The sequence below is a fragment of the Vitis riparia genome, chromosome 7 (genome assembly GCF_004353265.1).
Source record: "Vitis riparia cultivar Riparia Gloire de Montpellier isolate 1030 chromosome 7, EGFV_Vit.rip_1.0, whole genome shotgun sequence".
NCBI classification, from domain to species: Eukaryota; Viridiplantae; Streptophyta; class Magnoliopsida; order Vitales; family Vitaceae; genus Vitis; species Vitis riparia.
This window is the reverse complement of record NC_048437.1, coordinates 5363451-5476281: the sequence shown is the minus strand read 5'-3', so window position 1 is coordinate 5476281 and position 112831 is coordinate 5363451. Positions and strand designations below refer to the sequence as shown.

The window sequence follows — 112831 nt, the reverse complement described above, 5'->3', positions numbered from 1 at the left end:
ATTTTTACATCTTTGAGCATTGAACTTTAAACTATTTATATTTATTAGAATTTACATCTTTAAATATTGAACTTTAGGTTCATTTGTATCCAACCAAACTTACATTTTGAGTATCAGATTTCAAGTCCTAATGCATCTATAGACAAGTTCAATATTGTTTCAATTGCTTTTTTTTTTTTCTATTTTGGCGAAGTATTTCTATATTGACATTCTTGCAATTTGAAATTTTATCATTCCTTATATGTTAAGGGTCATCTAGAAGGAGGATATATTGATCATAACAACAATATTTGATAGTATCTTTCTCTTGATATTAACATAACTAATAAATATCTTTTTACTTTTTAAGTACTCATACCTCTTTAAGAGTAATTGTTCAAGTTGTTTCTCTTCTATTGCCATTTGTCCAATTTGTGCATTTTCAAGGTGAACTTGTGCTTCTTCAAGTGTTATTTATTTAATCAATTTTAGACTAATAAATCATTCTTATCATTTTCTAAATGGGTATAACCTTTTTGAGAGTGTCAATCTTTGCATAAATATACATTTTCTTACGTCATTTTCACCTCTAGGGAATATGTCTTTTGAGCCAACATGTCTACAATGCTTCAAGCATATCTTATTGTCTTATTGAAACATCAAGTTATTACACATCATGTATGTTTTAGATTTAACAATTGCGGTATTAATTAATCGTCCTTTAGGTATATCAACTCATATTTGTTTGTAAAACATTTTAAGAAATTTACATTATTTTTCTAAGATTAAAAAATTTCACATCATTCTTCTAAAATTGGTTTTTCTCCCCTTAATGGAGGAAAATTGTCTTATCAAAATGACAAAATGTACAACGTTTCATACTACCCTTTAATAATAGATGAACTAATTACTAAGTAAAAACTTTTGGTTTTATATCTTATGTCGATGTGACTCTGCAATAAATTGATGCGTCATTATTGTTTCTAAGTGACCAAGTTGGTCATATCATATGTTTCTGGATATGATAGAATGCAAAGTGTTATTTACATGAAATCATATATTACTAGTATATGATGTTAACTTTTCTAGAGCTTTTAATCAAGTTTTAATTTCTTGACATGATATTAACATTAGTTATTACTAATATTGTACCATTAATGAAACAAAGGTTTCATCAAAATGACAATCCATAAAACTTGCTCTTATTATAAAGGAAGAGTTAAAACTAACAAAATAAAATACCATTTATCACTGAAGACTCGACTTAAGGCATTATATAAGAATAATGACAATATGAAGCTTTCATGAACAATGATAAAACAAAAGTCTATACAAGCCAAAAATTTTAAACAAGATGAACATGCGTCTTATAAATATATGTTTCAGAATTTGGTTTAGCAAAAAGTCATGGATTTTAGCCATGGTAACTCTCCACATGTGGTTATGGAGCCACACATGAGAGAGAGTGTTAAGGAGCAATATATATATATTAAACCCTACAAGCTCTTTTTTTTTAAAAAAAAAATAGTAGTTCAATAATCATATTTTAACTATCTTATAAATATATAAAGTATAATAATGATGCAAATATGATTTTTTTTAAATCTTTTATTAATGAGGTGTATATAAATCATAGCAAATATTTATTTATTTTTATATATATTTTGAACGTCTTCCAATAATACTACAAATCGTCAAGGAATATTTCAAACTAGTCACTTAAGTTTCATTCTTTATTTATTTAAAATCTAAATTTAATAAGATTATTATATTAATAAAAAAAACTTATAGGTGTTGATGGAGGAATATAAAAGAATCATAACATGATTAAAATTCACAATTACTTAAAAATATAATTATTTCTTACTATATTGATGTTGATATTACTAGAAGAGGTTCTTTTACTTCTTATTTGTTTATTAAAAGAAAATGAAAAATAACATTTTTGAAGAATAATTTTTTATTATATTTATATTCTTTTAATAAATTATTTGCAAACAACAAATATAACCTAAGGTGGTGTTTGTCATTTTTTTTATTTACTTAAATCTAAATATAACTTAATTTAACTTAACCCTAAATATAATTTAATAATATTAAGTATTAAGTTATTTTTTTATTATTTTATTTTTGTTAAGTATTAAGTATTAATATAGGGCGAGAGTCATATTGAGATTTAGTTGTTTCAAAAAATTAATTTTAGCATTTAACAAAAAGTCAAATATTTTAGTTTCTTTAATGCAGATAATTTTTTAAAATAAGTGATAAATAAAAAAAAGTTAAATAATGAAAAATGTATTAATAATGAAAAATATAATAGAATGATATTTTAATATCATAAAAAAATTGGCCGAAAATAAAATAAATTATGTCACCATGTACCTTATCATGAAATTTAATATAGGAGTCTTCAAAGAACTTCTCATAAAATTTGATTGAAAAGTATTTTATATTGTTTAATAACTATTTTCGAAAATGATTTTTTATTCTCAACAAAATACACACATATTTGATAACCATAAAACAAAAGAAGAGTTTTTTTAATAGATAACATGGTGTTTTTATATACAATCTTTTAGTTATTTAAGTTGTTTCATTTGTTTTCTATGATTGTTTGTTTTAAAAAAATTATACAAATATTAAGAATCATTAAAAATAAAGCACAATATATAAAAGTTATTTTTAAAACATATTTAAAAATATGAAAAACGGGTTAAAAACAATACAAATTTTCAAACAAACTTTCCTATTACAAAACATCAAAACAATTTTTAAAAATTATTCTGAGAACTATTTTAGAAAAACACTTTTCAAATTAAGCATAAGTATTATTCATTATGCTTAAATAAAAAAAGTATTTGATGTAGACAATAAGGTGGTGTTTGTTCTTTTACTTAATTCTAAATAGAATCTTAATACTTAATAGTGTTAAATATTAGGTTATTTGTTTTTGTAATATTTTAATTCTATTAAGTATTAAAAAGTAAAAAAAATCAACATGTTATTTTTTCTATTTAGAAAAAGTTATATATTTTAGCTTTTTCTATTTAGTAAAAAGTTTATAATAAGTCATAAAAAAGTAGAAAAACAAACAACCTAAATTTTAAAACTAAATTGCTTTCAGCAAAAAGCTAAAAAAACAAACACCATCTAAGTCTTTCTCTATTCTAGAAATCGTAGAAGTCTTCAAACATAATTTTTATATTGACGGTGTAAAAGGAGAAAAAAATGGAAGGAAAAAAAAAAAGGAAAGAATTAAAATGGTGGGGATAATATTTCCGTAGTAAATTTATTTGATAACATTTTAAAAATTTTAATCCCACAAAAACTTCCTTCTTACAAGGAAAACAAGTGTCTTCTTTTTCTTCTAAAATGCAAATAAATTATTATTCCTTCAAATACATATTTTCAAAAAAGGCAATAATATTCTAATTTCTAAATTAATAATGCTCTACAACTTTCACTCCTTGTCAAATATTCCATAGGTGAATATTAGTCATATAAACACCCTTACTCCACCTATATTTTTAAAACTAAAAAAAAAAAGTGAGAAGATAGAAAATTTCCTCCGTTGCAGAGCAGTGTCATGGAGAAGTTGGATTCAAGACAACCATACTCAAAGAATAGAGGTGTGTGAAAAGGAAGAATAAAAGCCTAAAAGGCTCCAATAAACAAAAACACAAAGGAAAAAATATTTGAAAAGCAATAGAGCATTGGCGCATGCAAAAAAAGGAAAGATCACTGATCAAAGGAGAGGCTTACGGAGAAAGGCATGAAGCAAAAAGCAGTCAATTCCTTGAATTTGGGCAGCCGTGTATTTCGGCCCTCGATTCGTTTCTCCTCTCTTCATTCTTCTTTCGCCCATCACTGAATTTCGCAAAACCAGAGCCACAAGCTATTCTTACCTTACTCTCCAAGTCTTCTCTCTCTCTTTTCTCTCCTTCCTTTCCTAAAGTTTGCTTCATTTTCATGTTGTAGTCCATATTGCAATGACCTTTTCTTTGTGGGAAAATCTAAACGCCTTCTGTAATGTCCATTTCAAATGGGGTTCTTCTTCCTTTTATTCTCCTAATGGTTTCGACATCTGTGTTTTCACCCAAGCCCACGGTGTTCGGGTCCTCTGTTCCAGAACAGAGCTTTAACAGAATCGACCCTCTGCATCACTTCAAGCACTATAGGGGGGGCTACGACATTCGAAACAAGCATTACTGGGCTGTATGTTTCATTTCTTAACATCTCAGTATAGAAAAACAATGACCCAATTTTGAGATTGAATTTGATACTCTTACTGCTCTGTTTTTCTTTGTCATTATAACACTTCTAGCTATCACTGTATAGAAATAAGAATTTATGGGTTTGTAAGTTTGATGTCTCCGTCTATGAGTGGCTCATTTGAGAGAATTTCTTTAGTATTCTTTCTCAAGAAATACTGAAAAACTTGGCATTGACTAGTACTTTTTTCCCCCCTCAAATTTCAGTCTACAGTATTTACAGGCGTCCATGGCTACGCAACTGCAGGAGTTTGGGTGTTATGCGGGTTGGGCTTTGGGATTTTCATGGTTGTGAGGAGTCTATGTTGCAGCTCTCCGACAATCATAAAGCATTCGAATTCCTACCACTTGTTCACGTTCTTTCTAGTTCTTCTGCTCACCTCTCTTGCCATGTAAGTCCCTGAGCTCTTATACATTCTTTCACTTCCTTGGGTAATGACTACATGCATTCCATACACTAGTTTTTTTTTAAGCAACACATTGGATTTGGTTAGATAGTTTGTGTACTTAATGCTTATGATGAATATGTCTCTATGTATCTGTCAATTTTCAATGGAAATATTACCTTAAAATTTTGAGTTGAAATGTATTTGGAAGGACACCATTTTGACTAGTGGAAGTAAAATCGATCATTTCTGCTTTGAAGGGATCATGGAAAATTTAATCATAAACACGAGAAATATCAAATTAATTCTTGAAAAACACTAGTTGAGTATGAACATATACCATAAAGGAGTTACTAATTCTAATTTTACGTGGGCATGCACTATTATTTGCAGAGTAGCAGCCAGTATTGCCCTTGCTGCAAACCAGAGATCCTTTCACAGAATGAGGAAGATGAAGGAAGCCATTGTTGGAGTAGGTGGAGATGCTCACAAAACTATCCGAGAAGTATCAAAAACAATGGAACAAATGCAAAACATTTTACTTCCTTATGATCCAACCACAAGTGCTCGCTTGAATCTGACAGCCCATCAGCTTGGAAGGGAATCAAAAACCATCCAAGACTTTGTTAACAAGGATGGGGATGAAATTGAGTTAGCAATTAAAACTTCGTAAGAATCTACCTCCCATTGTCAATAACTTGGCAGTAATTGAATTTATTAAAAGCCATAGTTGTGTTTCCTTTTCTGTTTTTTTTTTTTTTTTTTTGTGTTGATAGGTACCTGGTACATCTGGGGGTATTAGCTCTCAACTTGGTACTCTTGGTTGCTGCACTAGGTAAGTTGCATTCCTTTTAGTGAAAGTTGCTTAGAAGCATGAGAGCATTGTTCCTGACAAACATGTAGCTAAAACCAACTTGGTTAGACTAATGGATTGCTGCTTTGGCTCAGTTCTGCTCTTGTTGCATTGGCACCCCGGATTTATCATGTAAGTAATTTACCAGTAATTTAGAGCTTGTTTGATAGTGATTCTAAGAAGTGTTTTTAGTCTTTCTACTCCTCGAAAACAATTCTTTTGATAAAAAATTTCGAGTACTAGAAGGGTTAGAAGCGCTTCCTGGAATCAACTACTAAACGGATTCTTGCTTTCATTCTCTTCTTCTGAATAGCAAACACTTTCAATAATTCTTACTGAAATACCCTCTGCTTCTTCAGGATAATTTTTTTCTGCTGGATCTTAACAACTCTATGTTGGGTTCTAACCGGTATTGACTACTTCCTCCACACGTGAGTAAGACTCTCTCGCTCTCACTGCTCCATATTTTCTGGACTGAAGAACCCCATTCATGTTCCATGTTTATATATGCAGCCTGGGAGATGATACGTGTTCAGCTTTGGAGGATTTTGATCAAAGCCCTCATAACAATAGTCTAAATTCAATGCTACCATGTGGGGGTTCATCAAATTCAAATAAAGCCTTAGTGGAAATCAGCTATACCGTCCATAACTTCATAGATGAGGTAGTACTAAACTAGTAGCCTAATACATACACTATGATATATGCAGAGGCCTGATATGTTTCATGTCATGTAATGAGTATGTTTCTGTGGCATGCAGTTGAATTCAAAAGTAAAAGAGTTACACGAGTTGCTTCAAGTATTTGGTCCGGAAAATTTATTAGGATTTTCTGAGATTTGTAACCCTTTCTCCGGTCCGCCTAACTACAGCTACATTCCAGAAAAGTGCCCAAAGGACGCATTGCCAATCAGCGAATTACCAAATGTAAGTGAACTAACTGATCATGATGTATGGAATAGGAATTCTAACTTAGCTTCGCTTCAAATAAGCCCAATCCTTGCATTGCATTTGATTCTGGAAAGACCCAAACAGATAGGCGATCAGCTCATGATTCAAAGAGAATCCCCACAAAAGGCATAGTTGCAAAGAACAAGACACTAGCAAAGTCTTGCCAAAAACTTGTTATGCATCTTATGATAAAATGAAATTAGCAAATTCCTAATTCTTGGATTTAGAAAGTTGGTGTTTGGACATTGATCCAAGAGATTTTCCGCTGAAAATTCATGTGTAGGTCCTTGAAAAGTTCACCTGTTACAACGAATATTCTAACGGAACATGCAAAGGAGTGGGGAAATTCCTTCCTGAAGACACTTACGACAAGGCTTGGGCTTATAGTGATTCCATCCAGGATTTGCTGAACATATTTCCTGATTTGCAGAGCCTGACCACCTGCTCCTTTGTGAGGAACGCATTCTCGGAAGTTGTTGCCCATCAGTGCAGTCCATTCAAGGTTTCCATTCGGTTGCTATGGGCGTCAATGCTCTCTCTTTCCATTGCCATGTTGCTTTTAGTATTAACTTGGGTAGTAAAAGCTTTTCAGGAAAGGGGAAGATGTTTCTCCATGTGTTCCATCATCCCCAACCCTACACAGGAAAATCATAGGACACCCAGATCAGAGGAAATTTACACATAGAAAAATATAGAGTTAGATAAAATGTTTGTACAAGAAACTCAAAAGACCACACCTGTAAATGTACATAAGAGAAATGTAAACCATTTTACCTTTTTTTATTCTTGGGCTTCAATTACCATAATGACAAAGACAGTGAGCAGAAGATGAGCATCATTGTGAAGTACTGAAGTACAGCAGTTCACCCAAGTTTAGTTAAAAAGCACAATAAGTTGGTTTGGTATTCATTTCATTTTGGGTGGGGGGCTCACCCAAAACACATGGGGGCATCATATTAGTTATCAACACAAAAGAAAGCCACGTCTCCTCCTTCCATGGACCACTCCATGCATTTTTTTGAAATTTGGGCCATCAGCAATTGCCATGAACTTTCGCACATCATCATCCATGTGATGTGAACAACCAACGGCTATTTAAAAATAGAAAAAGGGAAGAAAAAATAGCATAAAGATAACCAAACAAAACACTGGGATTGAGCACAAATTTAAGAAGGTAACTCAAACCTAAGCGTTATTTAACATTACCCTAAAACCATATTTGAAATGTTGGAAAAAAAAATGTCAATTTCATTTCATATGTTGGAAAAGAATTTTTATTTCATCATTTCTTTATTTTTCATTCTTGTCCTTATACATCATACATATCCTTAAAGTTGAATCATAATATCATGTAGACCAAATAAGTCAAAATCCTAATGGAAATAGGATTTGATTTTTGTAACAATAAAATTTTTCCTTATATTCAAACATATTAATGAATGAAAGTTGAATTGATGTTCTATTCCCATTTTTTTTTAATTGGAATATGAGTTAAGAGATAGAGCTCTGTCAACCATTGTGTTAAGGACCTGGATCAATAGCATTGGATCGGAGACTCTTTGACTAAGACATTGTCTTTTGATTTGTAAACTATTTACATTTCTTTGGTTTATTTCAAAACTCTCTTCCCTTGGTCCCATCATGCAAGATAGAGGAGACTTAGAAAAGGAAAATTGTCGGTCCAAATTGGAAAATGAAATTCATAGAGCCCTCAAGCATTTTTGTCATGGATTGCTAAATATACGCCAACATGCTACTGACATTTAGGTAACCTGAGAGACAAAAATGAGTTGGTCATTCGAGCAACTAACCTGATAGGTTGACCGGATTGGTTTTCCCCATCTATGAAGTCATATTTGACTCATCACGAATAGAGGAGTAGGAAGATCAATTGTTTAATCCATAATTTTACATAAAACCCCATGATTAATGACAATATTTTAAGAAGTGGTTCCAATCCAAGAACAAATTAAAAACAAAGAATAATAATAATGTGGATTTGAAAGTTTAATTTTAATTATTTAACAAAAGGAGTAAAGGTTCAACCCATGGATTAGGTGAAAGGTTAAATAGCAGACATGGACTACATTTAACAAAAGTATAAGAAAAGATACCAATTTTTTTTTGCTTAAAACAAAATCTTTGACCTATAAAAAATAAATTGACCGAAAGTTCAGGATTTATATTTTCTTGAATTTTTTATTTTTTGTTGTTGTGACAGTGAGGCCAGTTACAGCTGTGAGTGAAGAAAAAACAGAAACAAATGTAACAAAATGAAGGGGAAGGAAATAATTTAATTTTTTTTTTTTTAAGTCATGCTTTAATTTTTTATTTGCAAATATTTAGTAAGCCGAATGTTGTGTGCCCAAGAAGGGGAGCGGATGATGTTTTAATTTAAGTGATTTGTCTTCAAATTTTGTGGTAAAAGCTGGGAATTCGGTGCAATTGCAGGGCGGAATCACGTCATTATAAATCTTCCGAAAGTCCCAGTAGAGAGAGGGGGTCTTTGGTTCCAAGTCACCATCATCATCACAATCGTCCATAACCCCTCAACCTCTGATCCATTTTCTCTCTTCTTTTCTGCTGTTCTTGTAAACACTGTATCAGAAGCCCAACACTTGTTGTTATTATTGTTTTTATTCTGTATGATTTCTCTGTTAAATTAATTTTTAGAAATAGTGTAGTGAAGTGAGCTGGAGATTTTATTGGATTGCTGAGTTGCTACTATATGGTGGATCGAGAAATATTGGCAGAAAATTCATCTCTCGGAGTTTTGGCCCAGGCATGATTCGTTTGATGTCAGGTAAGCGTTTTCGATTCTGGGTATTGTTTGATTTTCTGGGTTTGTTCAATTTTTGTTTGTTTTGGAGTCTGTATGTTGGGTTGATTGCTGATTGGGGTTTGGAGCTATGTTAATGGGTTTTGGGATGGATCTGTGGTGTGGGGTTGGATTCTGAGGGTTTATATTTGATTATGAGTGATGTGTGTGTTGGTTTTCTTAGTCTTAATCCGAGCTTCTGCTGTGTTAACACATAATAGAATTCAATTATGGGTGATGGGAATGATGGTCTAATATGCAGAAGGGTTTTGTATTCAAGTAGGTTCATGCTTTGGCATCAATGCCCTGATTATTTTTCTTTAGTTTTACGTTCTTTTAGATTCTCCACTGAATATGATGTGGGGACTCGGTTGCATTTGGAAACCTGAATTGATCAATTGCTAATTGATTTTATTTTTTTACTAGAAAGTTTGTATGGTATACCAATCATAAATTGCATCTTAACTTATTTCCGGAATTTTTTGTGCTCAATGTGGCTATCTTCATTTTGTTATGTACTTATTTATTTCATGAAATTTAAAATTTTTCTCTCTTCATAAAACCTAGATTAGTATGTTATGACTTTTGGTCGGGTCGTATTGGATCTCCATGGGTTGCATTTTCTTAACTGCAGCTTTGTCTTGGAGATAAACTGGAAGAGAAAATGAGGATGAGGAACAAATACAGGAAACCAACCACTTTCCGTTGCAATGCAGGAAGCAGATGTTCATTGTCTGTCATGGTGTGGAGCCTTGTGGGATTCCTTCTCATGCTCCATTTTTACTCCCTCAGTCGTCACAAAGATGAGGCTGGAGGACATAGCCAATTGCAAATGAGTCACCACCACCCACTACTCCGTGAACTTGAGCAGGTGGAAGAGGAGAATATCCAAATTCCTCCACCAAAAGGAAAACGATCTCCAAGGGCTGCGAAGCGGAGACCTAAGCGGCCTACCACCTTGATTGATGAATTTCTTGACGAGTCTTCTCAAATCAGACACTTGTTCTTTCCTGATCAGAAAACTGCCATAGATCCAATGCAGGAAGCAGGGAATGATAGCTTCTGCTTCTATCCAGGAAGGATTTGGTTAGATACTGATGGAAATCCTATTCAAGCTCATGGAGGTGGTATTCTATACGATAAGAGATCGAGGATGTACTATTGGTATGGAGAGTATAAAGATGGGCCCACCTACCATGCTCATAAGAAAGCAGCAGCACGGGTAAGTTTTCTCAATTTGAATATACGATGTCATGTTCTGAATCCAGGGGAAAAGGACTATTTCTCAAATTTTTGCTTGAGCTTGAATATAAGTGTTAATGCTTCTCAGAACTTTCTTTGTTTAGCCTATGTTTTCGTGCTGTAACCTGTATGCATTGTTTTTACATCCATTGGAAATAGGTAGTTGATATTGTTCTTTACTTCTCCTTGGTATTCATGATTTACTTCTCTTCACAGAATGTAAACTTGGACAATAAGTGGTCATAGATTGGGACAGGTAACTCTGCGGTAGTGGATAGATGTTGCTACGCTCCACATCTAGTGTAAACCATAGAATTATTGTCTTTAGTGCTGATGCTGTTTTATTTCCCTATTCCTCTTGAATGATCTTTTTTTCTCCTTGAATGTGTCTGCATGCTCACACTTAAATCAACAAGGACCTAAAGTCTTAACTGCTGGGAGTCATCTATGTGCATTCCTTGTCACCATTAAATTGTCTAGGGCCATTTCCAGTGATAAGTCAGAGGCCATCTTGTTTTGTTCACACCACCTTGATTCTTGTTCCTTTTGGTGTTGCTAAAGCACCTTAGGCAACTTTCTTTCATCTTGTCCTCAGCTAGTGCTACCACTAACTTTCACAGATTTATTCATTGGTTATTTACCTATTTGTTTATTTTCAAATAGACACTCAGCCTTACATATGTTTGGTTTTTTGTATTTTTGTTTCTCAATTATTCAGAATTCTATGTTCTAAAGCATGCTTGGTAGTACAAAGAGATGAGTGGCCAAGCATTTGATGTAGGATAATATAAATTCCTGTTGGTTTGGAGAGAATTTTTCTGTTTCTTTACTTCATAGATTGCATAATACATATAAGAAAAGAAAAAAATTTGTACAAGAAAGAATATAAAACAAATCCTTAGAATCATTTCCTGATTTATAGTAATAATAATAATAATTAAATTCCTACAATCAAGGAGCTATATATGACAACTACAACTATGGAAATTAAATAATTAGTCCCTTAAATAAAGGGTATCTTAGAATCAAATCTGAAAGCTGAAAAAAAAAATATAAGGATGGAAATCTCTGAATATATGGTTAACACTCCCCTTAAAGTTGGAGCATAGGTGTCTTGAATGCTTAACTTGTCAAGTATTACTCTTGAAAGTCTTGTTTGACACCCCCTTTGTTAAAATATCTACAAGCTGAACCCCTGTCTTCACAAAAGGAGTACAAATTAATCATTTAGTCAACTTCTCCTTGATAAAGTGTCAATCTGGTTCAACATATTTAGTATGATCATGCTGAATCAGATTTTGGGCTATGCTAATAGCAACTTTGTTATCATAGAAAAGCTTCAATGGACTCTTAGAACTGAAGTCCAACTCCTTTAATAAGGACTTCAATAATAACATCTCACATAGATCATGAGTCATAGGCTAAATTCTGCTTCAACACTTGATCTAGCCACTACAGATTGGTTCTTGCTATGCCATATGGCTAAATTCTCTTCCACAAGTGCGTTGTACCTTAAAGTTGATCTTCAATCTATTACATATTTTGCCCAATTAATATCTGTATATCCCTTTACTTCCAAATGACCATGTTTAGAAAATAGCAAAATTTTCCCAGGAGCAGATTTTAAATACTTGATTTTCCTATGTGCAACCAACATGTGTGTTTCATAAGGAGCATGCATGAACTAACTTACCACACTCACTGCAAACGTTATGTTAGGGCAAGTATAAGTCAAGAATAGTAGCTTCCTGACCAAACTTCTGTATTGCACTTTGTCTACTAGTATATCCTTTGGGTTTTTATCTTTAACCTGTGATTTTGTTCAATGCGAATATCAATAGGGCTTACAAGTCAACATTTTGATTACATCAATTAAGTCCAAAATATTTTCTTTAAGAAAACGCCCTTCTTCGACATTGCAACTTCAATACCTAGAAAATATTGTAGAGTGGCAAGGTATTTGTTCTCAGTTTCTGCTACCAAATATGTGTTTAGTTTACTTCTTCTTTTTCTTCCTTATTTTATAGGCTATGTTTTTAGTTTACTTATCTCCTCACTATCATTATCTATCTCCACAATATTATCAATACACATGCTCCGGGTGGCAATCTTCCTTTCAAGTACTTGTTTGAGAAAAAGATTGTGATCAAAGTGGCTTTGATGGTATCCGTAATTCTTCATAGCCCGAGTAAATATACCAAACCAAGCTTTAGATGATTGCTTCAATCCATATGAGGACTTTCTTAATCTACATACCTTACCCCCTTTTGTTGGGTTAACAAAGCTAAGAGGAAAGTCCATTTATACTTCTTCTAGATCTCCTTGAAAAAATGCATTCTTCACATCAAACTGTGGAAGGGCCCAATTTAGGTTTACAACTAAGGATAAGAGAACTTAAATGGTATTTATCTTTGCCATTGGTGCAAAAGTTTCTTTATAATCTACCCGATACATCTGTGTATAACCTTTAACCACTAATCTTTCTTTGAATCTCTCCATAGAATCATTTGCCTTATGTTTCACTATGAACACCCACTTGCAATCACCATCTTATTTCGTATAAATTTTTTAATGCTTCCATTTCTTCAATCATGGTAGCTTCCACTTAGGGCTGCCAATAGCTTCTTATAACTTATTAGGAATAGACACGAAGGATGATTAATTTGCAAATATTTTATAAGATGGAGATAAATAATGTAAAGACATATAATGAGAGATAGGGTATTTAACAGTACAATTTGCAAAACCATAATGAGAGGATGGTTTTCACTTTGTAGAAGGATAACAAGTTTAGCTCTCAAGATTTAATTGAGTTAACTCTTTAATAGAAGTATCAATAGAGAGTGTAGGAGAAGGAATAACCTCAGGATTACCCATTCTAGGAGCATCTAATTGGCCATTAGGTTGATCAAGAGGTGGCTGAGTTAGTTTAGTCTTCTTCCTTCTTGAATATACCAATCCATATGGCTTAAGAAATCCTCGTGAGAGAAGTTTTAGATGATGATATACTGGTGGAACATAGTGGTAGATCCTAAGACTTCTCTCCCCCTGAATTTTTTTTGATCGGTAAGTAACCATGATCTTCAACAAAAGTAACATCAATGGAAATAAGCATCTTTTTTGAAGGTGGGTGGTTGCATTTGTATCCCTTTTTTATAGCTGAGGACCCTAAAAAAATTACACTTGTGTGTCCTTGGGTCAAGCTTACTCCTATGTTGTTTATGGATATGAACATAACAAACACAAGCAAATGCTTTAGGGGGGATATGAAGACAAGATGGAATAGTATGTGTTTTGGACAAGGTGGAGGGGTTCAAAATTAAAAAACTTTTGAACATTCATGGCAAAGAGTAGGATCTAGCAACCTCTAAAAGATGAGGATTCTTATGCTCGGCTACACCATTATATTTGGGTATATCAACACATGAAGTTTGACGAATAATGTCATGAGATTGGAAATAGACACTTGGACCTTTATTGAGTACTCCGCTCTATCATCTGATCATAGAACTTATATTTTAGTGTTAAATTGAGTAAGAACCATTTGATGAAAGGACTTAAAGGTGGAATAAACATCATTATGAATAATTGAGGAAGCAAACTTTTATTAAAATTTGAAGGAAAGGAAGTTTGATGATGTTTGGTTAACACACAACTATCACAATGAAAATTAGAAACTTGAACTTTGGAAAATAAGGATAGAAACAACTTGTGCAAATAGCTAAATGAGGGATGTCCTAATCTTTTGTGCCATAACCAAATTTGTTCTTTTAATGTTGGCAATCCCACTACTTGTTTTGCTTGTCCATCCAAATCTTGTCAATTCATATCCAAGTAGTATAGACCATCTCTCTCTCTACCAAGACCAATCTTCACTCCTATAAGAAGATTCTCAAAGACATATGAGTTTCAAAGAAAGTTATGGAACACTTTAGAGCCTTAGTAATGTGGGTAATGGATAATAAGTTACCAGATAGACATAGAACATATAAGATTGTAGAGAGTGACGTAGGAGAAATTGGAAGAATGATTCCCCAACACACTAGCAAAAGATCCATTTGCCATTTTGACATTTTTTGTACTAGAATAAGTGTTATAGGAAGAAAAAAAGACTAGCTTCATGCATTGTATGATCTGTAGTTCCTGAATCTATAATCCAAAATGACTTAAAAGAATGATGACGGGAGGTGCTTAAGGCAAATCCATATTTACCTATATTGGCTAAGTTACAAGAAGCATCTTTCAAGGATAACCTTTGAGCAATCTCATTTATTTGATCTTCTTGGACGTGAGAATATTGTGGTTGGGCTGTGGAATGTGATTGTTCATTAGAGGATGTATGATGTGCTCTAGAATTTGAGTTAAAAGTCTTTCTTACAAAACCATTATGGATATATCCTTTTAGTATGAAACATGTTTCTCGGGCAGGCCATGTCCTATTGCAATGTGTAGTGAGTACAAAAGTAGAGACTTCTCATTTCCAGCTTTCCTAGGGTTAGAGATAACTAGTGCAGTTGGAGCTTGAAGAATACTTAAAGGCTAAACTTTCTTGTGAGACACCTGCAAGCATAGTAGCCTGATGATGCTTCTCATGCCGAAGATGAGCATATGCACCACAAAGATTAGGAAAAGGATATTGCCTTAAAATTTTTACTTTGATCTGTATGAGTAAAGAGCTTATACAAGGAAGAATTTAAAATAAATCCCTACAATTTGTTCCTGACTTATAGTAATAATAGTGATTAAAATCCCTACAATCAAGGAGCTAAATATGACAACTAGGAATCTACTCCTTGCTTATGGAAATTAAAAAAATCCATAAAATAAATGGGTCAACTAGAATCAAATCTGAAACGTAACATTTTTTTTTTTTTAGATAAATGAGCGCATATATATAATTAGGCAAAAAGCCACAAAGCATACAGGGAGTATACATAGTAGCCTACGCAAAAACAAAAGCAACACTCACCATCCCTTAGGGAGTGGCAAGCCATTCCAAAAAACCTAAAAGCGAAGAGGACTCCTCTCCCATATACACCTTAGTCCAACTCCACAAATTACAAACAAACGAATTTTTTAGCTTCTGAATAGCTAGAGATCCCCCCCTAAAGGCTAATCTATTTCTTTCCTTCCAAACTGTCCAAAAAATACACAAAGGAATGGAAGTCCAAATCCTTTTCCTCTTTTTCCCCACAAAAGGGCCCCTCCAACTTTCTAACATCTCTTTGACTTTCTCTGGGAACACCCAATTAGCCCCAAACAAGGCCAAGGCAATCTCCCAAAGAGCCTTTACAACTGTACAGTGTAAAAGAATATGATTTACAGATTCCTCTTCACAACCACACAAAAAACACCGGTTTGGAAGCTGCCAGCCCCGTCTTTGAAGATTATCCAAAGTTAGGACCTTCTCCCAAGAAGCCTCCCAAGCAAAAAAAGCAACTTTGGTTGGAACCTTGTCCACCCAAATGCTCTTTTTCGGGAAGGTAATGGCATTAGGCCCTGTCAACAACTTGTAAGCATCTCTAATCCGAAAGCGACCGTGTCCCTCTCCTTTCCATATCACTGCGTCCTCTTTAATAGAGATCCTCAAGTCCCTCAACATATGCAACAACTCTCCCAAGGCGTCCAACTCCCAATCATTGGAGTTTCTAGAGAGTCTTATGTTCCAACCTCCTTGACCGAGGCTCGAGTCCCACATCTCATTTACCGATGCATGCCTGTGAACCGCCAAAGCAAACAGCTGGGGAAAAGCTTGGGACAACGCCTCATTACCGCACCACAGATCAATCCAGAACCTTACCTTAGTCCCCTTGCCCACTTTGAATTCTATATTCTCCCAACACCAAGACGACTCCTTCAGAATATCCCTCCAAACCCCCACCCCAAACGTTCCGCGGGCCTCCTTAGTTCTCCACCCAAAGCCCAACTGGCCATACTTCACCCCAATCACCTTCCTCCAGAAGCTATCTTCCTCAAAGGCAAACCGCCAAATCCATTTCCCCAACAGGGCCTTATTCAAGAGATCAATTCTCCGAATGCCTAGACCCCCACTCTCCTTTTGGGTGCACACCACCTCCCAATTGATAAGATGGATCTTTCTTTCCGTACTTCCCCCTCCCCAAAGAAAATCCCTCTGAATTTTTTCGAGTCTCTTTACAACTAGCTTAGGCATGCGAAAAAGAGACAATTAATAAATAGGCATGCTAGCCAAAGTACTTTTGATAAGGGTAATCCTCCCGCCCTTTGACAAATATTGTCTTTTCCACAAGGCTAGCCTTCTTCTCATTCTAGCTTCAACCCCATCCCACATAGCCCTGGCCTTGTACTTGGCTCCCAAAGGCAGCCCCAAATAGACAGAAGGGAGGGTCCCCACTTTGCACCCTAACTCCACCGCCAACATCTCAATATCTTCCACCTTCCCAACCGGGATTACTTCACTTTTAGCAAGGTTTATTCTAAGACCAGAGGCTGCCTCAAACCACATCAAAATCCAGCTTAGATGGGTCATGTGATTTTGTCTTGCTTCGCAAAAAATGATCGTGTCATCAACAAATAATAAATGGGATACATTTATTTCCATTCCCCCTTTCCCTTGAATGTTACAACCTGAAATAAAGCCCCCATCCACAGCCCTTCTTAACATAGCGCTTAGTACTTCCATTCCCAACACAAAGAGGTAGGGGGAGAGTGGATCTCCTTGGCGCAATCCCCTAGAATTGGGGAAATAACCAGCTGGAACCCCGTTCACCAGAATAGAGAAACTTGCCGATGAAATGCACCACCAAATCCATTTCCTCCAACGATCCCCAAAGCCCATCTTTCGCATGACCTTCATGAGGAAGCTCCAGTTCATACTATCATAAGCTTTTTCAATATCCAGCTTACATATCAGCCCTTTCTCTTTGCGTTTAAGCTAATGGTCAATCACCTCATTGGCTATGAGTGATGCATCTAAAATCTGTCTACCCTTCACAAAAGCGTTTTGGTCCGGCGAAACCACCTTGTCTAACACCCCCTTAATTCTATTGGCTAGCACTTTGGCCAAAAGCTTGTACAAACCCCCAATCAAATTGATGGGTCTGAAATCCCCCAAGTCCTCCGCCCCCCCTTTCTTAGGAATGAGGACTAAGAAAGTAGAGTTAAGGCACTTGGCAAACGATTTTTCTTCAAAAAATTCATGGAAGAACTCCACAATTTCCTCTTTCACAAACTCCCAACAGGATTGCCAAAATGCCACTGTGAACCCATCCGGGCCTGGTACCTTATCACCATTCATCCCCATCAAAGCCGCATGAATCTCTGCCTCAGTGAAAGGCTGTTCCAGACCTTCAGCTTCAGCATGGCTTAATCTTTGCAGCTGCAGCCCTTCAATGTTAGCTCTCCAAGACTGATCCTCTGTCAACAACTGCTGGAAAGCATGCACAACCCCCTCTCTCACCTCCCTCTCCTCCTCCAGCCACCTCCCATTGATTCTGATCTTTTCCATGGAGTTATTTCTTCTATGAGCATTAGCCATCTTGTGGAAGAATCCCGTGTTCTTATCGCCTTCCCTCAACCACAATTCCCTAGATAGTTGTCTCCAATGCGTTTCTTCCAAGATCACCCATTTTTTGAAGGCATCCTTAGCCTCTGTTTTCATCTCTGTCTCTCTTTCAGTTAGAATCCTATCCTTCTCCACCCTATCCCAAAATTCTACTTGTTGCAAGGCTAGGTTTTTGTTAACTTCAACCCTCCCAAACACATCCCTGTTCCAGATTTTGATCTTCTCCTTCAGAGACTTCAATTTTGTGGCCAATCTGAAGCTAGCCCTCCCCCTCCCCCCCGCCTCCTGCCACCAACCCCGAAGAAGCTCCTTAAACCCATCAACTTTGAGCCACATATTCGCAAACCTGAAGGGGGATGGGCCCTTCCTGACCCCTCCACCATTCAGAAGAATGGGAAAATGGTCAGAGGTGGGTCTGGGCAGCCTACACTGACAAACCCCACTGAAGCAGTCAAGCCAATCCTGAGACACTAGAAATCGGTCCAGTCTAGCCCAAGCTTGGTTATTCCTCCCCCCACTCCACGAAGCCACCCCCCCTTGCAAGGGAATATCCAGAAGCTCTAATTCATCCACCACCTGAGCAAATCTTCTCATGGCGCCAGTCAGCCTCCCCTGATTGCTCATTTCCTCAAGGGATAGAGTAACATTGAAGTCACCCCCTACGCACCAAGGATCATCCCAGATTCCCCTTATAGCCCTAAGCTCCCCCCAAAGGGTCTCCCTATCTTCTTTGGTGAATGGACCATACACCCCTGTAAAAATCCAGACCTTCCCATCTTCTACGTTCCTGAGTTTGCACGAGATTGAGAACTGACCCATCTCCATCTCAATGATTTCCAGAGTCCTTTTGTCCCAGCATAACAGGATCCCTCCTACAGCTCCCTGAGCGTCCAAAGCACCCCAACCAATGAACCTCCCAGAGCCCAAACTCCTCACCAGACCCTCATTCATGGACTGATTTTTCGTTTCCTGGATACAAAACAAATCAACTTTCTGTTTTCTAATTATAGCTTTAATCATTTTCCTCTTGAGCTATCATTAACCCCGCGCACGTTCCAACTCAAGAGCCTTATTTTCATTGGACTTCCATGATTTGGCACCCTCTTCCTTGCACAGTACACTTTTTCTTCCTCCCTCCCTCATAGTTGACTGAACATTCTAGTCTTCTCAATTCTCTTTCAAATTTCGATTTCTCCAACATGGCTTTGTTATGAATTCTTTCTCTCCTCTTCCTAATTTTACCCATAAACTCCAAAATATCTTTCTCTAGGTCCTCCGTCGAGAAGCCCAGGAATTGACTGAACCTGGCCAAGTCACTTTCCTCCCATCTCGCTTCCACCCATCCACTCTCTTCTTGACATAATGGCCGGGCTAGGCACAGCGCCTTACTGTTATCCTCCCTACAATCATCACTGATCTCTACCAGATCCCACCGCTTCCCTTCATCCTGCTCTGAAGTCCTAGTTCCATTGCACAGAGTATCCCCCTTGGTTGAATCATCAAGAACCCCAGAGCGGTCGAAAGACTTCTTCACAGAAGTCCGACCAAAAGGAGAAAGGAAGGAGGAAGAAGGTTCAAAAGCCACCATTCCAGAGGAGGAAAGAACATAATCATACCTTGCGTCTTCCTCCAGCAGTGCACAGTCGGTCCTGGAAATCCCCCCCCCACTGATTCTCGTTTCCATGGATCCCCCACTGACCATCCTTCACCCAGAAGGAGGAGATAGCCGCGTCTGGGCCCCTTAACGGGCTTTGATTGCACTCCGCATCAAAGAGGCCCTTCTCCGCCTGGGCCTTAGATGAAGAAGATGGGCTTTGAGAAGCCAGCCCAACCCCTTGAAGCAGGCTTGAGGGCGATACCATTTCCATGGGCTTCCTAGGCCCGGATTTAACTAGCCCAGACGAATTTAATCCAGGGGCCGGGTCCTTAGACCACCCAGATAACCTTGCTTGGCCTAATAGATCCAGCCCACCCAAAGCAAGAGGCTCATCTGAAGGCCCAACTTTGCTTCGAGAGGGATTCGAGGATTGGCCCGACCTGCTGCACTGACTCCGCGTCCCATCAACAGTCAGCAGGACGTCCTCGAGCCTCGGGCCCTCCATCACCCCCGTCACGCGCACCCTCGCGCGTGCACCCTCATCACCCCCTACCTCCATTCCCATTGCGACGGCCTTCCCTTTCGTTTCAGTCGCCGGAACTTTCATGACTGGCCTGGTTTCCCACCATAGGGTTATCAAAAAACAAGTCCCTTCAACCCAAACCTCCACCTCATTAGGACGAAACTCACCGTTCCGCTTCACCAGGAGATGTGCCCACTGTAGCTCTTCCAATTTTTCCGTTTGATTATCCATCGCAAGAAATCCCCCACACGCATCCCCAATCCTCCTCAGAATACCCTGCTCCCACAACGAAACGGGTAGGCCTACTACCCTCACCCATGCTTCACTACTCCTATCCCCTTCCCTCAGGCATCCCGTCTCCGGCCTCCACTTCTCTAAACGGAGGAATAGCCCCCCGACCGACACACTTCCACTCTTTGCAGCTTGCTCTGCCTCTGCCGGGAGCTCAAACTTCATTAAGACCTTGCCCTTCTCCATTTTTGCAAGCCCTAAGTTTCCTTTAAGCCTCCAGATTCTCGCTAATTGAGTTCCCCACCCTCTGAGCTCGTCCCCCTTTCCTGCATTAGGGTTCCAAGACCCGACAATGCAATGTTCAAGTTTAGACAGATTCCGACCCACTTCCTCCTTGGTTACCTCTACCCTTGCTACTGATCTTTCCTTTCCACTCGCCATTTTGATCGCTTCCGCATATGTCTTTGCCAGAAATGGCTTCGACCGTGGCTCATCTTCCTTCTGATTCTTAATGCCTCCTTCTACACAGCCCAATCTCCGTAGTAATTCCACCATTGAAGCCCAGCCACCCTTTGTTCCTCTACCTTTGGGAATAAAAACGCTAAATCTCTTTCTCTCCAGGTCCATGACCCCCAGCCGGAGAAAGCATCCCCCTCTATTAAAATCGCGCGTCAGAGAATACTCCCTCCCGTTCTCCTTCCACTCTCGTACCCACCTCACCATCCTTACATTCTCGATACTCGGAGTCAGGCACTCGAAGACTATCCCAAGGCTCACCGGACCTAGTCTAACCCACGACGATTCCATCGAGATAGAAGTTATTCTTGGTTCTATAATTGGACAACAGATCAAAGAAGACAAAAGACAAAAGAAAAGAACAGTTTTAATAATCATACTAAGGTTCTTAGGCAATTATACCTAGGGTTCCAAAGCAATCTCACTTAGAAAAAAAAAGGTATTGAATAATCACACCAAGGCTTCTAGGTAATTACATTTACAAATTTCTAGGCAATCACATTTGGGACAAAGGCAATGACACCTTCAAACAGAGCATAATAGATGCTGAAATATCTTATTAAAATTCTTGGTCCCTATTTTAAAAATATTTGCATGGGTATATATAGACTCTTATGACTCTTCTCTAGTTGGACAATTTTCCTAATTTCTTATCTTTCCTTACAAGTATAGGAATAAATACAAAAAAGGAATATTATTTAGAAACTAAAAAGATAAAAGATTTTTCAATATAACAAGAAGATTAAAATAAATAAAAACTTAACACAGTGTAAATCACTACCTAAAATAAAAACTTAACTGTTTGTGGTAAGTCCCAAGAGGAACTTAAATCATTATTGGTGGCCCAAATTAAGGTTTGGGCATTAAAATAAGTCTTTTCTCTTCTCTTGAAATATCTTCAAAGGATATTTCAAGCAATGTTCCCTATTGCCGCATGGGACTCAAAACTCATCCCACAGTGTCACCTTTTAAAATCAAGCAAATGGACCAAAAAACAAGATTTACACCATAAGGTGGTACATAACTAGCTATTGCACCTTGAACAGATCAGATGAGCAACTTAACCTGTTCTTGGATGACATAGTATTACAATGCTTGCAATGCCCCTCTCAAGTTGATTTTAAAGAGTTCAAGTTTATCTATGAGAGTTTGGTTCAGGTCATTATCTTCAAGGTTAGATTAGTGGAAGAGAGTGTTTGTTTAATGAAAAGCTTTACATAATTGGCATGGAAATTCACTCCACATGTGTTATTACTCTAATGGAGGATTCAATTTGGCAAATGTGTAATTGCTAATGCTGTTTGCAAGTGTGAGAGAAAATGAAGTGTTCCATCCCCTTCTATGGTAAAAAAAATGGATTCATGAACTAAATGATGATAAAGTTCATTACCTGCTTGCAACCTTTTAGAAGGGACGGATGGCTTAGAGTCTAAGAGAGTCAGTTATGTCTACCTGCTGCTGCAGTGAGCCTCAATTTTCGGATTTTTGTCTGATGCAGAAACTGTCATTTTGTTTAGGTGAAAATGGAAATTATTTGTTAGAAACTGGAATTTGGCTGTAAAACCTGGAAATCTAGCGGGTCTATTCTGTTTTATCCAAGAAACTTGCAAAAGGGGAAAGAAGGATGGATCAATATGTTTTCCTGCATTTGGACTAAATTTTTTTTGGATTAATATGTGCGCGAGGCAGGATTCTGCCCACTGTTCAATGCCAAGCTTGCCAGCACACATACCTATCTTCTATGAAGTTCTGGAACATGTCTTTGAGTCCTGCAGTTTGCCATCTTGATAATTTTTATTTTTGGCTTGGCATAAACTGCTTTCTGTGTAAATGGCTAGCCAACCTAGGCAAAGTTGTACAAACTATCTACCAGCTGGAACAACCATGGCTACTTCAGTGTGATGAGAAGTGGGTTGTTCATGCCTCCACACCTAAGGAAGCACTAATACAAATGATATTCTCTATTATAAAGGAGGACTCTGCTTATCTTTTGTGCAAAAAAATGCTCTCTGTTTTAGGCTTGCGGCCTTCTTTGTTTCAGCTGTTGTCATCAGAACATTTGCTAAAGTACTTATTATGTCATGACATTGATTTTTGTACTGTTCTTAGTATGGATCTGGATGATAGTGTAACTGACACCAGAAGGATTATATAATCATGGTTAGGATTTAGTTCTGAATAAGGGTAAAAAGGATGCTGGTGGTTCCTATGGAGTCATGGGCAATGGATTTGATATGAGGAGAGCTTTGTGCAAGAAAACCATTGATAAATTTTGGAAAAAGGGGAAGGCGACAATCCCTTTTTTCTTTCATGGAAGAGAAGTCTGTTCAATGTCGGTTGATGGAGTAAATTAATGGACGAATCTTATGAGAAATACTTGATGATCAGATTGGGAGTATTGTGAGAGGAAGGGGAGTCATCTGAAGCTATATTATGCAGGAGCAGGATCTGAAAATGTTTTTGGTGTTGAGATGGGTAACACTAGAATTCTATTGAACAACAATCTGTTAGTGTTGTTAAATAAGAAAACAAAATCCAATCTCTACATTTTCTGTGTACCATTTATTAGGAGAGAGTTGCAAGGAATTTGGAGATTGAATTAAGTTACTTTACTGACTAAATTCCTAACTAAATGTGGTATCTGATTATGAACCAGGTAGTTTTTGTTTTCAAGATCATATTTATTCTGTTGTGAACTTTGACCATCTATAAAGGAAGCTATGGACTATAAAGGCTGCCTACACTGTAGTTTAGATTGGGAGATTGACGTCTAATTATGTGGTCCCACTGCAACATTCATAAGAAAAATGGAGAATCTCACATGACAATGTTGATAGAGAAATAAATTGAAGAGTATCACAGTTTTCATTGAGAAACCGAATACTGTTGTTGAAAACTGAAAATCTGGTGAAAGTACTCACCTTGCACAACTTTTAGTAGATTTCATGAAATGAGAAAAACAAAAACAACTGGTTTCACATGCATGCTTGTGTATAAACACACATACAACCGACTCATGTAGCAAAGAAACATTGATTTACTTTTTGCCATTTTGAGGTCATTATCATGAATTTTACAAGACATGTTTCTGACATGAATACATATTCCATAGTTCATTTTTCTCAGAGGTTCTATTATAGTAAGATTCAGAGACTGCACTAGTGCTCTGTTTGCATAATCTGTTAACCATTTTATTTTTCCCTTGCACTTTTTGGTACAGAACATAGCTTGCTATTTTATCATCAAGAACATGTGATCTGATTGGGGCTTGGAGCTTTCTAATTGAAATATCTAACTCCCTTTCATTCAGGTTGACATTATTGGAGTTGGTTGTTATTCTTCCAAGGACTTGTGGACATGGAAATTTGAGGGCATCGTGCTGGCTGCAGAAGAAACAGATGAAGCCCATGATCTCCACAAATCCAATGTGCTTGAGAGGCCAAAAGTCATTTACAATGATCGAACGGGAAAGTATGTAATGTGGATGCATGTTGATGATACCAACTACACCAAAGCTGCAGTTGGTGTTGCCATAAGTGATTCACCCACAGGTCCGTTTGATTATCTCTACAGTAAACGACCCCATGGATTTGACAGCAGGGACATGACTCTCTTCAGGGATGAAGATGGTGTAGCATATCTCATATACTCCTCTGAGGACAACAGTGAACTTCACATAGGACCACTTAACCAAGATTATCTCGATGTGACACATGTCATGAGAAGGATTCTTGTGGGACAGCACAGGGAAGCACCAGCTTTGTTCAAGCACCAGGGGACTTACTACATGATCACATCAGGATGCACGGGGTGGGCACCAAATGAGGCACTAGCCCATGCAGCTGAGTCAATCATGGGGCCATGGGAAACAATGGGAAACCCATGCATTGGAGGGAATAAAATTTTCCGGCTTACAACATTTTTTGCTCAGAGTACATTTGTGGTTCCTTTGCCAGGGATCACAGGTTCATTTATATTCATGGCAGATCGATGGAATCCAGCTGACTTGAGGGATTCCAGGTATGTATGGTTGCCTCTAACAGTTGGGGGAGCGGCTGATCACCCTCTTGAGTACAATTTTGGGTTCCCATTATGGTCAAGAGTGTCAATTTATTGGCATAGAAGGTGGAGACTTCCTTATGGTTGGAGGGAACAGAAATAAAGTAGGGGTTGTATCATATACATGAAAAGGCTCTTTGGTTAATTCTTTCGCTGGTTGCTGCTGCTGTTGTGTCTCTGTAATTCAAAACATTCTCTTGGACGTCAGAGTACAGTAACTTGGGTTAGAGTGTTCAGTCTCAAAGTGCTCCCAGTGAACTCCCATAATATTAGTTTTGCGAAAGGGTGAATTCTTTAGAAGTATTACCCTTACAATGAATTTTTTTGCTTTTAATTAACCTTACAATTAATAATGATTTTAATTTGTATATTAATTCTGCAGCTTTATGATCTGGCAATGTGACCCCATGCCACAGTCAATTTACAGGCTTTGTTAACCTGAAACCACCCTCTCGCAACAGAAAAAATTGCACAAATAAGGTGATGAGTTCTCTGGAATGGATGATCATGCAGTAGGAGAACAAGTTTCCTGGTCATCAATCCGAGTACTTAAGCCAAGGTGTCATTGAGTTTCACAACCATTCATGGAGGTTTTGAGGTTTTCATGGCAAATCCTGTGATCTTGGAACCTTTAATGCGAAAGTACAACCTTAGGACCTGAGACTAAACAACTTGGGTTCTATGTTCTACTTTTTTACACCACTTCTTATTTATGATCGATGGTTCAACAAGTAGTAAGGGAACACAAAGCCCGCTAAAACAGAAATGTGTTCTTAAAAGCAAGAGAAGCATAAGTTACTTGGGAAGAAGATGGAACAACCAAACTCCTTACTAATCTTGCATCATCAACTCAAGTCAAGAGAAACAGAACCACAAGCTAATACTATATGAACACTCCAACATTGAATTCACCAGGTATTATCCTCATGAGCCTTCAAAACAACTTTTGGAACCAAAGTTGGGGGGATCACAAGACTTAATTCCAATTTTCAAGTGTGCCTCTACCCATCTTGAAGCATAGCTCTCATTTTGATTGTGCTTGTCCTAGATACTTGAATTCGTTATCAAATATTTGAAAACCTTGAAGGCAGTCACGTTTGCTTCCCTAGAGTGCTTCTCTTGAAGCTTGAATTAGTTGTCTTCATAAGACTCCTCGATCCTATGAGTCTCTTCCAACAATTTTTCAGTTCTTCATTCTGTTAATTAGTGACGATAAAAAGGGACTCCCATACAGACACTATCTTCTTTCAAGACTTCTCTAGCACCACAATCTTCTTCAATAATGCAACCTCTCTAAACTTGGCTTAAAGTAGCTCCAATCGTAGAACTTTGGGTGTCCTTTTCCCACTATCTAGTGGCATTTGCACACACGCTATATCTTGAGCTAATCAACTAATTTGTGAAGGCATATTCTTGATTTATCCCCACATTCCTATTTAGATTAAATAGAGAGCTATGCATAGGCACACATCCATAGAATACTTGTTGGCTAAAGAAAAAGAGGTAAATAATGAGTAGAGAAGTAGTAAAGCAACCAATAAAATGTGACAAGGAACTACTTGGTAACATAACACAGTGAACTTGCTTATACATACCACATCAAACAAATGAAACACAGCTTAGGAATTTAGGAAACATGGAAGGCCTAGTAACTAAACGGTAGACAAAAAGTTGCCTCTTAACTTAGACTTACTTTTGAATGCAATAGGAGATGGAGGGATTGACATGACCTTTGCAAGATTAGGTGAAAGGCATGAGTCCTGGTCTCCAAAGAAATGACATACTTTTTCTAAAGGAAAACCAACATGTGTCAACTTAGGTGTGTCACTTATTGCTTTATCAACAACTTCGTTAACCTTAGTGGAAGTAGATGAGGTACCACCCTTAAAAGAATCACCCAAAGCATTGCCCTTAAAAGAAAGATCAATGGGTGAATGATTAGAGCAGCAAATTTTGCTCTAATGGTATTTACGGAGATTGAAATATGCAATATAAAGACTCAACTCACTCAACTTAACTTGAACTTTTGCTAATACCCTAATCATGGGTCTAACGTATATCTTGTGATAAATTATAGGTTTAAGAAGTGAAAATGATGCCAATTGCAATAGCCGCTTTTAGTCAAGGTAGAGAAGGGGCTAAATATGCCTCAAAGGAGCCCTAAGAGCGTGAAACATGATGAAAGTTTCAACAAATGCAAATGAAGTAATGTATAACATGAGATATGAGCAATAAAGGTATGAAGAGAGATGGAGGGCAAGCAAACACGAGAAAAAAAAGAATGGAAGTCATATCTTAAAGTTCAATATGAGAAGTGGAGTTCAAAATTTGGCAATTGCACACACTTGTACTTGGATATAAATTTTGAAAGACTTCTCAAAATAAATTTTGGGCAAGACATATATTATTTTGATGCTCAAAAAATTAGGAATCCAATGCCTCAAACAATGCATGAATTAGAGCTTAAATGAAGAAATTATAACCAATTCGAAATTACATAGCCATTTCCACATATTTTTCTATCAAAATGAAGTTTGAAATGCACCCTTTCATATTGAAATCTCTAACTTTTCATGTCGAAATGCATGTTGAAATCAATTTCAACACAAGATACTCCAATTTGACACCATTTTAAATTAGATAAAAAAAAATATATTTTTTTTACCTAGTTTTGACAACCAGTTCTTAATAACAATACTAGAAATACTATAAAAGTCCTAATAACTCTATTTTTAGTTTTTCTCGACCAAAATTGCCACATATTTAGGTTTTAGTATTTCAATTATAACAGAGAAAAAGACCAATGAAAAAGGGGAAAATATTTGTTTTACCATCATAAAGCTCCAAAAATGGGTTGCTATTCTCCAAGGAGAGAAAAAGAATCTAATTTCAAGTCCATTAAAAAGTATGATCCTCAAGAGCACTCAAAAAAGGCATTAAAAGCAATCCGATTTAACATCCCTATTATATAGAGTACAATGAAGTTGAAGATGCCTCATTTACCCTTGAAAACTAGCTCAACCTAAGGTAATATGAAGATACCATATGTGCAAGTATCACTTGAAAAAGGAATCTTAAAAATAACAAATGGTAGGTGAAGTCACAGTGTCACACTAACCACCTAAAAGGGAATCTCATAGATAATAAGTCGAAAATAGTCATCACCTAAAAAAACCTAAGAAAAAGAAAAGAAAAGTCAAACTTTGATCAACACTGAAAGGTAAGGCCATATTAATACCTAAATCAAGAGAGTTCAGATCAAATAAGTGCACCCAAAAATAACAAGTAACAAGTTACATAGACTATCACTTGAAAAAGTTGAAAATCAATCATGCTTGAGACACCCTTAGAAGCACTGAGAAAATGAAGTAGGGACCGATCCTTTTTGTTTTTCTCTGAATAACTTTTTCCTCTTCAACAACCTACCAAAACAACCAAATGTTTAGATTTACAATATTGATCAGGCTATAATTGCATATGATCCAAGAGCAGAAGCATAAAAAGGCCAGTCCCCCCAATCTTCAAAAGATCCAAATCATTAGGTGGTCCTCGCCTTAATAAAACACAGATAGTATTTGGTCTAAGCTGAATTTTATAGCTATAATAGAGCCACTGGAGCTGGTGACCTTTGCCAGTTGCCTACGTTAGCTAACTCACATCTAAAACCAATTTTCTCATTAGAAACCATCTCTTTTCTCATTGGTCTATGCAAAGAACTCCTGACTCCACACCCACAACATGGACTTCGGGCCAATGGCATCACTGAAAAAAAATTGCTATTCCTGCCAACAGTTCTCTCAAAAACGATTTACTGCAAAAACCACTTCTAAGTGAAGGCTGTAAAGCACTATTCAAAAGGAAAAAAAAAAAGGTGGGGTGGGGGTTAAAGACAGGACAAGACAGTTGTGTGGCAGATTGAATGGAAATTGAGTTGGGATTGAGCAAGATTGGCCAATAAACTAGAAGTGAGTTGGGCCCCGGAGGGTTGGCTTATTGGGTCAAACCTATTGAAGATGAGAGCCACGCACTCTGCACATTTTTTTTAATGAGTGCCTTAGCAAATTTGGTCCCCTACTACCCACCAAAGTGCCTCTATGACTCAATCAGACAACGACTCAATATCATCTCATGATTCATGACCCATTGAGGAGTGGTTAACTCTTTTTCTTAATTTATAATTCTGTTACGTGTATCTGAAACTAGCCCCTGTTGTGTAGCACACCCAACAAAAATGAATGGGTGTCTACAAAGAATAAATTATAGAGGCTCCACCCCACATGAGATGAGATGGGTAACTACTCTGACTTGCACCAAGTCTTTGGTTTGGACAAATTAGTCGGAAGTAGGGGCCATGTCTTGCTAAAGTTGGTGGTATTTTGCCTTTAAACAAGCCCACATTGGCCCAAACTTGGAACATACATTAATTGGATCGCGTTTGGTGCAAATCTTTTGACTGTTTGAACACTCCTGTAATTCGTTTGATACATAAAAGCACTTTAATATTAAAAGAAAAAATGATGCCGCAGAAGCCATGGGGTGTGGGAATGGAATTAAAAATAGAGGAGACAGGGGGTCGTCGTGGTCAGGATTATTAAAGAGAAACCGGGGCTTAGAAGAAAAAGGCAAAGTGGGGATTGGACCCAATTGAAAAACACACACACGTAAAAGAAAAGAGAAAGAGGTTAAAGAAAGAAAAAGAAGGCGTGGAAAGGGGAGTGGGGATGGCTATGGTGGAGGAGGCAAGTCTCGTCAAAAGATGAAGATGTAAAGCTCTGAAAAGGAGTTCCCACTACACATAATCCTTTATTTCTCTCTCTTGCTCTCTTTTAAATTTTTACGTGGACCAAAAACTAAAAGTACCCACTTCTTAACGTTACTACACCCCCATGAAAGAGTTTGCTGGTAGTGGTGGGGCCATGGAAACCCCCTCAAGAATTTCCACCTTTATGCATTTGCACCTCTCCTCACTCCTCTTTCAATTCATCCATACATGATCTCTTTTCCCCTTTGGATTTAAATAAAGCAAAAGACCCATATCTCACGGCGTGCTCGCCACTAACACCATCATACCGCTAATGAACAAACCCACTTTTTGCTAGATTCCCCAACCACAACCCCGACCCAGTGGCCGTCCTATGATTCCATGCCCCAATTGGATAACGACCCTTTTTCTAAAGTGTTTTTCTAGAGTGTTTTCCTCTTTATAAACATCCTTTTTCTTTAGCTAATCTCACCTTAATCCACTTGATATTTAGGACCCTTTTTTAACCCAAACATTCAAGATCAAAGCCACCCACCTTAAATAAGAAAAGCTTTGGTGGTTGAGTGCTCACTTTATCTCCTACTTCTATGTAAAAATGCCACATGCAATATGGGTTTGATTTACATAATAATAATAAAAAAAGGAATTCAAAAGCATTGCATGCCTATTTCTTCTTCATAATATCAAAGACAATTAATCACAAGTGGTAATAAAGAGGAATGAGAATATATTACTTCAATTCTCTATTCAATTCAAGCAATTTCCATCTCCAACGCCTGGCCCTAACACACCCACAAACTCCATGCCATGCACGTGCCACCACAAAAAAAGGAAAAAAAGAAAAAAAAAAATCATACACGTGGAAATCAAACTCTATGCGTGTGAGAGTGGTGATGGTGGATCAAGGTTTCCATGCACTGGTCCACACCACCGGCTGGTCTTTCCATGAGAGGAATATTCCGGCGTCGGAGGACTGTGTCATTGACCAACCCTCCTTGTATCTCCTCAGGAGAGCACGTACGTCATCGCATACTTCATCGCTAAACGACACCGGAGAGAACCCGCTTGCATGGAGCCGCTGCGACCAGCGCGTGGCCGTCTCGCGCCGTTCGATCGACTCTGACGGTGGGCAAGCCACCAGGTCGACGATTGCGCGTCCGGCGGCGCGTTCGAGCATGAGGCGCTCGTTGCTAGTGCGTGGGAAGCTCTCGTCTAATGACTCCAAGTAAACCCTAAACCATCTTAAGCATTCCTGAAAACCTTTGACGAAGTCGAACCCATCCACGCCCACATCGAGATCAGCTTCTTCTTCCACGACGGTGATGATCCTCGGATGCAATCTCCGGAAAGATGATACGACGATGTCTCGGCGGTTACCGACTGCGGTGACTGAGTGCAACGCGCCGACGCAGTTTACGGCGAGTGCCTCGTCGTCTTTGATGTCCAATTCTGCTAAATTCAGATGGGATAGGTCGCCGGAGTGGTGCAGTACGTTGAATTTGAAGGGCACACCCATGAGCCTAGCGAACTTTTCCATTCTGTTTCCAATCTCTTTCATCAGTTTTTGCACTGGTGCCATCCCTCCGGTGCCGGCTTTGCTTGTGACGACGGTGGTGAGACGGAGGTGAGGGGTCTCGTCAGTGCGGGTGGCTAGGGCTTCGAGCAAGGTGGGCCACTGAGTGCAGTAGGTGTTGCTTATATCAATTATATGGAGCTTGCTCTCGCCTTCAAGAGCTTCCATGATTGCACCATTACAAGCTACATGTCCAAACGTGGTCCAAGGGCTCACCTCTTGAAATTTCAATACCATTTTTCTGGTGGATTCGAATGAGCAAGTCTTCTCCGATGCGGATATTAAAGTCCGGTAACACCTCTCACCCGAGTCGGTCATGCGGCTAAACAAGGCTTGAAGGAAGTAAGCAGCGAGCTTCTGATCGGTGTCGCCATAAGGAGAGCTAAGCTCGTTGAGCATCCACATGAGTTGTTGAACGCGAGCGCTGTTCTTATCAGCGATGGCTCGTGCTGTCTCCAGGAGGATTTCGGAAGCCCACTTGCCGGAAGCAGAAGAGTTGAATTCTAGGTGGAGATCACGGGCAGGTGAGAAAGAGAATTCGGTGGGCTCAAAGGCATGGTGAGTAGGAGTGCTGGTGTTGGTGGTGGTGGGGGTGGTGGTGGTGGAAGGATGGGTTTGTTGCTGATAAGGATAGTAGTGCTTGGAAGAAGAAGAAGAGAAGTCTTCTTCATCCATGAAAAAGTTGAAGCATTCTTCGTCCTCTTGGTGGTGGTGGTGATGGTTTTGTCTAGAAGATCTAGAGCTGCTAGAAGTTCTACTGGAGTTGTAGGATTGATCGGATTGAAGACTGACTAGTCTAAACAAGGTATCCATTTAACCACAGACCCACATCAAAATAACCCTTGAATGAGAACCTGGTAGGTGCTGGCACACAAGGAGATGGGTGATTGTGTTTTTAACAGCGAATTTGGAAGGAGAATGATTAAAGCAGGATCTTGAAGTTGGATTTTAGCTGGCTGGGTTTTTACACATAATATGATGAGAGAGAGAGAGAGAGAGAGAGGAAGCAGGGAGGAATCTAGGAGAGTAAAATTTTGCTTTTCTTTTGGTGTAATCGATGAGGAATGGAGTGGTGGGTTTATGGTTTTGGAGCGGGGGGGGTGGTGTCTTGTGGTATTCTTTTTCTAGGTATTCCTTTTGGCAATTTATTAGGGGATTGACTGATATAGGTTTTTCTGTTAAAACATGGAAGGTGGCCTGAACTAGCTTGTGTTTAGAAATAGAATACGGTCTGACAAAAGATGCAAAGAGTGAGAAAAGATAACAGGGTCTAGATCATCAGATGGGTTTTTAGTGGATTAGCTTTTCAATTTTCAGGGAGAAGGAGCAGGGGTTTTTGAGTGGGAGCAGGCGTGCCAAATGGGTTTGGGAAGGAGGAGAGAGAGGGAGAGAGAGGAGAGAGGAGAGAGAGACGTCAGAAAAGCTGCCGGCGTGCATCATCATCATCAAACCACCCACCACCCCCAACACAGCCCATTCACTCACTTTGCTTCCTAATCCCTCTCCAAACTCTGCCAAAATTCCCCTCACTTTTTCCTTTTCTATACTATTGCATTAACCCATATGCTTCGCCTCATTTTATATTCTTCTATCCTAAGACCAATATGTACCCTTCTCCAAAATCTAGGGCATGCTCTTCACTTTTTCCCCCACTCTCATTTATCATAGTTTATAAACGCACTCATCACTCCAAGCACCACCAGGCCTGCCCTTTCCTCCATTATCACACTTCACTTGACTCTTTCACCTCACCTCATCTTCCTACCCAAGCTCCTTCATTATCATTCTATTTCTGCCCCAACCCCAATTTCATTTCCTGCACAAGACTCAATCCTCCTGTTGTTGGTTCAATTTTTTTTTTTCCTAGTCAGTGGTGCCATTTGTTTTTTAATGTTTTGTTGATTGGATGGTTTGCCGTGTTTCCTCATCTTTCCTTTGAAATTGGCAATTAAATTAATCAAATATTCTTATTCATTTCGTCTTTATGCCTAAGGTGGGTGTGTGAGTACAACATGAAACTTGGTCTACCGGAGTTTTCTGGTTTTGTTCTTATCCTTGGTTTCCTTCATCAATCATTACAGAAAATTCCTTGGTGGATATTCTTGTCCCTTGTTGAGACTTGAAAGCAGGGCTGTAGGCAGCAGTACTCTTGGTGGCCATCATTGTGGCCACCAATTAGATGGGAGAGAGCATGTTGGTTGCCATCTCCAATCCAAATAAACCCTTAAGACAGGCCATTTTGGTCACCCACTTCCCAAGAAGAATTTCATGAAAAAATCCATAGAAGAGGTCCAACCCCACTAGCAAAACTATATTAATTTATATCTCTATGATTTGTTCCATTCAAAATCAAACACCCCCTTAATTAATTCCTTAACTAAAAGTCTTGAGATAGAGACTTCCAAAAGCTTCAATCAAGGGAGGTTCAATGGATTTGTGGGTCCAAGTTTACTACTTAAATTTTGAAATCAACCACTATATATTATACATAAATTTTGTCTGGGAACAAGATGTTCTATCCATGGAGGTGACAACTTGTCATGCTTCCACATAAGGTGGATTTAGTTAAATAAAAAATTCTAATCAAAAGAGAAGTAGGAAGGTGATTGCGATTTGAGAAATGTTTATGTTTTCAGACAGATGAGCTTCTCATGAAATCAAGTTGACATTGTATTTGATGGCTCCGCTCCTTGTGCCCACACAAGATACATGGAATCCCAATTTTCGTTTCAAGGATCATAGAAAAGAATATTAGAATTCGGAGCTGTTTTAGGACGAAGGATTGTAGTTTTGGTGGGAATTAGTGGGCCATGGGCATGGGTTTATAGACACGGATTAGCAACAATGTCGTATCAAAGTGGGGGTGTGTCGGCGGGAAGATTCTGCGAAGTTAACGGGAAGGAACAGTAAATTTTCGGGTACGAGCAAAGGCATAAAGGGGTGAAACTCGTGTGGTGGGAGAGATGACCCACAGAGGTGCTTGTACGTCAATAAAAAGCAACCAATCCCCTCACTTTAAGTGGTGGATCCATAAAAGTCTAAAAATGTTTGAATTGGTGGAGCCCAATGTGTGGCTATACACCGACCATATGATCCTATCACCTGTTGATTCAGGGTGCAGATTTTAGCTGGAGATCATAATGTAAAAGAAGTTCCTGCCAACTTTCTTTTATGGGCCTATGTGACCATCAGTAAAATGATGGAAACAATGCATGCTTGTATCAGGGTATCTTTGGAACCAACCAATTCTATGTTGTGGTCATAAATAGAAAATAATCGCGTTTACTCGTAATCAAACTTCAAATGTGTCTTAGAAGTTCTGCTTTATTTGTATCGTTTGATCCACAAAGTATACACAAACGTTAAAGTGAAGCAAAAATCTGGTGGGGAGGTCGGATGTGGTGACAAAAGAGGCTGGGATTTCTTCCCAGCCTCTATCAAATGTTCCCAGAGAGTGTGCAAAAAAGTGGATTCCCAATGGCTTTGACATATCTTCCTTGGAATTACCCAAGGACTAAGGAATCGGCAATGCAACGCTCCCTCGGGAATGGTACATTGCCATTTGGGGAAAAACAAAACATAATCGTAAGGGAGTGAAAGAACAATACATACATTTGTTGATGATAAACATTTGGCCTCTTCTGGCGGTGGTTTGGATCAAACCTCAGCAACAGAGAATAGAATGACCCAATGCTGAATCCAAGACAAATTTTTGCCCAGTCCCATCATTGGTTCCTGAGTTTACCCTTGCGAGCTTACATTATTCCCACATCAAATTACCTTCCAAACTCTACTAGGGGGAGCCTACAGGATTCTTAGCATGGCTTCATCGGCTAAGTGGATTTCAAATAACGATTCAGCAACTTGAATCCACACTGCTTAGGAGAGACAGCAGACTCACCATTGAGCAAGATACCCAATGCATGCATCAATGCCATACAAGAAAAGTAAAATTACATGCTCTGGTACTCTATTTTTTATCAACTGTTATATGGAATTAAGGTTGGAACCTGCCCATCCCCACTTCAATCATGTCATCTGAGCATGCCTCATGGGCCAATCCCCACTCCAATCTTGTCACCTGAGCATGCCTGAAAGGCCATCCCCACCCCAACCCTAGCTGCCTGAGCAGTGCCTCGGGGGCCAATAGGGAGTGTCTTATTAACCGAGGATGAGGCTACCATAAGCTCCAGAAAGGACCTGGTGGCTGCTTAAATCTAGAAAATTAATTTAAATGTGCATGAACATGACATGTTTAAGTGATGTTCTATGGAGACACTTCCATTGAAAGTGCAGCTTATCCAGAAAAGCCTGAACCACCATTACTAAAGAGTACTTTAAAAAAAAGGAAAAAAAAAAAAGCTTCTAATGATTGTGAAAGTGACTTGTGATCCTTGACCATCAGATCAAAAACACCAATACATAATATGAAGGTTCACTATGTGGGAGGATGAATGAATAAATCTGCATTTGCCCAAAACATTTCTCAAAATACTTCTGATTGATTACATCTGTTTGTACAACCTACAAATAAATATATGTATTGTACAAATCAGTTCCAAATGCTCTTCTTCCTGATTCTGATTTTTCTCCCCCTCCAGTGAGTATGTTACAGTGGTGGCTGACACTGCTAAATAGCATTTCCATGTCTGCAGGTATGATACAAGATATTGGGTGAATCTTACCAGGCAGAAAAGTCCTTAAATTCTGCAGTTGGGACGCCCAATTTCCTTTTCTTTGCCACAGTCATTGCCTGCAAACCAGTGTCAGCAGCAGCATGTTCAGCTTGACCAGTCCTTGCCTTCAAGTACTTCCCAACACCACCACCTACATCTCCAGGCTCTGCTGTTCCTGTACCTGGATTGCTAAACCATGCCCCAACCTTATCCTGAAATGTATCAACAACAATCCATGTGATTACTCAAGAATTGAAAGGAAAAGGGTAAAAAAAAAAGGGAACAAAAGGTCCCACTCCTCAATTTGAGGGTTTAGAAACTAACATTTTCTTCATCCTGGGCATTCTTCCCATCTTTGGTTTTCTCTTCCTCTTCTTCAGCATCAGGTTCAGTGTAAGGATTGACAAATACTGTTACACCAGTTATTTTAATCTCTTCCTGCACAAATTACGGCAAAAAAGAACAATCATAAAAGGTTACAACTCAGTCTTAGCTGTTTAGAAACAGCTTGAACAAGGAACCCCATATAAAAAGAACATACACAGTAGGAACACCATGATCAAAATAACGAAAGTAACCAAGCTGCAAACTGATACAGAAAATCAGGTGGAAAACAGGGGAATTATATAGGCTGTCAAGTAGAAAATCAATTATATCTACATTGCAAACTTCTGCTTAGTAAAAAAATTTCCAGATAGCAAGTCTTAACTTCACATTGGTTGAACTCTTTTTTACTATGAGATTGAGGACAATGATTATAACTCATGTATGATCGATAACAACCATAAACCCTGCATTTTCTTTTAAACTACAGCATGTCAAAGTCCTACTTTGATTGCAACATGACAGTTGTTTCCAATAAAGTAAAGCACACCATCTCTGGAGGTGATTGCTATAGTGTCATTTTCTCTCTAGTTTAGCATGCAGGTAAGGATGCTTGGAGAGACAATGTACAAATTAACAAGTTCTTTTTTGATAGGCAATCAACAAGTTCTTAGATAAGCGAATTAACATGTTCTGCTACTATTTTTCATGCGAATCAAGATTCATGTTTACTTATTCATAAAGACATGAGAAATATATGCACAAAAACAGCTGCAAAAGAGAAGGATGATGGTCTGGTTACATGCTATATCACATAAACACTTCAAAGCATGTGAACTACCCATGACAAATATTGAATGACAAGAGATGGTATTACATGTGTCCAACATGCTTATTGATCAACAGTGTGTTCAACAGGCATGTCTGGCAAAGAAAAACGAGAACAAGTTCCTATTCATCATAACTAACTTTAGATTGACAAACAAGAACAAGTTCCTATTCATTCATTATAACTAACTTTGGACTGACAAGATAGTTTAGTATTTTGATTTGGCTCAGAATGTAGAATGAGAAAAAATGGAATTCAGGTTATACAGCCATCTGGACAATGTGACACCTAGATGAGTACCTACATCTGAGAGTTAGTCCATCTAAGACAGGTTATATAGGTGAGACTGCTGCAAAGCAGAGTTGCAACTTGATTCAATCCACAGTGAGACCTGGCTGACCCAACCACAATTTAAGTGGGTCGGTCTTGGTGCTTTTCCTTTTTCTTTCTTCCAAAGAAAAATAAAAAAGTGGACTGGCACTTAGTTGACACATTGGTAGTCAAGTGAAGGTCATGTTGCTACCAGGTTGAAGAATCAGTGAATCCACAATTAGAAGAGGCATTATGTGTGCATACGTTGGTTAAATTCCTTGTGCTCATTGTTAGATCTTGGATTGATGGTCTGGATTCTCAGTTCAGTCTAGGATTAATATCAAGTTGCACCAAATCTAATTGTGTTGCAGCTTATCACTAATTTAAAGGAAGTGCTTTAGTCATGATAACATCTAAAATTAAGTCATGATCTTCACAATCTCACATTTCAAGGTAAATATTCCAGCACACATAACAATCAAGATAAATGAACCACACGACTGCAACGAGATTCATGAACAACTTTACTACTAATTCATGAAATCATACATTCCAAAAACAATGTAGGCACATGTGCATGCACAAAATTGCACGTATGTGGACAAAATTATGACAAACTGAAACTCATTTGAACTCAACTCTTCAAGTTTGTGTAACTCAGTTACACGACACCATGGCTTTCTATACACTACTCTTCCAATATGTAGTGGAATGGCAAATTGAAAATAAAAGAACAATACTAAAATTATTAGAAGAGAAATCCTGCTTGCTTAAAGAAATAATTTACATTAACAACACAATGCTTTCATTAGAGACAGGAAGCATCACTCAGTTGCTAGATATTAAGATGCCAAGCAATTTTAATTTCAATATTGAAATAATTCTAAAATGAAGAAAACCAATCGTAATGCTTACCAGGGGCCTATCATTGTCATCAACAGGAACCTTTTCCATTGCTGATAGTGTCATCAAGCCACCAACAACTCCACCAAAAACTGTATGTTTGAAATTCAAATGATTTGCAGATTTGTATAGGATAAAAAATTGGGACCCATTTGTGTGGGGCCCACTGTTTGCCATGCTAACAACACCCCTTCCAGAGTGAAGCAACTTGGAGTTCAGCTCATCTTTGAACGGTTTTCCCCATATAGATTCTCCCCCACTCCCAGTGCCAGTTGGATCACCACCTTGAATCATAAAATTCCTACACAAAGTGGAGAACAGTATCTCTCAGCATCAGAAATAACTCAGAGCTCTTCAACATCAGAAATGATAGTTAATCAAAAAGAAATATTGAACTTATTGGATTGAAATGAAGTAGCTGTAACCATACCGAATGTTTCTATGAAAAGCTATCCCATTATAATAGCCACGTTCACAGAGAGTGATGAAGTTCTCACATGCCCTGGGAGTTATATCACAATGAAGCTCAATGTTCAAATCACCGTGTGTTGTGTGCAGCTGAACATAGCCTTTCTTGGTAGGATTCTTCTCGACTTTGATATATTCAAATTCATTTTTTGTGACAGGATCATAAGAGGTGGAGGTGAAGGATCTTGAAGCGGCACCAGTGGTGAAACGGCTTTTTACCTAAGTTAGCAAGAAGAATGATGAGTCATGTTAAAACCGAACATAGCACCTTCTAGTTGTGATATTTCAACTTATTTTTCCTTTACCAAAGAAAAAGTTGAAATCTTTGACCTCTAAGCTTACAAGTTCATTACTAAAATCATTCAAATTCAGTACACCTTACTACTTCAATCAAAAGCCATAGAGAGCAACAATAGCAATTATCATACCCTCATTTTTACTCTTTTTCAGGACAAAATCAAAATAGTAAATCATATGCATTATTTCCTACATGGAAGTGTTTACCCTAGAGATAAATGAATGCAGGCCAAAATATACATGCCTACAAATAAATAAATGGCGTCCCCTCGTATTGATGAAAAGGGAAAAATAATCACTTGGTGATAAATTTTTAGTGATCATGCCTCTGGGGAATTTTGCTATAAACATGTAGGCATGTTTGTCTCTGGAAGAGGTTTTAAGTTAGGCAAACTAACCATCTTTGCATTCACAGGGGCCCTCTCACCAGCCATGTGCATAGCTATACGAGCAGCAGTTTTATCAGATGATGTGGCTTTTGCTGCAGCAGCACTTCTTCCATGAACTGAGGCAGATGCAGCATCCACAATACTGAAAGTCTGGCCAGTTTTACCCTCTCCATTCTTATCTGACTCAGATTCCTCTTTAATGCGTGATCTTGCAGCTAGAATGGCAGCCAGCGCGGCCGCTCTTTCATTTTGTGCCTTGTTGCCACCTCCCCCATGAAGGGCGGTTTGCCTTGCTTTCTCAGTTCCAAGCTCCTCTAGCATTTGCTTCATATCCCCTTTCACATTTATCCCATGGGTTGGATCCAAACCCATCTTTTTTAGTTCTGGAAAAGAGAAAAGAAGTCATAATTATAGAAGAACAATTCTACTTCTGATCCCACAAGGGTGGTATAGACAATACTTCACCTTCATCATCAAGTTTCAAGCTATTTTTTACATGATCAAAGTCCAAGAGAGCCTTGCTGTCAAGTGCATTGGGATTCTGCAGAGCATGTACTTTCAGAGAAAAGGGCAGTTTTGAAAAATCATGCTGGTGGAAATTACTAACACTCTTTCAAAATAGCCAAACAGGAAGATGTAACTCAAAACTACTTAATACCTGAATTGTTATGAGGTCTTCTCTAGTGAATGGTTCATCGGTGAGGAGCTCCTTCCAGTTCTTGGTTTTGAGGTTTAATTCTTTGATTGCCTATTGAGCAGAAACAAAAGATGAAATGTACACAGATTAAATACCTCTGCGCAACAAAAAATTATAAAGCGACATGGCCACTTTTGATGATCAATGAAAAACAAACCTCATAACAGAACACATTTCCTGTAGTCTTTACAGCAACTATGTGTGTAAATTCAGTGAAAACTTTATTCAGCACCGGGCAATGATATTCTCCTGCAGAATAAGTGAGAGAAGGTGATGGGGGAAAGCCTTTTAAAGTTTATTCAAGGAAGAAAGGGAAGACCTAAGTAAACTTTAAGTAGGATTAATATTAATTAGAATTGAATAGGGATTGGTATTTGTTGGAGTCTAATTAGGATTTGCTAGTTGAGTTATAATATAATTAGAATTTGAGTCATGATAGGTTATTAGAGTCCTAGTAGAATTGGTTATTAGAGTCCTAGTAGAATAGGTTATTAGAGTCCTAGTAGACTTTGGATTTCTTAGAGAAGCCTATAAATAGGCTAATCAATGTAAATCAAAGGAATGAATTTTGATGAATAATATTATACTTTCTTTCATTGCAAGGTTGCAACCCTCAATGGTGAGACTCCATTGATTTCTTCTAGGTGAGACTCCTAGAAGGCCTTAGTGAGACTCTAAGGTTTTCCATCTTTTCTTCATTGTTTCTTCTTTCTCTCTATTTCTTATCTTATAATTTTCTCTACCATAAAGTTTATTCCTTGTTCCTCTCCTTACACCCTAAAAATAAAACCCTATCCCACCTACCCTTGAGTGTAGGCAACCATCCTAGGTGTCCTACATCAATTTTGGTATCAGAGCCAAAATTCTTGGCTTGAAGGCGTATGTAATTAAGGAGCGGAGCAACTTATGCAAGCATGAGTTCCAAAAAAACGTCTAGCAATCAAGATGCCGCTACAATACGCTTGGAGGAAATTTCAGCCACACAACAATCCCATCAAGATGCTATAATACAACTAAATAGCAAACTTGATGAGATCATGAAATTATTAGAAAAGAGCCAAGAAAACGACCAATTGAAGAGGAGATCGCAAGTCATCAATTTAGACAATCGCCAAATCGATCACGCGAAGAACAAGACAATTTATGATGGGGAATCAAAGAAGGGCCAAACTTTTTGAGCTAGATGATGATGTGACAAAAAAGGTACGTCTTGAAGTTGCTGAATTTTATGGAAAACTAAATCCAACAGCTTTTCTTGATTGGATTATGTCAATGGAAGATTACTTTGATTGGTATGCAATGCCCGAAATAGAAAAGTTCGTTTTGTGAAGGCAAAGTTGAAAGGAGCAGCACGTCTATGGTGGCATAATATTGAGAATCAAGCTCATAGAACTGCCAACCGCCTACTGACACATGGGACGAGATGAAGTTGAAGATGAAGGAGCACTTTCTCCCAACTGATTATGAACAACTTATGTATACAAAATTGTTTTCCCTTAAACAAGGTCCCAAGTCCGTTGAAGAATATACAAAAAATTCCATGAATTGAGCATTCGAAATCAAGTGCGGGAAAGTGATGCTCAACTTGCAGCCCGCTACAAAGCTGGACTTCGAATGGAGATTCAACTTGAGATGATAGCTGCACACACTTATACCGTAGATGAAGTTTATCAACTAGCCCTCAAAATAGAAGAAGGCCTCAAATTCCGGGTTTCCAGGCGTCCAAGTTCACAAATTGGGAGCACTTTCTCCAACAGGACAGCAAGCAAACCTTTAAGCACATCAAACTTCAGAACTCCTAATCATGTGAATGGTGGGGCAACACTCAACAAACTTCGAATGTGGCTTATAAGAATGGTAATAAGGGGCAAAATTCAACGAGTAATGGAGATAGAAAAGTAGGCGTGACTCCTTTATGCTTTAAGTGTGTGGCATGGTCATTATGCTGTTGTATGCCCAACCAAAAGTTTACACTTTTGTGTTGAAGAACCAGAATCTGAATTGGAAAGTTACCCAAAGAAGAAGAGACCTACAATGAAGATGAAGTTAGTGAAGAATTTGACTACTATGATGGTATGACGGAAGGACATAGTCTTGTAGTACGACCTTTATTAACCATTCCAAAAGTAAAAGGAGAAGAAGATTGGCGGCGTACTAGCATTTTCCAAACACGTATTTCTTGCCAAGGAGATTATGCACCATGATCATTGATGGAGGTAGCAGTTTGAACATAGCTTCACAAAACTTGTTGAGAAGCTAAACCTTAAAACAGAGAGACATCCAAATCCATTCAGAGTAGCATGGGTTAATGACACCTCTATCCGGTAAGTTTTCGTTGTTTAGTGACATTCCTTTTGGTAAGGACTTTGAAGAGTCTGTATGGTGTGAGGTCTTACCCATTAAAGTAAGTCATATTTTACTTGGAAGACCTTGGCTCTTTGATAGAAAGTTCAACATGACGGCTATGAAAATACATATGCTCTCATACACAACGGACGTAAGAAGATCTTCGTCCAATGAAAGAAGTCCCTCCAATTAAGAAGTCAGATGAGAATGCACAACCAAAAAAGGTACTTACTATGTGTCAATTTGAAAATGAGAGCAAGGAAACTAAAGTTATTTTTGCTTTAATGGCTCGGAAAGTGGAAGAATTTAAAGAGCAAGACAAGGAATATCCAGCAAACGCACGTAAAATCCTTGATGACTTTTCTGACTTGTGGCCTGCAGAGTTACCTAATGAACTCCCTCCTATGCGTGACATACAACATGCCATTGATTTGATTCCTGGTGCATCATTACAAATTTACCAGCCTACAGAATGAATCCAACAGAGCATGCTGAATTAAAAAGGCAAGTTGATGAATTACTTACTAAAGGCTTTATTCGTGAAAGCCTAAGTCCTTGTGGAGTTCCTGCCCTACTAACACCAAAGAAGGATGGATCATGGCGGATGTGTGTGGATAGTCGTGCAATCACAAAATCACAATCAAGTATCGATTTCCATTCCAAGACTTGATGACATGCTAGATATGATGGTTGGATCAGTAATCTTCTCAAAGATTGATCTAAGAAGTGGATATCATCAAATACGTATTAGACCAGGGGATGAATGGAAGACATCTTTCAAAACTAAGGATGGATTGTATGAGTGGTTAGTCATGCCGTTTGGACTAACCAATGCTCCAAGTACCTTCATGCGGATTATGACGCAGGTATTAAAACCTTTTATTGGACGTTGTTGTTGTCTATTTTGATGATATTCTTATCTATAGTCGATCTTGTGAAGATCATGAGGAACACTTGAAGCAAGTAATGCGCACTCTTTAGGCTAAAAGTTTTACATTAATTTGAAAAAATGTACTTTCATGAGCCCTAGTGTTGTATTTCTTGGCTTTGTTGTGTCTTCTAAGGGTGTTGAAACAGATCCGGAGAAGATCAAAGCTATTGTTGATTGGCCAGTACCAACAAATATCCATGAGGTACGAAGCTTCCATGGAATGGCTACATTCTATCGACGATTTATTCGAAATTTCAGCTCTATTATGGCCCCAATTACTGAATGCATGAAACCTGGTTTATTTATTTGGACCAAGGCAGCCAACAAGGCATTTGAAGAAATCAAATCCAAGATGGTGAACCCTCCTATCCTATGCTACCAGACTTTGAGAAAGTATTTGAGGTGGCCTGTGATGCTTCCATGTGGGAATTGGAGCAGTCCTTAGCCAAGAGGGACATCCTGTGGCTTTCTTTAGTGAGAAGCTCAATGGGCAAAGAAAAAATACTCCACATATGATCTTGAATTCTATGCAGTGGTGCAAGCAATTAGGCATTGGCAACATTATCTCAGTTACAAGGAGTTTGTTTTGTATTCAGATCATGAAGCCTTGCGATATCTTAATTCTCAAAAGAAGCTTAACTCTCGACATGCAAAATGGAGTAGTTTTCTTCAACTGTTTACCTTTAATTTAAGGCATTGTGCAGGAATTGAAAATAAAGTAGCTGATGCCCTTAGCAGGAAGGCCTTCTCTTAGTAAACATGTCAACCACTACAATTGGATTTGAAGAATTGAAGCATTGCTATGACAATGATGCTGATTTTGGAGATGTTTATTCCTCTCTTTGAGTGGTTCAAAAGCAACATGTATTGATTTCCAAATTTTAGAAGGTACTTGTTTTATAAAAATCGCTTATGCTTACCAAGGACTTCTCTACGTGATCATGTCATATGGGAACTTCATGGAGGCGGAATGGGTGGACATTTGGACGAGATAAGACCATTGCTTTGGTGGAAGATCGCTTCTTTTGGCCTAGTTTAAAGAAGGATGTTTGGAAGGTTATCAAACAATGTCGAGCATGTCAAGTAGGAAAAGGTTCAAAGCAAAATACGGGGTTATATACGCCATTACCAGTTCCTTCCAAACCTTGGGAAGACTTGAGCATGGATTTTGTACTTGGATTACCAAGGACACAACGGGGCTTTGATTCTATATTTGTTGTGGTTAATAGATTTCCAAAATGGCACATTTTATCCCATGTAAGAAGGCTTCGGATGCTTCTTATGTTGCTGCCTTATTCTTTAAAGAAGTAGTTCGATTGCATGGATTACCACAATCCATTGTTTCTGATCGCGATGTCAAGTTTATGAGCTATTTTTTGGAAAACCTTGTGGGCCAAGCTAGGTACTCAATTAAATTTTCAAGTTCTTTTCATCCTCAAACTAATGGACAAACAGAAGTTGTCAATCGCAGTCTTGGCAATCTTTTGAGATGCATTGTGAGAGATCAGTTGAGAAATTGGGATAATGTCTTACCACAAGCCGAATTTGCTTTCAATAGTTCCACTAATCGTACTACTGGTACTCACCTTTTGAAGTGGCATATGGGCTGAAACCTAAGCAACCTGTTGATCTTATACCATTACCTACTTCTGTCCGCACCAGCCAAGATGGTGATGCATTTGCACGTCATATACGAGATATACATGAAAAGGTACGAGAAAAAATCAAGATCAGCAATGAGAACTATAAAGAGGCAGCAGATGCACATCGAAGATATATTCAGTTTCAAGAAGGTGATCTAGTGATGGTTCGTTTACGACCAGAAAGATTTCATCCGAACACATATCAAAAGCTTCAAGCTAAGAAAGCGGGTCCATTTCGGGTACTAAAGCGGTTGGGTGAGAATGCTTATTTGTTAGAGCTCCCTTCAAACTTGCATTTTAGTCCAATATTTAATGTGGAAGATTTGTATATCTACCATGGCCATCACAACGATGTAAGTGAAGAATTGGATCTTCAATTACCACCTACTCTTAGCCCACGTCCTGAGATCGAGTATGTTCTTGATGATCAACTTGTGTCTACTCGACAAGGTGGATACCAAAAATTTTTGGTGAAATGGCGAGGCAAACCACATTCTGAGAATACATGGATTACGACAACGGATTTTCAGAAGATTAACCCCGATCTCTATGAATTGTATCAAGCATCTAACTCGTCGGAGCCGAGTTCTTTCAAGCCGGGGAGAATTGATGGGGAAAGCCTTTTAAAGTTTATTCAAGGAAGAAAGGGAAGACCTAAGTAAACTTTAAGTAGGATTAATATTAATTAGAATTGAATAGGATTGGTATTTGTTGGAGTCTAATTAGGATTTGCTAGTTGAGTTATAATATAATTAGAATTTGAGTCATGATAGGTTATTAGAGTCCTAGTAGAATTGGTTATTAGAGTCCTAGTAGAATAGGTTATTAGAGTCCTAGTAGACTTTGGATTTCTTAGAGAAGCCTATAAATAGGCTAATCAATGTAAATCAAAGGAATGAATTTTGATGAATAATATTATACTTTCTTTCATTGCAAGGTTGCAACCCTCAATGGTGAGACTCCATTGATTTTCTTCTAGGTGAGACTCCTAGAAGGCCTTAGTGAGATTCTAAGGTTTTCCATCTTTTCTTCATTGTTTCTTCTTTCTCTCTATTTCTTATCTTATAATTTTCTCTACCATAAAGTTTATTCCTTGTTCCTCTCCTTACACCCTAAAAATAAAACCCTATCTCACCTACCCTTGAGTGTAGGCAACCATCCTAGGGTTGTCCTACATCAGAAGGTCTAGCAATTAATCATGCCAATATGTGGAATATCTAGTGAATTAACAATGGTATATAAAAAAAATGAATTTTAAACTTCTGGTGAGGACCATGACCCCCCCGCTATGAATGGGTTTTAGAACACAAGAAGAAAAATACTTGAGAAAAAAAAAAACAATAGATACGTTAATATATCCATATGGCAGAGAATAACCAAAAACTGTAAGAAGCAACACTAGATCAATGCAAAGCTAGAATAATTAGAAGGTAATTTAACCGTCATAGAGTTTCCTCCAATATTATTTAAGCTTAATCCATCGCAAAGATAAAGTATCTTAAAAAAAAAATCAGCTTTATTATAAGTCACAACACCATTCCAGAATCCACACTCACTGGTATAAGTTTCTTGTAACACAATACTGGTAATTTTCATGATGTCATAGATGTAACCAAATATGATATGCTTTGAAAAAGTAAGGTTTTCCTTGCACTTCTTTCTTAATTGATACATTTGTTTCTCCATGAAGAACAACTAAGATAGTTTGGTTTATGGGTATCTTAACTTTTGAAGGATTATTTTACATCTACGTATGACAATATTATGTTTCAGTTGCATTAACCTTCAGAAGTGTTGCTTTCCTGAGATCCCCTGAGAATTGAGGATATTTCTTACCCACATAGAACTTGATATTTTTATTCTCATTTCCAAGGAATGAAAATAAAAGGGAACTGGACAACTGCTTTTTGTTCGTTCTGTACGTAATATTGGAGAATTTACATTAGAATGATTTAATGATTTTTTTTAAGGGTAAAATGCGAGAATATATTAAAAGCCCTAGGAAAGGGCACAACAGCATACACATGTAGTATATAAAAGTATATAAAACGCACCATGGAAGAAACACAAAGAGAACAAGAAGGAAAACCATCCATCCCCATCACACCCGGAAAACCAGTTTTACCCTGCCAACTCTCAAGCCCCCTTGCTTACCATCCAAAAAATTGACTCAACTTGAACTCCTCACTGAACAACAGTTTGTTCCCCATTGCTCCTCCCCTTGCCCCTAACTAACATAGGAGACCTATTGTAATTAACCAAACACTCCAACTTCCAAATCTCCCTGTCAAAACAGGACGACGTGTTTGGCTTCCTTTTCCACCTCGATGGCCTGCCACCATGCCTTCTCCTTGCATCCATCTTCCTCAACAGGGAGATAATCTTGTTTTCAAAACCTACCACTAGCATCCCCACAAAGCTACCAAAACTGGTTAGCTTATTAGAGAGACCATCCGACAGATGCAACTCTCTCGTGGAACAACTGCCAGACTTCGCTTTGGTTGGAAGAGTCTAACTCCCCTAAACTGACAACAATGTGTTTACAAAAAGGGTATTCCTCACGACATCAAAAAATTTTAAAAGTTTGTTTTTATCAATTTTGTAATGAACATATATATTGAACTCATATTTTGTTCAATTGAATTTTTTAAAACTCTAATATTCAATGTTTCGTATGGTATGATATAATTTAAAATCTTTGAATCCTACTATTTTTCACAAAATTTGTTATATATTATTCTATATTTTTTTTTTAATAGGTAAATTTTTATCCTCATTGGGACTTGAACCTAGAACCTCCCACAAACCCTCCCCATCCCTTTACCACTTGAGCCAAGCCTGAAGGGTTATATTATTCTACATTTCATGTTTCTAATATATATGTACATGCATTCATATTTTCTCTACATTCATATTTTCCCACAAACTTATGATATACAATACATGATACATTTTGCAAGTTAACAACAATGCATATGACCATGCAAATTAGGACTTCTTGAGAGTAGTCTTGGAGAAAATGTGTTTTGACTAACATTGGGTGAGATGGATCAAATGGTGCATTTCCACGATGAAATTCTCTATTGAGTCAATGAGGTCCCATCCGGTGTTTTCTAGAGCTTAAGGGGGTCGAGGTAAGGAGATCCTCTCTCCCCTTATCTTTTCATTTTGGCTATGGAGGTTCTTAGTCAAATGTTGACAAAGGTGGGAAGATAATGGAAGTGTCCCATTTGTTGTTCGTTGACTATGCCCTAATTTTCTATGATACACCTAAGAGCAATTGGAATATCTAAGCTACATTTTCACATGGTTTAAGGTAATATTTGGTTCAAGATAAATATGGAGAATAGCTAATTTTCATAGGAGAAATCACAAATGTGAAAGGTCTAGCCTTGATGTTAGGTCATAAGGTTCAGAGCCTACCTACTACATACTTGGGTTTGTCGTTGGGTGCTCCTCACAAATTAGTAAGGGTATGCAATTTAGTAGAGAAGAGGTTATACAAAAAGTAAGTATTATGGAAGAGACAATATTTATCAAAAGAAAGGGGAGACTCACCTTGATCAAAAGCATGTTGTTAAGTTTGTCAATTTATTTCATGTCTACTTTTGCAATTTCAAGGCGAGTGAGCTTAAGTTTTAAGTAGATTTAAAGGGATTTCCTTTGGGATGAAGGGATGCGAGAGAAAAAATCTTATTTGGTTAATTGGTCTACCATTTGTTTCGACAAAAAGAGGATGGAGTGTTTGGCATTAAAAATCTCCACACTCTTAACAAGGCTCTCCTTGGTAAATGGAGTTGGAAATTCACTTCCAAGAGAGAGCTATAGTGGAAATAGGTCATATTAAGGAAGTATGGGATAGGAGAAGGGGGTGGTGCTTAAGGGAGGTGAGGAACAACTATGAGGGGTGGGGTTGATGAGGGCTATTAGAAATGTGTGGAAAGTTTTTAGAAATATAAATCTCCTTGTCAAGGATAATGGCAAAAATGTTTTAAAAGGCTAAAGGCAATTTTGAGGAGTTTTGCCCAAATGAGGCAAAATGTAAGCATTGAAGTGGAACAAGACGTAAGCCTCAAATTCAAGAAAAATAAATAAATAATACTGAAAAAGAAGAAGAAAAAATCTCAAAAAATTAAAATTAAAATTAAAAAATCACATGAAAATTGAACAATAAGAAAACCATATAATTCATAATAATCAAATTAATTGTTTTCTCTTTCCTTCTTTTATAATCTAACTCTCTTTCATGGCTCTATCAAAATTTCTTTAACACTAGCATCACTATCACTAGTAAGGATCATCCATGGAATCATAATCATATCTAATTGTTGTATTATGCTCCATATCAATGTTAATGCATAAGCATTCTTCTTCTTCATCTATCAATTATACTAGTCTTTCTTCTTCCTAATCTCTTTATTCCCTCTCCATTTAAAGGATTAATTGATAGCCAACCAAGCCTTTACTTTATAAATGTTTAATCATAGTTTTTTTTTTTTTTTCCTTCTAAGGCAAAATCGAATACATATTAACAACACTTAAGAAAAGAGCACACCAAAGTATACACAATGTATACAATATTTTGGTGTGCATATTGAATAGGCACCGATAGGCAAGTAAAAAAAAAAATCAAAAACAAAAAAAAACAAGTTCCTTCTCCTTAATTGGATCTAAGTCAATCAATAAATCTTATCATAATCATTAAATGATCATCTATGTACACATTAAGCCTAGTCTTAAACTCAAGAAAAAACTTTAAAATATATACCAAGACCTAACAAAAGCAAAATTCGTTAAATTCGTTAAACATTGAGGCTTGAACATCTTATAAAATACGTAAAAAAAGCCTTAAACCCATTAAAACCTTTTGAATATTTGAGGCTTAAGCCTTAATAGCCTTCAAGAGTTATGAATCTTAATAGGCTCAAGGCTAAAGCCGCAATAGCCTTCTCACCTAATGGCAAGGTAAAATTCTAGAAAGACAGATGGTGCAATGAATCTTCTTTGGAAAAGCCTTTCTCGGTGTTATTTTATCTAACCGTTCATCACGGATAGCATAAATATGGGAACCAGTTGTGGAGAGGGGTTGGTGGAGTCCCCGCTTTCACAGGCAATTCCACGACTAGGAATTAGGCGGGGAAATATTTTTTTAGCAATTGCAATCAATCTCAATTAGAAGGAATGAAGAAGACAAATTAGGTTGGAAAAAAAGCAACAAGGGCCAGTTCACAGTCAAATCTTTCTATGCATCCTTAACCAAAGAAGAAGTGAGCCTTTCCCTGCAAGTATTGTTTGGAATTCATGGGTGCCAACAAAAGTGAATTTCTTTACTTGGGAAGTTATTTGGGGAAAACTTTAACTCTTGATCAGCTTATGAGAAGGTGTTAGTTTGTTCCTAATAAATACAATAAGTGTAAAGAGGGCGAAGAGTCGATTGATCATTTGCTTCTCCATTGCTCCAAAGCGATAACCCTATGGCAGTTGGTTTTTTCTATGTTTGGAGTGGCTTGGGTGATGCACTCTTCCATTAGAGGCAATCTTTTGGGATGATATGGTTCTTTTGTGGGGGAAGAAGAGGAAGAGAACTTGAAAGGCTACTCTTTTATGCCTGTTTTGGACAATATGGAGCAAAAGAAATAGGAAGTCTTTCGAAGGAGTGGAACAGTCGGATCAAGTAATCAAGACTTCTGTTGTATGTCTTCTTGGATTGGGCTAGGGTATACATAGATGAGCTTTCTATGTGAATGTTAGACGTCAAAGGCTATGGGTTGGTTCCTAGGTACCCAACCTTAAGAACTCAAACTATGGTCTGAAGGGCTAGCAACTCATTAGCCCAAAGGAGGTTGCTTTCAAGGTTCAGTGTGAAAGGAAGGGCTTCTACACCCAGTTCATCAAAAGCATCAAATCAGAAATTGACGCCTAACACTCAGGATTCCATCCTGTTCTTTGCTCACTCCCTAAAGTGAGAATCTCAGTTTGACCTCTTTTCTTTCCAGTTAGACTGCGCTTCATACTTGAGCATGCTTTTTCTTGCTCTATCCAGAAGACAGGGGAGTCAAGTCTTTCCTTGTTAAATGGCCGGCTCTTTTCAGGCACTTTATTTATAGATATTTCTTTTTGGTTGCCTATAAAAAAAATCAACTAAACAATGCCTTACCCAACCCATTCAACACTAATACAACCGATAAGTGAAAGCATAGAAGGAGTTATTAAGGTCAAAATTGACACACTTCAAGAAACAAAAATTGACAAAGGAAATATACCATCTGAATTCTTGTGAAAAGTAAGTGGAATGAGATCCTCTTGCTTGAGTGGAGCCCCAGTAACAGGATGTTTACCAAACTTCCTAATGTACGGAATTATGTTCCTGCACCCAATCTCAAAAACAAACCAAATACTCCATATTAGTTATTCATAAGTCCAGAAAAACCTCTCCTACAGGGCACTCTAATTAAAACTGAATGTGACTCTGATTCAATTACATAATGTCAAAGACGGTGCCATCGCTGGTGCACACCGGATCCCCAAACGGCGTAAACGTGACCCTACACCAAAATCACAAGAAAACAGACATTAATACAAACAATTCGGTATATGTAGATGCATAAGTGTAGAGAGAGATGGGAGGGACGTACGCGCAGCAGTAGAAGGGGAGGCGTTTGAAAGGGACGGAGGCGTTTTTGGATTTGGCGCCGCCCCATTCGGTGGCCCACTCCGTTTTGGTTATGAACATGCGATCTTTGCTGTGTTGTTTCTTCCCCATCTTGAATTCAGCGAAGATAGCGATGACAATTAGATAAACTATGGATTTTTTAAATTCATTCAAAGGAGCTAGGGCTCTGTTCCTCTGGTTGTACGCCGCGCTCGTTGAGAGAGAGAGAGAGCGAGAGAGGGTTGGTCCGACACTCGACGGCGGTGCAGCTGAACCAAAACGATGCGTTTTGACATAGGGCAATCTATTTTATTTTTAATGACTTTTGTTGAGAAAACGGCGTCGTTTCGACATAGTCTCCTTAAAACGGTGCGTTTTGAATTCCTCTCTGTGCGAAGTGAGGAAGAGAGAGATTGGCCCGTGGTGGCGGATGGGTGGTCCGGGGAGTGGTAGTTGCAGTAGCAGCGGAGAGGAAGACGGTGACGCTGATTGGAAGGCAGCCATCGACTCAGTTTCCGCCGTCACCACCACCGCTGCCACCAGCAATGGTTTCGCTGCTTCCTCCAAAGATTCAGCCGTATCCATGGATGGCACAAACACCAATCAGAAATCCCAAAATTTGAAGCACTACCAAATCAAGGTCAAATCTCTATCTCCCTTCGCCATCACATTTTCCTGATTGTTGATTTACATTTGCACTCAAATCTGTTGATTTGAGAAGCTCGGTAGAAAACCCAAAACATGGGGATGCTAAAATATGAGTAGCAAAACGTCTGTTATTTTAGATTTAGAAAAAATGAATGATAATCTTTATATCATCTGTGTCTGGTGAACCATGTAACTGATTTTGGGAACCAGATGATCTTTATATCCTAATTAGAGAAGTTATAGTTTTGGGGTTTGATCATTTTCTTTGTGATTGTGTGAATAAATGATTGATGAACAAACTCCATGTCAGGCACAAAAGCTTTTGGATGACATCATAGAAAACACCTTAGTGATGGTGGAAGATCTCATTCATATCTCCGATAACGAAAAGACAAATGAAGGTGGGATTCGGTTGTTTAAGCATGCTCCTCCAGGGATAGTGTTTGATCATATGGGTAAGTGAAACTCATCAAACATTTTTTTTACTACGTTTGGAAACTAGGTTGATCAATCTCCACTTTCTGACCATTTTGTGATGTATTTACACATTGGTACCAGATAAAATTCAACAACCAAGAAAGAGACCAAGAATTCTTCCAGGGAATGAGATTGACGAGAAATCAAAGAAGGTTTGATCTTTCATCAATGGGCAATTTAGTTGATTCGTTATCTAGATTTGATGTTGCCTAATTGCTATTTGGATGGTGTATTGCACAGTTTAGAGGGCAACTCCGATCTGTTGCTGTTGATGGGGTGGATATAATGGCAGCGGCAAGAGATGCTTGTCAGAAATCAGTAGCCAGACTTGAAGCTAAAGATGCAGCAGCAAAAGCAGCAGCCAAAAGGGAGGAAGAAAGGGTTGCAGAACTGAAGAGAACTAGGGGGGAGAGATGGCTACCCTCAATTGCCCGAGAAAGGCAGATCAAGTTGGGAAGAAGTTAACAAATTCGAGACATAGAAACCTTGCTACTGCAGTGACAAAATGTAGAGGTCATCTGATGTGGAGCACATCTATTGGTCCTTTCTGATTGTTTATTTCATCCATGTGATGACCAATGTTGCAAATTGTTAGGCTGAAAGACGCTATCCTTGTGGTAATTTGAAATCAGTAAAAGCTAGCCCAATATTCAAAAGCCTTTTTGATCGCCCCTCTTTGAAGTACTGTGTACTATGCTTAGTGGATTTACTTTCATAATTGCAAGCAGGGTTTGCAGTAAAGCATCCGAATTCTCTTTTTGTTTGCCATGTCAAATGATGAATCGCATGCCCATTTCGTATAATACTCTGAGAGCCGTTTTTTCCTATATATATATATATAAATGTCTATCTTGCTCATGGAATTCCGTAATCGGAAATGAAGGTGTGAGATATTGGGCTGCCGACGGGCGTAGCTTATTTCAAAATTGTAAGAACTAGAGCTTCCAAATGATCCTTTTCTTTCCGTCAAAAGGCGCAGGAGTGGACGCCACCAGAACGGAAAGGCTAAGAAAGGTGCAGGGGCGCGGCGACCAAGAAGCATTTAGAGGTGGAGCTTTAACTTTGAAGTTTGAAGTGGGTGGTAAATTTTGAGAGTTTTGGGTCAAAATGGCCCATTTTTGAAACTTAATGTTGAAAATGGGCACATTTTGAAACTATTGTTCAAAATGGCCTCTCTGATGCCACGTAGGCGCCAGCCACATTATTAAAAAATATTTTTTTTTCGTCATTATAGTGAAAGCCGCAGTTGGGAAACGCGGCTTCATTTTTGCATTAAAGCCGCAGTTGGGAAACGCGGCTTCATTTTTGTACTAAAGCCGCAGTTGGGAAATGCGGCTTCATTTTTGCACTAAAACCGCAGTTGGCAAACGCGGCTTCATTTTTGTACTAAAGCCGCATTTGCCAAACGCGGCTTCATTTTTTAACTAAAGCCACGGTTGCCAACCGCGGCTTTAGTTCATTTTTATTTAAATTTAAAATTTAATTAAAAAATTATTAAATTACAATTTATGAATGAAATTTAAAAATTATTATAATTGAAATCTCAGTTATTAACTACTATACTATTATTTAAAAATGAACTAAAGCCGCGTTTGGCAAATGCGGCTTTAGTACAAAAATGAAGCCGCATTTGCCAACTGTGGCTTTAGTGCAAAAATGAAGCCGCATTTCCCAACTGCGGCGTTAGTGCAAAAATGAAGTCGCGTTTCCCAACTACGGCTTTCACTATAATGACGAAAAAAAAATATTTTTGAATGATGTGGCGCCTACGTGGCATCAAAAAGGCCATTTTGAACAATAGTTTCAAAATGTGCCCATTTTCAACATTAAGTTTCAAAAATGGGCCATTTTGACCCAAAACTCAAATTTTGAAATGGTGGGACCAACGAATATTATAGAGGAAGCTACGCGGAAGCAACCGAGTTGCTCTTTATGTGCAAAGTTGTCATATGATGATTGAGGATAAGCCAATTTCGGTCCTGAGATAGAAGTGAGAAACAGTTGAACTCACTGAATTCCTCACTCCCTTGGGGGCACTGGGCAGGAAAAACCCTATTCTCCTGACAGTATGCTTTAGAATCTGAGGCTTTCATACTGGGTATTCATATTTTGGTGGGGGAGGCGGTGGACTTGGTGGAAGATGGCAGTGTTATTGGCTATGGTGGTTGATGCTCTGGGTCTGTGTGTGACCACACTTTGGGATCTGCAGGAGCGGAGGTTCTCTACCATTTTTGAGACTGTGAGCTCTGCAGCAAGGTCAGTTACCATGGCACTTGTGTTTTGTTTCTTGTCCGTCCATAGACACCGTATCGGAGATTTTGGTGTGGCCTTCATTTGATTTTCAATCTTATTGCTTCTCTTCTTATAAGCTCGATTGTCAAGTTATCTGGCAATCTTTAGCCAGATTTAGCATTTGACGTTGATGAAGAGTGCCTTCATTTTATTACTGTTCATTGTGCCTTAGCTGAACAGATCTGGATATTGTATCTGATATTTTTACTCACAGCGGTTGAATTCAGATGTCTTGTGGTGTGGCTACTTTCATCCAGTTTTATAAGGAAATGTATTACCGCCTTCAACAGTGTAGCTCTTTTCCACTGACCTCAGTAAGAGGTGAAGTCTAAGCCCCAGAAATATCTGAAAACTGGAACCTGATTTTACCACTGAAAGGCTTTTTGTTATTGTACCCTAATGAATCTGATATTTGAGCAAAATTTAAAGAGGATAAACTGGTGGTATTTGACAGGGTCTCGTGTACAGGATGCCTAGATTCCTTGTCTATCACAAAATAGCCTTTTTACATGATGTTCTTTCGGTTTAATCTTGGTTTCTTTTTATTTCCTTGAAAAAAAAAGAAAGAAAAAGATAAAAGGCAGAACAAAAACCTGGCGCGGAGATCTGACCTCCACATTCTTTGCTGGCAACTGCTCATCCTCATTCTTACAATTGACCGGCCCCATCTCTTATAGACTCTTCTCATGTGACTTTCACCTATTAGACAAACAAGTGAGCCTACATACAGCGACATATCATCTTGAAGCAAATGAAAAAATACAGCAACAGCTTATAACTGTTTTAACCTTAAATGTCAGTCTCAACTCAATTTAACTTTTCGGATAATGTGTTTTTGAAGAATGGCTTTATGTGAAGTCCTGGAGATGTTGGAAGCATCTTCAACCATTCACAGTTCTCAATGTATAAGATGCACAAGGCAAATAAGATTCACAGTTCTGAATGTGAAGTCCTGGAGATGTTGGAAGCATCTTCAACCATTCACAGTTCTGAATATATAAGATGCACCAGGCAAATAAGTTAAAGTTGCTTGACCACGTTAGTGCAGACAAATCATAACATGGCAGTTCAAAATAGTAAAATAGGCGCACTTGCCTCTCTACAAGTGCAAGAGTTGTGTCTTTAAGCATTCTGCATAAATTTGAGAAATCTTATTACACGACCAAAAACTTATTACTAAAATCAAATCATAAACCAATAGTTTATTGCTAAAATTCAAATCATACACATTTGTTATCACTGAACTCCCCTATTTTTATGTGGACCAACTAATGAAAGCCATAGTACATGAGACAACATTCAAAACAATGAACAGTAACATTAAATGCTGAAGCATTGACATTAATTTCAACTCCAAAGCCAGGAAACGAGTCCTTAATGGAGTAAATTTCCATTCTTGCAACATATCATTTGACAGGGCATAAGAAGCTTTGACAGCTAGGAATCCTGGAATTTCTCCACAAATTAACCCTTCAAGTAACCTTTCTCTTCCAAGTAAGATATTACTGTTTTAGCCATATCACTAGGGGAAGCATAGTCTCCTCCAGTCTGTTGCAATACCACCTACAAAATAAAATCTGTTTTTACATTTTTTTATTAAAATGAATATCGTGGAATAAAAATTTTTCATGAGCTACAAAATACAATCATCAATTATGAAATATATCTCTACAGTAAAACTTGGTATCCTCAGTCTAATAGGGGTTTCAAATTTATTTGACTAAAGGAATAAAAGATTGTCGATGGAAACTAGAAAAGCCCCATTCTATACAATTTTATATTAATTATTAGCAAATTTTTTACTAGAGAAATTCCTATTTCTTTCAACCATCTAGTCAGAATATTGTCACGGACTTAGGCTTTTCCTAAACTCACATGCAGCATTTAGACACCTCAAGCCACTTGATGTTACTAAATCAGTCTTTCCCTCATCTTAGCTAGTTATGTTAAGCAACACTACTCGACTTGGTAGATAGGATGCACAATGAAACTATAAAGCTATATATAAGAGTTATTTGAAACTCTCTGCAATGCCTCACACACTTCCCTTGTCTTTCATCCTTGTGTAGAGATGTGTAGACATCTCCAAACTTCTCCAAAATGTTCCATACTCCTCCACTAGTTATGTATAAGTGTGGATTACTCTATAAGGCTCCAAAAGCTTCCTACTTTCATATATAAACTCAATGGATGATCATTTAAGCAAATTGTGACAATATGCTTAAAATTTCTTTTAAACCAGAGTCTTCTAACTTGTTCATGTTATTAAAAGCATAACTAGATATCTTTTAGTGCATGTTCATGATTTTGTAAGTTCAAGAATGTTAAGCATATCTAGATTTTCTCTGAGGATATATAAGAAATACCTCACAATTCAATGGTGGCTCATATGGATCATCAATCCCTGTAAAACCTGAAAAAATCCAAAGTAAACAAGCATTTAACCATCTATTCTTTACTGTGACAACTGCCCAAGTGGAGGTTGATACAAGCAGTAGCAACATGATAAATCCATCCACTATTGAAATATAAGCATTATTACAAACAAGGTCAATCAGTGAGAAAGCAGGCTTTAATATTAGCAAAAAGGAAAAATCAAAAAAGGAAAGAAAATGATAAGTTCATTTTTTTTTTTCATGAAACCAACTTTAGGTATTTGGTAGCCTTGCAATTTGACCCTCAGTAATTATTCAGGAGTGCAAGCAAGACATATAATTTTATGAACCACGGTACTCTTAGTGTGATAAACCTTTTTCAATTTGAAGTTGATGATGACAATCATGTTAAAGCCAAGCATATAAAAAGAACAAGGTTGTCCCCGAATTTCCAAATGGTAGACCCTTAACTTGATGTCATATATCATCAACATGAGATCCTAGGAAACTGAAGATTACTCCAATAAAACAGGAAAGAAAAGCAATGATTATTCAGAATCCCAATTTTCTATTTTCGGACTCCTAAAAAGGATACCTCTTATTTTTCCAGCTCGTGCAAGCTTGTATAGACCCTTCGGGTCCCTTTCCTCACAAACCTCTAGGGGGATATCCATGAATACCTATGAAAGGTAAAACCTGTCAGTTTATTACTAGAAATTGGGAACCTTACTCTAATTTCGAGGTCCAACTCATTGTTAGTGGTAGTGATGAACCTTTCTACTCATGGTCCAAACTGTAAGGAGCACATACCTCAATAAAATTTCCTTCAGACAACATTGCACGGCAAGCATCTCGATCCTTTCTGTATGGAGATATCAAACTAGCAATGCAAATAATACCCGAGTCCGAAAATAGCTTTGCTACCTCCCCTAATAATCACAGAGGTGTGGAATTTAATTGACTTTCAAAAGAAAAAGAAAAATGAAAAGACCAAAACAATAATCACCAATCCTTCGTATGTTTTCAGCACGATCTTCTGCTCTAAAACTAAGATCACGGTTTAGGCCATGTCGAACATTATCTCCATCAAGGACGTAAGTTAGGTTTCCCCTGGAGTGCAAGGCTCGACTCAAGGCACAAGCCAAAGTGCTTTTTCCTAAAAATTAGATCCCCATGGTTTAAGTAAAAAAGAGAGATTATTAAGAGAGACAAAAGAAATAGTAGTAGTAAAGGAGTAAGTTACTCTAGCTAAAACTTACTAGAATTTAATGGTAATAGTAGTAGTAATATTCCATTTTAATCTTTGTATCAGACCAATTTGGCTGACCAATTTGGCTGACCAATTTGGACTTTGGACCTAAATTTATAGGACTCTTTCGTATTTTCATAAGCACAATGATAAAAAGAAATGAAGCCGCCATGCATACTCTACTAATAAAATGAGATGGTGGGATGGTGGGATGGTGGGGATTCTTTCATAATAGTTGTAATCAAAGTAACCATATCAGTTATAAATAACCCTGCATGTGCCATGGCCATGGTCTGTATCTTCTGCAACTAGTCTGAAGCCTAAAGAAAGTGAGATTGTGTTAGGTAGACAGGTTGCTGAAAACCTTTCGGTAAAGTCACAAATATGGATCCTGAGAATTAGAAACCACAATATTTGGCCATGAGAATATGTAATTATACGGGAGATATCTGCTAGTTCTTCCATTCATATAAATATGCTAGCTTTAATTTTTCTATTAACAAAGCATTGAATTTAGGGCACGAGTTTTTAGTGCTCCTTCATAATTTCACCTAATACCTCTCGTGATCTCCCCATCTCTTTCATCCTTCATTTCTGTTTCCCATGTGCTTTCACTTGAGATCTGGCCATCTGGCCGATCAAAGCAGCGTTCTTCCGCATGGAAAGCATATATCACAGAAGCCCAAAGCCAAGTAACAATAAAACCAGGAATCGCAGGTAAACAGTCAACATTAACAAACCTGAACCACTGAGGCCAGTAATCCATATGACACATCCTTTCTGCTGAAGTAGCCGTTGCCTCTCGAATTTATCTACAGAACATTCATGCCACACAATGTTTGTCGACATACCATTTTTACCTGGTTATATCAATCAATAGAAATTAGAACCTAAACAGATCCAAGTAATACCGAATTCCATGCTCAGATGAAAATAACAATACTAGTATTCGTGCGCAAATATTCATTGAGCTCCGTACCAAGAAAAGCATCAAATAATCTCCACAAAATCAATTTCCCCAAGAACTTCCGATCGATCACCAAGAATCAGACAAATCTTACATCAAGTTTGATGCTCAAAGTAACATAGCACAATCAAACAAAGTGAGCAAGTGAGAATACCTCCAGCACCATCAGCTTGGCCACTGACAAACGCCTTCACCGCCTTAATCGGCGTCACGTGCCTCGATCTCGCCTTCACTGCATCAAACCGAACCGCATTCCACCTCACAAACTTGGCGCTCGGCGACGACAGGGAATCCGAAAATCCAAGTTTAGAATCCGAGAACGAACAGAACCTCCACGGGGCCGCGCCAATCACAGCCATCTTTCCGAGTCAATAGGAGAAAGAAAGAAAGAACGAAACTCAAAGCGGAATATGTAAAAAAAGATGCTCTAAGATATAGCAGCCCATTTATAGCGGGTAATGGCAAAGCGGACTGAGATTTTTTGCCATAACGGTTTTCGGTTATAAAATTGGAGCTGCTGAAACCGACGGAACGCTTCTACAACGGGAGAGAAGAAGAACGGTGGGTGGCAAATTCGATTTCTCATCTCTCCTCCATCCTTAATTCCAATTTCGCTTCCACGAAAAGTTTCCACTGAATTCGAGGAGGCATTCCGGATGTTACAACATGGCGAACTATTTTTGAATGAGACCTTGCCTCAATGACTACCACGCGTTTTGTGGACCGTGATGCTAAACGCCTGTTTGGTTGAGCATATCAATCAGTATTATTGAAAAATATGAACAAACAGGATTGGAGGAGCGCTTACCCTAAACATTTTTTATGGTAACGATCATTTTATTAGGTATTAGAGATATTATTTTCTAAAATTCGTCCACCCTAAAATGTCTTTTAACATATTTCTTATTACAAATTCTAATACAAATGAATAATGATATAAAAATATAAAAATAATATTAAGGTATAAAAAATGAGTTTTAGTTTTTATAGACAAAGAAATTAATTTAAATATAAAATAATAAAACTATTTATACTATATAAACTAATGAGACTTATTTGGTTATATAATAATTTTTTAGTTTCTTTTAAAGCAAGAGAGTCATATTTGTCTATCAATCCCCTAAGTTTAAAAGGAATTTTTTAGTTTTCTTTAAATATGTTACAAAATTATCTTTATAATTTACCCAACCCTATAAAAGGAGAGAAAAAATATCCTATTTGTTAAAAAATATATATGTATTAATTTGGCTTAAAGTTAAAAATTAAAAAATGGAAATTTAAAAAATATTAAAAATTATTATCAATTCAAGTTTCTTATGTTATTTAGAGCACTTCTTTATAAAACTAACATTTCACTTTTTTTTAATAAAAAAATATCCATTTTGGACAAAAATGTCCTCAATTTTTTCTTACAAAAATAACCTTTTATTTTAAAACACGTGTTAATAATAGAAATATTAAAAGGTATTTATGTCAAAATTGAGTTGCACTTCAAATTCAAAAATGGAGAAATTAGTTTTACAAATTTGAGATATTTTCATCCATTTTAATTAATTAATCCTAAAAAATTAAAAAATACGTTAAAAGGAAATTTTTCCCAATGAAGGGATAACACTCCCAAATTTAAGACAAATCCCATATGGAATTCCTTGAATATAATAATTACAGACATTATAAGTTCGAATGTCAAAATGAAATTATAAAACAAAAGAGCAGATAAATAAAATATTATTTTAATCAAAATTATTGCATGGGTTCCTACACGGACTGTTTAAGTTTGATTAGTTTATTATAACTACGGACCTATTGTTATATCGATTAATGAGTTGGATGAAATAAAATATTATTCTAATAAAAGTTATTGAAAACACAAATAATTGCATGGGTTCCAACGCGATGTGCATGATGAGCTGGCAGGTAAGTGTTACAAAATTATAAAAGTTAAGTTAGGTGGATATGTTAGAAAAGTTAGAATATAGTAAGAATCTAACTTAATATATTATATAATTAAAAAAATTAAAAAATATTTATTAAGTGTCACTTTAATTTCGGATATGACACACGTGGTTGCCACTTGTATATGGAAGGATGATAATACCTAATTTTTTAGGGTAGGTGAGTTGAAAACAAATGAAGGTGAAATTATAGTGAAAGCTGACATGGCGCCCGCTAATCAGTAATTTATTCCTTTTTTTTCTTTTTTTCTGTTTTAGTAATTTTATGAAAGAAAAAAAAAAAAAAACTTGTAACTTAAAAAATAATTGAATATAAATATAAAAATATATATTTTAAATATCTTATTTTAATTTAGGTACAAAAATTATTTTATGTTTAATAAAATTCTATAATATTAAATATTTTAAAAAAAATTGACTGCAACTCCGATTTAACATGAGCTAATATTAAACATAAAATATTATTTAAAAATGGCTTTTATTTATCAAAACTTGATTTTTTATTTTTTATTTTTATATTTATTCTATTTCTTGATGTTTTGACATTGTACTTTTACATTTGATAACTTTTTTTTGAAGACTTGGTTGGGATGACAAAAATTTTAAAGAAAAGGAAATAGTAAGAAAGTAAAGAAAAGATAATAATTATTTTAATCTCAATAACTTTTATTTTTTATCTTTATCTTCTTGAATTTAATGGGGGTAAGAAATGCTGAAAATCTAACTCAATCCAAATATGATTCATTTAATATTTAATAAATGAATTGAGTTGATTGACATTGATATTATTTAATTATGTGGACAATTTTGTTTTATTCATTGTAGTTTTGGAATTTACATATTTTCCTCTAATCTACACTATCTACAAAGACTCAAGGTTGCACCAAAATTAACTTGGGATTATATGAATAAGTGTGACTGAATTAATTGAAAATAATGACTTAAAAGGTATAGAGTAGACTTATACAAAAATAAAAAATAAATTAATATAGAAGATAATTTTAATTAAAAATCTATATAAAAAGAAAAAGGAAAAAAAATAGGGTAACTAGAGTTGAAAAATGAAAAATTATATCAAAGTGCTTAAATGGCCTTAAATGGAGCTCCAATACTTAATAGTAGATGTTAGTCTAAGGTTTCTCCTAATTAAGTGTTGATAATTACAAAATAAATGTTAGACTTGCAAATAATTCAAATCAAGTAAAGTTCTAAGTTTCATTGATGACTTCTTAAAGTATACCTTGAAGAGATTCAAAAGACAAGAAAAGAAGACGGAAAGAGATGGATTTGTGAAAATTCATAAGTTATAGGAACTTTTGTAAAATAAATCTTTTGAGTGCATTTAGGATTAAATTATTTTTCAAGCACTTGCAACACATTCATTTATAGTTAGTTTTTCTTAAAAAAGAAGCTTAAATGTTTAAAATTAAATGGATATGCTTTTCATATTGAAACCTTAGTTTAAATCTTTCAAAAATACCCTACAAAAACATTTTTGCTTAAGTTATTGGAAAGTTAAGACTAAAAAAAAAACATTTTTGCGTTGTTTTAAGCTCAATCAATCAAGGAAACCCTGAACGAATCGAATCAATTAGGAATCAGTTAAATAGGTTAAGTTTTTCAAGTCAAGAACCGAACAAGTATGTTTAAAATCTTCTCTCTCTTCCAAAACCTTAGTGCTACTAGTAGAGCTTCTAGCTTTCTTGGTCAAGGGTCGATCGAACCTTAAAAAGGACAAATGATCACCTATTATATATTAAATGCTCTAATGACTAGTTAATCATTCCAATCAAAACTCAACTGGTCCAAACATATTTTTCAATTTCAAGTGTCTTAAGGTTGTTTTCTCTTAACCTCAAACATATAAATTGGAGAGCTTATATGTATTTGTTGAGTAAATGACACTTATATTAGCATGTTTACCTACCATTTTCTCTCATGCAAAACTCTCAATTCAAGTGTATTCATTCTTTCACTTGCAAATCCATTTAATGCACTGTCTTATTTCATCCTAGTTTTTTCTTATATTGAACCGAACTTGTGCTAGGATTCAAAGTTGTAAAACTTCATTTATCAATCAAATATTAAGTGGTCGAAACTTCAAGTTATTATTGAACTTGAAAGGGATGTAGTGTCCATTGGAGTCATGAATTTAAGCATACAAAATTGAAAGTGTGGTTTAAAGTCTTAGCTAGTGGAACCCTCACTCGAAAAGAAGATTGAGAAGAGTGGACGTAGGGGGACATTTGCATCTCTCTTCCTATTACTATTTACTTATTTACTTCAATTATTGTTTAATTTGAATAGTTTTTTATAAGTTTTCAATGGCTCAATTTACCCATTTTTCTTTGATGTTTTATTTAATTAGTCTTGTTTTATAATGGATTTACCCAAAGTTACTAGATTCTAAAGTTTTTCTAGTTTTCTTAAGGTTATGTTTGGTTCCCGGAAAATACTAAGGAAAGAAAAAAAAAATGCAAAGAAAAATTATTTTTTCATATTTGGTTGTCTTATGAAAAATATAAAAGAAAATCAAATATAATTAAAATTAATTAAAAATTTATGTATTTTAAAATTATTTAATCTTTATATTAATGAGTTAAAATAAATAAAATGAGTTTGAAGTAAAAAATAAAAATAATTTATCAACTTTTAATCCATTTTTTATTTTCCTTCACTTTTTCTTTCCTTCTATTTTTCTTTTGTATTTTTTTTCCCTTACATTTTCCTTCAAATTTTCTGAAAACCAAACATAGCCTAACTCTTTTTTTTTGACAAAATAAGATTTTTAAATCATGTCTAAGACCATTAGGTTTTATCATGTATATATATGTCTTATATGATACAATTTCACACGGATGCGCCTAAGCTTTAGGTCATCACTCACTTGACCCAACAGTCTTACAAAGAAAAATCAAAATTCGTTGAGTTTATGGTAGCAAGATTGCATCTCCTTGAGTTATTGAGGAATCCAATAAAGAGCACCTAAGGTAAAATTGTGTACCTATTTCTTCATATTAAATGGATTTAACTTTGCAGTCGGCTAACCTTATGATTTTTACATTTACAAAGTCTCTAAAAGGTTTTGTGAGTGGTTTTGGTATAAATATTGTGTCTTTTGTGGGATTGAATGTTCTCTACTTTTATTGATTAATTATATCCTAACAATAGAACTTGAAATTTTTGACATATATTAAAGGACTAACTATTCACCACCTTTTTAGGTAGTTCCACCATGTAAGATTTTAGGTTGTCAAACACAAATAATTAGTTAGCATTACTTGAATTTATTAATATGATTATAACACACCTTTAACCTCTTTAAGATTTTAAATTTATAAAAATACTATTTTTAAGATATTTTTTAGTGGTTTTTAACTTTTATTTTCGTATGAATAGACTTTTTCTATTTTTTGTTTTTAAAAATAAAAACTAATAGTAAATTCTATTTTTATTTAAATAAATAAATAAAAATAGTAGTAATTTCTATATGAGAAATGGTAAATTTATATATAAAAAATATGAACTTATCCATATACTTAAAAATCACTTTTAAAATTTTTAAAATTTGAGGGAATAAATTATTTTAATACCTTTATTTTTTAAAACAATTTTAAGGTAAGTTTGAAAGAATTCTTTCTTTACTTTAATTTTATGTTTTAAAAAACACAAAAGAAAAAAAAGTCCATTGACCTCTTAATTATTTAATTTTCAATTATAATATATTTCTAACATAGAAAATAAATTAGTTTACACTGGCTTATAATTTTATTTAATATTTTAAACATAAAATATTTCTAATATTTTATATTAATGAAATATATAAAATTTTACTCTAATTAGTTATCTAATTTTTTTAATATATAATATTTATAATTATAATTATTTAATTTATATTTATATTTATATAATAAATTAATTTATATGAATTAAATGAACTTTCAGCAAATCATGTTCACTTGATTAAATAAATTGATTAAATAAGTTAGGTAGATTGGGCAATTAACCTTACACACGATCTATTTATTAAACCAATTATATGCATTGACATTATTATGATACAAATATGATTATATATGATTCAAATACAATAAATTTAGGGAGAATTATATAAATATGCATTATTTATAAAATATGAATGAAAAGAAAACTCAAAAAAAGTCATTTTCATGGGAAGTGTATTTTGGGAAAAATAATTCTTAATTATTTCATGCACCGGAATTTACTTCCCATTACTCGAAAATGTCTTTATATATATATATATATATGAATTGTCACCCATTCTAACTCGCATGAAGATGATAAATTATTCAACCAATAAATATTTTAAGCTCAAAATAATATTACTTTAAGATCAAAACAGTGTTATTTTAAAACTAAAATATATAGAAGGGCATTTTCAAATAATGTAAGGTAGACGTTATTCAAGTGTGTGAAACAAAAATTATTTTCCCTAAATGCATTCTCCATTAAAATTAATTTTTAAGGTATTCTTTTTATTCATATTTTATAAATTGTGCATGTCAACATAATTTGCCTAATTAATGAGATTTTCAAATCAAATATGTTAAAATTAATATTGTTTTCAAAATAATTTGTCACGGGTGACAAAATTATCATCACGCCTGTTGTAATCTCAATTCGGCCTCCACCAATTTGGAGAATTTAGGCGGGTTCAAGTAAACTTCATGTTGTAACGATTAATTAAAACCTTATTCTAGATTTATGCCAAAATTGAGATGATAAATGACAGAGACATTATTAACAAGAAATAGAAAATGTCTTTGCCTATCTTTGTAAAAATGGTGCATGATATCGTTATAATCTGACACTATTTTTAAAAAAAACTGAAAAAATATAAAATAAAAAATGTTCCATATAATAGCATAAGTACAAAAATTATAAAAATTGTTACGTCATATTGAACTCTGGGTCCTTTAATGTCTACATTAGTTATTGAGGGCTTCTAGGGTTTCGAGGGTTAAAGCTCTGGAGAAAGAATGAACACGAACAAGGGAGGGAGAGCTATTTGGGGCTTTTTGGATTTAGGAATTTACAAATCTATCCTTAATTAGTCAATTAACATGTACAACATGAGACATTTCCATCCATTGAAACTAATATTGAGCAATAAAAAAGGCAAAGTGATGATATTTGAGAAGCTCGAGTGCATCGTGTTCGATTTTAAACATGAGTAACCAAAACACCAATAGGTTGAGAGAGTAAGTGTATTAAACCCAAAAATTTTATACAAATTTTTTCTAAAGTCACTATCAGCACACTTTAATTATGATTAGTCAAAGTTTTAAGGGTAAATGAAGTTAACTCTTTTTTTTTCCTTAATGCATGCCTAATGGCTATCAACCTTCATCTTCTATTCAAATTTCAAATTATTCATCAACTCAATTTCATATCTGGTTAGCAGACAATGCCTTTTCTGCTATGGGGTTGGTAAGCCTATGAGAGCAGTGAGAGAACAATATATAAGATCAACTTATCACACCTACATATAGAAAATCTGTGTTTTACACTAAGGACCTGCTCCTCCTGTGAGAAGGTGGACTCTCTTTCATAACAATTACTTGTTCGTTTCCAACTTCTTCATCATCTCCTGCTCCATCTCCATCCATCCCGCTTGATGTTTTACCATCAATGTCGTTGCCTTTTGATGCAGAAGTATTAGTAGATACCCGAAATGCGCTTTTTAATCCCTTCATCAGCCTTGCACCGAGATTCTTCTTAGTTCTTGGAGTTGGAGTTTCATTGAAGAGCCCTTCCGATAGAGGAGACAGTACTCCATCCACCGTGGTCTCCCCTTTGAGTCTAAACCTAAAGCTTGCAGAAGAAATGGATCCCCTTTCCCCTCTTTCTATCTTATTGGTTGAGCTCAAACGGAAACTCGCGGACCGGACCGAGCCCAATGCATTCGCCTGCTTCTCAGACTCTTCCAGAGTCTTCTTCATGGCCGTGAGATCTTCCTCCAAGCTTTTGATTCTTGTGACTGTGGCCCCCATTATGTCTTTGAGTTGGGCAACCTGGCGAAGGGCTGCATCTCGCTGCAGGATTCCACCGAGGGTGATGGAGCCACGGTCGCCTCTGACGTGATGCCGGGGATGAGGTAGCGGTGGCGGTGGCGGTGGCGGTTGCTGTTGGGCGGTGGTGGAGAAAATGGAGCGGGTGTTGAACTGCTCCACCAACATGGCTCGGATTATAAATCTCAATGGCATTCTAGGGTTCTGCACTACATGCATGAGGAGCTCAGGTGACAGCTTGTTGCAGTTTACTGCATTGCAAATTCGATTTTTCTGTTCCTCGCTCATGTTCTCATTGTGCTCCTGTGAATAAATTTAAACAAGAAGCAAGAGAAAAACACAGAGGAAAATAAGCCAATGATTTTTCCGGGAATTGCCAAAGAAAAAAATAGTAAAAAAAAATTATTTTAAAAAATACGAAAAAATAATAATTTTTTTTTAATTTTAAATCTATTTTTTATTTTTCTTATTTAAAAAATTAAAAATATTTTATATAATTACTTAATCACCTTAACATAGAGATCGACAATTTTATACAGGATGTCGTGACTCCGAGTTAACCGACAATGCATTGAATCGGCAACTACTTGAAAATCCTCTATTCCCACCGTCTTAACGTCGTCAACAGAGCTCAGGAAGGCATCCCCGTTTTCCATCGAACTCAGCGCCTCAATACATCTACTGACAAGTAACGCCGTTTCTTCTGCTTCTGGAAGCAGTTGCAGGCACGATCGGAAAATTATCGACGCGTACTCTCGGTTCACAGCCACCGCACTACAGAAGTAAGTTTCCGCTAACTGCTGTAAGTTCTCGACACCGTCTCCGTTCGTCTCCGCCATCTCCAGCAGCGACGCCGCCGTTCTCAGAGCCCCGACGTTGAAAGGCGTTATCACCGGGTCGGTGCCGTAACAGAAGTCGATTACGAGAGTGAACGTTTCGGCCGTTATGTTTAACGGCGGGGAGAGGTTTAATTCGGCGACGCCCGTTAGCTCCCGTTTCAGGTAAGCGCTTCTTGACGCGAGGGGATCCTAAAAAAAGGGAAATATAATAAATGCCCCTGTTTAATTCATTAATTGCGGAAAAGCACCGCTCATGTTTTACAAAAATGGGGCCTTTAATTCAGAGAAATTAATTAAATTGTCACTCTAAATATAGATAGATTTCATTTTGGTTATAGTCAACATGTTGTTATTTTAACATGTGTTTATTTTTTAATAATATTTCTTTTTATTACACAACATTTCACTATAATTGTACTTTTACCCAAGATTATTTTTGAAAAAATTATTATAAAAATTCTAATTTTAGCTAAAGTTTAAAACCAAAAAAAATAGAGAAGCAGAAAGCAAAAGATGTATTGTTTTTATTATATTTTTTTAATTAAAAATAGAAAATAGAAACCCAGTTGGCAGCTTCTACTATCCACCCAAGAAATAGTATAAAATAAGAGAAATTCATGGAAGCAATTAAGGCAAAAATAAAAAATAAAAAAATAAAAATAAACAAAGAAATTGTAGATCAAAGACCCAGGAATGAATTAAAGAAAAATACCTTGTGCAGTTGGAAACATAAACCCTGAACATGTATCAAGACATCAGTTTCACACCCTGTGGCCAGTGCCCTGATATGAAAATGAACAAATTCAAAAGGAAAAAAAGAAAAAGAAAAAAAAAAAACAAGAGAGATGAGAAGATTTGAACATTAGAGCGAGTCAGGAAAATTATTTTTGAAAAAGGGGAAGGAAAAAGGAAGAAAATTTACCATGCCTCCACTCTGGCATGGAGAGGTGTAGGAGGAGAGGATATTGAGAGAGAGAGCGAAGGGGTAGAGGTGGAAGAATCTTCATGTTCTTCCTCATAGATGGTCTCCACCAACCCTAAATGCCTCCAAGCTTTCATGGCCTCTCTTCTCCTTCTTCTTCGTCTTCTTCCCTGAGACGCACACTCACAGTCTTCAAACCTTTTTCACTGCTGCTGTTATTGCCAATTAGGGTTTCTGGATGGGTGAGAAATTCCCTATTCAGCTATAAATATTTAGGGCATTAATTGCCACCATGTGAAATCATAAATGCTACCCATTACTCCTCTTTCTCAAGTATTTTCCATAATCTAAATCCTTTACGGATTCCTACCAAAATTCTCTTGGATACTGCTCCACTCCTTTTCTCCACCATCTCATTAATTATTTTCCACAATCCCATCTACTTAATTTCAATAAATTAAAAATAAAAATACCAATTACTTCCTTATATATATTAACTCCATTTTCTATAGCCTCTCCATTACTCCCCTCACTTAACATTTTTCCTAAAGAGTTTGACCTACTCATAAAATTTTTTGGTAATATAATTCAAACCAGTAACTGAAAGGGTAATGACATTTAGTATTAACTACATATTCATGAGTTTTTTGTTTTTTTTAATTTTTTTTTTCTATTTATATAGGATGTATTTTTGCAGAGATGGTTCATAGTAGTCAATTGCTGGCTTTGAAAGTGATTACCCATGTCTTCCAATCTTTACTAAAGAATCTAGCTTCAGTGGAAAAAATATATCAATAGTCAGATTTTCTGTTTAATATACAGATGCTATGTCAATTTTGTTTATTATTTTTTTAAATGTCAGTTTATTACAAGCTTAAAATCAGCTTGGATTCATTTGATTCCTTTTCTAAATGAGCTACTAAAATAGAACCTATGATTGCTACTGTGAGCTTCACTCAATCTATCGGATCATATAGATATCCCTTCAACATAACATAGGTCATCGAAAAGGTCTCAGAGACCCACTAAAGTACAAATATTTGGATATTTTTAAAAAATAGATTCCTATTCAAAGAGTGCATAACCACATAGATAAGTTTGACAGGATCCACTTCGGGATTTTCCTTGGGAGGTATCAAGAAGGAATTTGAAATGTAATAATTTCAATTCATACATATACATAAGAAAATATTATCTATTAATTCAAATATTGTACATTCCAATATAGATATTGTCCACTTTGAGTTCAAGGACCTTAGAACCATAAAACATATTTACATGATTAAAAGAAGTTCATACTTATATAATATGAGAAAATTTTTCCTTCATCTAATGTGGAACATCATATAAATAATAAAAAGTATTTATTTATAAAAATGATAACTCCATATACTCTATAAATTGTTCTAACCTTTAGATCTATGAATGGTTCTAATGCTTTGGTATAAATAGTTAAGTGGGTTATGATTATAATGGTTTAAAATTGTAATCATGTCTAACTTAACAAAAACCGATTATAAAAAATAATTTCTCCCCTTTTTGTTTTTCATCAACAAAATCAATATCAATTAATGTCTAATAATTTTCAATAAATGGTTATAGTTGTTTGTAGTTAGAAATAACAGTTCTAACTATTTTAGTCTAAAAAATTAATACATAAAGGCTATTTTTTGTTCTAGAAAAATTAGAAAAAAAAAATAGAGAAGAAAAGTGAAAAAAAAAAAAAAAACAAAGTAAAAAATAAACTTAAAATTAATAAATTATTTTATATGCTTTTTCAAATTTATTTTCTTTATTTTCCTCTATTATATAAAAATTAAATAATTTTAAATTGGCCTAATAGGAAAAAAAATGATTATAACCATATAAAAAACCATTGTCCCATCTTCATCAACAAAATGAATATCATTTAACTCGAATATAGTGCTAACACCGGTTCCTTTGAAGTGTAAAGTGTTTAATTGATTATTCTAACTTTACAAATGCGTAGTTGATATAATTTTTAAAAGAGGAAAGAAAAAAAAGAAAAGAAAAATATTATAACAAAGCCAAGGACAAATTTAGAAACTATGCTTAAAAATAGTTTTATATTATTCAAAACATATAATAATTTACTTAAAAAATACATTTGACAAATTTTTTTTTATAGAAACAATTTTTTGAGGGTTTGTTTTGAAATAAATTTGAGGTCTTTTGAGTCGTGTTTTGTAGACTACAGTGAATAACAATTGAAAATATAAAAAATATTTTGAAAACTTTTGTATTGAATATAAGTGACAAGCATATAGTATTTTTATGGAGAATAAATTGAGAAATTTAGTCTTCATATTAGAGTTCTTAAATAAAAATTTATTTTTGGAAACTATTTTTAAAAATTGTTTAAAAAAATTATCTTTTGATAATTGTTTTCCCAAAAAAAAGAAAGTTAGGAAGAGATCCATCCTCACTTCTTTGCTCAGTCTTTTTTTTAAGTTTAGAGCATTTAATAATTTAAAAGGTTATTTGATTAAAAGGGTCTTTGAAAACCCAAATTTTGAAATTTAACCTCTTATTTTTTTTTTTTACCTTATTTGGACAAAAATGAACTTATTATTTTCTTATAAAAATAACTCTCTCTTTTAAATCTATATGTAAATACTTGAAATGACAAAAGACATTTATGTTAACAATTGGTTACTTTTTAAGAAAAAAAATTGAAAATGATTAAATTCACAATTTAGGGATTATTTAGTCCATTTTAACCAAATATTTCTATTTTAAAACATGTAAACCATTTATAACCCTTCATCCTCCATTCTTTGTTTGTCCTTATTAAGTTTAGAACATTTAAGAGTAATTTAATTATATTCAATGTCAAATATAAAAAAAACGATTGTAATGTATTATAAGAAAACTAAGAAATGTTTGATCATTGTCTTTGAAAATATTTTTTTGTTCTTTAAAATAAAAAATATATTTTTAAATTTAGAAAACACGTTTGAAAATTTTCTTAAGGACAATAGTTTTTTAAAATATGTTTTGAGAATGTGTGTTTTTTAGAACAAATTTAAAGCATTTTTAGTTAAATATAACTATTGAGTTTCCCAAACATCATTTCTCCATTAAAACCACATAGCCTTCCTTATCCTATAAGGAAATATAAAATTATAATAACGTATCAATTTAGGAAATATTTTATATAATATTATTTACAAAAAGAAGTTTATATTACTTAAGAACTTGTGACACTTTTCAACAATTTTCACCTTGGATCTCTCCATGATACAAGGGATTCACTTTCAACAAAAATTCTTTTTGTCATCTTCTTGTACATTGTATTTTCTATGGCTCTTCCAAAAATATTCATCATAAACTATGATACAACCAAAATTCATTTTGTTATCCTCTTGTATACCCTATTCTCTTTAGCTCTTCTAAAAATATTCATTATAAACTATGATACCAATTTGTTATGCCAGCGGAAATTGTAATGTAAACAATGTTAGTTTAATAATACAAAAATAAAATAATTCACATAAAGATACAAAAAGTTTTAATATAATTTGACCAATCATGTCTACGTTCACAATTGAGATAAAATTATTTCACTACATCATAAAGAATATTACAAGGGACGGAAATCAGATACAATTATTGAGTTTTCAAATATCTCATATTTTATCACTCCTTATATCTACACTCTAAATCACAATTCTCTCACTTTATCGACTATATCTCATATTCCTTACATTTATATTCATCTTGTGTAGTTTTTAGAACTCCACCTTTATCTCATGATCGTTCCCTCTATTTTATTTTTTTTACTTTACCTTCAACTAAAATTTATTTTATCATTATTTCATGTACTTTATTCTTTTTAACTTGAGATTTAATGTTATTGTTGTGTCGATGAAAGTTTTAATACAAATAATATTAATTTAAGAATACAAAGGTAAGACAATTCATACAAAGGTACATGGACTTTTTACGTGATTTAATAAATCGTGTTTATATCCATAAATAAGAGAGAATTATTCTACTATATTATAAGGAATATTACAAATGACATAAACCAAATACAATTATTGAATTCTCAATACATCTCATATTTCCTCACTCCTTATATTTATACTTGAACCATGAACCACCATAGTTCAAAGTCGTGGTTTGGGTCATTGACTCAGGAGGTTTTGAGGCAAAAAATTCAAATTTAAGAGCTTAAAATAATTTTAAAAAATTATGAAAATTATTTAAAAAAATTAAATACAAATAAGTAGAATGAAAAATTAATAAAATAAACTTCTATTATATTAAAATTATTCAAATTATAATAAAAACATATTTTTGGGATGATTTAAAATAATATTAAAAATCTCTAAAAATATTTTAATTTAATCACTTGATAATAAATGTTTCTTGTTGAAGATGAAAATAATAAAAAACAATTTTTTTTTATAAAAAAATTGTTTAAATTAAATATTTTGAATTTAAAAAATATATATTTTTAACTATTAAAAAATAAAACCATGATTCATCTTTAAAAAAATAAATATAATTTTTCTTATAAAATATATTCATTAATTTTAATTTTTATATAAATATTCATTTCCTATTTATTTGATATAAGTCTAATATTCATTATTAATTTTTTATCATTATAATTTTCATCAAATTATTTAAAACTCAAATTCCTACCAAATACTCATTATCTACTTAAAAAATAAATACATATTATTTAAAACCTAAATCCTCACCTATTTATCAACAAAAAAAAACTCAAATCCACATCTGTTAAATACTCATAACCACCATTAACCGGTCAAACACCCATTTCTTCCCACAACCAGCTCCTTCGCAGGCCCACTTTCTCTCTTCTCCCACTTCCATCGACCACCTCACCGTCGTTCTCTGTCAATAACAGCGGTGCTGGAGTCCGGCGACTCTGCCTCCTCCTCATGTCGCTTAGTTCCATCTCCGACAAGAACTTGGGGATCTGACCGGCGACTACAAGATGCAGTCCATTTCTGTAATCTGTATTTTTCATTTTCGTGGGTTTTGATTCTCTCATCTTCTCTACCATTTCTACTCTAATATTACCTTTTTTTCCATTACCAATAACCCAAATAGCTTAATCTCAACATGATCTTGGAGTTGTCTCAACGTTTCCATGGGATTCACTCTTTCAATTCAACCAAGTTTGCTCGATAAAATATCCAACTCGGGTATCGGTCCGATATAGGCCATGGTCGAGGCGGGTACGACTCGGCCGAGTCGTACCGGTATCGACCGAGATTTTGAACCCTGTGAACCACAAGCCTCTTACTCCACCAAATGTCTCATATCCTTCCTCACATCTTTATCTACTTTATATAGACTTTATAAGTTCATCTTTATCTTATAACTTTTTCCCTGTATTACGTAAAATATTTATAAAAATATTGCTAATAATTTTATTTATCCTATAAGAAAATGTAATATTACACAGACATATCCATATAGAAAATATTGTATGCATATTTTTTATATAAAAAAAAATGAATATATACTAATTAGGAATTTTAGACACTTTTCAACAAAAAAAAAATATAAATTATATTTTGAAACTTTTATATTCTACGTAAGTTATTGAGAAAACTATTTTTCATATGTAAATTCTCAAACACAACTTTGTTATTGAAAATAATTTATCAATATTTTCAAGAATAATTCTTAAAAAATATTTTTTTAAATATTCTCAAACAAGATTTAATTCTTCGTGCTTTAATTTTTTATTTATTTGTTTTTGCTTTTAAAGTAAAATCAATAGCATTAACATCGATTTTTTTTAGTGTATAACATTTACTAGGTTCTAATTTCATAAAATATATAATTATTATTATATTTTTTTTAAAATGGTACGACCCACCCATTTTTGGTTAAAATGGTGTATTAAAATGTTCTACCACACTTGTAACTACTTAACAATACTAAAGCAGTTTTTATATCATTAAACAAAATTCATACATATATAATATCATAAACTTCTTTCCTTATCTGATATGAGATATTACAATTATCGTCAATATATACAACATCCTCGTTGTATCCTAATCCTATGTAAATGTAATGTTAAATAGATAAACACTTTTTGTAAAGTTGAATAAACAAATATTCACATTGGTCATATTGACTTCAATAATATTTCTAAATACTCACTTTAAACCATATAAATATTATTCACTTTAAACCTAATATACCATTGTGGCTTTAAAAATAAGTTTACGTGATTAAGATGAGCTCATATATATTGCATAGGAGGAAAATTTTGTAACACTATACATGTACGAGATTCTTTAATCATATAATTGTGTAAAAATCTCTTGGGTATAAATTGAATAATATCTACAAAATTAAAAATAGATCATTATAACTTTTATTTCTTTATTTGTTTTTAACTTTTCTAAACTCAATTTTAAAAATAAAATAAAAAATACTTTTCAAATGTAATTTAAGACTTGATTTTCAACAATCGAACCTAGGCCTCCTGGGTATTCCAAGAGATGCAAGCCAAGAAGGTATTTTGGCCCTACAAGTCATACATGAACTTAACTATATATATTTTATACATAGGCTTTAGTTTTAATTAAATTATTTTAATAAATACACATATAAATAAATATCCATGCGAAAAATAAAATATTATATTAAAATTTTAACAAGTAAATGAATTGTGATTATTTTATTTTTAAGAATCATTTAATTGATTGTTAATAATATGAAAATTACAAATCATGATAACTTTTTAAACATGTTTTTATTTCTATAAAATATTTTAGACCTTTTTTTTCATACAAATATATCAAAGATTTCATCAGAAAAATGTTTTATATTTCACTGCCATTTAATATGAATTTCCATTTTTTTATTTGGGTATTGATTGTGCCTGTTTTAATTGGTATTAAATCCAAACGACGTCGTTTTTGAATTACTAATCCAAGCAATCTCGTTTTAAAATATTAATAAAACGAAGTCGTTTTTAACATCCAAACGGCGTCGTTTTTCCTTTGTCCATATAAACGACGTCGTTGAGCACTTCGAGAAACAAAACCCGCCGCTATAAATATCCAGAAACCCTAACCCTAATAACCCTTCTGGTTGCCGTCACTTGGTGTTGCAGAGAGAGGCGAGGGACCAAGATGAAGTACAATCCGAGAGTTTCAAGCTCCCGCCGGAAGAGTCGGAAGGCTCACTTCACGGCGCCGTCGAGTGTCCGGCGAGTGCTGATGAGCGCACCACTCTCCACCGACCTCCGCAGCAAGTACAACGCTCGCTCCATGCCCATTCGCAAGGACGACGAGGTCCAGGTCGTTCGGGGAACCTTCAAGGGCCGTGAGGGGAAAGTCGTTCAAGTTTACCGCCGGAAATGGGTCATCCATGTCGAACGGATCACTCGCGAGAAGGTTAACGGATCCACCGTCAACGTCGGCATCAATCCTTCCAAGGTCGTGATCACAAAGCTACGCCTCGACAAGGACCGCAAGTCACTCCTCGATCGCAAGGCCAAGGGTCGCGCGGCCGCTGACAAGGACAAGGGCACCAAGTTCACCGCGGAGGATATCATGCAGAGCGTCGATTGATCGGTTCGTTTTTGTCTTTTTTTTTTGTAACAGGTATCTGTCTTAGATGTTCTTTATCATGTTTTGTTTGGATGGTTTATTTTGAGGATTTTGCATTATAAGTTGAGGTTCAGACGTTCTCTCTGCCAAAATATGGATTTTATGATACCTTAATGGAATGTTCCTACTTCTTTATGGTATGATATTGTGCCTAGCATTCTCAATTAGCAAATGGATTTGTTTAGCTTCTTTTTCCGTGCGATATATTAACTAACAGGGAGCCTTTAATATCCTATTCATTGCTGAACCCAAACAAAGGCCTTTTGTTTTGGGTTCCATCTGCCTGTAATATGCTATGCATCTGTTGATGTTATCGGATCATATTTACATAATCCTTTCTTAGAGTTAGGAAATACTTGTTTGTAAGTATTTTCCTCAAATTCCAAAATGGAAGATGTGGGAACACATAATCAAGTTTGTGTTTGTTCTATGCTTTGCCCTAGATGGCTGAATCTCACTTCACCTGTGAGTGTTTGGACTCCCGTCTGGTGAGGTTGTAAGGTACATTTTCTTGATCATACAATCAAATAAGGTTGAGGCTTACTGACTATCGGTTTTCATTTATTGGTTGGACTTTACCACCGAGGATTATGCTTTGATTTGCAGAGTCTGGTTATATATGTATAATTGCAACTGTAAGGGCATGGTGTTTGAGGAACAAATTTTCCTCTAGAAAATAAAAACCATCCAAAACTAACATGTTTTTTGAACTTTTCAAAAGCTTTTTCTTTTCTTTTCTTTTCTTTCCTTTTGAAGGATGAGACCAAGCACACATAAAAGACTGATGGTCAAAACCAGGTGTGCGCTCATTCATACAGAGAAATAGAAATAATAGTGCAGGAATCCAAATAGGAAGTACCTTTACGGATTGATCTCTCATGTGAAGCTCCCCTTCTGTTAATTTGAGGTGTGAAATGGTTGGTGAAATAATCATAGAAAAGAAACCAAAAGAAATACATATCTCTTGACAGGATTCCGGTCAATCAACTGGAAATATATGCTTCATGAATGTTAAATTTAATAAAGGTCAGAGCTTAGAATGAATTATGTTTGGTTATAACCCCTCAACCTTTTACGTGTTTTATACTATTGTTCCTTTGTATTATTTTGTTCCCTTGTATTCGAAATCTAACACTTCATCCCTCAACATGTTTTACGCTTTATCCCTCAGCATGTTTTACACTTTGTTACCTTATATTTGAAGTTGGACACTTTTATCCCTCTAGTTTGTTGAAGAATAGTACTTCAACATCATTTATGAACCCTCCATGATTATAAAAAGGATTGCTCTGTTCTGGACGCAAGTTTGAATTCATTTATAAGCCCTCCATTATTATAAAAAGGATTACTCTGTTTTGTACGTTAGTTTAAATTTGGATAAAACTAACTTCAGACGGACAGTTTTGAAGTGGAGTTTCTTAATTGGCCGATTGTATTGATTTTTTATTTTAGATTTTAGATTTTAGAGAAGTTTGATTTTCTTATTTGAGAGATGTATGTCTGTAATTTGTGATTTTCATATCCATATAGAAAGTGATAATTTGATTATGACTAATTTATTCAAATTGTTGTTGTTTAACAAGCAAAACTTGGGGGTAGATTGTTGTTTAAAGTTACGGGGCAAAGTATTGAATTTTGGGACTTCGAATATGAGGTTCGTGGGGCAAGGGGTCTGTTCTTATTTTGACTGAATATGAGCTTTGGGGGCAAAGTGTTATCAGCTGGGCTTAACCCAATTTTCTTCATGGGAAGAGTTTCTTATACTTAGACTCATAGGTGAACTGGACACTAATGCACGTATCTTTACTGGTAAGATGATGACTCACAGGTGAACGGAAGTGAACGGAAGGTAAACCATTTTGCAGAGAACAAAGAATTTTATTTGTTCTTAAATTTAAGGCTATTGGGTTGATCACCCCTGACAGAGGAGTAAAACTTATAGCTTCAGTCATTTATGGATACTGTGATTTCGTTCTGTAAACGGCAAAACACCAAAGAGTGCCATTTGAAACATGGAACTTAACCAAAAATATCAGTTTGGGCCGGGCATTTGCTCCGAAAATAACAAGGTTTGAAATGTCGGAAACTATCATTGATATTTCGTCCAAAAACTCGATAGTAGGAAAAAAATAATCGGAAAAAATCGCATTATTGTGAAATGTCAGCGATATTGCGATCTTTATTTTTTAGAAAAATGGTTATTTTTTGAGGAAAATCATGAAAATTTCTCATTTAAGGACCCCTCACTATTCACATGCTTGGTGGAACCTAAACCTATGTTTGGTTCCGGGAAATTTCGAGGGAAAGAAAATAAAGAGAAAAAGTGAAAAAGTGGAAGGAAAAAAAGAAAGAAAATAAAAAATAAATTTAAAATTAATAAATTATTTTGATATGTTTTTTTAAATTTATTTTATTTCATTTTCTTCATTATATAAAGATTAAATAATTTTAAAATGTATAAATTTCTAACTAATTTTAATTATAGTTAATTTAAAAAAAAAAAATTATAGTGAAATCAAATACTAGAAAATCATTCTTTTTTACATTTTCTTTCTTTCGTGCTTATCGAGAATCAAACATAACCTAAAATTCAATCCACTCCTCTTACTAGTTGCACTTTGCATAAGGGCGACTCAAACCCAAGTCAAAAAATTTACATTAAACCTTAACAGCTAAAAGTTGATTTGCACTTTGAAGAAGGGAGAATCGAACCGAAGGCAAAAAATTTACATTAAACACTAAGGGCAGATTTACACAAAATTAAAAATGCACAAATGCATGTATTTAATTTCATTTTAAAAACAAGATATTAAAAAAATATTTTAAGAAATAAATATATTTTAATCATTTTATTTAATTGATTATCTATCATTTACATGATGATAAAATATAAAAAATATAAATATAAATATTATTGTTAAACAATATTTAATAGAACTTAATAATAAATATATGTTTACAAAATTCAATGCACATTAACTATAAGAAATTATATCCTACATATATTAATTTTTTTAACAAAATAATTTTTAAATATCTATTATTATTTCTTCTATCATTTCTTAAAATTTTTCTCAGCATTTCCATGGGATCTAATTTTGTCTCATCAATTTTATTTTTTGTCAAAATACCTCTCAATATTTCCTGATATATTGATAAAATCCAAATATCAATATATATATGTGAGATTACTAATATTTTCAAAATAACTCTCACATTGAGAATCCTGCAGATCACGATCAAAACAAAATGTTCTGGCACATTGCAATAAAGCAGTCTCCAATAAATTTGGCACTACCACTCTCCAACAATCCTCCACTGGAGGGTAAGAAAATGTTGCATCTATGTCAAAATGATGAGAAAACGAGGAAAAAAAGACCACAAGGAGGCCTGAACAAAAATACAATCCATCCACAATCCAAAACCTAGAAATGAATATATTGTGGAATTATTTATTAAGAGCTCCCTTTCAGGCGCCACTGAAAAATAAAAAGGGTATGGAATTCAAACGACCGAATACTCCAACAGCAGAAAACCACTCAAGGCTTGAGAGCAAGGGCCAGCCCAAACCTAGGAGTTTTGTCCAGCGCCTTGGTGTCAAACTCGCCAGAGAGAGTCAGTATTGACTTTGGTATGATCTCATGCTGCAAGAGAGCCCCGAGATTGCCGTGATTATTGAGCTTTGCTTTCACGTTTGTTAGGGGGTCAATTGCATAAGACCCTCCTACTGTAAATGTATTATCATTTGTGGAAAATCTTCTACTGATTTCTCCCACTGCAGCACTCTTCTTTAGTGAATCCAGGTGGTGCACATATGATGCCCTTATGGTGTCTCCCTTGTCACCGCTGAGAGAGAGCCAGTGTTAAAAACTATACTACTATTTCAGAGAGAGATGAACATCCAGAGGATGGGGGGCTTACAGAATTATTGATGCACAAGAATCTGGTTTTGCCACACTAATGCCAGCAGTATACTTTGTAAAACAACCAGATGTAGTATCATAACCTGCCTCCGCACCAAAAGCAATGCTTGGGGTACCAATGGTGACCGAAAGATCAACTGCTGGTGACTGATTCAATGCAACTGATGTAGTGAGTGTTGCATGATCATGGAAGTACTGAACCTCCAGCTGCATAAACAAATGGCAAACATAAGAACGTAAAAACTCAACATATGTATATAAAATCTCACCTAGCATAGAGGATGATTTGTACCTCCAGCTTGCCAGAATTGTAATCAGGAAATTTGAATGAGGCAATAGTCTTAGTGGATGGAATAATCTCTGTGAATGTAAGGGTTGTATTGATCTGCCATAACAATGAAAGCAGAAGATGCTTATTGCAGACACAAAAATTCTTAGTAAAAATTTTAAAACCGATAAACCAAGTGACCTACATTTGACCCTGTGTCAGCTTTTACATCAATGACAGAATTTTTGTATTTGTATTGCACTGCTACATCGCCAGTTGAGAGTCCTCCTTTCTTCACTGCAGTTGATGTGATGGCCTAAAGAACAGTAGTTGGCATTCAGTTGTTGCTCCCAGTTCACATTGCACAGGATAAAAAATACAAATAGATGACAATCACAACCGCCACCAAATGTTGTCAGGAATAAAGCATGAGCCCAAAACCATTAATACCAAATTTAAGGACCAAAAGTTAAATTTTGTATATTAGAGATTAATAAATACCATTAGGTGTGATAAATGATACAAATAACTACAGGTGAAATAGTAGTATAACTAATATTTGCACTAAGAAAGAACAAAACTATTGTACACTATGGAAAATGGAAATGGCTACATGTGCACTGATTTGGAATTAGAGCTTCATCAAAAAAATTACTTAGTCTATTGAGCAGGATGTACAAATTGAACTTCAAGGTTTCTTTCTCTTTTTTTTTTTTTGATAGATAAAAAATAAGTATATTAAACGAAAAGAGGAAGCACCAAAAACAGTGCCCTCCAAGTATACAGGGAGTATACAAACAAACCCAAAGACACACCCCTAAGGGGAAAGGAAAGCAACACACCAACTTCCTTTACTTAGAGCCTAACTAGTCTAAAAAACTTACAAGAGAAGAAGGGCTCAAAACTAAAGAAACCATGACCCAAGACCAAATATTACATACAAAAGAATAAACATGTCTGGAACGTACAAACTGAACTTCAAGGTTTCTTGCTCAATCTCAGTGGTAGATTATTTATTAAAACGTCTGGAACATTTCACCATTAATAAACAGAACTGCCCTGTAGACACCTGCAACCATGCCTGTCTTGCACAGATCCTAAACACACAATTTTGAAACTCTGGCATGCTACAAATGTGAACTAAAGATTTTGTAACAAAGGAATATCAAAATTCCTGCAGGGAAAATAATTACATTGCCATATCAAAAGCCACATATTTCTTTCCTATAGAGAATCCATCTCAAATCTCACTACATAACAACAGAGTTCCAAAAAGGTTTCCCAATGAATAACAAGAAAAAAAGCACATTTTTTATATACCCACTCTTCTCCTATGTCCTGATAGCATATACCAACTACTCAATTCCATAATTCCTTACAACTATGGGACTTTTTTTTTTTACTTCTGCTTTAATGGATAAACATAAAGTCATATAGAAGGCACCAAACAAAAGGGGAAGCATCATTTCTATACGGTGGTATATAAAAGGGACCAAAGAAAGAAGAAAATACATACCCCTCCAACAAACAGCAAAACTATGTCCATCTATCCACAATTTAGACTACAAATGAAGTCTAGCAACATATAATAGTCAACCCTAGCAAGGACCTAGATTACTTTAAAAGGAACTTGATGAAATTGGCTTTTGATCCGAATGCTCTTTTTCACTAAAAGTTTGATCATTATGCTCTCTCCAAATGCACCAAAATAGGCAAAGGGGTGCCACTCACTAAGCCTTCCTCATCCACTTATCCAAGCCTTGAATCTTTCAGCACAACAGAGCTCCCTAATTGACTCTAGAAAAAACCAACTGCATCCCAAGAATATTCAGCAACAAATCCTACAGCTGTCATGTCCAATTGCAATGGATCAGAATGTGCTTTCTGGTTCCTTAATAGCTTTACAACTACAAATCTGGCATTCTGATGTATATGATTGCATTATCTCAATAAGCGGTCAACTTGTCCATTTCATTAACATCCAGTTACGATCATTTCCAATGCCATAAAGAGAGTGGTTCTATAGTTGTCTTATAAAATCCTCTTTAGTTGGGAAACTAAAAATTAACTCAAAAATTAGTTAGAAGCATTGTCCATTTGTTCATCCCACTCCATTGTTATGGGCAACATGGTTTCATCTCAAGGGTTTGGAAGGGAGGCCATCTTTATTTCTCTATAGCAAATCAAACCAAGAAAAATTACAATAATACTAATGTGTTGCTTAGCCCTATCCCTTCCTTTATACTCCTAATATTACCAAATAATAATAATAGTAATTTTTTGTAACCTATTAGTGCCAAGTATAGGCAAATGTCTAGGTGTCTAATCCTTCACACCTACAAATTTGAGGATATGGAGACTTAGCTAAGATGTATCTCAATGATGGATGTAAACACTTGGCTACAACATAATAACGGGAAAACAAAATCAACTAGAAATCAATAAAAAAATAAAGACATCTTTGATAAAAACTCTCCTTTTCTCTTTTATCCTTGCTTAAGGAAGTTGAAATGGAAGAATAAATCGATCAAAACCAAATAGTCACATCTGAAGCAAAGTAGGAGTATCCAACAAGGTTCTCACACTCACATTGTGTTGACACAATTACACAAGGTGCAATTGGAGAGTCCGGGTATCATAGCATGCTTCTCAAAACTACATCACAAAATTTGCTTGACAATGTCAGTTGATCTATTCAACATTTCCTTATTCCCTGAACCTATAGGATGGTAGTGGTAAATTATGGCACAGTGACTCAGTTCCCCCGACATATTTTTTCTCCTTCACTACAAAAGAATGTTATAAAGAGCACAATCATATTCCCCTCCATCTTCCATATCAAAACAATCCAGTATTGTAGGCTCAGGTTTGTTGCAGAGGGGAAACTTCTTTGTTTTCTAATGACCAAGCCACAAAAAGGCACATGTTCATTTTCTCAAATAATTAATAAGTTTCTCAAGTGAACAATTTCAACATGGTTCACTTTAACCCTGTCGCACATTGGATGAAACCAGACATCCCTTTTTCAAATCAAGAAAAAGGCTTCAACCTATACACTCTGTCATGCTTAGGCATTAACCCAAAAAAAAAAAAAATAGGAAAGAAAAAAAAAATGCACCTTCGACTTGTCATTTTAATCAAACAGGCTTGTCAAATTCTAGATTATTTTTAAATGAAAACACATCAACAGATAGCCTTCAAACTTGATTACTTATACACAACATCAAACTTTGTAAAGCTAAATAATTTAAGAATCCAATTGCGTGACATCACATAAACACAAAAATAAATTAAATAATTGAATATTCATACAATCTATTCCACTTTCAACTTCCACTAAAGCCTCTATACTAATTCTTGATTCTTCCAATGTCTATACAATCCATCATTATAAGAATGCATATACAACCTGATTTTCCAAATCAACATCATACCTCGAAATCAACCATAAGCCAAAAACAGCGACCACTCCAACCTAAGCAAATGTATCATCAATTCTTACAAGAATGACGATTCCTAAGAAATGAGAATGAAACATTTACACAGGAAACAGGTTAAAGGTCACAAGATCTTATCGAGACTAAAAGCACTAACACACCTTCTTTCAAATTCAGCTAAAAGTTAAATCATAACTCCTGCCATTACAGTTTATTGAAATTAAATGCACAGTCTACGCAAAAATAGTCGATCCCAATGCGATCCAAAGCTACCGTCATAATTGTCCGTCAAACCCTAAACTATTGGTCTAGGCATCTTCAAAACAATATTTAGAAAAAAAAAAAAAAAAACACGGAGATAGATCGTTAGAGATTCAATCCCTACCACTCCCGTATCGCTGTATGTGGAGACGGTGAATTTCTGATCGGAGATATAATCCCTCGTGAGAAGATCTACAATCAAATTAAGAAACTAGGGTTTCACAATCAAATCAAATATGAGCACCAGATATTTCAGAACATGTGCGAGTAGAATGACTACCTTTGGCTTTCTTCCCTATATCGGCGAAGAGTCCTGGTCCCTTGCTCATGTTTGCAGATAGGAAGGGGAGTATCCGAATGCCGCAATGGGAAGATTGGAGGTAGGAGGTGGGAAGAGGAGAGAGATGCGAAGAATTTTCGTATTTCTTTTTTTCGTGGTCACCACCAAAATTGCGAAAGCCGAGTGTAAAAGTTGGCTGTGAGCGGTTGTGGTGACAGCCGAGATGTCGACCGTGGATTTAAATGGAGGGGCTGCATCGTGTGGCGGTAAACTATACCTACAGAAAATCGAAAAATCGGCGATCAAATTGAGCGTGGGACGACGCGCGTGCTGCGGCGACAAAAAATGGGCAATTTTTTTAAAAAAAAAATCGCCACTTTTTTTTTAGGACTTTTCAAAAAACGCCATTTTATATATATATATATATCCTGTTTTTTTAAAATAAAATAAAATAAAATTTATCTTTTATTTTAAATTTATATTATCATTTTATTTTATATTATCCTTTTATTTTTAACTATTTTTCACATTTATCTCCTTAATCTCATTTCAAAAAATTACTATCACTCTACTCTTAACTTTTTTATATTTATCTTTTTAATTTTATTTAATTTTAAATATTTTATTTTAAAATATTAAAAATATAATTTTACTCAAAATTTTCTAAAATATAAAAAATAACTAATGAAGTTCTAAAATTTTATAAATTAAAATTAATTTGATAAGATAAGATAAATTATTAATAATTTTAATTATTTAAATAAATTAAGAAAAGTTGTCACTACATGTTTGTAATAAAATTTTAGAAATTAAATCATAAATAAAATATTTTATATAAATCAATTTAAGTTTTTATTTAAAATGTAATAAAACGTGTTTTAATAAAAGCATTTTTTAATTTTAAAAATAAATGAATGTAAATACATTAAAGGAATTTAAGCTTTTTTTTTATAAATATTTGATAAATATTATCTTTAATCATACTCATGTCAATTACATTTATAAAATAATTGTTATTTATCTTATCATTTTTTTTTAAGTTTTTTAAATATTTTCATTAATTTTTAGTCATTTCATTTCTGTTTCAATCGATGTTTTTATCACAATATTTACCAATATTTTTTTTATATATTTATAATATATCCACTAAAATTCAAGTTTCAGTATATCCAATTTACCGATATTTCATACCTTGGTTAAGATCAATCAACCACTTATCTAATCATTACATTTAGTAAGGGATTGTTAGTGAGATAATCAATATCTTAGTGAGTTAAGGTTCTCTTTAACCAATTACAAGATTAATATACACTACCAATCAATCCTTCGTTTTCTTGCTCAACGATCAAGTGATCAACTAACCTACTCTTGGTTTTGAATTTTTGAAAACTATTTAATCTTTAACACATACTTGAAAAAACTAGTTTTCCTCAATTTGTTGAGGTCGTATGCTTCATCCAATTTAAGATTTGAATGCATTTTAAAATAAACCGGATGAATTTTTATTTTTTTTCTAAACAAAATTATAAGACTAAATAATTTTTTTTAAAAAATCCTATTTCAAAGCACTTCCACCTTCCATTGCAAAAAAATCTTAAAAACATGAACTTTGATTCAAAGCTTTCTTGGAGCATGTTGCTTATAAAGCATTGAGTCTTACGCCAACAAAAGCTTTTAACACAAACAAGTTAATTCAACAACATAAAAACAAAATAATCAATACATATGTATACGAGGTTTTAATATTATTCGATCAACCATATCTACATCTATAAATGAGAGATAATTTTTTCATTATATCATAAAGAACATTACAGATGACAAAATCATATATAATTATTGGGTTATCGAAACATCTTATATTTCCTCACTTTTTATATCCACATCTTGAACCACACTTCTTATATCCACATCCTAAACCACGAACTCTCTTACTCTATCAAGTATCTTTTATTCTTCCTCACATCTCCTTCAATTTTCTATAATCTCTAAAAGTTTATATTTATCTTATGACTTCAAATATTTATAATAACGTTCTTTATTTTATAAAAAAAAAAATATAATATTACAATAATATGTCAACCTATAAAATATTTTATACAATATTCTTTAAAAAAAAATTTATTAATTAGAAATTTAATACACTTCCCAAAATTTTAGCTAATTAAGTTCAATCATCCATTCAAGGCAGGCTCCCGTCTTTCCATTAGCCAAACCATTGTTGCCCTGAGTAGGTCTTTTTGTGGGTCCCTTCAATTGAACATTTGCAAAGTAACAAACTAGAATGGTCCTCTGAAAGCCACAAGATCTTTGACGCTTAAGGGTTGTTAGTAACAAATCAAATCATAAAAGGAAATTTTTTGTGACTTACCTTTCATGGGTTGTGAGGTGCTGTCTCTATAAGGATCTCCTGCTGATAATTTTCTATTATTAAAAATAAAAAATTCAATATTTCAAAGAATATTTTTAGTCATTTTCAATTATTTTTCCTTCATATTTGGATTGTAACTTAATCTCAAATGAAAAGTTTATAAAAAAATATTTTTACTTTCATTAAAATTAATATTTACAAATATTTTAAAAATCATATTTAAATAATCAAATATTTTTAATTAAAATTAATATTTACAGAAATTTAAAATACCAGATTTAGGTAGTTTTCAATTAATATTTTTCATGAAAATTTATAATTTTTTTAATTATCAAATTCATCATTTTATTTATTTGTATAGTTATACAATTACCAAAAATCTTGTTTTTTTTTTATTTAGCCGAAAGGCAATTTATCTTTCTTTTATTTATGGGCGATATTACGTGACATTATTTTATTTGTGAAAAATTAGACCATGTCATGGCTTATAATTGACTAATTTATGATCGAAAAGTGTATTAAAGCTTTGGGGTTATAACCCTGAGTGTAGTTTAGACTTTGGTTTGATGTGACTTGAGTATTAACTTGAATTGGGCCGAGTTTTGGGTCAAAATGGCCCATTTTTGAAACTTAATGTTGAAAATGGGCACATTTTGAAACTATTGTTTAAAATGGCCTCTTTGATGCCACGTAGGCGCCACATCATTAAAAAATATTTTTTTTCTCATTATAGTGAAAGCCGCAATTGGGAAACGCGGCTTCATTTTTGCACTAAAGCCGCAGTTGGGAAACACGGCTTCATTTTTGTACTAAAGCTGCATTTGCCAAACGCGGCTTCATTTTTTAACTAACAACCGCGGCTTTAATTCATTTTTATTTAAATTTAAAATTTAATTAAAAAATTATTAAATTACAATTTATGAATGAAATTTAAAAATATACTTAAATAATAAATTATTTATATTTAAATTTAAAATTCTAGTATTACTTCAACAAACATAAATTGATAAATAGAAGATATTATAAATGAATGTTTTATTTATTAATAAATTAATAATCTTAAAATAATAAATTTATATAACATATAAATAATATATAAAATTGTATAATTTATTAATTTAAGATATTTAATTTGTTAATTTTTAAGATATTAATTTATTTATATTATGATAAATTTATCTTTATCGAAATAATAGTACAGTAGTTAATAACTGAGATTTCAATTATAATATTTTTTTTTACTTTCCAATTTAATTAAAAACTATTAAATCACAATTTATGATTGAAATTTAAAAAATATACTTAATTAAAAATTATTTATTTATACTATTATTTCGATAAAGATAAATTTATCATAATATAAATAAATTAATATCTTAAAAATTAACAAATTAAATATCTTAAATTAATAAATTATACAATTTTATATATTATTTATATGTTATATAAATTTATTATTTTAAGATTATTAATTTATTAATAAATAAAACATTCATTTATAATATCTTCTATTTATCAATTTATGTTTGTTGAAGTAATACTAGAATTTTAAATTTAAATATAAATAATTTATTATTTAAGTATATTTTTAAATTTCATTCATAAATTGTTATTTAATAATTTTTTAATTAAATTTTAAATTTAAATAAAAATGAACTAAAGTCGCGGTTGCCAACCGCGGCTTTAGTTAAAAAATGAAGCCGCGTTTGGCAAATGCGGCTTTAGTACAAAAATGAAGCCGCGTTTGCCAACTGCGGTTTTAGTGCAAAAATGAAGCCGCATTTTCTAACTGCGGCTTTAGTACAAAAATGAAGCCGCGTTTCCCAACTGCGGCTTTCACTATAATGACGAAAAAAAAAATAAAAATTAATGATGTGGCGCCTACGTGGCATCAAAGAGGCCATTTTGAACAATAGTTTCAAAATGTGCCCAATTTCAACATTAAGTTTCAAAAATGGGCCATTTTGACCCAAAACTCAATTGGGCCAACCTGACATAAGTTCTGACTTGACTTATCCCTCAACTTAGGTAGAGCCTTGGTGCAATTGGGCCTTGCCTGACCTGGGCCTCCGGGTAAATTAAGTTTTAACTTTAGTTGGGCCTTAGTGTGACTAGGCTTTGGGTAACTTGGGCCTGACGTGGCTTATGATTTGATCAATACCTTAATTTGAGTTGGGCCTTTGTATGACTTTAGACTTAGGACAACTTGGTTTCTTGCTTGACTTAGGGTCTTAATATGACCTAAACCTTGAGGTGATTTCAGTTTTGAATTGAATTTGGTTTTGACGTTACTTAGACCCTTAAATAATGTTGATTTAGGGCTTGAGTAGCTTGATAATGAATATGAGAAGTTTTTTTTTTTTTTTTTTTTTTTTTAACAAATTTGGATATCAAGCTTGAAACTTTGAAAATTCTTAATAATACAAATACATTTTTTAAAATTGAAGGTTATGTTTGGTTCTTAAAAAATTTAAGGGAAAATGTAAGGGAAAGAAAATAAAGGAAAAGTATAACTAAAAAAGTGAAGTAAAATAAAAAATAAATTTAAAGTTCGATAAATCATTTTTATATGTTACTTCAAATTCATTTATTTATTTTTTTCTTTTTTTACATAAAGATAAAATAATTTTAAATTGCATAAATTTATAATTAATTTTAATTATATACTTTTTTTAAATATTTTTTATAATACAACCAAACATGAGAAAATCATTTTTTATAATATTTTTTTTTTCCTTTATACTTTTCAAGAACCAAATACAACCACAGACTTAAAGCATAAAAGATTCAAAGATACTTTGAAATCTTCTTTAAAAAAGGTAGTCATTTTTTTTTTCCCTTAAAGTTCTAAAGATGCTTTGAAATCTTCTTTAGAAAGGGTCTTAAATCTTTTTTAAAGTAAGTTTTATAAATTTTTAAAAGAACCTCTAAGACTTCGACAAACTTTAAAAGAGCTATAATCATGTACCTTTTGCCTTTTTGAATTATTTTGAAAATTTAGGGAGCCTCGGAGGATCATATGTAAATTTCTCTATTCTCATAACATTTTATTTTTTAATTAAAGTAAATATTTTAAATTTTTTGGCAATCGAATTTAAATCATTTTCAACTTATCTTTTAGATGAACTCTTAAATTTATTTTCCAACTATCAAATTCACTTTTTTTTTTTAATAATTATAGTTTAATGATCAAAATCCATATTTCTTTATTCAATAGAAGATACTTGCCTTTTTTTCTAACATACATTATTTTATTTATAACAAATTTAAGTTATACGATAAATTTTAATTTCTCATAAGTTTAAATTAATCATGAAGATTCTTTTATTTTTTCATTAGTCCATAAATTAAATTAATTTATATATTTGTGAAAATGTCAAAATAAAATAATTCCATGCATATTTTAGTCTCTTTACTTTGATCTCAAATTTGTTAAAGTGATTACAAAAAGTTCAATGAAAATTTGAATTTCTTAAAAAATTATTCATAGAAATACATTGGGCCCCATTGTTGATTGGACATTTAAGGGAAAAACATTGTTTTCAGTGCAAGTTGTGAGAGTGGTATCAAATCAAAACAAATTTTAAATACTAAATTTAGCCTAAAAAGGTTAAGATTGTCTAGTGAGATAATAGGGATAAACTTCACTATCAAGTGGGAAATAGTCGAGTAACCTATTAAGACCCTTAAATGACCGTTTAATGATGAAGGAGATAGTGGTGCAAAGATAACCAAAAGATTTACCTAAAACTTGTCGATGAATTGAACCATCCAATAATTCAAAAAGTCATGTTAATTATTTATTTTATATATATTTTAATAGCTAGTCCCGGTACATAAAAAGTTGGTTGTTTTTTATACTTTCATAATTGATCAATTTTTTTTATGATTGAACCTAAAGTATAACGCTAAACATTTTTTTTCGGTCTACTTTTGGTTTCCTTTATTTCTTTTTCTTTTCCTTCTTTTTCTTTATGTTAAAGTCCAATGAAACTTAGCCAAGGTGGGGACGTGTCTTAATAATGCTATATTTATAATCATATAATATGGTATATTTCTATTAATTTAATTCGAATTTTCTTCCACGTTGTTATTTCATATTATCGTTTTTCATGCATTACACTGAATCAAACATCATCTTATCAACTTCTGCATGCTTGGATATTGCCTTTTTACGAATTGACGCATGGTGGAACACACGTGGGCGGGAGGAGCTTTTAGTAGTCCACGGCACGTCTCTCCTTCCTCGGGAATGGAAAAGCCGGATAATGCTATTTTTGGTTTTCAAAATTTCGGGGAAAAAATAAATTATTTTAAAATTACTTTTTATATTTATATAATTATTTTTAAAATATTTTCAAAAAATAAAAATAAAAATAGTAAAAATTAATTAAAATATATTTTCAAAAAATTCCATGTTTTCATTACAAATTCTTATAAAACACTTTTCTATCAAACAAATCATTCGACCTGTTTTGGAATTTAAACCAGAAAACTATTTATATGTTCATGATGATTCCATGGAACGTTAAATTTTATAGACGGTGTTTGGAGTTTGAACCACACATTTATCATGATTCCAATTTTGAAATGACAGCCACCACCGCTGATTTTATGGCTCCGCGTGATGGCTAAAACACCATGCTCTTGATCTCATTTTTATTAAAAGATAAAAAGAAAAGGAAGAATAAAATAAAAAGTGAAAAAAAAAAAAATTAAAATCAATAAATCATTTTTTATATGTTAGTTTAAATTCATTTAACGTATTTTAAGATTAAATAATTTAAAAATACTTAAATTTCCAATATAATTGTAATTATATTTGATTTTGTAATATTTTTCATACTACATCCAATATAAAGAAATCATTTTTCTTTTCTTATATTTGATTCTTGAAAATTTTGAGGGAAAATGAAAAGAAAATAAAATATAGATAGAAAAATAAGAAAAAAAAAAAAAGAAAATAAAAAATAAATTTAAACTTAATAAATTAATTTTGTATGATTTTTCAAATTCATTTTAGTTATTTTCCTTAATTATATAAATATTAAATAATTTTAAAATACATCAATTTTTAACTAATTTTAATTATATTTGATTTTTTTGTCTTTTTCACAGTAAAAATAAAATCTAAGAAAATAATTTTTCTTAACATTTTTTTTTCTTTTTATTATTTTTTTATAAAAAAAAATGTAGCATTTGGTTATGTTTATTTATTTTTACTCACTTTTCCTTTCCTTCAAAATTTTTTCCTTTTTTTCTTTATGGGAATAAAAAAAAGCCTTAAACTAAGTTTGATTATTGGAAAGTTGGAAAAAAATATGAAGGAAAGAAAATAGAAAAAAAGAAAAAAAGAAAATAAAAATAGATTTAAATTTAATAACTTATTTTTATCTATTAAAACAAGATTAAGTAATTTAACAACATATAAATTTCAAATTAACTTTAATTAAATGTGATTTTTTTATATATATTTTGTGAAACTAAATATAAGAAAACCATTTGTTTTTATAAATATTTTTTTTCCTAGGCTTTAGGTCATGTTTGGTTTTTTTGAAAGTATTAAAAAAATTACTAAAAAAAAATGATTTTCTCGTTATTTCAAGAAAAATATAAAAAAATAAAAATAAATAAAAATTGATGTATTTTTAAAATATTTAATATTTTTATTGATAGATTAAAATAAATTAAATGAATTTAAAATAAAAAATAAACAAGATTTATTGACTTTGATTTTTTTTTCTTCTACTCTTTATTCCCCTTCTTCACGTTTTCTCTTTAAATTTTCCTCCTTACTCTCTTTCCTTACATTTTCTTTTAAATTTTCCATAAATTTCCTCTTTATTCTCGATTCTTGCACCTTCTCGTAAGTTTTCAGTACACTTTTCTGGAAACCAATCATGATGAGCATTTTCCTGGAACCAACCGTGACCAAAGTAAACTGGAGGAGAGTTTCCTCGAAAGATTCCGTCCACAGGGAACGCCAACGCATTAAGACTTTCCTTAGAGGAGCCGGTGGGGAAAGACCGACCATTTTTATAGTTTGGACGGCAACGTGAAATGGAAGCCAAATTGAGTTGCAGGTTCGGGTACTCTGACGAGTTCTCTTAGACTAGACCAACATCATTCAAACCTCGTCATTCGTTAACGCGGATTCCTTCAATAAGTTTTAGCAGCCCCTTATAAAATTTCAAAATGTTTTTAGTGTTTTTGAAATTAGAAAGAACGAGAATACTTTCTGAATTATTGTCAAATACATTCTGAAATTAATGTTGTAACAAGTGATGGGAAACTCATCATGGGTCATAATCACAAGGACAAGGAAGCATAACCTGAGGTCAACTTTTGGTATGGCAAAGCATCTACCCATGTGGTTTCATTTCAACGCAAGCAACGACCTATAATAATCACACTTAACATTAAAAAAAAAAAAAATTAAGGTTGAAAATTATTTTTTATTTTTTTATAGAATAAAAATAAATTTTATGTGTGGTGTTTTATTTTTAATTATTTTATGTATTTATATAATTATTTTTTAAAATAATTTTTAGAAAATAAGTAAAAATAATTAAAAGATGTTATTTAAAAATATTTATTTTTATTTTTAAAAATAAAAACTATTTTTTAAAACAATTACTTGCCCTAAATTACTAATAATAATTTAGTTAAAATATAAAAGTATATTTTTGTCATAAAGACATCGTCAATAAATAAATGTAGGTCTTACAAGCGCGTAACCGCGTGGGGCCACCACTAGAGCAAATTTGAAATACCAACTCGTCAAGTAAGCGTTATGCCGGAATTGACTCGGGCAGTCGGTTCCATTTGCCGAAGAACTAGAAGAGCGGATCGTCTTCTTCGTCTTCCTCATAATTTCGTCTGTTTCGGATCTGAGCGGTAAATTTGTTGTATTCGTATATTACAATAAGATCGAGCGGGTGACGCGGTGGGGGTTTCTGCTGGTAGTTTCTGGGAATGTAAAGCGCACTTAGGAGGTAGGAGGCTTTAGAGAATTTTCTTGGTGGTTTCGTTTGGACGGGGGGGAAGGGTATTTGAATGAGGGAGGAGTGTGGTTGTGGAGGTAGAGAAACAAGTTACAAAAGCGATTACAAGAGCTAGTGATGGAAAGCTATTTGGACGAGAACTTCTCAGGCGTGAAGCCAAAGCATTCGTCGGATGAGGTGTTGCAGAGATGGAGGAATCTTTGCAGTGTTGTCAAGAACCCCAAGCGAAGGTTCCGCTTCACTGCCAACCTCTCCAAGCGTGGCGAGGCGGCTGCTATGCGCCGCACCAATCAGGTCTCCTCTCTAATTCATTACATTTGCCTTTTATTTGTAAATAAGCTCTCCTATTGGAAACCTAAATATTGGATTTGATCTGGAACTTGAATATGGGCATTTATTTTTTGGGAGGCTATGGGTTTTAAATCTCGTTCCTTTCTCAAACCCTTTGCAACAGCCGCTCCCAGTTTGTAACATCCTCCTAATCGTTTAGATATTGTGGGCCGCGAGAGGGTCTTAAAACGCGTTCCCAAACCGTTTAGATATTGTCGTTAGCGTGAGAGTCTTAAAACGCGTCTACAAGCAATTTTTTCACCCAATCCCACAACCTTCTGCACTCCATTTTTTTTTTTTTTTTAATAATAATTGTGAAGTAGAAGGATGCAAAGGTTCAGCTGAACGGAAACGGAAACGGAAATAGCGAGGATTAGGTTTCATTGAGTTGAGATGAAGATTCAAGATTATCTTGGGCACTAGGAAGTTACCAAAATATTTTGATAAACGTGGTCAAGTTTATCATGCCTCTTTCAAGATCATCTTAAACACTTAAAAACTACCAAAATCTTTTGAGTATTCAAGAATGATAGATGTGCTCAAGAATTAAAAACTACCAAAGCTTTGATTTCTCTCATTTGATTCCAGTTCTTACTTTCTCCCGTCATTCCTGGATTTATTGCTCAGTACTTTTATTTGCCCAAGTTGTTTTTCCAATGAACTTTTTAATTCTCAACTTCAGTGAAGAAGACTTTGCCAACACATAATATCTTTTTTACCATAACTATGAGAATTTGCCCTCTGTATTGTTAAGTGACTAACTCTTTTCTGCATTCATATGTAGGAGAAATTGAGAATTGCGGTATTGGTTTCCAAAGCAGCATTTCAATTTATCCAAGGTGAGCTTCTTCTGAAATCAATTATATCTAATATTTATTATGTTAAAACTTAAACGGTTCTCCAAATTGATTCCTCTTGGGATATTTGCAGGTGTACCTGTCAGCGACTATGTTGTACCTGAGGAAATCAAAGCTGCAGGTTTTCAGATTTGTGCTGATGAATTGGGATCCATTGTCGAAGGCCATGATGTAAAGAAGCTGAAAATTCATGGTGGGGTAGATGGTATTGCAGAAAAGCTATCCACAAGTACAACCAATGGGCTTACTGCCGACAATAAATTGCTGAATCACAGACAAGAGATTTATGGGATAAATAAATTCACTGAAACTCAAGCTCGAGGCTTCTTGGTATTTGTTTGGGAAGCCCTTCATGACATGACACTCATAATCCTTGCTGTGTGTGCGCTTGTGTCTCTGATAGTTGGCATTGCAATGGAAGGGTGGCCGGTGGGGGCCCATGATGGCCTTGGGATTGTTGCTAGTATCTTGTTGGTTGTGTTAGTCACGGCAACAAGTGATTATCGGCAATCTTTACAGTTTAGGGATTTGGACAAAGAGAAGAAGAAGATCTCCATTCAGGTCACAAGGAATGGATATAGGCACAAAATGTCGATATATGATTTGCTTCCTGGTGATATTGTGCATCTTTCTATTGGAGACCAGGTCCCTGCTGATGGACTTTTTGTTTCAGGATTTTGTGTGTCAATTGATGAATCAAGTTTAACTGGAGAGAGTGAACCAGTAATGGTAAGTGCAGAAAATCCTTTTCTGCTGTCTGGAACTAAGGTTCAAGATGGATCATGCAAGATGATGATTACTACTGTTGGAATGAGAACCCAATGGGGTAAATTGATGGCCACTCTTAGTGAAGGGGGAGATGATGAGACTCCATTGCAAGTTAAATTGAATGGAGTGGCAACCTTTATTGGGAAGATAGGCCTTTTCTTTGCTGTGGTGACATTTGCGGTTCTGGTTCAAGGATTGTTTAGCCGTAAACTGGGAGAGGGGACCCACAGGAGTTGGTCAGGAGATGATGCATTGGAAATGTTGGAATTCTTTGCCATTGCTGTTACAATTGTTGTTGTCGCAGTCCCTGAGGGGCTGCCTTTGGCTGTCACATTGAGCCTTGCTTTCGCAATGAAGAAGATGATGAATGACAAGGCACTCGTCCGCCATCTGGCAGCTTGTGAGACGATGGGTTCTGCAACATGTATCTGCAGTGACAAGACTGGGACTCTAACTACTAACCACATGACTGTTGTGAAATCATGCATTTGTATGAATGTGAAGGATGTGGACCGACAGAGCAATGCTTCTAGTTTCTGTTCTGAAATCCCAGATTCTACTGTGAAACTTCTGCTACAATCGATATTTAATAACTCTGGTGGAGAAGTCGTGATTAACAAAGAAGGGAAGCTTGAGATACTGGGATCGCCCACTGATGCTGCTTTGCTGGAGTTTGGATTGTTCCTTGGTGGAGACTTTCAAGGAGAGCGACAAGCACCCAAAATAATTAAGGTTGAGCCATTCAATTCAACAAAGAAGCGAATGGGTGTAGTGCTAGAACTTCCAGAAGGAGGTCTGCGAGCCCATACTAAAGGTGCTTCAGAAATTATTTTGGCTGCCTGTGACAAGATGATCGATTCTAATGGTGAGGTTGTTCCCCTTGATGAAGCATCTATTGACCATCTTAAGGCTACAATCAATCAATTTGCTAGTGAAGCACTTCGAACTCTATGCCTTGCCTATATGGAACTGGAGAATGGGTTTTCCCCCAATGATCCTATTCCTCTTTCGGGATATACCTGTATAGGTATTGTGGGTATCAAAGATCCTGTTCGCCCAGGTGTTAAGGAGTCCGTTGCAATTTGTCGCTCAGCTGGCATTACTGTAAGGATGGTTACAGGTGACAACATAAATACTGCCAAGGCTATTGCTAGAGAATGTGGAATTCTCACTGATGATGGTATAGCCATCGAAGGTCCAGATTTTAGAGAGAAGAGCGAAGAAGAATTGTTTGAACTAATTCCCAAAATTCAGGTCCTTCCTACATCTTTATCTTCAGAGCATGTTGAAACTAGAATACTAAAGTAGTAAGAATTGTTCATCTGATCTGTGAATACAATTTTTTTCCCCTCAATAGGTAATGGCTCGATCTTCACCTTTGGACAAGCATACACTGGTGAAACACTTAAGAACCACATTTGGTGAAGTTGTTGCTGTGACCGGTGATGGAACAAATGATGCACCAGCACTTCATGAGGCAGATATTGGGCTGGCAATGGGCATTGCTGGAACTGAGGTAAGTGTATTATGCCTTTCCTAATACAGCATTGACTGTACTGCTAATTGAAAAAATAGGCACGTGTACCTGCAATGAGCTAGTTGATAAGACTTATGTGGTCGGTTATCTTGATTGAAAAATCAGGGGAATTCATTCCATTATCTTTATTATTTTGGCATCTATTAGAGATGTGTATAGCTTAGATATAAATAAAAGTCATTGATACAATCTACAAATTCTCATTGTTTGCACTTCCTCCATTGTGAACAGTACCAAATTCTAATTAATTCTGTCCATGAACTTCAGGTGGCTAAAGAGAGTGCTGATGTAATCATCTTGGATGATAATTTCTCCACAATTGCGACTGTGGCCAAATGGGGACGTTCAGTCTACATAAATATTCAAAAATTTGTACAGTTCCAACTTACGGTTAATGTGGTTGCATTAATAGTCAACTTCTCTTCAGCTTGTTTGACAGGTAAGAAGACCCCATCTTGCTTCTTCCATTTCAAAGTTACTTCCTTGTTTTGTCAAATAAACTTCTTTTTTCTCCCTACATTTTTTTTTATTCCTTTTTTTTTTTTCAAACACTTCAGGAAATGCTCCTCTCACGGCTGTTCAGCTTCTGTGGGTCAACATGATCATGGATACACTGGGAGCTCTTGCATTAGCAACTGAGCCACCTACTGATGAATTAATGAAGAGAGCACCAGTTGGAAGAAGAGGAAATTTTATCAGTAATGTCATGTGGAGAAATATCCTAGGCCAGTCCCTATATCAGTTTCTGGTAATATGGTATCTTCAGGTAGAAGGGAAAGCACTATTTCAGCTCAATGGCCCTGATTCTGATCTGATCCTGAAGACACTTATTTTCAACTCATTTGTCTTCTGCCAGGTACTTTTGGAAGTCCTCTTTGTAAACTTTGTTTCAAGCATCTATGTGATAAATGAATGGTAGATTATGATAGGCAAGTTTAGCTTTTTTTTTTCATAACAGGTTCTGTTTGGTATTTCAAATTATGATTTAGAATTTATCTTATCACATGCATCCTATGAGTAAATTGACTTTGCCCAAATAAATTCTCATTTAAATGACTAGAGGTTGTGATGTAGAACAACTCTAGGATGGTTGCCTACACTCAAAAGTAGGTGGGTTAGGGTTTTAATTTTAGAGTATAAGAAGAGGAACAAGGAATGAAGCTTATGGTAGAGAAAAAAAGATGGAAACCTTAAAGTCTCACTAAGACCTTCAAGGAGTTTCACCTAGAAGAAAATCATTGGAGTCTTATCATTGAGGTTTGCAACAATTGCAATGAAAAAAATATAATATTATTAACATCAATCAATTCATCCTTTTGATTTATATCGATGAGCTTTATTTATAGGTTTTTTTAAGAAATCTAAAGTTCATTTGGATTCTAATAACTTATTATGACTCTAATTCTTATTATCTTGTAACCTAACTAGCTAATCCTAATTTGACTCAAACAAATAGTAATCATAATTTAATTCTAATTAATATTAATCCTAATTTAATTCCAAATAATACTAATCCTACTTTAATTGCAACTAATACAAATTCCCTTTCTTAAAGGACTGAGTTTTCCAAATTTATTATTATCCCTTCCTTCCCATGAGTTGCAAAAGAAACGGAAACATGTTCTTTCACTGTAAAGCATGAAAAGATAATATCGGGGCCCCTAGCCCATTTATCATATTAGGGATAACATTTTTATTTCCATTGTGTTCAATACCAGATAACTCAACAGGCTTAACCTGGCGTATTTTCTGAAAAATATGTTAATTTGGATTGACTTTCAGAAGATTGGAATTCATTACATTTACTATTTACAACTGAATATTTTCACTGGATCTTCTGCTGATTTGTTCCACTCCTTGTTAGGTTCTCAGTTCACCCATCTTCTTGATCACGTGAGAGGGCTATTAGATGAAAGCCTTTCCACTAATATGTCTACTAATTTATTTTCTGGTTTTTGACTATTAAACTCTTCTGAGGTGTCCTTTCTTAATTCAAGATATCTCAGTTTGTAGCCCTGTTGAGGACATCTAACTTATGAAAAGGATCATGGCTTAATTCTGCAGGTTTTCAATGAGATAAGCTCCCGAGAAATGGAGAAAATCAATGTATTCAAAGGCATACTGGATAACTATGTATTTGCTGCTGTTCTCACTTCCACCGTCTTTTTCCAGATCATAATCATCGAGTACCTGGGTACATATGCAAACACATCGCCTCTCACTCTATCCCAATGGTTCCTCAGTGTTTTTATTGGGTTCCTAGGCATGCCAATCGCTGCGGCCTTAAAGATGATCCCTGTGGCAAGTCAATGAGTGAGAGATGCTGATTTTTAAATTTTGTGCGCCTTTCCTTGGAATAGGGCTTATTGCATGTCTTGATGGGTTTAGAAACCTCAAAAGGTTGACTTGTCATTTTACAAGCATAACTGAACTCCAATTATTGTAAGATTCAACGTTTTCTTTGTTTTTATTAGCTTTTTGTGGAAACCTAAAGAAGAATAGGGTCCTCTGCTTGGCTGCAAGATGTAACTTCAGATGTTAGCATTTTATTTTTCAGTAATGGGAAATTCTTTTGTTAAGTTTCTTGTAATTTTATTCTGATACCATTTATCCTCTTTTGTTGTTTATGATTAGTGAAGGAAATTCTTTTGTTAAGTTTCTGGTATTTTGTTCTTGTGGTATTTACTATTTACTCTTCTTTATTCTTGTTTATAACTGCCAGTTCTAATTATTTCTAACTTGTGAATAATGTCTCAGTAGATTGCAATGGTTTTGTTTAGTTAAATGATTCCTAAGAAATGGTCATGGGCATGGAAATTTGTTGAAAATATCATAGGCAAATTCTAAAAAAACAAAATATTTAGTGAGACAAAATTGGTTAAAGAGATGAAAATTCATTAAAATTTATGAAAAATTGATTTTTTTTTATAAAGAAATGATAAAATAAATAATATTACACATTATATATATATATATATATATATATATATATATATATATATATATATATATATTGTTATGAGAATTGATAGAATTCGTAAATTTGTAATATTGGTCAACAAAAAATATGAATTTTAAAACTATTCTCATCAATACTAATGTAGGGATATATTTTGATACTGTGTTTGGTAAAGTTTAATATTTATTGTTTAATTATTTAATGTTTTAAGTTAATTTTGAATTAAGTTACATTTAAATTATTAATTTAAAATTTATTATTTAATTCTTATTTTAAGTATTAAAATTATTTAATAAAATTAACTTAAAACTTATTTTAAATTATTAAATTGATATATTTATTCTTATAAATTAAAAAGTAAAGGAAGTGGAATAATAATGAACATCATGAAATATGAAAAAAGATTATAGAGATAATTAAGACAAATGAAGATAAAAAGGTAAAATAAAAATATAAAATTAAGAATAAATTAATTATTTTTACTTAATATTTAAAATTATTTTTAACTTTTAAGTCATACTATTAAATTATTTTACTTAATACATTTAATTTGCTTAATGATTTAATTAAATCATTTTAAGTTATTAAGTTTGCTTATGAAACACCCACTAAACATGGCTGTCTAAAATATCACCGTTTCTCCATTCTAGGAAGTGTAATCCCCCTAACACATTACATGCTTTCTGCTTTATGTTTCACTACGGAAAGTTGTAGACATTAACTCCATATTTATTCTTCCATCTTAGAGGGTCCCTCGGATTCACAAGTATAATTGATCCAAATGGGTTCCAGAAGTGCCCTTGCTTTTTGTAATTTCTGCTGTCCATGTTCATTACCCCTTGGTTCCTCAACTTGTCTCTCAATTTCAGGATAGATGCCTTCCAGAGAAGCCAACATCATATCAAGTCCTCGCCACCCTCTATGTTCATGTCCCACTAATTTCACACAGACAAAGTGAAGGAGTCCCAATAACAACCCGAAGTCCTCTCTTTCCAGTGCAACAGCTGAAGCAGTCATGAAAATCTTCCCCACTGCATCTAATATACTGGAGTTTCCTCTCAGCAATAGAGTCATCATTCCTATAAGTTTCTTGAAGGACGAAAGTTTCCCTGGTTCTGAAACTCTTTCAGCCTCCTCATTTGGGCTGATATTAGTAAGCTCATCAAGCTCAATCTTCGCTAAGGTTGAGGTCCATGATGGTAATTGGAGTTCACTCTGTTCAGATTCAGTGAACTGTGTTCCTTCTTCTGAAGTTTGTTTCATTATGTGCCTAGCTCCTAATGCCAAAACCAAATCAGGTAGCCATGGCTTAAGAGCAGTAACAAGGCGTACTGCATAAACAGAACCCAAGTATGATTCAACTGAAATGATTAGATCAAGCAGGTAGTTGGCAAGATTGTAAGCTTCTGGTGGAGGTGTTGAAGCTTCATTGGTATTTGCAAGGACTAAATTGAGAAACTTGGCTGTGTAGGTTAAGGAGCTCTTCAGACACAGAAATGTGCCCCTCAAATCATCGTCATTGAACTGCAATTGGTCCTGAGAATGTTGCCTTATAATGGAGATAGTATATTGGATATAAATTGTTGTGAACTTTAAGAACCTTCCATCGTTAGAAACAAGTCTCATTGTAGCTGCATCAACAATGAACTTGAGCACTGCAGTGAGCATCTTCATCACATTTGATATCCTTTTTGGTTCAGAAAAAGTGGTTCCTACATAAAAGTTAAATAAATATATCAAATTCAGTCATAAAAGAAAGAAGTAAGAAAGATGCAATACAAAATTTTGGACATGAATATATAAAAATGGAAATTTATTTTTAGGAAGGAAAAAGACATAGTGCATATGCAGATGGTTGGAAATTAAAAGTTTATTCCTTTATTCCAAGACAATCAGGCTGTTAAAGACAGAGAGTTGATAGATAATGACATCCAAGATGTCTAAAACAGTGGAGACAAAGGTTTCCTCGCAGTTCAAAATGAACTATTGGCATCAAAATGGACAATCAGGAATATATGTGTTAACATGCACAAAGGCATAGCTTCAGTGCTAAAAACATTATGAAGATCCTAACCAAAAAGAAGAAGATATAGAGAGAAATTTTCCACTCCAATATTTTTACTCCATGGCGTGGCCATTAATATCGCCTTTCATTTCACCAAAATAATGTGGTTTGATCTATTCAAACTACATAAGCCCTTCAGGCTGTAAAAAATTGGTCTAAGAGTAACATTTTCCTGACTCAAATTAACTTCTAGTTTCTAGACTGTAGGGCTCTTCATTAGTACTCTAGATTTGAGCAATGCACATACCTGAAATTCCAATGCAGCAAATATTGGAATAAGAACTCTTGCAAGCTGGAGAAACCCAGTGGTGGATCATAGTGCTCAGGTTGGGATGAGATGAGATGTGCTAAACAAAAATGCATGGAACACGATATGCTGAATTCAATATCATTAGGATAAGGTATAGCACATGGGATATATAAGCAGGAGAAGAAGTTGAGAAGAAAAAGTGTGGGCCCAGGTGGCTATCAGTGGGCCGATTTTTCAGTGATTTGATATTTTGCTTTTGTTTCAAGGTTTAGTGTCAAAAGTGGGGGAAGACTATTTTCAATTTCACGTGTGAGAGGAGATGGGGGACACCGAAGAGAAAAAAATGGGATACAAGCTCAAGTAATATTACAGAAGATAGACTCAATGGATATTGTCATCTGCCCATCATGCACCTATATTCTAGTAAGAGTTTGGAATCATTCTTAAAGGTTGGGTGTGTAACTATAGCTTCTTTCATAAGGTTTATTGCTATATGGTACATTGGTATCAGCTTTCCCAAAGATCTAACAGTAGCCGTGACATGAAAAAATGAAATAAGAAGCTTTTCCATTTGAGCTTGTGCATTACCTAGATTTAGAGTAAAAAATACTTCTATCATTCAATTAAATAGTAACAGTATCTTCTGAGTGCCAATTTAGAAGTGTGAAATTGTGCCCTTCCAACAGTACTTACCACCATCACTTGTGCTAGAAGGATCTGTTTGAGGTTGTGCATGACCTAGATTTAGAGTAAAAGGTACTTCTCATCCTATCATTCAATTAAATAGTAATAGTATCTTCTGAGTGCCAGTTTAGAAGTGTGAAATTGTGCCCTTCCAACAATACTTACCACCATCACTTGTGCTACAAGGATCTGTTTGAGGTTCTCTAAGCTTTTGCCGACAAGAATTAGCCGCCTTCTTATGATCCTTCTTACGTTCTGATGGCAGTTTTGCAGACTTTCCTGCATCACCTGCTTGAAATAGTTTCTCTATACAACTGAATAGATGATACATAGTCTGCTCCAAAACTGTCTGCAGAAAAAGAGCAAGAAATAGCAGTTCAAACCTATCAGTAACCATGAAAATATTAGTATACCAACAAAAAACCGTGTAAGATTAATATCACTTGCCTCCAGTGATGATGATCTTGAAAAATGAAATCCCTCATTCTTAGCACCCATTGAGCTGATATTTTGAAGAGTCAAATGCAGAGCAAGAGATGAATATGCCAAGATTGGAGTTGTATCCATATGTTCATAATTCATACAATGCACGATGCTGACTTCAGAAATGACCTTTAAAGCGAAGAATGCTGACTCTAGAGTTTTAGACCTTAATGTAGCTATTCGAGTGCCCTCAGACTTAATCAAGTCTATTATTTGCCAAGCTACACCTACAGCATTTGGATAAGCCTCCTCAAATATGGATGTGGACATATTGGGCAATTTTTTTCCACTAACATGCTTCTCTTTAGCTGAAATTTTGAAAGAGGACTTAGTTTTCTTCCGTTTCACTGAAGGAACACATTGCTTTGGCATCTCAGTGCCAAATTTGGTATGGCACCCATAGGCAGCTTTCTGCAAGAGTCTTGTTAGGACATCAAACATATCATCAAACCAATCACAAGAAAGCATTAGCTTGTGGACAGACCTCACTTCTTCTTGCCTTTCTGTATTTTCAGATAAACCACTACAATCTGTGACTAGGCCCATGCATTCTTCAACAAACTCAGCGGCATCATCAGGAGAGATGGAGGAAATAATGTTGACTACAGAAGATTGAGCAGGCCCTGTTTCCGCAGCAGTAAACAAGCGCTTCAGTTTTCCACCAGAAAACAACTCTTTAAGGGCAGTTATGTACAATGGCTCAGTCACTAGGTTGTTGCAAAGGTATGCAGCACCAACAAGTAAACTCTCAATCTGATCGCCCTGCAGCTTTTTTGGTGACAGGACCAAACTGATGAAAACTTTGACAAGTTCCAAGAGAGACTTCATAGATGCCCCTTCTGATAGAGCAAATTCACAAAACCGTGCTCCAGCTTTGGGGGACCTTTTTATAAGTGTGACACAGCGCTTGCATGCTTCTTCAGGAGTCACTTTGGAAGGAAAATATGATGGAATTAAAAGTTTTGTGATTTTCTGAGCAACAGGTGGCTGATCATCTGCAAGTGTTGATAATAATACATCTAAGCCCACGACCTGCAGCAAGAAACAAAGAATAATCAATAACCAATAAGAAGAAGGGCATATAAAATGGCCAAAGCAGATACAAAATTCACATTTTAAGAGAGCATTCTATACCTTATGAAACTGGAAAGTTCGGATATCCCTTAGAAGAAGAAGGAGATCAGCAATAGCAACTCTTACAGAAAGAGCAGGATCCAGAATCAGATGCCCCAGTCTTGGTAGAAGCACTTTAAGAATTTCATGAGATTGGGGATTACCAAGCAAATACATAATACCATTCAATGTAGAAAGCCTGACTTCATTGCATTTATCAGACGACATGTCATCAAAAATTTTGGTGATCATCTTTGTAATGGTTGAAGAAGGAATAATTTCCCAAAACAAATGAAGGATGCGACAGGATCCTTCAACTGCAACGACTCTAATTTCTGGACAATCATCTGAGAGTAATCTCTCCAATAAAAAGAACTGTTTATCAAGCATTGTATCTTTAGTTTCTTTCGTTGCATCAGGATCTTCGAGAGGGAATGAGTCTAAAAGCAAATGCAATGAATTTAACCGAACATTTGAGTTGGCAACCTGCCACAAAAAGCACAGGAGAATTGAAGAGTATCTACATATAACAAGTTTGATACACTAAGTAACACAGTTCACTCTCTTATTAAGAGTAATTTCTCCCTTACAGTCTCTGCTGAGCCATCAGAAAGATGCGAGAGAGAGAGAGAGAGAGAGAGATTTTTTAGCAGCAACAATCACAATAAGGGAATATGCAATTGAACAATTACAATAAAGGATATGGGTATTTTTCCTTTTCCTGTATTCTCTTGGTGATCACTACATACCATCTGTGTTCATGGGTTGTAAGTACTTTTCTTTTTCCTTTATCCTCTAGGGAAAGAAATGCAAGAAATATGCAATCAAACAAGGACATAATACCAAACATATCCTAAGACTGGCATATACATTATCTCATTATAGGCTATACAGCTCATGTCTACTCTCTTCAAAACATCATGGGTGTTATAAGGTAAAGGCGATTAATTACCTGTAGTGACCGAAATATCACAGGCTCAGTCAGTCGAAAAAGAAGTTTCTCGACCCCATTGGTGGTTCTTTGGTTTACGAATCCTCCCAGAACCCTCCTAATGGAGGCAGCCAATGCTCCAGAATTAGCATGTATTGCGCCTTCAATCAACCCCTGCAGAAACCCATTCTCAATTTCATTCCGCGATTCCCCTTCAACATGCTTCCAGGCCTGAAAAACAATATCCCCATATGTCTCCAACATTGACTTCCTCCCAAACGGAATCTGAGATCGAATCATCGCCAATGCTTCTTTTACAAGCTGACGGCTTAACCCGAACATAAAGGTGACGAACTTCCTTCCATCCTCGGTCTTCAGATAGAGGGGCGTAATGACACACCTTATCATCAAAAGCTTCAAATCCTCGATACTCTCATCCTCAAAATCAAACAGCGCAAACGCCTCGCGCAGCATGTACACTCTATGCACATCAACCTTCTTCTTCAGAGTCAACGACCTTGACAGCAAAAACGGGAGAGATTGTGAAATTAGAGTCTCTCTCCCCACCAACCCGTCCTTCCACCACTCCTCACACAAATTCGCAATCTCCGACAACAAAACCGAATCCGACTCAAAGAGAATCAAATTATCGTGCAACACCTGGACTGCCGGCAACAAGTCCGCCGGAGAAAACGTGTTCTTGGGGTGCGAAACGCATAAAAACGCGATGTGCGAAAGAACCTGAAGATCTTGAAGTACTCCAGATTCGTGATTTTCTTCGACTTCTTCGTCCCTAGTCTTAGCCTGCCTAGAAGATCTCCGGCGACGCTTTGTCGGCGGCGAGGGAGGAGACTTTCCGGAGTCTCGAAGGTTCTGAAAGGAAGCGATGGAGTGAGAAATGGAGTTATGGAGAGAGGGAGGGAGAGAAGAAGAGAGAGGTGAGGAGGGGGTGATGCCATGAATTAAGCTCTTGAGAGAGGCTTTTGCTGACCTCAACCCTAGCTTTGTAGCAGAGGAGAGGAAGGACTCCGGCGACGCTTGGAGAGAGGATCGAAGCCTCTTGTCCATGGGAGGGGTGGTTTGGGAATTTTGATGTTCTCTTCGGCTTCCCCTTTAGAGTGAGTTTTTGAATATGGCAGGAGAGAGGTGAGAGAAGGAGAACGTCACTTGCCGGTGATGCGTTCTGAATGACGGGCCAATTAAAGGTGTGAGTGTGGTGGAGAATGAGGACTTTGAAACGACTTCGACCTCGTCGTTTTACTCTTGTTAAAGCTGTGATTTGCCTGTCTTTTTTAATGGATCGCCAATACCGTATATATATCTTATAAATTTCGAATTCGTTGATGGCGCGCTATAGTCGTACCCTCAATCACCCGAATTGAGGATCAAAGAGTTAACGTACATTTAAGCTTAGGTATGGGATGCCGAATCATTAATTTCCAGAAAATACTTGTCTAAAAATGTGATAAATCATATAGTAATTATTTTCCAAAAAATTAAGGTTATATCTTCCCAAAATGTATCAAGAAAAAAAATATTAAGGTTATGTTTGGCTTCCAGGAAATTTGAGGGAAAATATGAACGAAATAAAATAAGGAAAAAAAAGCTAAGAAGAGAAAAAAGTGTAAAAAAAAAAAAAAAGTTTATGTTGTAAAATAAAGTGAGAGAAAAAGAAAGCAAGAAAGAGATAATATATTGCATGAGAAAACTCTGTTGAATTTTATTAGGGATCCTTCCATTTTATAGGGAGTTATACAAGATATTTATGGATGATCATTCACGAGTTGTTATAGTGGTACAAAATCTCATATTTTATAACATTCCCCATTGGATGATCATAAGAATATGCCTTATTAAAACCTTACTAGGAAAAACCCTAGTGAAGGAAAAATAGTATAATATTCTTTTGGATAACTACAACTGCCTTGTTAAAAACCTTGCTAGTAAAACCAATGAGACAAAACATGGACGAAGGAAAAAAGAGTGCAGTGTAGTGATATTCTTACCAATCAACTCCCCCTCATGTTGACATCATTATATTTTCTCTAGTAGCACATCATAGAGATCTTTGAGTCGACGTATTCCAATGAGTTTTTTTAGTATTGCAGTTGACAATGCCTTTGTGAATATATTTACTAAATTGTCACTTGATTTTATTCGTCGAATAACAATTTCATCACTCTTCCGGGGTTAATGAAAGTAAAAGACTTGAGCAATATATGCTTAATTCTATCACCCTTAATGTATCATTCTTTAATTTGTGCAATGCATGCAACATTATTAACTTGGTAGCATTACCTCTGGTGGAGGGTAGTTCGCATGTTTCCATTATTTGCTTGATTGATATCCACGATATTGTCGTACCACCATATATAAATACATACCTCATTTGAGATCGAGCTTTGTGGGGGTCTGAAAGATAGTTAATATCTACATATTTAAGCAATTAAGATTCTGATCCTTCATAATAATAAACTCATGTTATTGTAGTACATGATTGACTTTATTCTAATGTCTCTGAGTTGGTGTAGAACTATATCTCATAAGTAAATTAACAAGGAATACAACACATGGTCGTGTATAATTTGCAAGATTCATCGGTGTACTAATAATATTGTAATATGGTACTTCTGGACCAAGTAGTTCTTCATTATCTTCTTTAGGACAAAAGAGATCATTTTTTACTTTAAGTTAATGAACTATCATCAGAGAATTTAATGGATGTGATTTATCCATATGAAAGTGTTTCAAAACTTTCTTAATGTATATTGATTGATGTACTAAAACTCCATTTGAAAATGCTCGATCTGCAAGCCGAGACAAAATTTTGTTTTTCCAAGATCTTTCATCTCAAATTCCTTTTTCAAGTAATTTGTTGTTCTTGTGAACTCTTCAAGAGTTCCAACAAGATTTAAGTCATTAACATACACTACAATAATTGCAAATTCGATTTTTGATTTCTTAATGAAGATGCATGGGCATATAGGGTTATTCATATACCCTTCTTTTAGCAAGTATTCGCTAAGACGATAGTACCACATGCGTCCAGATTGCTTTAATGCATACAAGGATCATTGTAACTTGATTGAGTACATGCTACGAGGCTTTGTACAATTTGCTTCAAACAATTTAAATCCTTCAGGGATTTTCATGTATATATCATTATCCATGGGTCCATATGAATATGTTATAATAACATCCATCAGACGCATATCTAGTCATTCTTAGACTGTCAAACTAATTAAGAAATGAAATGTGATTGCGTCCATGACGGGAGAGTATGTTTTCTCGTAGTCAATACCAAGTCTCTATGAGAAACCTTGTGCTTACTAATCACGCTTTATATCTTATGATCTCATTATTCTCATTGTGTTTTCGTACAAATACCTATTTGTACCCAACAGACTTTACATCTTCAGGTGTTTGGACTATAGGTCCAAAAACTTTTCGTTTTGTTAATGAGTTTAACTATACTTGCATACATTTTTTCCATTTTGGCCAATCATTTCTATGTCAGCATTCTTCCACATTTCGTGGTTCAGGACCTTCATCATTTTCTTATGATATTAGAGGCCACTTGGAAAACAAAAATATTGTTAATAATAATATTATTTTGATCTCATTTTTCTCTCGTGTATACATAACTTATTGAGATTTCACAATTTTTAGATACTTGTGTCTTTTCAGGAGCTTCTCGTTCAATATATACCTTTTCAGGGGCTTATTGTTTGATATGTGCCTCTTCAAGGGCTTCTTGTTCAATATGTGCCTCTTTGCATTATTTGAGCCTCTTCTGGGATTATATGTTTATCAATTTTAAACTGATCAATCATTTTGATGGCCTCTTTTAGAGTGTTAAGTTTTTCTTGGGTTCTCATTTTTCGGAGAGTTACATCTTTTGAGCCGACAGGTCTACCACGCTTCAGGCATATCTTAGATTCATTTGTTAATTGTCCTACATGGACATCAATCCGTGCTGAAGTATTTGTAGCCGAGATATATGACTTTGAAACTTTCTTTGTATCAATGAATGCATCTGGTAATTGATTTGCAAGATTTTGCAAATAAATAATTTTTTAAACTTCTAGTTCACATTGATTGGTACGAGGATCAAGATAAGTCAAAGGCAATGCATTCCGAATGATTTCACATCGTTATTCTAGAATTGGCTATTCTCCTCCTAACGGTGAGAAAATTGTCTCATTAAAATGATAATTCGCACAACATGTCATTCTACCTTTTAAGTGTATAGGTAGATTAGTCACTAAATAAAAACTTTTGGTTTTATAATGTACATCCATACGACCTTTTACCCTAAGGGACCAAGTTGGTCTTATAAGATTCTTCTGGATCTAGCATCGTATAAAGTGTCATTCACATGGAATCAAATACTGCTAGTGACATGGTATAAGCTTTTCTGGAGCCTTTAATTAGGTTTCTATCATGTGATATAGTATTAACATGGTTTATCATCAATGTTGTGCAATTAATGAGACAAAAGTTTCATCAAAGTAACAAGTTATAAAACATTGTCATAAAGACTTCGTCTTTATAGAGTTTAAGAAATATTATCATAGAGAAATAGTTAAAATCAATGGAAAAATATTAGTCATCGATGATGACTTAATAAGTTGTGTAAAAGTAATGAGAGCATATATAACACAATAAAACAAATATGAAAATATAATTTAAAGTTATATATTTATTAAATAATCTCACACATTTGATTTTGTAAGTGTGAAGCAATTTATACATGAAATAACGAGGAAGTATTTCAATAATCACACTAATTGTAGTGATATATCAATACTTTTATTCAAAATATTATTATGATTTAAATCAATGTGCAAAAATTAATTCATAAATCAAAATTTCAAGAAAACATATCGTGATTTAAAACATCTTATTGTCTTAAAACTTTAATTGAAATACTACAAATTCATTTGAACATATATGTAAAAATATAACATAATATATTGAGAACAATAGTTGAACCTATTGTAATTTCAAAATTATTTGGATAATGAAATTATTGCATTAATAAAAATACCATATGTGGCAATGTACAATAATATATATTATTTTATATAACTCAAAAATTTTGAATCATAAAAACATGTCTTAAAGAAAATTGACATGCAAAATCAATTTATTAATCATATGACCAAGTCATATATTTCACATGTATCCAAAAAAATCTCAATTTTCTAAATCAAAAGATTATTGTGTATTAAACAACTAGAATAAAAAAAAATATTCCAAACAATCACCTCTAATACAAAAATATCATACTTTCATGCAATCCAAAATTCCACATTTATATGTAAAAAAAAATTCTACCAATAACATTATAACATATAATAATAGGAGTTCATAAAAACTATCAAATACTTACTTGTTTATATATTATCAAATACTTACTTGTTTGTATAACTTGATATACATAATATTAATCTTTTGATAATATGTAAATATTATCTATATGTTTGTTATTATGGCTTCAGGTTATAGTATATTTCATTATAATTTCTGGTATATAAACTTCATAAATTTGTACAAAATTATTAGTTAACAATTTTGTTTTCTATAGCTTCTAGCTATAAGAAAGTACATATTAACAACTTTGGCATAACATTTGATTAACACAAAGAATATTAATTTTCTTATTTTCATAACTTCGGGTTATGAATAATAATATTTATATAACTTCTGGTTATATAACAAAATTTAAAAAAATTATGTATCTTCTAGGTACATAGTTATTCATTGATAATTTTGTTTTGTATAACTTTTGGTTATACAAGAGAATTATAAATTGTATGCATAGCTTCTCACTATGAAACAATTGTTAATAAAAATTGTTTTCCATAATTCATGTTGTGAAAGATAAGTGAATACGAAATAAAAATTAAAAACCAATATTTTTCATAACTTTGAGTTATGATTATTTTGTTAAAACAAGAAAATATTCAAATTTGTACATAACTTAAGACTATGAACTATTTGTGTATAACTTCTAGTTACAAAATATAATTAAAAGAAATTAAAAGTTAATATCTTTCATAGTTTCAAGCTATGATTATTTTGTCAGGACAAGAAAATATTTAAATTTGTACATAGCTTCAGGCTATGAACTGTTTTTTATATAAA

General features: G+C 34.7%; 11 protein-coding genes across 13 annotated transcripts; 5 read left to right on the top strand and 6 right to left on the bottom strand.

The window, feature by feature from the left end:
* The first annotated feature begins 3841 nt into the window (after window positions 1–3841).
* LOC117917909 lies at window positions 3842–7267 on the top strand. Its single transcript, XM_034834378.1, has 9 exons — window positions 3842–4194; window positions 4458–4642; window positions 5030–5305; window positions 5413–5471; window positions 5585–5621; window positions 5849–5920; window positions 6003–6153; window positions 6251–6415; window positions 6723–7267. The coding sequence occupies exons 1-9, from the start codon at window positions 4009–4011 to the stop codon at window positions 7122–7124; spliced, it is 1533 nt and encodes a 510-aa protein (XP_034690269.1). The 5' UTR covers window positions 3842–4008; the 3' UTR covers window positions 7125–7267.
* A 1480-nt stretch (window positions 7268–8747) lies between these two features.
* LOC117918736 lies at window positions 8748–25360 on the top strand. Of its 2 annotated transcripts, none has more exons than XM_034835595.1 (3): window positions 8748–9242; window positions 9974–10479; window positions 24220–25360. In XM_034835595.1, the coding sequence occupies exons 1-3, from the start codon at window positions 9224–9226 to the stop codon at window positions 25069–25071; spliced, it is 1377 nt and encodes a 458-aa protein (XP_034691486.1). In that variant the 5' UTR covers window positions 8748–9223; the 3' UTR covers window positions 25072–25360. The 2 variants fall into 2 exon arrangements, with proteins under 2 accessions (XP_034691486.1, XP_034691485.1); XM_034835594.1 differs by having other exon boundaries at window positions 9892–10479.
* Window positions 25361–30372: 5012 nt separating this feature from the next.
* LOC117919042 (protein SHORT-ROOT) lies at window positions 30373–33095 on the bottom strand. Its single transcript, XM_034836085.1, has one exon. The coding sequence runs from the start codon at window positions 32114–32116 to the stop codon at window positions 30632–30634; it is 1485 nt and encodes a 494-aa protein (XP_034691976.1). The 5' UTR covers window positions 32117–33095; the 3' UTR covers window positions 30373–30631.
* Window positions 33096–35655: 2560 nt separating this feature from the next.
* On the bottom strand, window positions 35656–51881 carry LOC117919430 (peptidyl-prolyl cis-trans isomerase CYP65). The gene is made up of 11 exons (XM_034836634.1): window positions 51754–51881; window positions 51601–51663; window positions 51382–51485; window positions 40356–40447; window positions 40160–40249; window positions 39967–40042; window positions 39511–39884; window positions 38778–39034; window positions 38360–38648; window positions 36304–36417; window positions 35656–36191 (listed from the first exon to the last, which is right to left on the bottom strand). The coding sequence occupies exons 1-11, from the start codon at window positions 51879–51881 to the stop codon at window positions 35985–35987; spliced, it is 1794 nt and encodes a 597-aa protein (XP_034692525.1). The 3' UTR covers window positions 35656–35984.
* Window positions 51882–52158: 277 nt separating this feature from the next.
* LOC117919432 lies at window positions 52159–53670 on the top strand. Its single transcript, XM_034836638.1, has 4 exons — window positions 52159–52410; window positions 52729–52873; window positions 52977–53047; window positions 53136–53670. The coding sequence occupies exons 1-4, from the start codon at window positions 52201–52203 to the stop codon at window positions 53358–53360; spliced, it is 651 nt and encodes a 216-aa protein (XP_034692529.1). The 5' UTR covers window positions 52159–52200; the 3' UTR covers window positions 53361–53670.
* A 2634-nt stretch (window positions 53671–56304) lies between these two features.
* Window positions 56305–60482, bottom strand: LOC117919431 (adenylyl-sulfate kinase 3). Of its 2 annotated transcripts, XM_034836636.1 has the most exons (7): window positions 59933–60482; window positions 59552–59671; window positions 58569–58718; window positions 58373–58491; window positions 58158–58242; window positions 57554–57600; window positions 56305–56750 (listed from the first exon to the last, which is right to left on the bottom strand). In XM_034836636.1, the coding sequence occupies exons 1-7, from the start codon at window positions 60135–60137 to the stop codon at window positions 56652–56654; spliced, it is 825 nt and encodes a 274-aa protein (XP_034692527.1). In that variant the 5' UTR covers window positions 60138–60482; the 3' UTR covers window positions 56305–56651. The 2 variants fall into 2 exon arrangements, with proteins under 2 accessions (XP_034692527.1, XP_034692528.1); XM_034836637.1 differs by lacking the exon at window positions 58569–58718 and having other exon boundaries at window positions 59933–60480.
* Window positions 60483–67217: 6735 nt separating this feature from the next.
* Window positions 67218–69825, bottom strand: LOC117917874 (BTB/POZ domain-containing protein At3g49900). Its single transcript, XM_034834327.1, has 4 exons — window positions 69527–69825; window positions 69317–69386; window positions 68275–68793; window positions 67218–68068 (listed from the first exon to the last, which is right to left on the bottom strand). The coding sequence occupies exons 1-4, from the start codon at window positions 69661–69663 to the stop codon at window positions 67259–67261; spliced, it is 1536 nt and encodes a 511-aa protein (XP_034690218.1). The 5' UTR covers window positions 69664–69825; the 3' UTR covers window positions 67218–67258.
* A 6803-nt stretch (window positions 69826–76628) lies between these two features.
* Window positions 76629–77324, top strand: LOC117917372 (60S ribosomal protein L26-1). Its single transcript, XM_034833618.1, has one exon. It carries the CDS (start codon window positions 76681–76683, stop codon window positions 77119–77121), a length of 441 nt encoding a protein of 146 aa, XP_034689509.1. The 5' UTR covers window positions 76629–76680; the 3' UTR covers window positions 77122–77324.
* A 3075-nt stretch (window positions 77325–80399) lies between these two features.
* Window positions 80400–85495, bottom strand: LOC117918971 (mitochondrial outer membrane protein porin 2-like). Its single transcript, XM_034835970.1, has 6 exons — window positions 85330–85495; window positions 85174–85241; window positions 81557–81667; window positions 81376–81468; window positions 81082–81284; window positions 80400–81006 (listed from the first exon to the last, which is right to left on the bottom strand). The coding sequence occupies exons 1-6, from the start codon at window positions 85376–85378 to the stop codon at window positions 80700–80702; spliced, it is 831 nt and encodes a 276-aa protein (XP_034691861.1). The 5' UTR covers window positions 85379–85495; the 3' UTR covers window positions 80400–80699.
* A 9003-nt stretch (window positions 85496–94498) lies between these two features.
* LOC117918281 (calcium-transporting ATPase 2, plasma membrane-type-like) lies at window positions 94499–100851 on the top strand. The gene is made up of 7 exons (XM_034834798.1): window positions 94499–94998; window positions 95819–95873; window positions 95965–97913; window positions 98017–98175; window positions 98464–98635; window positions 98754–99052; window positions 100261–100851. Exons 1-7 carry the CDS (start codon window positions 94822–94824, stop codon window positions 100507–100509), a joined length of 3060 nt encoding a protein of 1019 aa, XP_034690689.1. The 5' UTR covers window positions 94499–94821; the 3' UTR covers window positions 100510–100851.
* Window positions 100852–101770: 919 nt separating this feature from the next.
* On the bottom strand, window positions 101771–107775 carry LOC117919403. Its single transcript, XM_034836593.1, has 5 exons — window positions 106703–107775; window positions 105772–106236; window positions 104602–105669; window positions 104320–104503; window positions 101771–102867 (listed from the first exon to the last, which is right to left on the bottom strand). The coding sequence occupies exons 1-5, from the start codon at window positions 107747–107749 to the stop codon at window positions 101885–101887; spliced, it is 3747 nt and encodes a 1248-aa protein (XP_034692484.1). The 5' UTR covers window positions 107750–107775; the 3' UTR covers window positions 101771–101884.
* Window positions 107776–112831: the final 5056 nt, after the last annotated feature.

Bases quoted from the DNA above. Each gene is read 5' to 3' on its own strand.
- LOC117917909 (XM_034834378.1), top strand. From the start codon at position 4,009: ATGTCCATTTCAAATGGGGTTCTTCTTCCTTTTATTCTCCTAATGGTT. The intron at 5,306-5,412 runs GTAAGAATCTAC...TTGTGTTGATAG, and splicing joins GAGTTAGCAATTAAAACTTC to GTACCTGGTACATCTGGGGG. The intron at 5,622-5,848 runs GTAAGTAATTTA...CTGCTTCTTCAG, and splicing joins TGGCACCCCGGATTTATCAT to GATAATTTTTTTCTGCTGGA.
- LOC117918736 (XM_034835594.1), top strand. From the start codon at position 9,922: ATGAGGATGAGGAACAAATACAGGAAACCAACCACTTTCCGTTGCAAT. The intron at 10,480-24,219 runs GTAAGTTTTCTC...CCTTTCATTCAG, and splicing joins ATAAGAAAGCAGCAGCACGG to GTTGACATTATTGGAGTTGG.
- LOC117919042 (XM_034836085.1), bottom strand. From the start codon at position 32,116: ATGGATACCTTGTTTAGACTAGTCAGTCTTCAATCCGATCAATCCTAC.
- LOC117919430 (XM_034836634.1), bottom strand. From the start codon at position 51,881: ATGGGGAAGAAACAACACAGCAAAGATCGCATGTTCATAACCAAAACG. The intron at 39,035-39,510 runs GTTAGTTTGCCT...TTGCTAACTTAG, and splicing joins CCCCTGTGAATGCAAAGATG to GTAAAAAGCCGTTTCACCAC. The intron at 36,192-36,303 runs GTTAGTTTCTAA...GATACATTTCAG, and splicing joins ATGCCCAGGATGAAGAAAAT to GATAAGGTTGGGGCATGGTT.
- LOC117919432 (XM_034836638.1), top strand. From the start codon at position 52,201: ATGGGTGGTCCGGGGAGTGGTAGTTGCAGTAGCAGCGGAGAGGAAGAC. The intron at 52,411-52,728 runs GTCAAATCTCTA...ACTCCATGTCAG, and splicing joins TGAAGCACTACCAAATCAAG to GCACAAAAGCTTTTGGATGA. The intron at 52,874-52,976 runs GTAAGTGAAACT...CATTGGTACCAG, and splicing joins GATAGTGTTTGATCATATGG to ATAAAATTCAACAACCAAGA.
- LOC117919431 (XM_034836636.1), bottom strand. From the start codon at position 60,137: ATGGCTGTGATTGGCGCGGCCCCGTGGAGGTTCTGTTCGTTCTCGGAT. The intron at 58,719-59,551 runs GTTTGTTAATGT...TCTAATTTTTAG, and splicing joins TACTGGCCTCAGTGGTTCAG to GAAAAAGCACTTTGGCTTGT. The intron at 58,492-58,568 runs GTGATTATTGTT...TGTGATTATTAG, and splicing joins TGAAAACATACGAAGGATTG to GGGAGGTAGCAAAGCTATTT.
- LOC117917874 (XM_034834327.1), bottom strand. From the start codon at position 69,663: ATGAAAGCTTGGAGGCATTTAGGGTTGGTGGAGACCATCTATGAGGAA. The intron at 68,794-69,316 runs GTATTTTTCTTT...CCCTTTTTTTAG, and splicing joins TATGTTTCCAACTGCACAAG to GATCCCCTCGCGTCAAGAAG. The intron at 68,069-68,274 runs GTGATTAAGTAA...ATTTATTCACAG, and splicing joins TTGTCGATCTCTATGTTAAG to GAGCACAATGAGAACATGAG.
- LOC117917372 (XM_034833618.1), top strand. From the start codon at position 76,681: ATGAAGTACAATCCGAGAGTTTCAAGCTCCCGCCGGAAGAGTCGGAAG.
- LOC117918971 (XM_034835970.1), bottom strand. From the start codon at position 85,378: ATGAGCAAGGGACCAGGACTCTTCGCCGATATAGGGAAGAAAGCCAAA. The intron at 85,242-85,329 runs GTAGTCATTCTA...ATTTGATTGTAG, and splicing joins TATAGGGAAGAAAGCCAAAG to ATCTTCTCACGAGGGATTAT. The intron at 81,007-81,081 runs GTAAGCCCCCCA...GCTCTCTCTCAG, and splicing joins TCTTGTGCATCAATAATTCT to CGGTGACAAGGGAGACACCA.
- LOC117918281 (XM_034834798.1), top strand. From the start codon at position 94,822: ATGGAAAGCTATTTGGACGAGAACTTCTCAGGCGTGAAGCCAAAGCAT. The intron at 94,999-95,818 runs GTCTCCTCTCTA...ATTCATATGTAG, and splicing joins CTATGCGCCGCACCAATCAG to GAGAAATTGAGAATTGCGGT. The intron at 95,874-95,964 runs GTGAGCTTCTTC...GGATATTTGCAG, and splicing joins AGCATTTCAATTTATCCAAG to GTGTACCTGTCAGCGACTAT.
- LOC117919403 (XM_034836593.1), bottom strand. From the start codon at position 107,749: ATGGACAAGAGGCTTCGATCCTCTCTCCAAGCGTCGCCGGAGTCCTTC. The intron at 104,504-104,601 runs GCAAGTGATATT...CTTTTTCTGCAG, and splicing joins CAAGATCATCATCACTGGAG to ACAGTTTTGGAGCAGACTAT. The intron at 102,868-104,319 runs GTAAGTATTGTT...ACTTTTATGTAG, and splicing joins TTGTAGCACAAGTGATGGTG to GAACCACTTTTTCTGAACCA.